We start from the raw sequence: 113,357 nt of genomic DNA on the forward strand, positions 1-113,357 counted from the left end.
CAAGCAAGGTTCTTCTTGATACCAGGGATATGGAATATAAAACAAATCTAGAATATATACAATAATTCATACATAAAATTTTTAGCATGATTCTGGTTCCAAGTTTGTAGGAATAGAAGTATAAATATAGCCGCAAGCGGCATTCTTCGGGGTCCAAGCACTCTTCCAAATAGCGCCCCCGATGGCCAGTTCTTGCACCGCTACATAGAACAATAAAGAGACCACAGATGGACATACTTATCACGTTATGTGACGAATGCTCAGTGCTAGTTGTTTATTTTGCCTGCTGAAAGCTGATTGGCTGAAAGCAGCCATTTTTTTAAGTAATTCAGTTATCAATTAGCAGAAAGATGGAGCACACAACATTTCAGCTCAGTTGGATTTTTGGTTCCTGAGAAACAGCTATGCAACATTTGCAGACGTCCTCAGAACCTTACGCTGAACATGTCTTTCAATTTTCAATCACATCTGTTTGAGTAAACCGGCTCCGCCTCCTTAGAATTGATTGATGTGTGGCGGCCATATTGTTTACAAATCTCAACATGTTTTGGATAATTACTGAGGTTCACACTCTCCTGAGTAGTTTGTCATCACTATTGTGAAGACTGGCCAAAAATCCTAGGACTAGTTCTCAAAAGTATGTTTTGTATATTACGTAAATTATCACAAATGTGAGTGGGTGGAGCTAAATTGTCAAAAGAGAAGAGGCAATTTAAAAAAAAAAAGGAAAAGCTTAACAAAAACAATAGGGTTCTATTATCTTCAGTGCTTGACCCCTAATTATTTGCTGCGCCAACAATTCTCACTCTTTGTAGTTTATTGAGGTTTCTAAATATCTAATGTCTAATATTCCTTAAGTGCCTTTTGCTTGGTATTGTTCAATGAGAAACCCATATGAAAAAAGAAATGCACTGTAAAATATTGTCTATTATGTAAATATATTATTTATTTTATTATTATTGATTATCTGCTATTTTTATTGGTAGAAAGACAATTAGCATATCATGATTAATACATTTTAATTTATTTCACTCAGACTCAGTATTCAGGTTGTGCATTATTACTGCTATTAGATACTGCAATATTTGTGAAATATTTCTATTGTTGTCGGCTGTCAAAAGCTTGCTAGAGCAGGTTTACGCCAACAGCGTACGTAGAGACACGTTTTCTAGGCAAATAGCGTAAGCTTTAGAGACCACGCCCCCATTGTAACTTCATTGGGCAGTCATGAGTAAGACCCGCCTATGCTGCCATCTGATTGGCTGGCTGTCACTACCTGATTTGTCCACAAAGAAAAAGATTGGTGGAGTGGAAAAAGGTTGTCTCTAAGGTTGTCAGATATCTGTTTTTTTGGGGGGGCCGTGACAAAACAAGGCGCTGCTTATATTAGCCCAGCGCGCGACGTAGCCAGCTATAGCTATCAATCAATCAATGTGATCGCGAGTCTGAGCGAGCTCGGAGGTGATTGGTTGGCGCGGCTGTCCGTCAACTGGCTCGCGCGTGTCTTTGAGGCTGCCGTGCGTCGCGAGGAGAAAAGAGGAGGGTCTTCCAGCGAGGCTTTTTATTTATTTCTTTGTTTCCAGTCGGGTAAAAAAAATAATAATAATAACAGCGATAGCTAGCTAGCTAACCCTAGCTAGCTATTATCTTTCTGGGGGACTTCAATGTTGTTCCGCAGGACCGAAACGAAAAACTGGACCATATTACGCTAGGTATTAAAACGCCTAAGCGAAGGGAAGGAGGATGAAGCGGCGCAATGCGGACTGCAGCAAACTCCGGCGGCCGTTAAAACGGAACCGAATCACCGAGGGCATATACGGCAGGTAGGCGCTAACCCTCAGCGTCGGAGCTGCTAGCCTGAACGGGCTAACCTTTTCAGCTTGACGGGCTCGGGTGTCATTTCTAACTGACAGCGCGGTCACTGCTAGCTCTATATATTCCTTTTAGCCTTACACTGACTTGCTAACATTGTTTGGCTAAGTCATTTCGAGTCGCCGTAGCTAGCTGGCGTTATTTTTCCTCACACCTGTATTCAGACAAATCCCGCCTCCTCGTACAGGATTGGCTAATCGTACACGGCTTCTTGTTACGCGATTGGAGCGTCGTCCGTACTTAGTGACTCTATCCAATCAGAGAGACCTCTGGTGTAAGGGGCGGGGTTGTCTCAATGTGGATGGGTTAAAAAAACGCGTTTAGCTTTTCACTGAGTTAGCTAGCTAGCTAATTTAATTAGCTCCTGGTAGGCAGGGCCAGGCCCTCATCCCTCAACATCATCATCATCATCATCATCATACAACGTGTACGAATTTATTACATTTTAAGTTAACCTAGCTGCAAATATTTATGGATGTACAGTATTATATGAGAGGAATGAATCCCAAATGGCTCCATGTCAGATAGTGGGTTCTGCTCCCTACCTAGTGCACTACACTCAGCCAAAGTGATCCCTGACACACACGATCTTATAAACATAATGACGGTTGAATGCTGTCAGAGTTGTTTTAGATATTATTTATTATTTGTCATAACTATAAACCTCATTGAATTGAATGGGGTCAGATGATATCAAAGGATTTCTTACAGGAAGTTGTTGTGCCTCCTAATTAGTGCACTACACAGATCCCCTAAATGAGTAGTTTTCCAAAATTATATTTATAAACCAATTTCTAGTCATCTGAACTGAATGGATGTTAAAAGAGAATGTGTTTCTCATATCACAGGAAGGTCATTTTCTAGTCTCAAAGCTAATACCTTCTTTAAAACAAAACAAAACAAAAAAAAGAATAAGTGATCATTTTAAATCTAGCTGCAGTTTTATTAAAATCAAGAGAAGAGATGTTAATATTATAGAAAAAGTTTTGAACATGGATCAACACTGTTCGAGTTCTGCGTGTGAAAAGTTGAGGATTAAAAAAACTCATTTTGTAAAATAAATATAAAATGATGAATGTGTCTAATATTTAAAGAGCTTGATTATATTTGAGAACATTTGCACACACAAGCAGGGGTGTTCATTTGAATTTTTTTTTTTTTTAACAGTGTAATAAATTATTCTAAAAATATCATGGTATGAATGGACCTCAGCATCGAGAACATTTTGTGAAAAGCAGTTATAAATTTAAGAATGTAAAAATAAAGAAAGCGAGCCAACACAAACCCATAAATTAAGGCAAATAAAACAAATCATTTAGTTCTGACGAAAGAAATGGCAGTGTATAAAAGGAGGACAGGCCGGTCTGTCTGCCATAAACAAAACAAAAAAAACCTGTAGCTGGTGAAAGATTTAGTGCTCGCTTATTATTATTATTATTATTATTATTATTAGTTATTATTGTTATTAAATATTTTTATGAGCATGGAAGTGAGTCAAAATAATTTCCACTTCTTTCCCTGATCATTCATTTAGAGTAAAATAACTTCCACTTCTGCCTTTCAGTCTTTACTCTGATCATTCATTTCCTCCCAGCTGTCTGTGCATCTGACCTTTTATGGAGTTTTGTGGGCGTCGTTACATGCAAATGATCTGCGTCAAGAATGCGCTGTGCACTTTACAGGTGATCAACAAAGAAAATCAGCTTTTCAGAAACTTGTGAAAATGCGGCGGAAAGTTTTGGTTTGGTTTTTCTTACACAAACATTTACGCACAACTTGACTAAAAGATTGATAAACGAAGCACACTGTGTGTATTTTAGTGCTTTATTTTAAACAAGGTGAGCGCTTGCTTTGAAATAAGCTCTTCCTCGAGTGTCTTTATACTGAAGAAAAGCACAGAAACTCTTTCCCCACAGGAAGCGACAGAATCCTTTCCACCGATCATACACGGTGACGTTTACCAGGATGACGTAACGACCCTAGACACGAACTCGAGCTCGTCATGGGGACGGAAAATCCATCAGGAGATTTAGTCAGGTTTCTTTTGAGTCAAGTCGAACACAGTATGAGTGAATGCATTCGGATTATTTTGAAAATGCGAAATGTAAACACGCCTTAACCTGGACGTATTATCGGTTTGAGTTCTGCAACAACCCTACGATGATGTATGTTAATATTAAAATGATCCTTTTTTGTGTTAAACTATTTTTTTTTTGCTTTGTAAATGTGACAGTGCCGTGTCTGTTTTCAGTCTTCTTCTTATTTTATTAACGTCACCCTTCTCTGTATCCTCAACATGCGATGCAGCTTCTAGATTGGATTCATTCGACATGATTAACGCGTATCGTGGCGTTGCTTCAGACATTAGCGAGCGTGACATTTGCGTAATTTGGCTTCGGGAACCCCAGCCGTGCATCCGATGTTGCACAGACTTTCTCTGATTTCTCCGAGCGCCCTTGGCCTTAATAACATCTGCGTGTGATTACTGTTGTATTGGTGTTTTAATCTTCCTCATCAAAAATGTGTGTAATAACAGAGAAGCATCATTGTAGTGTGTGTGTGTGTGTGTGTGGCCTGGGGCTTTCTCTTCAGTGGCTTCCTTTTTTTTCATTAACACATTTAAACACTTTCAGCTGAATCTGTCAGAGTTGTTGTGGTTTGCCGGCGGTTTAATGTGTAGACAGAGTGCATTTCATTTCCCAGCCCAGTGCTATTTCCATGAAATACGGCGTGAACAAACCACACAATTCATGATTATTATTTTTTTGGCTCACTCATTCACTTTGACCAGTTTTCTAAGAAACAAGCTGTACATTTCCTCAGTTCTTACATTACTGTAGCAGAGCGCAGTGTGAAATTTGTCTAGTGGATGCTTGTGAGCGACGGCTCGTCTTCATTTGATTCGAAGTTCAGTATAAAAAGTTGAGTCGTATTAGAGCACAGTGTGTCCTCCCAGAGTTCAGAGGAAGCCAGCAGTACAAACAGCTGGTTAAATAAAGTTCTTTCACCGTGAGCGACGTATAAGCTGTGTGTTGTTAAATGCGCTCTGTGTGTAAAGCGTCACTGGCGAGATTTGCGCGAGACGCGACTCTCTCTCTCTCTCTCGCCTCATTCCTTCATTTCTTCCCTTCAGTTCAAGTATTCTATTGAATTAAATATATTCTATTTTCTAATTGAATATTTAGTGCATAATATTTAACATTTGTTCTTTTTTTTTGTTTGTTTCTTCTGACTACAGGTAGCCGTTTTGTAGTTCACACCCAGCTTTCGGACGTTGTTTCTCCCCTTTCTTCTTGTGTAGACTCACCCTGATCATGTAGTGAAAGGACAGCGTGTATAAGGAGGAGTAGCGAGGCTCTGTTTTATGTCATGAAGCAGAATCGACTCTTTATTGTGCAGCTCTACTGTATGTTTGAGTATTGTGTAATTTTGAGAAGGCACGTAAACCGCGGAACGTAATCTGGTCTGTCTTTTTCATGACACTGTGACGTTTTCAGTTCTGATCGGGGTCGCTTTCTTACGCAATAATAAAATCTGATTCTGATCTAATGTTTGTCAATACGGCATCAGTCTGAACGTCTGGAATCCATGCGACTTTTACATCTGGGTTCAAGTTCATCGTGATTTTCAGACATGTTCACTCGTCAAATCTGTAGCACCGACTGAGGAAAATATACATCTCTCATCACAGATAGCTTGTCGCTAACAGAAGATGAACAAGGAGGCATCCATGTTTTGTTTTGTTTTTTCCCCTCCACTTTGTAGCTCAAATGTGTGGAGGTATAAAATCTAGTATCTCGGAAAAAACTCTCATGAGATTAATCCACACTGACTAAAGTTACCATAGAAACAAACGACGCCCTCTTTGGTGGATTTGCACACACAGTTTGCAAACTGCATTAAAATAATAATAATAACTTTACCACAGCCTGGCAGTTGGTGCAAACCATTTAACTTTGATAAATGTGTGATGTAAATGTGGCATGCAAAACCTCACAAGGTGCACACGTGCCGCTCAGACAAGAATAAAATAAAGAAGAAGTGAAACTAGGGGTTAAGAAGATGAGATTAATTTGTGTGAAACATGAAGCGATTGGTGTCGGCTTGTTCTTTTCGTGTAATTCATATCGTTTCTGTTAATATTGCTGAGCAAACGAGTTATTTTCTATAACTAACTAAAGATTGTTAGTTGCTAATTTCTGACTGGAGTAATACTTATTTCAGCGTGAGACTAACACAGTTACATTTTGGATGGAGAGATAAACACCATGTACACACACACACACACACACGCACACACAAAAACCTTTCTTTTGTTGACTTTTGTTTTAAGACCAGATTAATTTTTGCTTCTCCAGTCGCACGTCGCATCCCATCCGTTAAATTTGATTTCCCAAGCCTCAGCTATTTAGACAAGGTCTATGCCAGATCTGTGTGTGAAGGCCACCAGGTATACATCTAAAAAATATTTTAATTGCTTTGTTTAGTCCTTTGTAATCGTAGCTGCTCGATAGGAGTTACACACACTATAGACACATAATAATAACACACACAAGTATGCCATCGTTCTGGCTCCGCAAGTCACTGATTGCCCTTCTGTCTATTAACGCCACGCCTGGAGAGTAATGGCATGCAAGCATACACACACACACACACACACACACACACACACACACACACACACATGCATGCGCGTACATAGCGTTCAGTGCACTGCTTGAAAAAACTTGTAGTGTGGGTTTTAGATCTGTGCTTGTGTTATGTGTGGAAATAAAACACGACTCGGTGTGTTGTTACTGGAAAATAATCACCAGTGCAGCACAGCAGTTACTGTTACCACCCCTATGTTGATTATTTTGATATAAATGTGTTTTATTCCTCTTATACCACAGCAACTTCGCCATGACTACAAATTGTAGTTATTAAAGAACAACCTGTCATAGTTTTTGTCTGTTTATAGTTACATTTAATGTAGAACATCAACGAAACAAATCAGTTACTTTATCACTTATATCAGTGTTTGTTACTCAGGAGTCCATGGACTATTTACGGTCCGTGGTGTCATTACAGGGGGTCCGTGGAGTTGTTTCTAAAAATATTTAAAATGTGTATGTAGTATTTTTGTTAAATATGTCAAATTATGCTTTAAATACGTTTTTAGGCCCAATAAATATCTGAAAAGTTGTAGCCTTAGTGTTTTTTTCACATCCTCTCTCAGTAACATAGCTGAGCTTGCTCATTGTGGAGTGATTTGTGTTCATTGTGTGGTTGTTAGTGCAAGGTTTGCATTGTGTCCAACGCCAAAGGCTTAAATAAACAACTGATAATTCAGAGTGATAATCAAATGAAGTGTAACGTTAGCAATAAAATGTGTGAACCTTGTGTGTGTGAGACGGGTACGTAATGTCACTGTTAGAGCGATTTGAATAGCAGGCAGTATATCTAATCTAATATTGAACTGAAAATGTATCTAATTTAACACTTGTTGGTTTATGAAACTGTGTAGTGTAAACTGCTTAAGGTTTATTATACATTATATATATTAGAATTATCTATTAATATATGTTTATATAATAGGGAGGTGGGGTGTGCAAGGATCAGTCAGATTATGCTAGGTGTCCACGGCTGAAAAAATGTTGAGAACTACCGACTTACATTATAGCAGCTATAAACAGTCTTTCCCTCACACCTCTCTGTTCTTTCCTCTCTCCTGGATTTAATAAGACCAAAGAAATTTAGCTTGTTTCTGAGACACAGCAAAGTCCTCTGTCCTGTAGTGGAGGTTTTAAAGTTCCAGCTTCACCTCTGTCTACAAAAAGTGCTGACACTGGAGACTCCTTCCACTACTGTGTTGTATACTAATTGCCTTTTATGAGGGAAAGAACTGCTGTTCCCATAGTGCATTGTGAATGATGTCATTGCATCGTTTTCTGTCTACTTTTAGCCTGTTTTTTTTTTTTTTTTTTTTTTTTTTTTTTTTTTTTTTAAACCAACATTGTTGAGTGTATTTGCCTCAGAAGTATCTTGGCACCATGTTCACAAAGAGATCTTTTAAACAAAATGGTGGACCAGACCCAAAACGCAAGACGACGTGACGTTGATTCACAGAAATAGTCCTCACTTCAGAGCCAAAAGTCTTAATAGACATTTCTGTAAAGCCTTTGTTTTGCCCTTTTTTTTTTTTCTTTTTTTTTTTTCCCCTCTTTCCACCGCACTAGACTTGTCAGACACCCTGTATTACTGAAACAAGACTTCAGGAAAAAAAAAAAAGAAAAGAAGAAGTAGTAGTAGTGAAAGTGAAATCAGATTGGCTTCATGTTTAACATCATATACCATCACAGTTCTCATGGTATGTCACTATTCTCGATGGCAGAAATGAATGGCATTTGCACTTCCAGAACCTCACGGTTGAGCTCTCTTGAGTTCCACAGTCAGCATGACCAACCAGAATTGAGCATTAATACTAGCCCCGCCCCATTTGTGCTAATAGTAAGCAGACAGAACCTAAAACTACTCAACAGTAACTTCTGGTAGCGTCGCAGTGCTCCAGAGCACAGTTCCAGTATTTTAGCGACAAAGGTTCATCACTTCATCACATCTTCTTCAGTAATTAAATTACAGAATGACTATAATGATGTGGTGTTGTTTGTCTCTCTCTCTCTCTCCCTCTCTCTCTCTCCCTCTCTCTCCCTCCCCGTCTCTCAGCACCTTCCTGTACCTGAAGTTTCTGGTGGTTTGGGCGCTGGTGCTGTTGGCCGACTTTGTGCTGGAGTTCCGGTTCGAGTACCTCTGGCCCTTCTGGCTCTTCATCCGGAGTGTGTACGACTCCTTCAGATATCAGGGCCTGGTGAGCATCTCTGTCTGCATGATGTTCTTCCAGAAATCCATATGCTGTTTTTTTTTTTTTTTTAAATCAATCACATAAAAAGCGCTTTAAACAAACCATATGTGTGATGTTTAATGTTGCATCATGGTCGTTAGTTGATCACATGAAAAAAAAAAAAGCTTTGAGTTATACAGACTGTCAAACATCTTTTCTTTCAGGCTTTCTCAGTGTTCTTTGTGTGTGTGGCGTTTACATCCGACATCATATGCCTGCTCTTCATCCCCGTGCAGTGGCTGTTCTTCGCCGCCAGCACGTACGTGTGGGTGCAGTATGTCTGGCACACAGGTAACATCAACACACCTGACTTTTATCCTGACTTCATTTGAGAATGAGCTACAGCCATATTTCATACAGTATAAAGTCGTACACGCATAAAAGTCAGCAGCTGAAAGTTGTTTGTTTAAAAAAAACAGAAAGTAGGAACGCCTGTGGTTTGCTATTGTGGGTTTTTTTTTTGTTTGTTTTTTTTTAAGCAGTGTGATGTTCAGTGGTTTTGTCAAAGTGTCACTTGTGCAAATTTTGCTCCAGGCAGTTGGAGCTTTCTCATTTTTTAAATCATTCATGGGTGGGTAAAACCCACACAACTAGAAAAGCAATATGACCGTAGAAGCCCACATCATCACACATCAATACATGTAAGCTAGGACATGTTTATTTGGCCAATTTAACCAGCAAAGCAATGAGTAATGTGTTATTTTTGTGCATTTGTCAAATTCTGAATGGAAATGAAAGAAATTGGAAAAATCTGAAGTGAAGTAGAAAAGTTTTACTAACAATACAGCTCAAATGAAAGATAATTAAAAACAGACTATTCAAATAAATGATGGCATAGAAGTGATGCATGTCTAATTAATTTCCACATTGTGGAAAAATAGAATTCTGCTCAGTAGTGTGTGAAATGCTTTGCCATCTGTTGTACATAACTCCTAGCATGCGGAGAAGGATAGCTTCCTAACTAAATGTTTAGCAGATAAAAATAGCTTTTACAGTAACAATGAGAACTTGATAAACAGCCCATGGACAGTGGCAGAGAGAGAGACAGAGAGTGAGAGAGACAGACAGACAGAGAGAGAAGGGGGGGGAGAGAGAGAGAGAGAGAGAGAGTAAAAATGCGAGTGGTGTAGGACTTGCTGATAATAGCAACTAACAGTGCAGTAATAAATAAACTGAACGCACAGTGCAGATCAGATCAGTCCAAGCTTGTTTCACACGCATCAGCAGAAAGGCTAATGACAGCTACGAGTTCACAGGTTTGGATGTCAGTGTGATGAATAGAAAGTGAAGGCCGATTACGAGAAAGCTGCGTCCGGACCTGTTGATGGCTCAGGGGTGTCATGCTAATGAGTGCCAGGAAACAGAAAGTGCACATGAACCAAAATAAAAAAAAAAATCACTAGAGCTGAGTGGAGGTTTCAGTAGCAGTTCCTCACTGAGAGAAAATAAATTGAGATTTACATTCTCCCTTTGCCATAAACAAACTTTCTACAGTACAGCAAGGACATGTCCAAGTGCTTCGAGAGAGATGGACAGAGAGGGAGATGTACAGACAAAGAGAGATAGGCAGACAGACCTGAGAGACATGCAGAAAGTGAGAGAGAGAGGGACAGACAGAGAGAGACATAAAAAGAGAGAGAGGCAATCAGAAAGAGAGACATATGGAGAGAGACATGTAGACAGAGAGAGAGAGAGAGACATGCAGACAGAGAGAGAGAGAGAGAGAGAGACATGCAGACAAAGAGAGCGTGAGTGAGACACAGACAGAAAGAGGGAGACGTACAGACAGAAAGAGGGAGACGTACAGACAGAAAGAGGGAGACGTACAGACAGAAAGAGGGAGACGTACAGACAGAAAGAGGGAGACGTACAGACAGAAAGAGGGAGACGTACAGACAGAAAGAGGGAGACGTACAGACAGAAAGACAGACACGAGTTGGCCAGAGAGAGACAGAGACAAGGAGAGACAGAGAGACAGACAGAGACAAAGGGAGAGAGAGACATGCAGCCAGAGGGAGAACGACAGAGCGTCAGAGAGAGACAGAGAGACGAGTCTCCAAATTCTGTGTGACTCTGAAGTTCACCTCTGAGTCTATATTAAATATCAGACTGTATTCAGGGGCAGAGTCTCAATTTTCTGTGGTTAATGGTTGGGTTTTTTTTTTTTTTTTTAAATTAAAAAAAATATATTTATTTTTACAAATGAGAAGATCTTTAATAATATTAAAAACACCATAAAACAAATACATTAATGAGGAGTTAGTTGATCAGCTGAGCTTTTAAAAATGTGCGTGGCTTTAGTTTGAAACGCTTTAATCCAAAAACACTGAGTCAGGGCTTTAAGGCGTGGCTGAATTAAACAGAGTCGGTGTAAACAGAGCGACGCTCTAGTAATCCAACACAGCGTGTGGCTTTGTGGCTCAGCTGAAAAGAGAAAATGATATTTACAAAGACTTTTTGAATGAATTTCATGAATGAGGCGGTAGATTCACGGTTCTATAGAACATTTAGGATGCAGGTATAATCCTGTACTCGGTAAAGATGTTCAGATTAAAGCAAATGGCTCTCGGCTGAGAGTAATAGACCTGGTAATTACTGATACTGTCGGCGTGATAAAGCAGCACCTGGCCTTGTTTTTCCTCACCCAGACCGTGTTTCAAATAGGTCAGCGGGACAAAATCGAAGAACAGGTGTAATTTTGTTTTGATGAAAATGTACGGAACACAAAACCACTCGTTTTTACAACATGAATATTGATGAATCAATATCATCAGCATGATTTAAAAAAAAAAAAAACTATTTTGTTGCAGCTGATACAAGCTGGCTAATTCGACGAAGGTACTTCATATTGAACTTAATGGTGTTTTGCTTTTACAGTCATGTCAGAAATAGTCAAAGTTCCACTTGCTTGTGTTGGAATGATTGTTGTTTGAGAGCGTGCTCTGGAAAATCACTATAAGATGAGTGAGTGCTGTGAGTCTTATGAGAGCCGGTACTGCTCTGATCGAGTAGATTAGAGAAAATACGGGTCATATAAATTGTCTTGATCTTCCTCTGTGTACAGAAAGAGGGGTCTGCCTCCCCACCGTGTCCCTGTGGATCCTCTTCGTTTATATCGAGGCTGCGATACGATTCAAAGATCTGAAGGACTTCCATGTGGATCTGTGTCGTCCCTTCGCTGCACACTGGTAAGAAACCAGTCGGGGCCTTGAGTCCATCAGAGCAGCACACATCGTTTCTGTTTTCAACAATGACTTCATCACTCTGTGTCTTGACATCCGTGTCATCCGTTTGTATTCGGAAGGTGGTGTAATTTTAGAGGAATGTCTCACCCAATAGCAAGGACAAAGAGCAGGCAGATAGAAACATGATTCACACCTAAGTGGAAGGTGGGGCTTGAGTCTGGCAGCACATGGAAAATAACCAGCTGTAGCTTATTCGTCACACCCCAGAAGATTGCTCGATTAGCGAGGCTCTGTGGAAATAGTCCTCGCTGCAGAACCGAAAGTCCAGGGGGTGGAGATGGATCTCCAATCTCCAATCCCTCCTATAAGCCTAATCCCCTAACTCTAACCCACACCATGCTGTACGACACAACACATTAAACACAGTTATTCAGCCTGAAACACGCTCCACCCACTGAACTTGTGCCTCGACTCTGCCCAGGTAGGAGGAGCTGGATCAGGTCTGACTCCACCCCATGGACAAGCAGTACTTCACTCCATTTTGGCTGATACTTAAACAGACTTTTTTTTTTTTTTTTCTTTAAATGTATGAACAAATGAACTTGACGTTAGTCCTGTCAGCGAGACGAGGCTCTTGATTCACTTTCCTGCACCTCCCAAAATGAAGAGAATACAACGTTTGGTGTGTGAAGAGTGTCCGTCAGTTGAAAAACATGCTTTTTACCCAATTTAACATCACAGAAATCACAAATTTGAAGTGACTGTAGTAATGAGTAGTGGAGAGGAGTCTTTATTCTCCAAAATCAGAGGAAGAGAAAACTTCATTGAACGGACCTGGAAAGTCCAAAGAAGTACCTCGAATTCCAACAACTAATTGAAGAACTGAAACTGTGATAAATGTTATATGTTTTAACAGCCTTTTTTTTTTACTCAAAAATCATGAGTATATGTTGTATTCTTAGAGTCTGTTGTAATGCATTCTGGGGAAAAAAAAAAGACAAAATTTACTCTTGGTCTAATTTGGAAAGTGATTCGGTGTAAGAGAATGTATTCAGATTACGCAGGCAAAGCTATAATTGGGTGTCATGTGCTATTATGTTAATGCATTAGTTTGATTCCTCAATCTGTTTGAGGTTAAAGCAGAGAGGCGGCTCGCTGAAGCACTATCGTGTCACGCAGTGGTTCTGAAAACTGTAAGATAAACATTAGTGTAATATATTTATTAACCCACAAATGACCTGCATTCAGCGCGATGTTTTCAAGTATTGGCCAGATTTAAATGGCTGTATGTGATCAAATTTTATATTTCCCTTTCCAAAGATTCTTATACGTTGTTGGACTTTAATTGAAGTTTTAACGTCAGTTGAGTTTAATATTAATTGTACATGCATCTTAATGAATTTTTCATGATGTTAAAAAAAAAAAATTACCCACGTGTGAGACCTGTTTTTAATCCGTCTCTCCGTCTCTCTGTAGTATTGGATACCCAGTGGTGACGCTGGGCTTCGGCTTTAAGAGCTACGTGAGCTACAAGATGCGTCTGCGCAAGCAGAAAGAGGTGCAGAAGGAGAACGAGTTCTACATGCAGCTCCTCCAGCAGGCCCTGCCGCCAGAACAGCAGATGCTGCAGAAACAAGAGAGAGAGGCAGAGGAAGGTAAGGGATAGAGCAAATGTTGTGATGTATTTAGTATTTATAGAACCTAGACGTGTGCAGCTATAGCCCTGGACAACCAGAGTCTATCATATTTTGGTGAGTTCCCCAAGGACCCCTTAACTTGATAATCAGGAGTTTGAGTTTGATGTGTGCGAGCAGGGAAGCTGTGTTGGACCCCCCGGCTCTTCAGGAGTGGAGTCATGCGTTCAGATGTAACTTATTCAGGTTTCAGCATTGACAAAACCGATCCATAAACGAACATCAAGCATCACAGAGCTTTATATTTATTAGTCCATACTTTTAAGTATCTAATGTAATATTTTTGTGCAAGTAAATAGTATATGTGTATATGAAGGAGATATTTTAGAGAAGGATAAAACATCATATTTGTGGTGTTTTTCCTTGTGCAAGATTCTTGTTTGTTTGTTTATTTATTTATTTATTACAATTGCTGGTGTCTTAAATACATTTTATGTTCATTAAGGTCCAGTACCAAACAATAAAATGGAAATCATTCCTTAAATCAAGACGTAAACGTCATTTAATATTTTGTGTTTGGTTACATTGGTAATGGGGAGAGGAAGTTATTGTCTGTGCAGATATAAAGAGTGATTAAACCCGTCTCCCCTTCCCCTGGAATTAATTTTTTTCTGTAGCGCTTTTAAAAGTAGAAACAAAGCAGTGTTACAGAAATCCGGATGTAGATTTAGCTACCTAATGAGGAAGCCAGAGGTGACTGGGGAGCGGAAAATTCCCTGAGATGACATGAGGAAGGAACCTTGAATGGGACCATCAAAAAGGGAACCTGTCCTCTTTGGTGACACTGGATGGTGGGGTTATGAGTCAGTACAGTATACAGGTGTAGAAGAGTAAAGACAAACAGTACTAAGTGTGTTAACAGGATGTTTGGTATGGGCACAGGAACAGGCTTTATGATTACAGCAGCAGGAATTCTCTTTTCTCCACATTTACTTTTTTAGAATTTTTGATCTCGATGTCATATGCTGATTTAAATCTAAACCCTGCTCTCCCGGCAGCAGCAGCTAAAAGTACACACGACGCCGACTCGCCCCCCGCAGCTCAGAACGGCTCCGCCGGTGGCAAGAAGCCTGCATCGAATACGTTACCAGAGCTGGAGTACCGCGAGAAAGAGCGAGGCAAGGGCGAGTCTAAGAAACAGCATAATCAGAACCAGAACCATCACAGTAGCATCCTGCCTGTAGTGGACTATAATAAAGCACAGGAGCTGGAGTACATGGAGAATAATGTGAACAGCAAGAGACTGAGCAGCTCCGAGCTGCTGGGCAGCACCGAGAACCTGCTTCTGAAGGAGGACAACTCTTCATCGTCGTGCTCGTCCTCTTCCTCTAATTCCACCTCCTCGAAAAATCACAAAAACGCCAGCGTAGGCAGCGGGGTCGGGGGGAACTCGTCGCCCCGCGGCCACGGGACGGCCAACGGCAGCGTGCCCTCCTCGACAGGACCTTCTTCTTCGTCAGGGAAGGGCGAGAAGAAACAGAAGTGCGGAGGGAAAGGGGGGCACAGAGATCCAACAGATAACTGCATCCCCAATAACCAGCTCGGCAAGCCAGAGGCGCTGGTCAGGTAAAACACACAAGCACTCGCATCCATAATGATAGGCTCATTATCATTATGCACAAATATCCAACAGTCTGTTTTTTTTATGTTTTACTTTCGACCCAGTGAAGTTTAGTGTCGTCTAATTTTCAAAAACTGGTCGGAGCACCGTCCCAAACAAACAGCACCAGGGAGTAAACACAGCAGGTTTTAAATAAATACTGCGTATGTGAAAACATACACAGGGCTTTATTGGATTTCTAAATGGGGTTTAAAGCATCACATAACGAGACCAGACGTGACATTACAGAACATGATGTGACAGGACATGACATAAAATGACTTGACATGACAATGACAGGATGTGATAATGACAGAACATGAAATGACAGGACATGACACCATAGTATGCAGTCATAGCTATCGTGGGTTTTACTTGCATCTCCATGGAAAAGGCTGCTGATTGGTTGCCACTAAGCTAACTTCAGCTAAGCTTACCATTGATTGTTTTTATTAATTAAGCAATTCAGACATTGAGTACAATTACATAGTCATAATAGTACTGTAATACATAACTGTGTAACTCTGACAGTTTTCAGAAACATACGGCTGTGTTTTTTTTTTTTTTTTTTCTTTTAACACCAGGCTGGAGCAGGATGTGAAGAAGCTGAAGGCTGAGCTGCAGGCGAGCAGGCAGACAGAGCAGGAGTTGCGCAGCCAGCTGGGCTCTCTGGGCACGTCAGAACGCAGCGTCCGCTCTGAACTCAGCCAGCTCCGCCAGGACAACGAGCTGCTGCAGAACAAGTGAGGGAAAATATCATCACTGCAGCGTGTGTGTGTGTGTGTTTTGAGTTTGTTGTCCACATGCTTATATGCGTTCATATAGATACATAACATTTGTACATGTGCGTTTTAGGCTCCATAATGCCGTGCAGGCAAAACAAAAGGATAAGCAGACACTGGGGCAGCTGGAGAAGCGTCTAAAGGCGGAGCAGGAGGCACGAGCGGCTGCAGAGAGGCAGCTGGCAGAGGAGAAGAAACGTAAGAAGCTGGAGGAAGCCACGGCAGCCAGAGCCGTAGCCCTCGCAGCTGCATCCAGGTACACATCGCACCATTATTCCACAGCCTTTGTTCTGTGTCTTTCAGCTAAAGTCAAATGAGCTGCACCTTTTTCTTTAAGAAATGAGTGACCTGGCACTGGCACTTGTCATACCAACGAGGAGCGTGAGAAACTGTGAACGTGCTTGGCGGGGGGAGGCATTTGGCCGCGCTCTGATTGTTAAAAGTACTATAAATGCTGCTACAGTCATTTTTAAAAGCCTCATACTGTTTTAATGGCGGTTACGAAAATAACTTGCTTGAGTTGTAATGGCGATAGAATAATAATTCCACCACGAGCCCCTGCCATCATCGGTTCTTTGTTCATTTACATTCATTACATTCTCAAATAATTGCCAGTGAGTAAATGCCGTTTCAGCGTAAGCGTTATGTTTTTAGAGTGTCATAAGTTTTCAGAAGCAAAGTAGTGAATTAAACCAGTACTTGTAAAATATACCTTTACTCCAATTCTGACATCTTTACAGCGTTTTGTAGTTTAAAATGGTTTTGATCAGACCAACAAGGGTTTTAAACAGGACACAAACTCCTTCATCTGGAGGGCGAGGCCGGAGTTAATTTCGTGCATGACTTCTTTAATACGTCCAATACATTCCAGTCCATTTATTTCCATCCACTTCTGGCTGAAATGCCAATGTCTGAGCCACTGATAAACTGTCTCTGTGTGTCTGGCTCTCAGAGGTCTGTCTCTATTTTTTTGTGCGTCTTTCAGAGGTGAGTGCACAGAGTCTCTAAGAAGGAGGATCTCTGAGCTGGAGACTGAGTGTAAGAAACTCACGCTGGACATTAAAGTCAAAGAGGACTTGATCCGTGAGCTTGAGCTCAAAGTCCAGGTGAGTATCATTCACAAGGTTCACCCAGATGCCAAAAGATGCCATGAAATATTACGCTAAAAGCTAAGTTTGATGCTCTGTCCTCTTTAGGAGCTGCATAAATATAAAGAGAATGAGAAAGACACAGAGGTGTTGATGTCTGCGCTGTCAGCCATGCAGGATAAGACCCAGCACTTGGAGAACAGCTTGAGTGCAGAGACCAGAATCAAACTGGACCTGTTCTCTGCCCTCGGGGACGCCAAGCGACAGCTGGAGATCGCACAAGGTCTGCAATGGGGTGTAGGATAAAAAATGACAGGAAGTTTAGATTTATCTGCAGTTACAGGAAAAATAATCAACAATTAGGTGGTATGATGCGGTACCTTGTGTCCGAAAGTGTTTTATTCCTCTTAAAAGCTACCAAATTTATTTCATTAAATAATGACAGAATTTTTATCCGTTTATAGTTGCCTGTTTTGCAACAAGTATCAGTCTTTTCCTCACCATCTTGTCTTTATTTTCTCTCACAAAGTGAGTAAGATTTTCCTGTGACAGAAAACTGTCTGCTCAGCTTTACTGCTGTTACAAAGTGCTGACACGAGAGACTCCTTCCGGAAACGTTAAACATCTAACCGAAAATGTAACCATGTCAATGATTACGCACATTTTTATGTGGAGCGTCCACCGTACTTGTGCACGATGACGTGTTAGAACATTAATACATACCTGTGATTTGACTTATAGGTCTGAGGTGTGCCATTAGAGAAAACGAATAAGCAGTGCGTTTAAGTAGCATCGTATTAATATATTAAGCACGTCAATGGGTGAAAGATAAGAACAGCTAAAGTGGCATCCTCATAGCAACATCTTTTGACGATTACTAAAGTGAAAAAGGCAGTATTTGTTATTGACCGATACGCTTTATCAGTATCCTACTGATAAGGATAAAATGGAAATGGTGCATCTTTACACATATTTTTGAGTTTGTGGAGAGTTTGGATGGAAACACCCTGCGTTATCTGATCCAGAAACCTGATGTGTGTTCCTGTCCCTCCTCCAGGTCAGATCCTGCAGAAAGATCAGGAGATAAAAGATCTGAAACAGAAGATTGCCGAGGTGATGGCAGTCATGCCCAGCATTGCTTACTCAACAGATACCAGCAACATGAACCCAGTCACCCCCCACTACTCCTCCAAGTTCATGGACACCAGTCCGTCTGGCCTGGACCCCAACGCATCCGTCTACCAGCCCCTGAAAAAATGAATGCCTGCGCCAGCTCACTATACCATCCATCCATCCATCTCTCTCTCTCTCTCTCTCTCTCTCTCTCTCTCTCTTACTTTCTCTTCACAGGCCCAGACCTGCCCCCCTTCAGAATGTTTGGGGACTTTTTTTTTTGTTGTTGTTTTTCTTCTACTGCTATTTCTCGCCTGGTCAGAAGGATGTCGTATTGTGTGACTGTATTTGTTGTAGTAAAAAAAAAAAAAAAAAAAAAAAAGACACAAAAAAAACTTTTAAGGGACATCACCCGCCGAGTAGGGATCTGCTGTTGTTGGATTATTATTATTTTTTTTTTTTTTTTTTGGTAATTGTCTAGAAACCTCACAGACGTTGGTGTGCATTTTGGTTTTTTTCTGTCTTTAGTGCAAAAAAGGCTCACACTTTACTTTTCCTGTACATTATTATTGGCCTTAAACTTTTTTTTTTTTCGAAAGGAGGGGACAAAGTCTCAGATTTAGAGCTTTAGCTCTTTATTAGAATGTTTTGAACTCCCAAATTTCTCACTCCGACTAAATCACTGCCTGTTTCATAATGTTAAAAGCATATGGTCAAATTAGAGCATGTGGAAAAAGTGGTATAACTAACCAAAATTTCAGTAAGCACCCAACTGTCAGACACCCCAGTGCCTTTAGACAGGACCACATTGGTGAATCTGAAAGATTTTGTCCCCTGCTATACTTTGAGCCCCGGTTTTACAGCCTTTTCCCGATCAGATCTGGAGCCATTGTCCTGACATCTTTCCGCCTGTGTATTCTGATTCGGCTTGGAAATCTTGTTTACGCCTGTTTATTTGGCCTGTGTTGCACTGTTGATGCTTGAAGAGTAGCTTAGAAGGGGGGGGGGGAAATGATGTGGATATTGTGCAGCATACACGGCAAGCCTGAGCATGTCCCAGATTATTCCAGATTATTACACTGGCCAGGCAATTCTGTATCTGACAAATGCAAAAATTTAGTCCAGTGCCAAGTAGCTAGGACTGTGATTTTGTTCTACAGTGATGTGCTGCAAAGCAGAAGCAGTTAACAGAACCCTCGAGTGTATTTTCTAGTTCAGTGTCTTGGTAGCAGAGAGCTGTTTGGTGTTGCCACACGATGGCGCTATTGTGCATAGGAAAGTATTTGGTTGTCAGTATTGCAGAGTTCACACCCTGCTAAGGACTCGAGTGTTGAGGAAAGCCAGCCTGTCATCTTTCTCAAGACCCTTCGATTGGCCGGTTTGTCAAGTGGTCACTTTTTTCGCCTTATTTGAACATCAAGTGTTCAGTTGCAAAGGACGCAGTTTTCTGTGAATGGAAAAAAAAATTGCACTTATTGAGCATTTTATCTCATATAATCCCTGGGAAACCCCAACATCAGTGCGTAAATGAAGCTGGAACCCTCCAGCTGTGATGAGAAGAAGATTCTAACATTACAGAATGTTCTAGTGTGGTTTAATGTGTTATTAAGGTGTCTTGAGAAAGAAAGGCTTCTGATTATTTGAATTTTGAAAAAAGCCCGTTGTTGGTATTGCTCTTCCAGTACTAAGATTGGGATAGCCCCAGTGAGTCCTATGTGGTGTTCTAGTGATCAGCGATGGTTGTCGTTTGTTTTTGTTTTTTGTTTTTTTTTTTGAGTGTGCGTGTGTGTTTAAATTATGGACAGTTTGTCCCTGAAGTGTTCTCAGAACGTTAACGTCCGCCTACGGTGAAGTTAACCAGTCTGCAGACGAAAAAAAAATTTCAAATGAAGAGAAGAAAGCACTTGTTTGCGTTCTTTGCCCGATGTCACCTCTCCCTCTTTCTTTCTTCAGACCTTACCGTGGCTGCATTCTCACTCTGTGAGGTTTTCAAGGAATAAAAGGTTTTTTTTTTCCTGGCATCTCAGAAGTCTTTGTGTTGTCTGCTCTGTATGATTGGGAAGGATGGAAGATTGATTTGGTACCTTTTTAACACTCCAGGGTTTGTTTTTGTAGGTCCGGTCTCAAACAGAGGTCACAATACCGCATGCAAACCACTAGATGGTGGGAGCCAAAAATAAACATCAGTTCTGCTGACTTTCACTCATGCAGTTAATTGAGAGTAAGAAAAGGACCATTTAACAGATGCTTTTATTCAAAGTCACTTACACGTGATGCAGGAGCTAGTCCAAGCGGTTAATTACGCCAACAGAGCCAAATCTCCTCCATCTGACCAGGGCCGAGTTTCTGAAATGCATAGCAAGCACAAAGATCATCTTTAAATGATAGAGCGAGCATCACATTGAACACTCTCCCTGTTAAGATGATGCTTTTGGGGAGATGGATGCAGGAAGAAGACAGATATTCATAAGTAATAAACAAACCTTTATGGAAGGAGTCTCCAGTGTCAGTGTGCTCTGACTTTGAGCTCTGACTTAGAAAAACCTTCAGTACAGTTTAAGAATAAAATAATTTTGTGTAAATGTCAAGTAATATGAAAAAAAAACCCACCTTTGATTATTTTCCATTAACTGAATTTACTTCTTATTTATTTTGCTCCAAAAAAAACAAAAAACACAGAGGCATTAAGGATCAGATGAAGAATTACGGTTTGATTTGACAGCTTGTCCAGATCAGATTTAAGAATAATGTTCTGTGTTTAAAGGCTTGAAAGGTAAATTAACTCTATTCTTAGACGAAAAGGTTCATCTAGCACACTAAAGGGTTCTCTGGTTTGTCTCTCAGGATGAACTCGTAAGGTTCTGTGTGAAATACTTGGGTTAAAACCTTTATATGCAGCTGCTTTTTTCTGTACAAATGCAGTAGCTCATTCAACATTTTGCGCTGTGTGTGTGTTTGTGTGTGTGTGTGTATTTGTGTGTGTGTGTGGGCCTGGCCTGGCAGGTCTTTAAATGACATTTGTGCACTAAGCTACACGTAATTGAGTGTCTGGGGAATTGTATTGGTATTGTTAATCCAGAAGCACATTTTATAATTTAAAGAATTTCAACACTTCCTGTATCTTTAATTTACCTCACACATACACACACACTATCTCTCTCTCTTTTTCTCTCTCTTTCTCTCTCTCTCTCTCTCTCTCTCTCTCTCTCTCTGTCTCACACACTCACTCAACTGCACTGCAATTATTACAGCACACTGTGTTTAAGTCCTGAGGCCAAATCCGTCTTTCAGAGAGTGTGTTTAAACGATGAGAAATAATTAAACGTTTCGAGTCTCAACACTGTTTGCTATGCAGAGGAGACTATTAGATGAGCTCCCATTAAGCCTATTCCTGCAAAGCTACAGTTATTCCAGAAGCCTGACATCTCTAAGCACTCTGAGCGACTTGAGTATTAATCTTTAGAATAGCCACGTGATCTTAAAAGGCATCCAAAATTTATTTTCTAATGAAATCCGTAGTTCGCTTCACATTCAGCCCTCGCTTCATCTCTGCGTAAAGAGGGTGATGCAGCAGCGCTTTAGTCTGTCCAGCTCTCTCACCTTCTTATCTGTACACTAACTAGCTGAACTGAGACTTTGCTGTAAGTCATCGCAGTATAGCTGCATTGCATTCTCGAATCTTCAGTCCAACGTTCACACCATAGTCTCAACCACGTCTGGGTCGGGTTTTTTTCCATTCATGTGATGTTGAACATTGGTGGAAAATGGTGAGTGGAAAAAAAGAAGCTCTTACTCTACAGCTAACAGAAACCTGGTTGTAAACTTGGTATCAATGTCCCAACGTCCCACTAACCATCCCAACCATAATGAAAATACAGCCCCAAGCAGCAGATAAGCACCAGAATCACTAAACCCATCACAAATATTTCCATATAAACATTTGTAATGTGTACCAGGGTGAGGATTTCCTTTAATCCAGATCGAATGCTGATTCATGAAAATCAAGTCTCTGCTGTGAATTCCAGAAGAAAGCCTGGCATTTTTTTGAGAAGAATCACAAGCACTCAGGAATGCTGAAGGACTGGATTCTTCCTGCATTACTAAATGACCTGAAGTTAAACTGAGAGAAGGATTCCTCTCTTCTTCACAGGAAGCTTTGCAGCTTTAAAGATTATTTCTAAGTAAGGCTTGGATGGACACCTGTATCTGTCACTTCCTCTGGGGCTGATTGACATGCACGAGTCTCTTTCTCCTAGGACTATTGTCCTCTGTCTTTCTTTGGGTTTCCTGGAAATCACTCATGCAGAATTTTTTTTTTTAAGTTTCCGTTAAGGTCGAGTGGACGGAAGACTTCTGCACATCTCTAGGGATGAATATTTTTGAAGCGCCATTTGATCTGAAGTCATGATGTGAATATGAATAACTCTGGTGCAAGACATTTTAGCTGTGCGTAGACCTCAGGATCATTGCTTTTAGGGTCTTGCAGAAAAGGAATCTCTTGTTTCAAGAGTGACATGATGGCCATGACATCATTTTTCAAAAATTACAGGGTGCATTTAAAGCAAGCAAATAATTTAGCAACATTTATAAAGCTATAATCAATTAAATTTAGACATTATCAATTGCTTCTTGTAGACACACACAATCTTATTGTTTATTTCTTTCTTCTTTTTTTTTATTGTAATTTGAAGCAGTAAGGATAGCTACAAAGTCAGAGGCAACAAATCTCACAATCATATCATATGGAGTATATAATCTCAAAAATTTTGGTGCATATTTGATTAAAAAAGAAAACTAAATAAGTCAAATTTTGATGTTTCCCATAAAAGAAGCCAATCAACAACAATAAAAAACGATGCTTATTATCCCGGTTTTATTCTAATATAATATTCATATAATTATTAATTTAAAATGAACCTTTATAAGATTAAAGATGAAGGGAATTACTGAATCAAAATGACTCACAGGTTGATATATAATCAGGAAACAAGCTTTTCAGGATGTATATGACAGGACGTGGTAGTGCCAAGTGGAGTTAAAGCCATATTTTATGTTAGAGATGCAATTTGTCCAGAAATCTGTAAAAATCACTGACGTGACTAAAAGTTGTAGTCCCTTGCCTTTATATGCACATTGTACCTTCATTGCCATTCTTTGTGGTAGATTTAGTCAAGATTCAAAAACTTCATAAGGTTCCTTTCCAACGAGATTTTTAGTTTGCATGCTCTCGCAGGTGCTGCAGTAGAGAATATTACAGGAAAATAATAAAGTAAATATATTTTACACAAAAATTTCCTTCAAGGCAAATAAACTTAAGTTAATTTTATCTTCGTTTTATCTAAGCAGTCTCACACAAGCCAGAGTGTGGTTGTACTGAATATCGGCATGGATGTGATTCAGGTAATGACAGCCGAGCCGATATTCAGTATAACAGCACGATTGGGAGTTGCTTTTATATAACAATATTATAAATAGGAAATTAATATTGAGTAATTTCCGACATGCTCCGCGAATGGAAATAGGTCCCGAAGAAGCCACGCTCACTGATAGCCTGTTGCCTAGCTGGCTAGCTAGCTCACAACGATTTCATCTTCTTCTGACGAGCTTGCATGGTTTAAATCAGAAATTATATAAATGAAATAATTATATTAATGATAATATTTGCCATGTCCACTGATGACGTAACTAGCTGTTCAGTGGGACTGTTGCTTGAGCTGGAATTTTACAGGGTGAACACAGATAAGCGGAGTGATACGAGCAGTGAAATGTCCCAGTGTGGTTATATTAAACATAAGCACTCTTGGACTGCTGTTCGTCCAATCAGATTAGTGGAGCATTACTAACTGTTCTAAACAGATAAAATGGAAGTATAGCAAATTTACATAATTTACATAATTTACATTCTTACCGCTTATTGGCTGGTGTGATACTATATTTCGGACTTATTAACATACTAAGCCCCGCCCACCTTTCCTGCGTCATTACGTCGCCGGGGTGATTTGCATATTGAGCCCTGCCCTGTGGTGAGCGTGTTAGTCTATCCAGGCTGGATTCGCGTCAAAAAAGGGGAGGAAAATAATCCTGCCTGGGCAGAGAGAAGCAGAAGAAGAAGGAGAAGGAGGAGAAGAAGTTTTTCCTCTGACTGGAACACCGAAGAGAAGGGAGGGCTGAGGAAAAGGAGCCGGCGGAGAGCACGGGTGCGGGATCTGTCCTCCCTGTCAGGACCACGCGTTATGGACGCTTTAAAATCGGCGGGTCGGGCGATAATCCGGAGTCCCAGCATCGCCAAGCAGTCGTGGGGTTCAGCAAGACATAAAAGTGAGTTTACATCCGGAAACTCGGGTGATATTAATGTATCGTGGTGAACAGTGAGGTGCGGGTGCTGTCTGTGTAGCTCACGGCCAGCAGTGGGAAAGTTTCTTGTCTTTTCCGGTCTCTGTTTCCAGGCTTATAGTTCTGTTAGCTTTAGGAGGATTAAACAACAACAAACTCAAACAAACAAACAAACAAACTGGCTGCGTTCGCGACAAGTTAACGCTGTATGTTGTTGTTGTTGTTGTTGTTGCTGTTGTTGTTGTTGCTGTTGTTGCTGTTGTTGCTGTTGTTGTTGTTGTTGTTGTTGTTATTGTTATGAAAGCTGTTTTATTTGACTCTCCGAAACCCGGCAACAGCAGCACGTTTCTGCAGCAGGATGAAATTGTCAGTTACTTTATTAATGATAGTGAAGCTAGTCATGAAGCTGAAGAGAAAAAACGGGGTGAGTTAGCATTACGGCTAGCTCACACGTCAGAGACATGATCTATCGGTCTTACTAGTTTCCTAGAAGAAGCAGAGGCGTGTATCAGTGTTAAACACTGTCTCTACTGTATACACACTGCTGCTACACTGATCCATAACTTCTACTGCAGTCTAGCTGCTTCAGGTACAGGTACAGTTACAGTTAGCTCAGTACAGTTACATTTCAGTTACAGTTAACGTTACATTACAGTTAGAGGTACAGTTAACGTTACATTACAGTTAGAGGTACAGTTAACGTTACATTACAGTTAGAGGTACAGGTAACATTAAATTACAGTTAGAGGTACAGTTAACATTAAATTACAGTTAACGTTACATTACAGTTAGAGGTACAGGCACAGTTACATTTCAGTTACAGTTAACGTTACGGTTACAGTTAATGTCACATTTCACTTACAGTTACAGCTAATGTTACATTTCAGTTACCGTTAACTTTACAATTGCTGTTACAATTACAGTTTTCATTACTGTTACAGTTAACATTACAGTTACTGTTACAATTACAGTTATTACTGTTACAGTTACTGTTATAATAACAGTTATTCCCGTTACAGTTAATGTTACAGTTACGTTATATTGCACTTAACGTTACGTTTCAGTTACATTTAACGTTACATTCCAGTTACAGTTACTGTTACATTTACCGTTACAGTTAATGTGACATTTCAGTTACTGTTACAGTTACAGTTAATGTTACATTTTAGTTGTCGTGACATTCTCATGGTTAATGTGACTCTCTGCTCGGATTTGAACGGATCTTCACTAATGATATCAGATGTTACTTATGGGAATGAGTCTGTGAGGCTGTTCCCTGAATCCAATGCACTTCCTGTCAGGTTGTGTTTGTTTTGTTTTTCCTTCATCTCGCCACGTCACTGAAAAGTCTGGCTCTCATATACAGTATGTACACAGCTGCTGGAGTGAGCCCCATGGGTGTGTAGACCTCGGGTGTGCTCAGGCAGTGTGCTGCCAAGCAGTTTTCAGGGGAAAGTAGCTAACACACACTTGAAAAGAAGTCGATAGAAGCTGCCCAGTGATGCTACAGACTGATTTGCATATTCATTGACTCGACACGATCATTTGCATATCAATCTGGGTGACATGAAGAAGGAAGACTTTTCTGGAGGCCAAAAAAGGAAGTTTTTTTTTTTTTTATCAGAAAAGAAAATGATAATTATAGCTTATTATTTATAGAAAGATGTTGTCTTCACCTCAGTAGAGATGGCAGGATAGTATTTTTTTTTTTTTTCTGTTCTGGTACCTTGAGTACTGGAAACCTTGAGTACAAGCCGATACGCAATACTTGATACTCATACGATATTTTGTTCTTTAAAAACTACTAAGCTTTAAGCTGATTTTTTTTTTATTTAAATCACTTTTCTTTAAAAAATTACATAGCTAAAAACATGACGTGCAAAACCACAGCTTTGTTTATTCAACTTTTCAACACAAATATAATAAAATATAAAGTATAAATATAATAAGATCAATCCTGACAAAAAGTACAGTCATGTTTATATATAAAAAAAAATTTCCCCCCAAATCCAATTCCAATTCCAATCTTTTCCATTTGTTACATGATGGTATCGAATTAGTTTTTTTCCTTCGACATCCACTCCTGGCACCACATCCGGTCACGGCACCACAAACTATTTGCATATTTACGAAATAGAGTAAACTAATTATTTTCCTATTTACAAAATACTACAATTGTTACAGCAGACAATATGGAGTGGTGGCAGTGAGTAGTCGAGAAATAGATGTGAATGAAATGGTTACAGATGGAATAAATTTTTTTTAGCCATAAATTTGATTCATTTATTGGAGACAATGACGATCAGCAATTAGTTGTTGGGAGCTTACGCTGCATTCGACTTACCTTGAATGTGAGAATTCAGAGTTTCGAATTACGTCATTTCCGACCTCCGTGGAAAAGACAGACGCCTGCACATTCATCTTTTGTTAGCAACAAGCTAGCCAGCTAACTCTGATGTTTGGTGTATATTTTCCTGCTCAAAACAGTGAACTGTATAGTCAGTGTTCTAGATTTAACAAGCAAATATGTCAGTATGTTGGTTGATCTAATGCAAATACTTGTGTATATGGTATAACTCATTTAAAGGAAAGAAGTGCAGCTGTGTTTACTGCGGATGCAGTGAGCAGCCATGTTGATTTGACGTCACTTGCTGAACTCAGAATTAAGGAGACCATTCCGAGTTTCTTGTAGGAATTCCAAGTTGACTTTTTTTATTTGTTTTTCTCCTGTTTGGAGTTCGGGAATTAAGAGTTACAACCTCCAGTCGATTGCAGCATTGGGCTCAGTCAGGCTTTACACACTCATTGTGAGTCGAGTGAACCTGCTCTCTCAATTTGCATAACCAGCAGCTGTGAACAAAACCCCCAAAAATGTGGCTTGTCATGTTAACAAGTAACCAGAAAGCTCAAAGTCCTCAGTCCTGAAGACTTGCTCATGTCTGAAAACTTTTCAGCTTTACTTCTGAGTGTTAATAATCACTGACACTGGAGACTCCTTCCAAAAATGTCAAATGCACATCTCCTCACTGCATTACAGTAGCTTGTTTATAGACCCGATAACATGTTATAATGAGTGCATCAGTATAAACCTGTGATTTAGCAGCCAGAATTACTGTCAGACCTGCTGTTATAGGAAATTAATCAAAACCTTCTAACCACTCAGATTCTGGAGGAGTTCATTAGCTTGGTTGCACTGCTTACCTACTGTGGAATTTTGTAATCCATGGATGACAAACACAACATGTCAGTGTTGCTAGGCAATGTGCTTTGTCCTTCATAGCAGGACAGTGATGATTTTACTGAAGGGAGAGGTGTGAAAGCATAGATGTTTGTCTCAATATGCTAGGTTTTTATAATCCTTGTGTCTCCACTCGAACTCGCAGCCATCCATCATGAGGACGAAAGTAGCGATGTGTAACTGGTGGGTCAATATGGCTGTGGTAGCTGGCTTGGAAAACATTGCCGTCCCACAGGATTCAGCCACGGTTTTGATCTTGATGTGTGTGTGTGTGTGTGTGTGTGTGTGTGTGTATTCACACTCTGAACAGAGATACATTGCTTTAGTCACGCTGCAGCAGGCTTTCACAGAAAAATCCCCACCGTGCCAGGAGCTTAGCTGCCTGCCGTCCCTTTTGTTTGACTTTGTAAGGGGAAACACGCCGGGTCCTCCGACTGAGCAGCCTGTTGCCAGCGCGTGTGCCGCTTTTAGGTCCTGTCCGATGTTATTGTTTGCTTTCTTTAGCTCCAGCTTTTGAAGCCCACTGATGAATGAAGCTTGTACCAGTCACGCAGAGTATCAGAACAGATTGGGGAACGTAGTCAGTGGAATGATGGATATTCCCCCCGTGTATTAAGGCCTTAGAATACGACGTCTGTGTGAATTGACGACGACAAGTGCTCCGGTACTGCAGGTGGCGCTATGAAAATGCCACGACTACAGGAAGAGGATTGCAGCTCCTAGATGTCATCCATCTTAGAATTAACTGATCTGGGCACTCCTCGTTTGTAACGACCAATCACAGGCTTAGCATGTTCGTCTATGGAGTTCCCCCTATAGTCACTGACTGTCCGGGTGCTTACATTACTAACACAACATATGATGATATTCGAGCTGCTTTTTACATACGCACTGGACCGGAGTGTTTTCAGGTCTTATTATTTCCCCTAACCCCATTTTTAGAGTTTTCTCCACATATCCAGCAGTTTCATGCTTTCTGGACATGTTTCGACTTGTCGGCTCTTTATATAGCAGCACTGCTGGGGTTTTCTACAGAAGCGATGCCCTTTAGTCCTTCATCGGTGTCAGACCCCAGCCGCAGTTTCTGACCACAGCAATGCCGTAAACTGGATATTTTTGGTTGGTGGAATAGATTTCAACCAGTGACACTGAGGTGTCTAAAATCCTATACGTGATTCATTGCATGTGTCATCATTTCAGTATCGCTGCACTGTAATTGCTGCATTGCATGTGAACTGTTTCCTGCACATGAAGTGACTTGTGTTTGTTCGAAATTGTTTGTGGTGTTCCAGCTGACGGCAACTCTGCAGCAGCCGGTAGCACTATGGCGTGAGTCAGTCTGCTATAACAGGAAATATTCCACCACAGGTTTCACATATCTAAGAATAGTCGTCTTCTTCATATATAAGATGAAGAAATCCGGTCACCAGTTTACATTACTTCAGCTGTGTCACAGTTGCGTGTCATTGTAGCTGAGAATTAATTCACAGGTCACAGATTGTTTGCTAGCTAGTGTCTGGGTCTAGGTAGCGGTTTTGGAGAAAAATTGTCCCTGAATTGTGTACTTACTGAAAGCGATCAAGCAGTTACCCAGATTTACGTTAACATTTATATTAGCAGTGATTCATGCAGGAAAATATGAACATGCTTTGGCTTATTCTGGTAAAGTAGATTAGATTATTTTAGCATTCTCCATCCGGATTGGTCAGAAGGTGTTGATTAATTTTCTATAACTGCATCTCTGGCAGTAGTTCCGGCTGCCAGGCAAATCACAGGTTGATATTAATGCTCTGTTTCTAAAATAACACCTTACACAAGGACTTGTATGGCGGATGCTGCACATAAACAGAATTTAAAAATGTGTGTAATGGCGATGTTTCCTCTGAGGCTTTATTTAGCCTCTATGGAAGGAGTCTCCAGTGTCAGCGCTTTGTACCGGTCAGTCGGAAAGCTGTAACTTTACGTTTTCAGACACAGGAAACTCTTCGGCATAGAGGACTTTAACCAGCTATACTGCTATAACAACTGATAATAGGAACTAACTTGTTTTGTGAATGTTTCACACCAGTAAATGTAATTAGAAATGGATAAAAAGTCTTTAATCGAATTAATAAAAAAAATTGTTAGTGTTTGCAAATTGCTGTGTTGTAAGAAGAATAAAACACTTCACTTCATGACATGTTGTTTTAGGAAAATAGTCAACTTGGGGATGGTCACAGTAACGCCGCTTTGCCTCGGGCCTCATCACTCACCTCACCGTTGATTGTTTTCCTATATCAACACACCACAAAGTGGTTTGTTCCCTGTTTATTAGATTCATTATTGTTTTTTAAGAGTGATATATGTATTTAGCAGGGTATGAAAACTGTCTGTCTTGTCATTTTGTAAACAATAATGACTTCCTGCTTAAGTGGCTCATTGAGAAGCTCTATATATAAATACATAAACATTCAAAGCCTTGTGGGAAATTCTCTTTTGTGGCAGTGCTCTCTCTGAGTTTTTTTTTTTCTAACTTACAGTGCACTTTTTTAGGACTTTTATATATATATCTGAATCAATTTCACTGATGAACATCAGAGTTACCCCTGATTCATCATTTGAGAATAATACAGTATTTGAATGAATTAAATTAGGAGCCTTTATATCGTTGCTTTCACAAACCAGTGTGGAAAAAAAAATCACCCCCTGCGTTTTTTTCCCTCCGCATTTGGTTGCCAAGATTCCGGTTCCAGTGGCTGCCAGACTCCTGGTTTCCACACAGTACTGGCGTCACAGGCCATTAGCGGGAATGTGAAACCCACTGTAGCATCGCGATTTTGACAGCTCGGCACATCCAGGCTTGTCAGCAGTAGCCTAAATTGCTGTGGTACAGTGCCTTCACCCTTATTATAATTATTTTTGTTTTGTTTAGGTCATGGCCTTCAAAATGTTGAGCTGTGAAGACGTTTATTTATCAGCACCAGACTTCGCTTATCCAATACAGTATATTCATTTACTACATACTGTAGTGCTGTATGTTAATCAATAGCATTGGCTTTTTATATGCACTTCAGGCCTGAATGAAACGTCGACTGTCCCTGCTGTTAATCTCTACCACTATTAACATATCTAGTGTAGTGATATTGTAACTGGAAGTTCTATGAAGCTCAATTCACACGCTTTATAATTGGCGGAGAAACAAGTCAATCAAGCAGTCGAGGTATCTGTGGAGCTGCGCTTCCATTTTTTTTTTTGGTGTTGTCATTGTTTTGTTTTTTTTTTTTTAACACAAAGCCTTGTCAAGTCAGAATCAGTGGTTTCCAGTAAAACAGCTTGATATGGAGTTGTCATATTGCAAAAACATTGCAAGATGCTTCAATTAGGGAGCTGCCTAATCTGAGTATATATAAAGACCTGACAGTGTTAATGAACAGCTATTCGGTTAACTGCTTGGAGAGGAAAAGAAAGTTTTTTTTTAAAATGCTTGATTGTGCTGTGATCAAGTATAATTTTTGTCCTGCAATTAAACTTCCCATCTGTCTCACACGTTTGTGTTTGACAGATGTAACGTTGAGGAATAACGAACAGAAATATGAATGTCAGATGAGTGTATTTTTAGCCCGTAGCTCTACTGCAGCACTGTGAGCTCTGACAGCGGCTAAAATTCTTCTGAAAGATTTATCCGTCGCAGTTTAGGAGTGAACACCTACAGAGGTAATGCATACATTATTCTGTCAGGAATGATGAATATGCATTATACTTAATAAAGCAGTGAAGCATAAATAAAATCTTGGCTAAATTTGGGAACAGATTGTGTCATAACATGTTCTTTGCATCAGATTACACGAAGAAGATCCTCTAAGGATTACGTCATGGATTAACACAATCCGGGCTCGTGCAGAACATGGGCTCGCGTTGTTTTAAAGTGAGCCTGAGGTAATAAGGATATGTTTTTCTGTCCATTAGCACGTTTCGTCATTACTGTTACCGTATCATAGCCTTCCTGTGAATTTTGTGTCATCCTGTGCCGTCGTCCTGTTGGTGGCTTTTAGACGAGTGTCACATCAGCGCTGACACTCTCAGACTCTCTCAGAATTTTGAATCAAATTGTGTCAAATGTCTTCGGTCACAATGTTGCTAAGTCTGCTGTTGGTGAGAATGTCAACTCGCAATCAAAGTATTGTTTTGTGGGTGTTTTTTTGTCTGCGACAGCAAAATAAGGCTTCTGTCATAAAGTGTAAAGCATTTGATGCTGTCTGCATTCACATATTGCCAGCTATAGCTTATATACTGGCACCTCAAATGGTTAAGCTGGTATTTGAGAATGTACACATCTCTAGCTGCATTTACAGTTTGCTTATTTTCATAGTCCAAAGGTCAGCAGTGAGCAGTGCACTGTCCGGCCCTCATTTCCAGGCAGCCATATTGCTTAATCGTATTGTGAGGCTAAAGTGGAATTTGGGCAAATTGGCTCATTCAGGCTACTCATTTCCTCCCAGTGACTCAAATAATCACGGATGCAAATTTTGGTCTTCCTTCTTCCATTGTGGAAGCGTGTGACATTCACGTCCTCGGTGGTAATGATACCACATCCAAACTCCAGTGAGAATTCCTTCTTGTGGGATTTGTTAAATCTTTTGTCATGCTAATCAGAATGATGAGCGCTTGATTGCCATCACCCTGTTTTGTGAGATCTACCTTTTAGTTAAATACAAGTTGTAATTGGATGGATGTAGTTACAAATACACATTCCAGATAAAGCATGTATGATTTTAAGAGCTTTCAAAAGGTTTGGGACTTGTGTCTTAACCCATACTCGCTTGTATATTGCTCTACTACATTGTAAGATTAAGACAGCTGGAGAAATCCGGACAGGAGGCGCCAGTTTCGCCCTGGAGTCCTTGAACTCTCCTCAGCTTCAGCACAAAGTATCTAGTGCTAGAAATATGACTCTGGCACTAAAAACTTGCTAGTCTCATTAGAAGTTGTTTTATTGCCATTACGCCAACACAAGTCAAGCACTTTTTTGTATCGGTGCTAAAAACAATCCCATTCTTGCTACATTTTACTGACACTTTTAGTTCCAGTGGCTGCATTTGCCAAAATTCTTGTTATAATGACTGCCAGATCCTGGGATTGTCTGCGGTGATGGAACCACAGTACTGTTAGTAACTCAACCCCTTAAAAACATGAACAGTAAGGTTTATATTATTTTTAGAGGTTTGATTTCACTCAGAAAAGAGCGAAATCACTATCCCAACCGCAAATCAATGGTTTGTTAAAATGATTGTCAACCGAATGGGAGGCACTTTGCAAATACTATGCTATAGTATGCTATACACTTAAAAAGCTGAGCAGATACACACTGACAGTATGTACAAGCATGAATTTCTGATGTGCTCTGTATAGATGATGAATGAGACGGGTACAAAAGTTGGTAAAGTTAAACAATGGCGTGATTCGCCAGAAGTTGTTTGCGGTTCCAACATCTAATTGCGAAACTGTTTGGCTTTCAGCTGGACAGGTGGATGCCAGTTCTTGGAAAATTTGCTGGTTCTGTCCCCAAACATCAGAGCTGACCCTATCGCTAATCCATGTTTGTAGTTTTTTCTGACTTGACGTTTTTAGTTTAAACGTATTTCATCGGGGTGTTGGTTAAATGTTTGCTACATTACCCACAATGCCATTTGACTACCTGCTGATAGTGGTGCCACTGGGATTTCATGTCTACCTAAAGAGAGCAATGCAGCAGCGCTTTAGTGTTTTAGTGCTTTAGCTTGTCCAGCTCTCTTACCTCCTTATCCGTACTCTGCACAAACAGATCAGCTTCCAAAGCTTCAGCCCTCACGCTAATGCCTCCGTCAGCAGCATCGCTCTCATCATCCTGTAGATCGAGAACTAGCCAAGTCGAGTCTCTGCCATAACCCAGGTGCATTCTGGAGCTTTATGGTCCGACATTTGCACCAATATCTCCACTACATCTTCATTGGTGGAAATTGGTGAGTCAGTAAAGATGCCCTTGTTCTTTTTTTTTCACCATTCCTGTTATTCTCACAGGAATGGTGAAAAATACAGCACCAACCAATCTACAAATTAGCACCAGAAGCACTAAACACATCACAAATATTTCAAGTAAACATATTTAATATATTTCAGGGTGGAAGTTTACTTTAAATAATTCTCTAACTCATGAGTCCCAGTTGTGCTTGACAGTATAGACTGGGCAAATGCACTAAAATTACATGCTAACGTCCAGCAAAACCAACTATATGGCTTTTTTTTCCTTTAGGAATGACTAATTAAAGGCTAGGGTTTGGTGCCGCTTGTTCAGCACCCTATTAGAAACCACGAAGCCAAAGCACACTGTCTCATATTCTCTTATGCTATAATTTTGTTAGAGCTAGCTTTTAGTTTAGTGCTGGATCAAAACTTTTAGTGAGTCGTATGGAGCAGCCGTTGTTTTCGGTTTCTTAGGAACTGGTTTTATGACCCAGCAGGCGTTAATTTGTGATTACTTTTAGTTTAATGATTATCATTATGATCATGACGTATATTTCTGTTGAGCAGACTGAAGTGTTTGTTCTGCTTGTATCTCACATTATAAAATACACCTAGATTTCTTATTGGGTCATTGTATTGCGTAGATGATGAAATACAAAGTTTATAGACTATTTTCTCGACCTGTTTGTGGGAACTGATGCCCTTTTTTCCTTCTGGATTGTACTGCGTTTGGATTTCCTGCTCAGTGGAGATTGTTTCCAGCCGCACTCTCTGAAATTTATGATCTGCTGGCGATATCTTCAATACTTCCCAACTTGTACATCCACATTTTGTGTGTGTATCTGTGTGTGTGTGTGTGTGTGTGTGTGTGTGTGTGTGTGAGAGAGAGAGAGGGAGAGACGGCAGGCAGGCCAGTGCATAGTGTGTGTGTGAAGACTGAGAGTGCAGATTGCAATCCAGGGTCAGGGAGAGATTTAAGAAAGGAAGAAAGCCGTCTAAATGATCTCTACTCATCTTATTTAACTTTCTATTTTAAGGCAGATTGTGCAGTCCGGGACTATATTTGGTTGAAGCATTGAAATCGGAGATTGGTCAGTATTATAGGTGTAAATGATTTTACTGCTTTAAAGTGCACAGCGTGATTTGATTTCCTTTTGAAGTAAAGTCACGAAAGGGCATATCAAGCCCTGGATTTATTTCCACAACAGAAAAATTGTTAAAGATGCACTCTTATTTTTCCAGTTTTCCAGTAAATAATGTACTGTAAAAAACGTTAAGCAAAAAAAGTATGTATTCTTTTTTTTTTTTTTTTTTTTAATGTACTTATCACCTGTGTATGTTCTGAAACGGTGTGTGCGAGTGCTGTGAAAGACATAAGATGTTTTTATTGTCACTTCTCCCGAACACATTAGTAGTTCTGCTGTTTAAGCCCTGAAGCAATACAAATTGTCCACCTGGGGCTATTTACAGCAACTCCCCAGCCTTCGAATCCCATTAAAGCTGCAGGTTATTTATAGGAGGCTTTACGCAGGCTCTGCAAACGTATCGACTTTTCTGCTCTGTCTTGTGCCTCCGTCGTCGTGGCACAAGACAGTAACAGTCCACAGTAACCCGTAGCTGTGAGTGTCGGATTTAGAAATGACAGTCACTGATTTCATGTTCTGCAAATTCTCAAAGCTGATTGGTCAGAAGGTGTTGATTAATTTTCTATAACAGCAGCACTGAGAGTACTTCCACCTGCAAGATAAATAGATACAGATACATTATTATTATGCTCCACATAAATGAGTAGAAAAAATGATGTACTCGTTGATGTGGTGAAATTTTCTGTCAGGAGATGTTGCTGAATATTTGAATAATTGAGATGTTGTTGAATATTTATGGAAGGAGTCTCCAGTGTCAGTGGTAAAGCTGTAACTAAGTTTTCTTCAGGATGAAGGGCTTTGTGGTTTATCAATAACAAGACAATCTGCCTTTTTTTTATGTCTTATTAACTTCAAGACAGAGAAAAGAAATCGAGGCTAGGGAGGAAACTACTGTTTATAGCTGCTCTAACATAAGTGATAACAGGAACTTGTATTGTGGACATTCCTCAACATTAAATGTAACTGTAAATGGATTTAAAAATTGTGTACAGTGTGTTGTTCTTAAATTGTAGCTTGGTAAATTGTCATATAAAAGAAATAAAGCACTTGAGGATGTGCTGTTATAGGAAAATAATCAAAGTCGGGGTGGTAACAATAACTCTGCTTTGTGTCTGGCCTCATTTTCCCACCTCCTTGTTGATTATTTTCCTGTAAAAGCACTTCCCTTTGTGTTGTAATGATTATTGATTCAGCTGAGGCTTTTTTGTTCTATTGACATTTGCCTGTCAATAGATCAAATATCTAGTCTAATTCCAACCTAAAACTAAACATTTAATATTTTATTTGTCATAGTGTATAATATAGTGTATAATACTGTTTAGCACAGCCTTGTGTTTTTTTTTTTTGTTTGTTTGTTTGTTTGTTTTTTTGAGTTTATGATTTTCTGTGAAATTGGAAAATGGGTGGAAATTTCCTGGTTTTAAACTGGGAATTCCCACTCTAGAGACTATTACTGTTTTGTTTTTTTTTTTGTTTGTTTTTTTAAAAAAGATTGCACATCTAATTGTCATCTTTAAGCCTGGACTGACATTGACTTGTGCAATTCAAGACGTTTAATTGAAATCATTACACGGAGAGCAAGAAGAACGCAATGGAGTGATGTCATCAGAATGGGATTATGAAACCGTATTTCAGGAAATGCAATTAACATTTTGGTGCTTTGGGAATCACTGTTCAGAAAGGGCTTCTCCTGATACGTTTGAGGGATAACATTACTGCAACACGGGAGGTTGTTCTCACCGAATGTGTGGCCGAATCTGACCACCGCTTTTAATACAAGTGTCCTAACTGAACTGAATTGAATCAGATTTACTACGGGTTCCATCCTGAAATGGTCCGACTTGGTGTTTTGTCTGGATGGTTTTCTACATGTTAGTATCGGGCAACTCAAAGCATGTCTGCGTGTTGCACAGCAGCTACACATTTTAACATAAAAAATTTTCGAGGAAGACTGAATTATTTATCTAGACTAACAAATGCATAAAGAAGCCCTTTAGGCACGCTGTAAATCTGTGGTCTTTAAGTTTGTTGCTTGTGGTTGCAACTAGGGCAGAGATGGAGCAAGAGGAAAACATGGCTGCTTTCACACAGTGCTCTTCAGAACGGCTCTGTAGTCACCTTTAGGGCTGTCTTGCTAACTGTAATATTGTGAAACTGCTAGTACGATACTGGTGTATAAGAAGTTATTCTGCAACCATCAGTGTGGTGTTGACATTGTTTCTGTTATCACAGTGTTTTGTTTTTTTTTTTTTTTTTCTTTTTTTAACCATCTGAGCTTTTAGCACCACGTTTACAGTGCTATAGAAGACAGAATTATTTACTATCTTTGTTTACTTTCAAAAATTCCCAGTGTCATATTAGAACAATTATTATAGTAACAGCTAATTCACTGGGACTTGGCAGACGCTCCATAATCCGATGTGTGTAAATGTTGATATGATGAGGTTTTCTGTGAAGGGACTTTTATTTCCTATTTTTGGAAGGACTCTCCAGTGCTTAGTAACAGTCAGAGATAAAGCTGCAGCTGTAGGTTTCCGACACAGGAAAGGCTTTGCACTTTCTTGGTAACATGACAAGGTGCATTTCTGTTGTCTTATTAACTTCGAGAGTAAAAAAAAAAAAAAAAGAGAGAGAGAGAGAGGTTGGGGAGGGAACGACTGTTTATAGACATTCCACAACATTTAATGTAACTATAAATGGATAAAAAGTAGCCTATGGCATCTCTCTCTTTAATAAATAACGTGTTATGTGTTGGCAAATTGCTGTGGTATAAGAGGAATAAAACGTGCTGTTATTGGTAAATAATCAGCATCAGGGTGGGAACAGTAACTCTGCTTCACGTCAGGCCACATCACACCACCGATCACTGATTATTTTCCCACAGCACATACCCAAGAAAGTCCGGTGTGCTTTTGTAACACGAGTATGTCCAGGCTCTTGTTTTTGCCAGACCGAATGCACAGCTTTGCTCACATAAATGTCGACGGTGCAGAATTTCTGATGGGACACCGGAATCGGATTAGTGCCTAAAGGCCTGCTAGCTTGCAAGCTTCTCCTGTGTTCAGTGCCAAGTCCACTTTGTGCTCTGTCATGTTGGGTCTGGAAGACACACCCAAATATCCGAAATTCATACCGACTCTGTGTATCTCTAAAGAGGTAGTGTGGTGTTAAGTGTTGTATCCATTGTATGTTTACTCTGCAGGTGTACCTGCGTCCTTGTACACCCTGTCTGAAATATTACACCCTCACTTTAATGTAATTAATTGTAGTTTGTAGGTCTTCATTTTAAGCACAACTTAAGTATTAAATTACACTACATTACAAATCCTTGTTTAATCCCATCAGAGAGCTGAAGATTTTCTGGTACGTTTTCTGGTACTTTGTCACAAAGATGGTGACTACAAAGCATCGGTCACTATATAATATAATGTAAACTAAATGAAGTAGGTACCATCTGATCATTAATAACATCTGACAATTAACAGGAGGCTTTTCTTATCAAGCTGCATTGTTTTGTCGTTTCACCTTCAAGAGCGAGAGAAAAAGAGAGGCTGTTGAGGGAGCGATCATTTATAGCTGCTGTAACGCAAGTGATAATTTGTCTTGTTAAATGTAAATAAAAACAGTTAAGTAAGGAATAACGCACGACGCAAGCAGAGTGCCGTTACCACCCTGAAGTGGATTATTTTCGTATAACAGCACGGTCTGGAGTGTGTTATTCTGCTTATACCGCCGCGATTTGTCAAAGATTACAATGTTTAATTCATTAATGAGCACCTCATTACGTATTTTAACAGTTTAGATTTAATGTTGTGGAAAGTCAGAGAGACAAATTAGTTCCTGTTCTTAATTACAGCTGTGATAAACATGTTACAGCTGTGATAAACAGTCATTCCCTCAGCAGCACATCTCTCTCTCTCTGTTAAAGTCCTCTGTCCTGAAGAAGACTTGCTGGAAAACTGAGCACTAACACCCGAGACTCCTTCCATAAATGTTAAATGTCTCCTAACAAAAATGTCACATTAGCGATTATGCAGTTTTCTTTGTTAAACAACACATTTCTAAAATCCGTTTCTTATTAGTCTCTGAAAATGTGAAGCGCCCGCTGTACAAGTCCCTGTATATGAGCGATTGCTATAGAAGAACGAGTGCATTAATATTAACCTAACGTTTGTTTTACAGCCGGGACTACCGTCAAAAATTATACAAAAATATTGCACAGATTTGAGCATTCAACTGCACTGTGGTATAAAAAGTACTATGTGTATGTAGTTCTTTAATAAATAAACAAATTGCTGTGGTATAAGAGGAATAAAACACTTTGTGAGGTGCTCTTATTGGAAACTAGTCTACTTCAGGGTACAGTAACTGTTTTTCTGCGTTGAACCACATCACACCACCCCGTCGCTGATTATTTTCCTATCCTGAGTCCCTGTGTGAGTGTATTAATATCTGTTTGACACTAAGGAAACATTTGTTTGGTCCTAGTAAAAAAAGATGACTAAAAAAATAGTTACACAAAATGATTGTTATATTTGTAAAGCAAAAAAAGTTGAAAAAAATGTAAATGAATTTTAATATAAGGTTAAGATTAGGCTTAGAAGTGCTCAGCCCTAATACTACAGAGGTTAATGGAAATGCCTGACAGAGACAGTAATACAAGACCGTGTGTGTGTGTGCGCTGTATCAAGTTGTGCCGAGCTGAAAGTAGCATTGTGTGTGGAGCGGGTGGAAGACAGAGATATGCAGGTGGGCTGATGGCCACACACAATGTCCCATTCACCATCTGCCATCATTCCTGCGCTCGGCCTCGTTCTCGTCTGTCACCCGCTCTCTCGGTTTTCCTGTGTCACTTGTTATTTCTCGTGATAGCAGCCTGCGGTGTGGATGAGACGTCGACTCGTTCGGCACGTCTCTTCTTTCTGTGGTCACTGACCTTGCATGTGGATTCGGGAGAATTCGAGTTTCACTTCCCTAATCCGCGCTGCTTCTGGCAGTCTGATTTCATCAAACAATGTCTCGTATAGAGGATGAGGCGTAGTTTTTTTTTCTAGCCAGAGTCTAAAGTTAGACACACAATTTGTTGGCATTTTTATTAAGTTTTGGATCTCAGAACTGATTCTTTCTCTGTGTGCTGTGTATCCATATCTCTGTGCCTCTCTGTGTGCGTGCATGTGTTTGCGTGTGCGTGTGCGTGCGTGCGCGTGTGTGCGTGTGTGTAAAAGCAGCAGCAGTGTGCAGTAATTGACTCTCACTCCTGATGACCCCTCCATGCTCTGTTTCACTAAAACCCATTACACACACACACACCATGTGCTTCTCCAGTGGTGGACATGATTATGAGTATTGCTTTATTATATTAGCATTCTGTGTTAATTTTATTTGTGATGGAGTGTGAAATGCAGTTAGTGAGTGGACGCTGTGATCGCTTCGTGTAGTGTGTGTGCAAACGTGTGTGTGTCTTCTTGTGTGGGATTTGCTCCACAGACTAATTTTCTTCAGCTCTCACAACCACCTGTGTGTGTGTCTTCAGGGATTTGAGGAAAAACACCTGCTCCCTTCCACCTGCCCTCTCCGGGTTTGATATTATGTGTGTGTGTCTGGGTGTGTGTCTTCATCTGACCTGTTGACTGATACACACCCACTGAGATGAAAAAGAAGGAAAAAAAAAAAGAAATGTTGCTCAGAGCAGCAGGAAGACTGGGCTGTTGTTTGGCCTTCTTGATTTTGCTGTGATTCCTCTCACTCGGCTCAGTGACTCAAAAGAACCTCACGTCCACCAACACGCCCTCAGTTACACACGATAGCGCTCCACCTTGTACACAAACACACACGCACACGCTCACACACTCACACACGGGGGGGCGCTTTCATTTCCCACCTGATCCCAGCTTTCGGGGCTGCCACAGGGGAGACTTTGATGTGTGAGGATGAGTCCTGGGTAAAGGAAATGGCTAAATCCTGTGATTTATCTCCGTTCTCTTTCTTGACATCCTGTCAGTGTTTGATCTTAATGCTTCAATGAATGAATGAATTATAGCGATTGAGTGTATATCAATCAAATAAAGCTTAATTGAGAGAGACTTATCTGGAGATTGAATTTGGTCATCTGCTGTACAAAAAGCCAGACTTTTTTCAGAGACTCTGGTATATTTTGCTAATAAACGTGCTTAAACAGCACCTACTTTGACAATAAAAGGTCATTTGATTGAAGACTTGTGTGCCTCTGATCATGACTTCTAACCCACAAGAGTAGCATGTTTGGATTTAAGGTTTTCAAAGTGCTTACTTTTGAATAAACGACCGAAAACGCTGGTTCATCAATAAAAGTTACGGTGTGATCTCATGTCTTATTTCTCTGCGTTGTGCAGTTCTCAGTTCTTCTTTTAGATTTGATCATTTTATTTTTAAGTTTCGTAAGACACAGCATACCAAAGCATGAATATTTATGAGACTGATAAATACCAAGAAACTGTTTTTTTTTTTTTTTTTTTTTTTCCCTCCTCCAGAGAGCTGGGTTGTTCTTCATGTGTCACTGCTTTTAAAGGGGTAAAAATAATGGCTTCTCAGAAAAAGAAAAAATCATATTTTCAGCTTCGTGACAATCATCTACTACTTATGTGCTTGCTGAGAGGGGAAAAAAGAAGCTTTTTATAAAACACAAAATAATGCGCTTTCCAAGAGACGCATTGTGTATGTTTTTGACAACGTGTAGCAGGTGAAAGCGTTTTGTAGGTCAGCTGGTGTGAATCCGACTCCGGTCACTTCATGTTGTACAGTTTAATCAGTCGACTGTAGTTCAGTCCTGTGGGCTTGCAACATCTCTCATAAAGAGTAACTTTTTCTTTCACAATCTGAAAAAGAAAAAAAATTAACTTTACAGGGGTTGAAGTCAGCTTTGTAGCTGTGCCACCAATGTGGCGAATTGTTTAAAGTCATTTTCACAGTCAAATTCATCAACTCATTTGTATTTATTCCATGTTGGTCCATGTTACTTACTTCAGCTGTATGTGTGTGTGTGTGTGTGTGTGTGTGTGGGTGGGGGTGTGGGTGTGTGTACAGTTTTCAGTACTGCTAAATAACAGTTCTCATCCTGCTTCAAGTCATTTTCCTCTTCACATTCAGTTTGATTTTTGCATCATATCTGTTTCATCATTATTTAAAGGAGCAGCTTGTAATAGAAATATTGACAAATATTGACTTCCCCTTCACCCCAACTGACTGTTGAAACTACGTATGCCTCGTGAGTTGCCTTTTAGGGAACCTTTTTTAATATCTGTTCTAGGTGTGGGTGGATTTTTTTTTTCTGGGCCTGAAAAGTCTGAAATGAAAAACAAAATACTGTTGGGAAGTGTTACGGGGTAACATTTTAAATCATATTTTTTTAAAGGATTTTATATAAAACTAGAAGGTTAATGTTCATGGATGAATATTGTCGTTGATTTTAAATTATTAAGCAGTTAAGCATGCAAAGACTAAAAGGCTAAAATAATGGTTAAAGGTTAAAATCTTTATAATTATGTTCAAAGATTAAGATTAAAGCATTAAAATATTGCTATTATATTCCAGGTGGTTGGAAGGGTGTTGCTAGGTGGTTGCTATGGTGTTGCTATTTGGTTGCAAGGGTGTTACTAGGTGGTTTCTATGATATACCGGCTATTCCAAGTTACTTGTGTTTAGCACCTACGGTTTGGTCTGCATGGCCTTCCGACTAAAAGTAAAAGCACCCCTATGTCTTACCTGTGGAAAAATAACGAATTTTGGAGTGTAGCTTTGCAGCAACCTAAATGCCAATCTTTCCCAAAAGCACAAACACCCCATGTCTGTGTGTCTGTGCTGAATTTTAAGGCCCAAATTTTCGAGTAGAATAATAATAAGAAGAAGAAGAACAGGATTATAAAGAACAGTATGTTGTGTGCCAAATGATTATATGATTAGTGTAGGTATAGATCTACTTTTAAACCTGCACCAAACGATTTAAAAGCAACTAATCACCACATTTATCCTAGTTAAGCTTTCGTAAGGAGAAAATGGAGATCCTATAGAGTATAGTAATGAGCTGTGAAGAAAATACGAATGTGCATGAAGACTTTTGCAAGCAAAGTGCAAAGTGAGCTGCTGCTTCCTGACTTTCAGCTGCACAGATGTTTGAACATATGTTTTATTTATATGCTTATGCATATAGCTTATATAATGCTTATGTCTTATTTATACTCTTACTTATTTTATTAATATCATGTGTCAGAATGTGAAGCTCAAGGTGTCTTCATTCAAAATTAATGTGGCAGTGGGAGTTTAGTGCTTAAAGTTCTGAGCTACTGCCTGTTACAAAATTAAACTTGTGACCTCTACTGCAAATTCATACAAGGAAAAAAAAAAAGCTGCTGCAAACAGTGATCTCTGGGGTCCAAGCACCCTTTGGCACATCCTTGCCAAGTTACATAGAAAACAGAACAATAAAGAGACCAAAGGTGAACATACTTTTTCAAGTTTCACCATGACAGCTCAGTGCTAACCTGGTGAAATGCCTCCTGAAGTGACAAGCTAATTGCAGCCATGGCTTATAAGTAACCCAATCATCATTATAAATTCAGCGTGATCCAGTATACCAAATTTTTGCTCGATCAGACATACGGTCCCTGAGCTGTTCCTGAACTTGTTAACCTCATCCCTCTGAAAAAAAACCCACACCTCGAATTATTCTTTACACTAATTCTGTGAAGACATACCAAATCATCGGTGTGGGGGAATAATTTTCACGCATGTTCCACAAGATATGTGCCCTTAAAAATCTTACTGCAAACACTTGCATGCCTACACGAACGTTTTTTGAGTTAGAGAGAGTCTGAATTGTTTTCTTTCCTCCAGCAATAGTAGTGGCATTTTAGAATGTTATTCAGTGGACCAGAGTGCATTGCATTATAGAGCAGGGGCTGATTGGCGTCAAGTCTTTGACCTTGTTTTGGCCCGGAGTGATGCTGCTCATTAGAGCACAACAGAGAGAAAAAGAGAGACAGCGAGAAAGGCGATGTTCCTTCAATCTTTTTTCTTGCTGAGCAAAACCTGTTTCTATTGGGCAGACCCTTCTGTGCAGAAATACTCCATGAGCCGCACAGATTTTGTCTGCTCTGCCCCTGCCTGGTTAGCATAATGACACACCCTCAAGTGTTTTATTCCTTACTTGATAAATAAAATGTACAGAAACATGACTGTCTTAATTGCTGGATAAAAGAAAAGAAAAATTGAGGCGTGAAATTACGTTACAGTTATTTCAGTATGTTGTTATCCTTATCACTAAGTGTGAACTTTATTTTATATAAAAAAGACTTTCAGATGTAACAGTAACTCATAACACACCTGAAATAAATGTAAAATATACATGTTCTGTTGCTGGTCATGGAGGATGGAGTGTAGCAAGCGGAGCACCAAAGCACGGCGTTTTGTGTCTTTTGTGCACAGGAAGCGCGTATGAGGTTAAATGGGGTCTTTATGGAATCAAAAGGGATTGTGCTGGAAGAGAAGTGCTGATTGAAGTGCGTGCACGTGGCGCTTTGCGTTGTTTCATATGTAGATGGTTTTGCTTGTCTTGCACTCCTATGTTTCAATTGTTAGAATTGCAGATTTCATGAGCCGATTTGTTGATGCAGGAGTGGTGCTGGATTTAATTTGATCCTGGAAGGAGATCACATTTATACATAAAAAAAAGGAAAAATTACCATTACTTTGTGGTTCTTTGTGGCATTTTATCATGGCGTGGAAAATATTCAGTAAAACAGTGTTTATCAAGTCAGAGATTTTTTTGTGTGATCCATTTATGCTTTGCAGTTTGCTACTTGTGAAGCAAGTACGTTCTCAAAATGATTAGAAATGCATTAAAAGTTTTAAAAATCAATCTTTTCTCGGTTTTCACAGAGCTCCCGGAGAACTGGACGGACACACGCGAGACCCTGCTGGAGGGCATGGTGTTCCAGCTGAAGTATCTTGGCGTCACGCTGGTCGAGCAGCCGAAAGGAGAGGAGCTGTCAGCCGCCGCAGTCAAAAGGATTGTTGCCACGGTGAGATTCCCATGGAAATAACCTCTGACCTCACAAAATGCCCAAAAAGGGGCGCTTTGAGGCTAAGGAGCAGAGCTCAGAGTTCAGATCAAAATCATGTGTCAGAATTAGGCACAGAAAATTGTTCTTCCTCTTTGATACAGTCAACTCCATCACTGGCTCTTTTTATTAAATAAGCAAAAATAAATAATAATAAATAATATAAATCAGAGGCGGAGAGGGTAGTTTATTTATGTGACAGTATTTTTATTAATATCCATTATTATTAAATTAAATTTAAATATGTACATATTATTAAATATCTATTACCTGGCTTGTACAGGTTAACAAGTGTTACCTCATATTTGGAGTATATGAATTTCTGGAAAGCATTAAGCAATCCTTAATTTTTTTTTTATATTTTAGGTATTCTTTTAAGGTGTCAGTAATTTTGCTAGATATATACTACTATTGATTAAATGGTTTTATAAAAAATATTTTTGTTGGAGGAACTCTAAGTGTCTTGTACAGTTGTTTGAGTGGAATATTGCAATGTTTTCTCTGAAAGGTGCCAATAATTCTACGAACTTTTCATGTTTCCATGTCCTGAGCCGAGCTGTTTGTCATTTGGGACTCGTCAAAATTCCTCTCCATACATTCTTTCCCCTCCGTGTAGTCGCACACTGGCTTGTGAAGTAGTGAATGTGTGCAGTCGAGATCAAACAGCATTAATGGTGTTAAAATAGCCTCAACCTTTTCTCTGGCCTTTTCACTGAGTCGCACAAAAGCGCAGAGCAGGACACTCATCATGACAACACGAATGTGCAGTTATATTAAACACCTCTCTCTCTCCCTCTCTCTCTCTCTCTCTCTCTCTCTCTCTCTCCCTCTCTCGCTCTCTCTCTCTCAGGCCAAAGCCAGTGGGAAGAAGCTGCAGAAGGTCATGTTGAAGGTTTCTCCGAGAGGAATCATCCTGTACGACAGTCCCTCAAATCAGCTGATAGAGAACGTCTCCATTTACAGGTCAAACTGCTGATCTGTTTCCTTTCTCTTAATATTGTGCAAGCAGCTGTTTTCCTGATGCCCAGGTGACGCATTTCATTCTCATTCGCCTAAAACGATCTATGTGATGAACAGGCCCGTCTGCTGTCTGATGGACATGACCTACACTAATAATGCATACTCGTACCCATGGTTACTGTTTAGTACAGTAATATATAGTTTGGAAAGTAGACAGCATCATTCTTGGGGTTTGTTTAAAAAAACAGTCCACCAGTTTTGGGGGAGGTTCTTGGATGAAGAAGAGAGAGACGTGTGGTCTCCATTGACGTTAGAGTGCACACACAGGACAAAACACAGCTGTGCCTATGATGTGAGGTCATCATCTTCTGCTCTAGGGATGTAACTCAATACAAATGCATTATTCAGATAGAACAGATAATAAACAGATACCAATAGTAGGAATGCAGGTTCACAGGTTCATCTAGTTGGGAATATAAATCCAAATAGTGATAAATAGTGATACAGATACAGATAGTGACATGGTGTTTCATCCCTACTGTGTGTGTATGTGTTTTTTTTTTTTTATCATCTGGGTATGGAATTGGGTGTCTGTGGGCTTGTAAATTGAGATAGGAGCTTAGACTTAAAAGCTTAACAGGCCGAGAGGAGAGGAAGCTGCGGTGATCTTTATTTATTTATTGCTGCACGGCGTTGGCTTTGCTCCTGTGCCTTTGGCTGTGATTTCATCCGCTTGTCTTGTCTCTGTCTAACTTGTATATTTTATGCTCTTCTCTGCAGGATCTCTTACTGCACTGCTGATAAGATGCACGATAAGGTGTTTGCCTACATCGCTCAGAGCCAACGCAATGAGACGCTCGAGTGCCATGCCTTCCTCTGCACTAAAAAGAAAGTGGTGAGTTCTGGGGATTTTTGTTCTTCTCGTCTTCTCGGCTGACGTGGATGCATAGTTGGTTGTCCCTAGAGGGATGCAGTATGGACACTCCCTGCCTTTCCTTCCCTCTGCTAATTTTGCTGTAACCTCGAGCACACTTCCTTTCAGAGGAGGGCAGACAGGCGAATGATTGAGACAGAGATGGGCGGAGATGTAAGCAGACAGACAGACAGATGGACAGAGATTGATGAACGGAGACAGACGGACAGGGAATTACTGAGACCGATGGACAGAGAAAGTCAATTCAATACAATTCAATTTTATTTGCATAGCGCTTTTAACAATGCACATTGCCACAATTCTCCTTCGAGGGCAGCTGCACAACTCAAATCCCTTGTGAAATAAACAAATAACGTATGGAAATGTATTGACAGTCTCCCTCTCTTTCTTCCTCTTTCTCTACCTTTTTGATTGCTTCTATCTGTCTCTCTCTCTTTCAGGCACAGGCGGTGACTTTAACGGTAGCACAAGCCTTTAAAGTGGCCTTTGAGTTTTGGCAGAACGCCAAGGAAGGTACGATCTCCATTATTTCCTTCAGTGTCAGCTGTGTGATGGACAGCTCGTGTTCTTTGTGTTCTTACTTTCTGATTTTTACCTTATCATTGCTTTGCCTTTAAATGAATGTTCTAATATCTAAATATTGGATAAGACCTTTCACCAACTCCTCAGATGTGTGTGAACAGTTGTGTATGTTTTCTGGTTATAACTCCACCCACATTTCCTGTATTTTCAGTATTTAATGAACTGAAAAACAATGGGAATCTGGCTCTAAGCCCATTCTGTACATGTGTGTGATTACCTTTCACACACTCCCCAGGATTCCCCCGTCAGCAGAGCTCCGTTATTAACAACACGTATGAAAAACATGGCGTGTGTGTGTGTGTGTGTGTGTGTCCATTATGTCTAAGTGTGTGTTGCACACACGTGAGCAGTTTTACACCATTCACTGCTTTTCTTTGGCCCCGTTCTGCAATTGCTGTGCATTTTGAAGTTTATAAATTGGGAGACTGTCATCTTCTGAGATTTTACAATACTACACAATATCTCGTTAACTATCTAATGGATAAAAAATGCATTTAAATCAGTCAGTGCTTAATTAAAGCCTTTACAAGTATTGGGTCCCTGCGCTAAGACTGTCAGGCACAGAGGCCACGCCTCCTTTACTATGACTGACAGGCACAGAGGCCAAATCTCCTTTTGTACCTAAAGCTCTCATTTTAAATTCTGAGACGCCAATTGTGTGTGTAAAGGTGAATGTGTGTGCATATGAAAGCGAGAGAGTGTGTTTAAAGGTGAGAGTGTGTGTGTGTGTGTGTGTGTGTGTGTGTGAGTGAGAGCGTATGTGCAAAGGCAAGAGATTGTAAAAATGAGCTGGAGGCAATGATATTTTGACAGAATAGCTGACACACAGGTAGACCCCTTTGACAGGTAGTGAGAGGAGGAGAGAGAGATAGGCCGAGATGGTGGGAGGTGTGCGTGTGGGTGTGTGTGTGTGTGTGTGCAAAAAAGAAAATGTCAAACCTCACTGACAGCTTTTCTCACATTGATCTCTCTCTCAGTATGAGATATGAAGAGTGTTTACTTATCCTTTGACACGACACACTGCTTTGCCAGTTTTAAATATAAGCCTTTAATTCAGTTTTTAGTTGAGCTCCACTTCTATTTAATAATTGATAGATTATAACCAAGCTGCTTCAAGCTCGGTGTTGAGTTATCGTCTGTTGAATATTCTGATTAATGCTGTTTTTAAATGATGTGTTTGTGTGTGTGTGTGTGTGTATGCTTGTCTAACTGATGGGGAATAGCAAAGGCTGTGATGTTGCAAGTAAACCTTCTGAAAGCTCCCAGAACCCCAGAGCCTCAGTGGGTAGGAGTAGTGAGATAAAAGAGATCATGGGTCTTGGATCACTTCTGCTTTATAGACACACACACACACACACACACACACACACACACACACACACACACACACACACACACATACACACACACACACTTCCTCTACAACTGTACCCCACAGTGCGTTTGTCTAAGATTCCACACTTCAAAATAAAGATGAGAGGAAATATAGCTGTGAGCAGCGTTTGCGGGTGCCAAGCACCACACAGTGAAATTTACTTGTGAAATTTATGAAAGACAAATTGCGAGGCTGGAGGCTTGCAGTTAGATGGTGATGTGAGGGCGTTGTTTACATCTGTCTTCAGTTGACAGTTAAGTGTGTTTACATGTCCATAATTTAATTCAAGCAATCTGATTGGCAAGGATCCAGCTGTACACCAGTCAGTCAAGATTTGGAGTAATATTTAACTACACCTGTGGTAAAATTCAAACTTTTTGCCTCTTTATAAACATTGAGCCAGATTAGTATTGTCACAGATTAATAGTGTTAGTGTTGTCATTCTCTCCAGAAGAGGCTTCACCAGATATTAATTGTGCGTGGGGTGCCAATAATTTTGAAACCAGTATTTTGCAGGAAATTTGTTATATTGTTACCCAAATAAGTTTTTCTCACTTTATGTATGTTTTTGCTGATTTTCAAGAAGGGTGCCATCTTTGGGGTTGACTGTATCACCCATGGGGATACCGTGTAGTGTGTATGTTTTCTTCAAAATTATTGGCACCCCCACAATTGGCATGTGCTACCACATCTTCTGGACCTGGACAGCATTGAACCTATGAGTAAAGGTCATACCACAGTAGGGATGTGTTTGGGATAATTCTACACATTCTGTCTCTCTACTCACTTTGAAATCTCCGTTATACACATACACACCCAAAAAATAACCCACCAGTTTGTATATATTTGTTGTCACTAAATATATTATAATTCAGTGTATAAACTGAGCTTTTGATTCAGGCAAATACAACACATATTGTATTCTAGCACTGTACTGAAATATACGGTCAGTTATTTTGTGCATCACTTATGGAAATGACTTGGTCTCTGTCACAACAGGTTTGCTTCCTTTTTGTTTTACGGCATCTAATTACTGGAAACCAGTATTGTAATTGGTGAAAAAGCTTTACTTGTCAATTGCTATAGTGTATTCACTCAATTTGGGCATTTTTTTTTTTCTGCTGACCATCGCAAGTTTTGCAAACGGATTAGTGCAGATTATACATTATGTATTTGAATCAAAGCAATTATTGATTTAAGTTGGTCCAATCAGGTTGATATTAAACATCTTTTGCCTTTTAAAGCATATATGTTATTGATTATTTAAATGTGAAATGTTAATGGTACTCTTCTACTTTGCTTTGCCCGTCTCTTAGAAAAAGAGAAGCGAGTAAAGTCGGACTCAGTCGGACCGAGCAACTCTCAGTCACAGAATTCAGAAAGTGTAGAAGAAGGAGGTGAGAGTTTCTCTTTCTTTCCCTTCTTGTGCTCTCTCTCTCTCTCTCTCTCTCTCTCTCTCTCTCTCTCTCCATCTATCTATTAATCCATGCATTCTTGTTCAGGCTGCGTCCAGTCCTTTCATGCTTCCAAACAGGTTTTGGGTGTGAGCATGTTCACGCTGTGTGCCAAAATACTGATGCTGCTGATATCATTCCAGGAAATGCTGTTCCAATCATATGATTTTGTCATTTCAAGTAACAGGATCATTCAGCATGACAAGGCTGCCAACACACAGATGTGAGATGGTGTGAGGAAATATCCATAAACTCCACATAATTATTCCTTTGAGAGGTTTTTGTGACAATTTATAGACAAATTATCAACAACAGTGTGATGTGGCACGTCACGAAGTTACCACCCTGAAGTTGATCATTTTCCTAATATCTTGAAGTATTTTATTCCTCCCATTCCACAGCAATTTGTTATGACATTTTATTTTTTTTTAGTAAAGAATGGCATCTCATATTTGTTTATCCACATTAAACACTCTGGAACTTTTTTAAAACAAGTCAGTGCCTGTTATCATTTATGTTATAGTAGCTATAAACAGTCCTTTACTCACCAGCCTCTCTTTTCTCCTTTCTCTTGGGGAAAAAAAGAAAAGGAACCCACAGTTTGTCACATGTGTGTATTTGTGTGTGTGTGTCTCTGTGGCTGTGTGGGGGAGCGTGTGGGGGAGCGTGTGGGGGAGCGTGTGGGGGAGCGTGTGGGGGAGCGTGTGGGGGAGCGTGTTGGGGAGCGTGTGAGGGAGCGTGTGGGCGAGTATTTGTGTGTGTGTGGCACGGTATGCTAAAAGGTACACCTTTCTGAAAGGTCATGGATATGAGACACCCTTCACACAGTTAGTCACTTTTACATGTAAGGTGCAAGCTTCTTCTCTGTTATGTGAGGAGGATGACTTTGCAGTACTGTGTTTGTGTGTGTGTATGTGTGTATGTGTGTGTGTGTGTGTGTGTGTGTGTGTGTGTGTGTGTGTGTGTGTGTGAGAGAGAGAGAGAGAGAGAGAGAGAGAGAGAGAGAGAGTGAGAATGAGGGTTGGAATGCCAAAAGTGCCCATCTGAAAGGTCATGGACATGCCACCCTTCTCTCTCTCTCTCTCTCTCTCTCTCACACACACACACACACACACACACACACTTACACTTATTGAGTTTCACAGTGAACCATAGATAATTGCTCTGCTTGTGAAAGAGGAGATGTTAAATCTGCAGCAGAAAGACAGACAGATTTAAAATTGCAAAAGAGGCCAACGAGGCAGTGAGGGAAACCACTAACACAGGGAAATGTAATCATTTAGTTTGACAAGCCTCTAGTGTTGGTTTGCGCTGATCTGAATTACGGCTGTTATATTAAATTCTACTGTGCGATCAAGAGTTCATTCTAGCAAGTAATCAGAACGTTAGAAGTCTACTCAGTCATTCGCTAAACGCCTGCTAGCTAATAAGCTAATTAGCGGTAAGCGAAACGGAAAAACTAAGAGCAAAGGATTGTTACGCAAACAGGACGTCTAGCTATGAGTTGCAGATTATGTAGATAACTTTAGTTTTATTTATTACACAATTATTTAAAATGTTATATCTATGTTATGTGTAAATCAACATAATATCTAATATATCTAACATCTAAAGTGTAGATTTTAAAGAGCGTATGATTAGATGATGATGATGATGATGAAATGGTGATGAAGTCTCTTAATGATGGCCTCTATAATGAATGATGTTCTTTTTAAAAAGGATATGTTTAATGTAATGTAATGTGTGTGTGTGTGTGTGTGTGTGTGTAGAAGTGGCTACAGGGAATCTGTTAAACTTAGAGGAAGGTGCAGTTATACATTCAGGACCTGATGATGCGCAAAGAGCACAGAGCATCAGCAGAGAGAACAATAACATTGTTTGGGTAAGTGCAAACACATACACATACACATACACATACACACAAGTAACAGTATTTGTGCATGATGTGAAAAATCTCACCAAGGGTGCCAGTAATTCTGGAGCACACAGTGGTAAAGATGGGTTAAATAAGGTTTTAACTGAACTATTAAAAATAGTGTCACAATTAATGGCACCCCTGCATTTAGTGCTTTGTGCAACCTTCCTTGCCAACATAACTGTCTATCTCTCTGTTTTTTTCTATCTTGTGTGTGTGTGTGTGTGTGTGTGTGTGTGTGTGTGTGTGTATGTATGTATATATATATATATATATATATATATATATATATATATATATATATATATATGTGTCTGACAGAGAGAGAACTAGAGAACTATAACACAAACATACACACACAAAGGACAAAGAAGCATAGTATATGAGAAAGGACCATCAGCTGAGTGAAGAATAGCAGTGCTGTGATATTTACTGCAAAATCCAAACTATTGTAATTCCTCCTTTAAACTGGAAAAAATTTAAACTGTTCTATGTTCGCTAGAGACAAACACACCACTGTATGAGTAAGCGCACACACACACACACACACACACACACACACACACAATGGGACTGATTTACTATTGTTTTATATGTACACAATAGTAGAACAAAAAAAGCAAAGAGGTATAGAGAGTGCTTTGTTGTTGTTTTAAAGGCTAATCAGTGGGAGCTGTGTGTGTTTTAATATGCAGTGTGGGAATGCCAAAACAGCAGGTGGGATCAATTAATCACGTCGAACGCGATTTAGTGAGCAAGGTTGAACTCGAGTGCTGTAATCATTTGCTCGTTCTCGGACACCAGGGAAACGTGTAAATGTGCAGGAGTGCATTGATTGTGTGAGTCACAGTCAGCTGTTTCGTTCCTGTAACTCGACAGTGCACTTGTAGTATATCGTAAGCACTTTTGTCCATCCTGTCAGGTTAATTAACGATCCGCACACGATTGTTACGATCCACACAAGAGTGTGTCTTTGTGTCATCAGTAAGCAACAGTGAATTCACCATAGCTACATAAATCAGCTCGTCTTATGAGAAGTTCACTGGTGCAGTTGAGTCATGTTCAGTGTGTCTGAGTCTTTATTTCCACTCACATGCTGAATGTACATCATGTGACTCATCCAGCTTGTCTGTTCTTGCTGATCAAATCTTTAATTGCTCATGAGTGGAAGCTTCAAAAAGCCATGTAAATGAGATTGCTGGTTTAGCCATTGCCACTGTTACCACTGTACATTTACCACAAAATAAAAAATATTTCTTTTCAGTTAAGGCAAGAGTGGATTGGATAGTTACTGGGTTCCCAGGATATATAATGTAACATATTAAACATTTTTGCATGACACTTTACACAAACTTGATATGCACATTGTAAGTTCACCATATAGTTTAACTTGAACCTAATCAGAAAGCAATCACAATTTCAGGTTCTCTAAGGGCACAGGAACAAAACATTTTCAAGTCTTTCATAGGGTTTGGATGGATGGCATGGATCAGTCTTTTTCACTGTGTGCCTTTTTGTACTAATAAAATAAAAACTAAAAAATAAAATAAAATAAAATAATAAAAGTTTATTAAAAGTATAGTCTGTGATTTTAGCTAAAGCTTGATGTTTGACACCTCATGGTTTTTATCCATTTGTAGTTACATTAGCACCACGATGTTCTCTATCCTTTCTTGTATTGGAAAAAGGAAAGACTTTCCAATGTTGGAATACTTACAGCTTTACCTTTAGCTGTTACAAAGCGCTGGCAATGGAGACTCCTTCCAAAAATGCTGAATAAACATCTCCTTACAGAAAACTTCACCATAACAACAATCACACCTTTTAAAATCTGTTTATGTGTCCGTGTCTGTCGTTACTATAGAAACAATAATGTATTAGAACGAGCACATTAATATAAACATATAGTTTGAATTGACTTTACCGTATACTGAGTACTACTGTCAGCGCTACTGTCGTAGAAAATTAATCAACACCTTCTGACTAATCAGACTTAATGGACAGCAATGTACCCTATAAAATCTATGCAAATAAATGATATACTGTTGTTTACTGCTGTATTAAATATTGTCTACAGCACATTTAAATAATTAGCTTATTTGACTCCACTAAATATTACTGTGTTCCAAGACTTAATGAGTAAAACGTGATTGTTCAGCGATTGTACCTGTTGTATTTACTCTCTATGGAAATGATGATTGTGGATTAATCACAATGACCTCAAATACTCCCGATTAGCTCAAATATCTAATAACTGTGAGAGTCCTCATGGTGATCTCTCTGCTATATTAGTTTGCTGTTTGAGTGTCTAGACAGGACAATTTATGCAGATTAAATGTGTTCGTCCCAGCAGACAGAAGTCATTATGATTAGATTAGGAGCTCGTGGTATTGCACCAGTCAGAAGTGAGATCTGGAGAAACGGCTGCAGGTTAAAGCACAAAGACAATCAACAGTTACTCGTAGTGCAGAAGAGTCCCAGTTAAATCACATGCTGTATAATTCTCATGATTGTGTTCATCAGTTTTGTGCCTTTTCATTTCTCATACAGGAGCTTGATGACGGTCTGGATGAAGCCTTCTCAAGGTTAGTGAAGTTTATTTTTGTGTAGAACATTACAGCTTTTTAATTAACTCACGATATTACAGTGCAAAGGAAAAGACCAGTATGTCATGATGCTGCATTATTCAGTGTTCTCTTTTTTTTTTTTTTTTTTTTTTTTTTTTTTTTTTTTTAGGTTGCATTTTTGGTAGGAGAAAAAAAAAAACTTTTTCACAAATTTATGAAATTTGCAGCACAACTGTCTTTACTATAAGTAGGTTCATGTAGCGATGCAGAAAGGCTTTGTGTGTTTTGGATATTTGGACCAATGGAAAAAAAAAAAGAGAAAATAAACTCTAGATGCAATGCACAAATTTTTTAAATACTAATTATTTATATAGTTATCTAGTAATTTATCGAGTGATTTAATTTTTATAATTTCTACATGCACTTGGAAAAAGGTTTGTTTACCTTTTCCTTCATGCCCCATAGTCAACGTCTTTTGCTGTTTGGTTTGTTTAATGATGTGCACTGTGAGACTAAACCAAACCAAAGAGCACACAAATCAAAAGTATCAATTTCGTTCTGATTCAGATTTTGGCAAACGGACTAATAGTTGTGAAAGCATTCTTTTTCGACTTCGGTGCATTCGAGCTACAAAGTGGGGCAAAAAACACGGATGCATCCTTGTTCGTTTTTTGTTAGCAACAAGCTCGCCACCTAACTGTGATGAGTGATGTATATTTTCCTCCTCAAAACAGCTATTTGTATAGTCAGTGTTATAGATTTATCAAGCGAATATGTCTATATATTGGTTGATCTAAAGCAGATACTTGTACATACAGTATAACTCATTTAAAGTTAACAGGTGCTACTTTTATTTACTGCTGATGCTGTGAGCAGCCATGTTGATTTGACGTCACTTCCTGAACTCGGAGGAACTCTGAGTTAAGGAGACCATCTCGAGTTCCTGAGTAGTTAGTCTGATTTATGTAGGTGTTTTATTTGTTTTTTCCTGGATGGAGGTCTTAGATAAATCACTGTCATTAATCAATCGATTAAGCCATACCCTGATAATTTTGAGACGATGGCAATTTCAGCTTTATCGTTTCATTAACACTTTGTTCGTTATGCACAACTCTGTTTTAATGTAACACTGACATGTTTAATGTTCTACACTATAGAACATACACTGGATTGAATCATTTTAGTTCTACAACAGCAACGTGCATAACAGCATGTCATCTGTTCATCACCAAACTCTAACAAGCTGTGTCCTTCCCCATTACGCAGCTTTAAACCTCTGTATATGAATACGAGTTATATGAAAGGTAGCTTTCCTTGTATGTTTGTCCTTTGACCACATTCTGCTCAGTCACACAGTCAAACTTGAATCTGGGTGTGCAGAGTCAGTTTTGAAAGATTCTTTATACACACACACACACACACACACACGGCTCTAAAAATAGACTGTGGGGTTGTGGTGTTGCTCTTTTGTAGTGACACCACACCCATCTCGCTGCTCGTCTTTATGGTTTCATATAGGAACCGTGCTGAACAGGGCTTGCATGTTATTCTATGGTTTAATAATATTTTGACTGAGGGTTTTTTAACAAATTATTATTTAATTTCTAACTGGATGAAGGAATGAATTGGAGTCTCAATTTGTGGTTCAGAAGAAGATAAAACTGATAAACTTTCAATGTGTTTCTTTCATATGTATCTGTCCAAAAAAAAGACTGAATTACACTTAGGCTAATTAAGCCACGCACATAAAATAAAAGGTGCCAACAATTTTACTCATTTTAAGATGAGTAAAGCACCTAAATGTAATGCAAGCATTAAGATTTCCTGACTACGTTTTATTCAGGAACTGCAGGCCATTGTATTATTCTCTTTATTGAGTGCCTAGACTAGACAAATCCTACAAATTCAATTAGTCACACCCAAAGGTAATTAAATCAATATGAGAGAATCTCAGGTTCATTCCAGTTAGAGCTAATATCAGACATTTCAGCTGCTGCTGGGAAACTTCAGCTAGTTCATCCTGGCATGTGTGTGTGTCTGCTAGTGTGCTGTCCTCATAGCTAACCTTAAACCATTGTTTAAACTACAGCACCTATGTATTTAATTGTAACGGGATTGTTTATGAGCTCTAAACGGTGCATTAGTCAAAATCTAGAGTTCAACTAGAGTTAGCATTAGCAAGGACTGTCAGGAGATCACTTTCAAGCGCACTTGTCTTTTCCTCAGCTTGAAAGCCAAGTTATAACACTATAAACCACGCAAAATTTGGCTCATACTGAGTTCTGAGAATGGCCAAGAGTGCCTCCGCTGTCCTGTTTTGTTTTGTAATAAGCTTTCATGAGTTTTTAAGCTACCACCTCTGGTGTTAGCATTGATAGCATTGTTAGCTGCAAACTAGGCCATTCAGCTGCTTGAAAGCCAGGTTGTAACACTATAATTATTTATATAACTAATCCAAATTGGAAAATTAGTGTTTATTGTAGTTTTACTGTTTCTTGTCTTTAGGTTTTCTTAAAGCACAATGTTGTTTTTGGATCACAGGACAATTATCTGGCTGTGCTGGGCACGTACCAGTTTCAACCATGTATCTCATCCATATATGATCATGTTCTATGTATTTTCCAGGTTATTTGTACTAGTAAGTAAATAAAAAAATTACTATTGCACCTTTAAGACATCTTTAATGAACTCGCTGCAAAATTGGAATTTTTTTTACACATATACTCAGCATTATTTGTGAAAATTCGATTATGTTTGTGTAACTTTGTTAGTCGTCTAGGTCGTATTGATTTCTTTGTAGTAGTACGTCTTCAACACGAACTATATAACCATAAACCAGTCGTATGAGAGGTGCGATACGTTACTTAATGTTGGGCAATCAGTGTTAACCATCTCTGAACAAAGTGGAAGCGCCACTACTGGCAATCAAAGGACACGTGTTGGCAGAAATAGCCCCGACTGAACACGACAACCAGTGAAAATGTAAAGGAGGCGGGGCTTATTGCACTTTCTGTTAATTAGTGCGTGTCGGTTCTAGCACTCACCAGCCCAGATACCTTGAATATAACAACCAACTTGCACAATAAGTTTGTAAAGTATTTTTTTCTAATTACCATAACAGTTGAGTGCAAAAGTTTGTGCCCCTCACTGGTTATATATGAATTTTTTTTTCAAGACAGCTTTCCAATACATATTGAAAAAATTAACAGAAATAGTTAACAATAATTGGTCAAAGTTTTCTGTTCATGATCTGAAGAAATCTATGACATAGCCATCTGGTTATTATATCCTGGCAGTTTATAAAAAAAAATTCCACTATTAATTAATGTTAACATAGACTATTTGACTGGAACATCTGCGAAACCTAACACTCTAAATGTCTTGTTGGTGTAAATTAGACTTCTTTGTCTTTTTGCAAGGTTTTGCACATTATTCATTATATCAGAGAGGGAAAAAAAAAGTTCCTCAGTGTTTTTAATATGCTTTAGTTTAAGTGAAACACCAGGTCAAACTGTCACTGAAACGTTTCTCTGTCCCAGTTCAAGGTCTGCTTCTGTCATACTTTATTTACAAAGGGGATCAGAGCAGGTGTAGCAGGTTCAGATGGGGACGGACTCACCTTTAGACCTTTGTCTTGAGCCTACAGGTTCACTCTCGGACATGTGGCATGTTTTCCTTTTCATCGCGGGCGGGTCTGAGGGTGACTATGCACTGTAAGAACTCTGTTGCCATGGCGTTTTAGAAAGTGTGCTGAGTATTTGCTGCTTATTTGGAAACTAGGAAACACTAAGATGAGCTTTAAAGAGCATGTAGTCCCTAATGCACAGCAGTTAATGCTTAGAAGGATTACTTCCACATGATATTGCAAATAATGTGAACTCAAGTATTAAAAATGGTCCAATCTTGTAGAAATCAGGATAGTTGTTCACGCATTTCCCCAGAAATTGTTGTTGAGTTGGGTTTGTAAAGCTGTAGGGGTTTGTTTCAGCTCCACTATTCATGTGTCTACAATATTTGAAGGCTTCTTGATTAAAATCACATTTTTTCTTTATCTCTGATGATTAATGAGAACTTTTTTTTTTATTCGATGCTCATTAAAGTGCAGCATAATTAGAGGGAAATTGGGGGCATTTAAAAGCTAAAGAGTGCTTGTTTTCTTCTGAAGTGAAGATCCATTGTGAATATATTTGGATCTAGCACTCAGGCTGCTAATGAAGTGGTTCAGTTGAAGTCAGTGTGTCTTAAAATCAAAGCCTCATGGCTCGACATGAAGCGGTGTTACTCTTACCTTCCTGAGTGGATTATTTTCCTATAGCAGTATGCCTGGAAGTGTTTTATTCCTTTCATCTTACAGACATTTGGCAATGATTTGTTTTTTTATTAATTAAAACAACAACATGTCATACTTCATCAGTTTGCAGTTAAATTATGTGGATGACGATTGCTATCCACAAAGAGGCTTTAGACGAAAAAGGATTGACAACACCTGTATTAAAGTATGTGCCCCCTCTGTCTCCTGTCTTCCTTTCTGATATGTATATTTATGATGTGATTCTATACAGATCTCGTCATTGTCGTACACATTTCACACACGTTTCAGATAGTGCACGTTTCGTAGTGAGCGAACCTCCACAGCTCGTGCCTTGACCCCTCGACCTTTTCATGCAGCCCTGATTGGCCTATAGTAAACCTTTAATTAGTGCCAGCAGGTGGTCCATTAGAGGCTGAAAACACTCACAGGAGTCTAAAAGTCTGAGAAGCTGGTCAGCGCCATCTACAGGCTGAGGGGAAAAACTTTTCAGTCATAAAGTGCAGCTGATTAATATTTTTTGATCTGTAGACTTTACTCACACTGACTTTTTTTGTAATGATGTGTTTCTCTTCAGCCGCAGTTTGGATAGTTTTGAGTCATGTTCAGGTAAAGAAGTGCTTCATTAAGTGTTTAGTGTCATTACCAGACCTGTTGCGTCCTCCACTGTTCGTTTTACTCCATTCACATTCACAACCATTAACCCTAGCACTGCTGTTCACCAGTGATATTCTTCACTGTAGTTTATGTGTAGAATTCTCTCACCTTGACTCAGAATTTCCTGCTCAGAACCCTGTTCAGATGCAAAAAAAGATTTTTAAATGATTCGTTGCAAAAAATTTTAAGTAGGACAATCTATTTAGAAATGGCAGGGTTCTTTGCCTGTTGTAGATATAGTATTTATTTATGTCTGTAATTTTCATTAATTCATTTTGTTGTCTAATAGTAGTAAGTCAAGGTGAGTTAACATGTGATCTTAAAGATGCTTTATCACTCATCCAAGAGCCTTTATCAGTTGGAATGAGTTAAAGAAGCCTCTTATCACCTACTCAATTTCAACCTAGAATCGTCACTGTGAATTTACACTTCATGATCTTATGTAAATTGAGATGTTTCATAAGTGTCGTTAATGTGAATTACACATGTGAGTAACACACAGTAAAGCCGAGCAATTTCCCAAAATTCACTAGAATTCTTGAAGGCCCTGGGATGAATGAGAACTCATAATTCAGCACAAATCCAGTCTGACTTACTACGAATCTATGTTCAGTCTTGTATGTACATACACATCAGTGCATTTTTTCCCCCACGTTTTTCATTCTCACCCATATATGGGATAATGGCATGATTACTGTAACAGTATTCTTACAGAATGTGAATTTCCATCTGATTGTGTCACTGTTTCCTGATTAAATAAGATCCAACAATTTAAAATGTGCCAAAAAGTGAAAGTCTGAACAAAATAACTCTAAAGGTCGGTATGGTGGAGCATCTTCTCTCAACTGGAAGAACAGATCAGATTTCATGATCTGACGGACACATTATGTCATTAGACAATTTACAAACCTCTGCTTGTCACGAAAGCAGTGTTTTGTAAATTGTCTAATGACACGAGTGTCACACATCACAAAATCTTATCTGATCTTCCAGTTGAGAGAAGATGCTCCAGCCTACTGGCCTTTTGAGTCATTTTTAGTCATTGACTATTGGCAATTTTTGCAATTCAGCATTGGCTTTTTAATAGCTGCTCTTAAAATGTGGATTAATTAACAGTTCCTGCATTCAACTAATTGAACTGTAAATGCATTTTGGTAGCTCTGTAGGTTTCTTTGAAACAGTGAAATCACAAAACTCTGAATGACCTCAGTGCTCCAGGAGTGTAATTGGTAACCCCTGGCATCGAGTGTGCACCTGACACACTGGCACAATAAAAACTTTATTTATTTATTTATTTTTTGGTGATCCGCAGACTCGCTGAGTGTCGCGCTAACCCCCAGGTCCTGGACACTGGGCTAAACCCTCAGGACTACAACGCTGACGAGTGCCTGTCACCCTGCAACTGGGACAAAGCCGACAGCGAGGCCCCCGACGGTGAGGATGCGTTTGGCTTCTGAGAGCGCGAGAGAGGATGGGGGATGGGAAGGCTGAAAAAGGGAAAGAGGATGATCATGTCACTGATGGATGGAGGGGACTGAGTGAAAACTAAACAGATGCTGCATTGTCATCAGAATACAAGAACTGCACAGACCAAAGCAATAACTGTTTTTGTGTTTGTTTGTTTTGTTTTTTTTTTTCTTGTGAGCGGTATTTGGCTTTAGTCTGCTTTTGTATTATGATGCTTTCTGTTACAGTCAGTTTTGTATTTTTGATTTCTCTCGTTTTTTTGTGTAAGCTGTATGAAATGCATGTATGATAATTGCATAAATGAGAACTGCGTGTAATTCGGTTATATATAATTTTTTTGAGCAGTTTAGGTCAGCTTCGTGAATTCGGCTATGCAGTATAACACTGTAATGTTCTCTCATATAGAGATATTAACTCCACTTGGGTTGTTACTTAACAGGTAAGGTATGTGTGTGCTGAGGATAGAGTGTGGTGTGTATGACCAGGTTTGGTAAACTGGTGGTCTGTTTGAGGGAGGGAATACTTTAAAGAAATGTATGTTGACACTGCTTGTATGACGGGGTTTTTTTTTGTTTGTTTGTTTTTTTTCTTTGCTTTGCAGCTTGGCGGTTTTTACAGCTCTAGCCAAGCTTCTGCATCTCGGACAACCAAAAATATGCGGCGAGAGTTTATACTGAAGACAATCTTTTCTTAAATTTTCTATTGGAATTGTATTTTTGTACTCCCTGCCAAGAATCTTTTCAAAGCACATGGTTTAATTTCAGGGAAATAATTTTCATGACTAAAGACTTATGATTTATTCATGTGTGTTTTGCCCAAATTAAACAGTGAGGTCATGTTCATTATCAGAACATTACATAGGAAATGTATACTTGTTGTGCATAACTTTCCTACTATTTAGTAATATTACACTTGCTTGGTTTTACATGCTCCTGCCACTTGGTTTTTGGGCAGTGTTTTTTTTTTTTTTTTTTTTTTTTTTCTTTTCAAACTCCAGCTCACCTCTCAGTGTTAAGCATTGCATTGTTTAGCTTTACCTTTTCAGTGCTCAGATTTTTTGACTGCATCACATAACACATTTTTGTATTAAAGACCATAACCTTCCAGTGAGCGTGTGGAAAATAGTGGAATAATTTTATGACTAAAATGTTTTAGGGCCTGGTAGACTGAAAATTCACACCAGTTAAAATGATTGCTTTTTTTTTAAATCCAAAAATGACTAGAAATATTAAAATATTTTCACCCCAGTAATAAATGCTAAACAGTAACGTAGTAAAATCAGTGTACCATTGTTGAAATGTTTACAAATCACAAAGCCCAAAAGGTAGCATGGTACCCTTCAGTTCAGTCCTCAGCTCAGGTTCTGTCTGTGCGGACATGTGTCATGCGTTTCATGTGTTCTCCCCATATCTGCTTGCATTTCCTTTGGATTCTCTGGCTTCCTTCCACCTCACAAAATCATGCAGCTTCAGTATATGGTCAACCATTTTGGAAACCTGACCATCACACCTTTATGTGGGCCTATCCACCTCCTCGACCTGTCATCAGTGTCTGATCTCACTAATGCTCTGATCTCACTAAAGCTCCATAATCTAGTGGAAATCTTTCCCAGAAGAGTAGAAGTTATATAACAACAAAGATGGGATAATATCTGGAATGGGATGTTCAACAAGCACATATAGGTGTGAAGGTCAGGTGTCCACTAACTTTTATATAGTGTGTATATAGTGCCATATAGTGTGTGTAGGTGGATTAGTGACTCTAAATGAACCCTTAAGTGTGTGTGTGTGTGTGTGTGTGTGTGTGTATGGTGACCTGTGTACCATCCATGGTGTATTGTAATTTTGTGCCCCGTGTTCCTGGGATAGTCTCCGGAGCTATTGCCACCCTGACCAGAATAAAGCACATAAGATGAATGAATAAATAAATGTAAGAATCCCAAAATGTTTACACAAAATATGAGAAACCCCAACCAAATATGTGCACTAGAGCTAACAACTCACTGTAGCTCCTCTGTGATAGTAGGGCTAACGGGTGTAGGAACAAAGTGTACCTAATAAAGTGGCCACAGAGTGTATGGCCTTATATCCCAAACCAAATTGTATCCACTACAATCTGTGTAAAAATATGAGAATTGTGAATGCACGTGGACGGAAAGCACGCGCTACACAAATCAGCCAATCACAGAGCACGCTGTGCGCCAAACGCTATAAATGGGAGCAGCGCGCGCGCCAGATTTTCAAACCAGTTTATTGTAGTTTCTGTTGAAACGCCAGAAAATGCGTTTAGCTCGCTAGTGTCTTTACTCAAGGTGGGTCTTGAGGTAGGCAAGTTTTACCGCACACCTACTCAACCTGAGTCTAAATAAACTTTAGTAAACATTTATTAACTTAACTTTGTACCTTTTTAAGGTAAAACGAGCTTGCTAGCTACGTGTAGGCTAGCAGAGAAACCTGGCACAGGTTAGCTAGCACAGACGCTGGACTCATAACTATTTTTTTTAGTTAGTTATTTATCTAACAAACACACATTTACATATACATATAATATAAAAACTGAACATTAAATAATTGCTGTCTGCTTAGTTCTTTGTTAGGTAGGTAGTTAAGAACTACATTTGTTTAACGTTTTTGGTGATTAAAAAAAAACGATCACAGACTCTAAAGAGTAGTTTAAGTTAGCTGTTAGCTGTAGTATAAACAACACATTTTAAACTCATAACTACATAAAGTCAGGTGTTAATTTTAAAAATCAACACTTCTGAAATGATTTGAATGAATATCCAGTATCCAGGCTGATCTAGTGGTTTGTTATTGTCTATTTTGTTTTGACACATGTAACACTGTTAGTGTGTGTATGTGTATATATATATATATATATATATATATATATATATATATATATATATATATATATATATATATATATATATATATATAAAAAAAAATGTGTGTGTGTGTCTGTGTGTGTATGTAAGTATAGAAGTACCAGAGAGCAGTGGTTGTCACCCTATTACCAGCCAAAGACCCCTTTAAAGATACAAACTCCATGGACGACCTCCATACAGATATATATGTTTTTAATATACATAATCCTATTCAAATATTAGGATCATTATTTTAATGTGTACAATAATATCCTGGCTATTTTTGGAGCCATAGAGCTTTTTATTCCTGAAGTTTGCAATGACGATGTGTTCTACATTAGGTCCGTTATTAGGTTTATTATTTATAGGCCACATGTTTTTGGATTAAACCCATTCAATTTGTCAAATCAAATAACAAATATAGTAGCTTTAACAACTTCATGATGCTCTTGTATTCAAAAGGCAGAATTAAGCAAAGGAAATTTAGATTATCAGTGCCTTTTCACTACCTGAAATGTAACGATCACCTTTCATTTTTCCTTTCGAGGTGCCACCACTCCTGTGTAAAATTATCACGATATAGTTTTCTTGTCTAAATCATGATGGCAGACAGAAAGCAACCCATCAAGAGCGCTTCCCGTAAACACGGCTCAGATAAGACGAGAAGTTTTCCACACTTGAAGCCTCTCTCCGTTTATTCTCGCATGGTCTTCTACAAAGCCACCGATTCCTGTTTGGGCAGTCCGTCCTGGAGTCCTGACAGTCCTTCCTGGAACTTGAACCTCGAGTTAAGTAACAGCAAGACGTCTGTAGGACACAAGAGGCGATTGGATGATTCATGCCTTGATGAGACGTACGATACTCCGCCGAAAAAACCCTGTTTTGCCAAACACCCTTCTCCAGCTTCAGCCTATGTTTTAGATTCCTTTGATGCTTTCCGACAAGTGAAGCTCGTCTCCCCACAATCCTCCTCCGTAATACTAGAGGAGATTAAAAGGGTAGAAAAACCTCTGTCTCATCAGAAATCATTAGGCCGGGGCTGGATTGATGGTAATGATAAGACTGATGGACGAATCAGTGTGTCACTTACTAATGTTCACTCAAGCAGCCCAGTGATTGTACACAATGAAGACAGTGCGGATGTTATTGCTTTTGATTATGACGAGAATGAGATCATGTGTCTGAGCCCAATTGACAGTGCTGATGTCAGCGCTGATGGCCTGGAGGATTTCATTCAGAGCCGTCAGATTTATTATGAGGAGTTTCCGGCCGAGGAGGGCCACAGCTCGTGGTGTAGCTCAAGGCAAAAACAAGGGAAATCGGAGTGCTTGCTTGGCAAAGACGCACAAATGGGAAGCGATGAAGGTTATGTTACAAAATCGTATTATTCAGCTGACCCAGGGGAGTCAAAGGTCACAACTGAAAGCGAGATCACCAAAAGCGATGAGGTGCATTTTATAAAATCGTATAAAATTACTATCCCAAATTTGTCAAATGACAAAACACCGCCTGTGTCCACCCCATTCATGTCCACCCCATTGGAAAAATTTAGGGAGCTTGTTAAGCGAACTCCAATTTTAAGTCCTAAACTAGATTTGGACAAAGAGAGCTGGTCCTCACCTACAGTAATTTGCGAGTCTGTAAAAGCCTCCTCTGCCATTTCCCTAAGAGCGAATGTGAACTTGGACGCTGGTAATACAGAAGCATTTCCCAGGACAATCCCCTTCCTGAATGTCAACGAGAGTAAAGAGGGTAACATAGTGCGTGAAGGCACGTCGATCCAGAAGTCGTTAGTGTGCCACTATCAGGAGAAGCAGACTGCTAACCAGGTGAAAGCGCATGAGGATGTGCTGTCGGTCAGTCAGCAGCAGACAGACTCCGAGATTCGAGTGATGTTCAGGGAGGAAACGGACACTACAGACAGCTTCAAGATCACGCTGCCTCTTCAGGTCCAGGTTTGGCACACACAAATTTTCAACATGTTTTGTCAAAGTGTGTTTGACACCAATGATCATATGCTTCAGACAAACTTCTCAACATGTCAATAGCCGTATATCCTGCTTAGGTGAAGTCGAAGGTGGGTTTGCCCAACACGCAGCAACCAGAAGCAGTCAAAGCAAGAGCACGTCAACAGCCAGAGAAGAAAGCAACGTCTGAGGGCCAAAGAAATGTCTTCAAAGACATCCCAAGGTACTCTACTTGGATAAGCTCCTTGCAGATCTTTAAATTCCTTTATTTTAAATGTGTATGGACAATTTATGTTCATTATACATAATTGAAAATGTTTAGAGATTCATACATATTGATCAAGCTCCATATGTATACATGTTTTGTTTGGCGTCTGTAACTTTTGCATGACGGATTGATATGAATGACAGAAACAGACCTGACCAAATCTCCACGTACAAATAGTTTGTTTTCTAAACCTGTTTGTGGTTCAATATTCAAGTAAATAGTTTTATTATTTGAAGTAATTATGTACTAAATATCTGAGAGCCAGATGATTTTAACCAGTAGGGGGCGTGCTGCTGCTACGTGTAATGAGAACTTCTCTCCTCAGCAGTGCTGAGCTTCTCTTCAGTGGATCATTGGCTCGGGCATTTGAAGGTGTTCCTAAGGTTCCTGCCATCTTTAAGCTCTCCTGTTTGCGTACGAGTTCAAAAAAGAAACGTGAATTTATTGAACTTGATCTCATGACAATATGATATTGATATTGATTTTGTGACGAATTAGGATTTTTTTGAACACAACACTAAACTAATAATTTAGTGGATGTTTATTTTTTCCCCACTTTGTTTTCATGTAGGTTGATTTTTCAAAAGCTTTTTAAATGCAGCTCTACATTTTTTTTCACCTCCATTTGAGCAATGATATTAGGATGTGATACATTATATGGCCAAAAGTATGTGGACACCTGACCATTACACCCATATGTGGTTCTTTACCAAACTGTTGCCACAAAGTTGGAAGCCCACAATTGTACAGAATGTCTTTGCACGCTGCAGCATTACCATTTCCCTTCCCCGGAGCTAAGAGGCCCAAACCTGTTCCAGCATGACAATGCCCCTGTGCACAAAGCAAGCTCCATAAAGACATGGTTTGCCAAGGCTGGTGTGGAAGAACTCGAGTGTCCTGCACAGAGCCCTGACCTCAACCCTACTGATCTCCTTTAGGATGAACTGGAACGCTAACTGTTCCCCAGAAGAGTGGAGGTTATTCTAACAGAAAAGGGAGGGGCCTAAATCTAGAATAGGATGTTCAAAAAGCACATATGGGTGTGATGGTCAGATGTCCACAAACTTTTGGCTATACTGTATAGTGAAATATGGCTCCATTTCTACGGTCTGCTAACCTGCCTGCAAATTCAGTAGAAGTCATCCACTGAGAAATATGGGTAGCTTTTTCTGTCCTTTTAACCTTAGCTCTTAACATTAGTTTTTCCTTTTTTTCTCTCTCTCCAAACAACCCTTGCAGAAGGATGTAGAGTACAGTATTGCACAACCACCTACTTAAAGATTAAAAACGCTTACAAATTACTTTGTTTATTGCATGCAGAAGGGCGGGGTGGCAGCGGCGGCGATGATCAGTCGCTAGAAATCAAATAAAATGTTATTTTAAATAAATACTAAATACGCTGGGTTTGTGATTGGTGTGACTGAAAGCAAACCATGTCAACCTGTATTTTATGAATGGCTGATCCATTTTGTGTGGTTTGCAGACCAGTGGTATTGTACAGAGAGGAGGACTGGGAGAAAGAGAAGAAGGTGTATGTGGACTCGGTGACTAGACACATGACTGATAATGTGGAAGGGGGTAAGAATTAGATGACTTGTTTTACTGCTTAAAACAGAAACTTCACCATTAGGTTTATTGTTGTAACATGACTCGTGGTAGAGCAATCAGAGATAAGGAACAATTGTGATCGTATATTGTTTTATAAGTGATTAGGGTTTCATCTGTAGATAATCCCTTGCTGACGTGTCTTTGCTTCTGATCGCATTACAGGTGTAATGAATGAGCTTTTGCAACTCATGAACGCCATAGCCAATCAGAGGAGAGGACATGATGGGAGAAAGTGGCAGCACCCGTCTGACCTCACCCGCAGGTATGCTCGTGGCAAAAGGCAGATTGACTGGTATGTGGGTGTTAACAAAAACAGTGGTGCCACAGTGTGCAGACAGTTAATAATTATATAAATATAAAAAATGGGGATTTCGAAATTGTGGTCACAAATAAAATCCATGTTTAATGTCGAGTGATTTTTCAGTAGCCAAATTTATGGAAATCCCCCCCCCCACACTGTGGCATTATGCGGTAGTTGTATCTATATAATGTACATGACTTCTTTATTCCTAAAGAAACTACCAGTTGCGTAACAGCAACCGTTTACTCTCGCTGGATGAGTGGCAGAACCTGAGCTATCGTAACCATCGCCGCTTTGCTAAAGTGCCTCAGATGTTCAAGCGAAGCCGAGTGCTTTAATACTTTTCAGCAAAGCAAACGTCGCACCCTCCCCACCCCACTCCAGCCTCTTTGCATATCCAGCATCTCAGTTGGACCCAGTGGGTACCAGTTGTGGTCTCTTGCTCTTTTCTTTGACACTTCTTTTGTTTCTGTGTTTGAAAAGTAAGTTGCTGTGGATTTTTTTTTGTATGGTGTGTGTGTGCATGTATGTGTTAGATTTTAGATGTTTGTGGTTTGACACTGGTGTAACAGAGGTACACACATTACAAATGTAATGTGTAAATATAATGTCACAGCACTGTCATAAGAAATGAAGTGATTGCAGAATCATTGATTTCTCTCTGGGTTGTAAATTCCTTTTAACTATGTACAAAATTGTGAATTTTATCAGAGGTGATTATTTTATCCCTCTTCTAAATTTACTCCCTCTACAACAACCACTTCTTGATTTTTGTCACTTTATTCCCAAACAGACAAACACTGTCCAGAACCTGCACTCTTATACTTGTGTGTGCCTTTGAACTTGTTGGATCTGTCCCCTGTTTTATTTTTGTGGGTGTTCAGGTTCCTATATACTTGTGTGTTCATTTTGCAGGTTTGTGGCTGTGTATTGTCACTGTTTTAGGCACTTTTTGTACCATTTGTTTGATTTCACATGAAAATTAAATTATAGAAAATCTGTGCGTGAGCTTATCTCACATAGTGACATGTACATAGCTAAATTATAACACATGGGAGTTCATTTCTTGTACTATGGATCTTGTTCCATGCGTTTCTCAGTAAATACTTCGTGCTGATATCCTGACCAACTATGTATAGTAGCAAATAAATTCCTTTGGAAGCTAGTAGGAGCGGGATTTTAAAAAAGTCCCGTGCGCACACCTAGTCTGGAACCACGACTCACTGACATTGGGGTTATAAGTTGGTCACCATTAAAATAAGACGCAAACAACCGATTGAAAAAAAAAAAGTACCAAACATTTATGTTGTAACAATGAATCAAAGTTAAAAACCACTTAGCGAATGGGACTTGCACTGCTAATTCTTTCATTATTTTCACCTAATAGTTCCTTTGCTTAGTGAAATGAATACTTCAGGTTCGTTTCCTGTTTGCTTTGGCACACGATTTAACACATAATTTAGTAAACTATATGTACCATTAAAGAATGAGGGATTTATTATTACCAAGGGAGGTTTATATATAAATGAGTTTACTTTTATTTACAAGTTGCTCTGTTGGATATTTCTTAAATCACATCTATAATCGTAGCCAACCTTGAAAAGAGAGGCTTTTACTGAGAAAGTAGTCTAATATACTCTATATGGCCAAAAGTATGTGGACACCTGGCCATCACACCTACATGTGTTTCTTCCCCAAATTGTTGCCACAAAGTTGGAAGCACAAAATTGTATATAATGTCTATAGAATGTGTGCTGTAGCATTACAGTTTCCCTTCCCTGGAACCAAGGGGCCCAAACATGTTCCAGCATGACGGTGCCCCTGTGCACAAAGTGAGGTCCATGAAGACATTTGTCAAGGTTGATGTGGAAGAAGTGGAGTGGCCACAGAGCCCTGACCTCAACTCTACTGAACAACTTTCGGATGAATTTGAACGTCGACTGCACCCCCGGCCTCCTCGGCCAAAATCAGCGCCTGACCTAACTAATGCTACTGTGCTGAATGAGCACAAATCCCCACAGCCACGCTCCAAAATCTAGTGGAGATTATTATAACAGCAAAGTAATGGGATCTTCACAAAGCACATGAGTGTGATGGTCAGGTGTCCACGAATATTTGGCCATATAGTGTATCTGTAATAATCATTGTGTTTATCTAGAAAAAAAAAATGTTGTATAAAACAATTATATCCAGTTACAGTACACATAAAACAAATGCTTCTTTACAGCTATAATATACAACAGAACAGATTTTATAAATCTTAAAATACAGAGATCAAAAAGAAAATGTGAATGTACATGTAATTGTGGTCCTCTATACATTTAAGAACATCATTGGTCACCTGTGACTCATCTTGCTCGATGATGTTTGCCTTCATAATTAATCACTGACTGACAAGTCAAGCAGAATGATAGTAATTTGAAAAATAAAATGATTTTCCAGCAAAGTGAAATCCATGAAGTCCAGGAGCTTTTCGTATATTGAATGTATAGCGTTTTAGCCTTGTAACCCAGTTTAGGATACATTGGGCCAAAAGCATCAATATTTTAAACCACAGTATTTAAAAAAAAAAAAAAAACTTTTAATATTATCTCTTGTGCTTTCCTCATCAAGGACTCTCTCTGACCCAAATTAGGCTTTAGGCTTTTGCTACAAGTCAAATAGAAGTGTTCACTGATTATTTTACTCACATGGCTATTAAAACTTTGTGGCTGTGTAGGAATGTGTTGATGGGCTTAGTGCTTGTATTTTAGGTACGCTGCTTGTTTCATACATGTTTACGGGGAATTCTCTGGGGTGAGGGAGCTGGTTTGCTTTACACAATGGGAGTCCAGCAACATCATGAGGGCAACAGGAGACTTTCAGGCAGGAGGGGGATGAACACGGAGTGCTACAGGCGCTCCTCTCCAGGCTTCCGTCGCCGAATTCCAGCTGAACGGTCACGCTGTGGATGCCGACGTGATGGAGGAGGTCCCTGATCTGCTGATGGAGCATTTTGATTCCACTGAGAGAACTGTGGAGCTCGGTGGAGACTCGCACATGCAGCGAGGACACGTATCGACCCTTCGTCAGCTCCCACAGGTGGGCGTCGTGGACACTTAGGACCCCGGGAAGGCTGCACACGTCTTGCACTGTGGGGGGTGGGTAAAGAAGAAACTTCAGCATGATCTAAAAAAATATTTTACTTTCCACATAAGCACAAACAAAGAATATGTGTTTCATCTGTAGATAATAGTCTGTAGTCAAATTATTAATATTTCCTACTTATTAAGGGGGCTAAAATATTTAGGATGATAGAAGAAGTAGGGTTGACTCATTCATTCCGTAGAATGTGAGCTCCCATTTTGCAATGGTTTGTACATGCAGATTTGAAAAGAAAATTAATTTTCAGTGCAAAATGTGAAATTTAAAAAAAAAAAGGTCTGCTTAGATTTGTGTGTATATTTATGCACAGCTTTGACCATGTGTATGCAAAGCACCCAAGTGGAAAATAAAGCTGCCAGTGAAGTGCAAAATGCTCAAGAAGGCTTACAGGACATGCACTGATGATTATTTGAACTGCCTGTGGAATCCATTTCTGCTCCAATGGAGTGGAGGTGTTAAAGTGTGAGGTGTGTCATTAAAGTATGGGATTTGGAGAAACTGTGGTTTTAGGGAGTAGGTGTGGGCCATACGACAAAAATATCATTATATTTGAAGATATTTCTATGATACACAATATGCATCACAATATGTAGTTTTCCTAACAAACTCAGCAAAACAGTAGCTTTGCGTTTAAAAATAAACCATTTTTTTTTAGTTTGATGATTATTTTTGTATACCTTAAATAAATCTAATACTGAAAAGTAGCTTTTTTTTATTAATGTTATTATAAACAAGTTATTATATACCAGTTTAAAAATTCAGATAGTAGAAAACTTGATCAGATCTGCTTCCAGAGTTTATAATTATTTTAAGAAGGTATAATTGTTATTTTAAAAAGGTGTATTGCAATATCAAAAGTATATTATCTTACCCAGCCCTGTCAGGAAACGGATTGATTTCTTATAGCTGTAAACTGTGCTAATTAATACATTTTTGCCATCAGTTTTGAGTCACTTGAGACCAAAGTTGTAGAGGGAAACTTAAGGCACACAAACGCAATACCCATGCAAGTTCAACTGCTTTCAACATCAGGCTGTTGGCTACAAGCACATTTTAGAGAGAAATTGAGGATAAAGTGGGTATTTCCCACCATCATGGAGCAGGATTGTGTCTAGTGTTGAATGTCACACTACAGTGCGTGCTTATTAAAACTTTTTTTTTTTTGTAAACATAAATGCTTCCTCATGCACCAGGAGATTGGAAGCATAATATTTCCTCTGACATTCCAGTTACTCACAGATTCTGTTGAAGGGCATGTTGTGAGGGATGATCTGCAGCAGGATGCTTGCTGTTTCTCGAGCCAGGGGAATGGCAGAGGGCATGATGATGGCCACCATGACCAGCGTCATGCTTGGATCCACATAGCACTGCCAGTTACATGGAACATCCGGGGCCTTGGGCCAGACATAGAACAGAGCTGATGTCACCACTACCACCACTGATCCTAGAGCATCGTTTAGCATGTGGAGTAGCACTCCTGAGAGAGGAACAGGGGTGAAAATTTATTTAATACACCAGTTTGGAGAGGAAATCGGTGCCCGAAGCCCCCCGAACTCCTAATTAGCCCAATGCACTAATACTTCTAGTAAAAAAGTAAAAGTAATAGTTTTTGATAAATGATAACTGTTCGTGGCATGGACCTTGTACGTGGACAGACGTACCTCTAATGTTAAGGTGGTGGCCTTCATCCTCAAATTCATCCACTTCATCCAAATCTGTCCGTTGGAAGCCTGTGCACAGAGCATAATAGTTTCACTCATTAGTTTCACACATTAGGCTAATCGCTTTTTACAGCATATTAATCAGTTACACTTTGTTCAGCAGGAGTGTTGTAAGCAAGGGTCAGTTTCTGTTCACCTAAATGAATCCAGCCTAGTGTTAACGGTCTTCTAAAAGATAAGACACTGTCTGTCATTTCTGTAACAATGACATCTGTATGAGAAACTAGAATGCGTGCCTGGCAGGTGACCTCTAAACGCCGAGGAAACTGATCGGTTGCCTTTGTGTAGGTGCTTTTAAATAAGGTTCTGATGCATCAGAAGAAAATGAACAATGGCAAATTGGAATAACTAGCATTAGATGACTTTAAATTTATTTAAATTAATATTTCAGCTTTGTTGTACATTATCAACTATTGGTCCTTTGGCCAAATCAGTAGTTTGATTGATTGTAAACAATGATTAGAAAGACATTATGTCTCAAACATTCTTTAATAGGTTTTAAAAAATACAGAGACAGCTGGCTCTGACCTGCATATAGTAATAATCACTCACTATATTGTCCAAAGCATCATTCAGAAAATCAGGTATTGTATACTGTATACGCCTTTTTATTCCCAGGGTACAAACAACATTAATGTACTCCCGAAGTTCCAACAGTGCAACTCTAATTTATATAAAAGTGGTGAAAAGTTTTAAAAAGTAGGCAACGCTTTTACTGCTTTATGGTGAATAAATTAGTTTTATACGAGTTGACATTTTTGTGAACAGCGTAAGATAAACGCACAAATAGTCTTTTTGAAAATTAATCTGAAATACAGAGGTTTTATCCAAATTGTCGATAGCTATAATTAATCACGATCTAATTACATGCAAAATTATGCTTGCATGATTCAGTGAAAGTGGAACTGGTTTGGGTGGTTACTACTATAGGTAATGTGTGTGCTCCTCTATTTTTGTGGTTAGACTTTTTAAATTAAAATTGATTAAAGCAGCATTTAAGCGCGAGTGTTTAATAGTGAAAATCCAACGACTGCGCCGAGGAGAGCGCCCTTCAGTCACTTAGAAGAACCGACGCTGCTTAGATTGTAAAATACATATATTTTAGCAACTCTACGTTTATAGTTAGATGTGACCCTATAGACCATCACAGCTGATGCTTTCACTCCGCTCCACCTGCTTCTGTGTCCGTTTCGCTTTTGGGTTCGCCGTCGCGCTGCGTCGTGCGCGCGCTTTTCCTGCGCAGACATCTCCAGTCTTGAAAGACAAGCAGTCCCACCACGTTGATGCAGAGTCCGATGCTGCCGACGACAAGCACTAGCTCTGGTTTGTCGATGGCCTCGGGCTGTGCGAGCCGCTCGAGCGCTTGGGCCGACACGGAGAAGCGCACGGCGGCCAGGAACACGGCGTTCGCCAGCGCACCCAGCACCTCGACGCGCACCAACCCGTAGGTGCAGCGCGGAGAGGAGGAGCGGCGACGAACGCGCGCCGCCACGAGACCCACCGACAGCGAGATGATGTCGGACAGCATGTTAAACGAGTCCGACACCAGCGCTATGGAGTTCCCGACATAACCGCCCACGATCTCGGCCAAGAAGAACATGCTGGTCATGGTCAGCATGAAACCCAGACGACAACTCTTCCCGCTGTATCGACCCATTTCTCATTCGAAAAGTGTCCTTTACTCTCACCAGACTGTTAGAAAGAGAACAGATAATTCAGTGCAAATGTAACACCGTTAGCCGTTTCCACTCGAGATCCTTCTTGGCTCAAGCCATTCAGTGACTAATGAACCCTGGCCTTCTTCGAGTGATGATGATGTTTCTTAGCTAATAAACCCAACAGCTCACTCTCACTGTATTCTAGCATATATTAACGATAAAGATAGTGATAACGATGAACTTTGAGACGAGTGTGTGAGACTTTTATATGAAAACATCCACACCTTACAGAAACACACATACATACCTAGGCCCATAATGTTAGATTATGTAGTTTAACAGGATTCAAGTAATTTGCACAAACATGGATTTCTTTGGAGTCTTTTTTTAACCCACTTAAGGGAGATTCAGGGAGGAGTCATTTTATATTTATTCGTTTGGTAATTTTTTTTATTATTATTTTTGGATAACAACTTATAATAATAATAGTACCACAGCAAAGAAGATTTACACCACATGCTCCACATTTGACCTCTTAGAGAAATAATCTGATTCAGTTTAGTCGAGTGAGGCATTTCTGTGACACATACACAAACATAATTCAAGGTCACTTTCTTGAAGAGCACACATGCAGTTACACCAGTGTGCATCATTCATTCATTCATTCATTCATTCATTCATCTTCAGTAACCACTTTATCATGGTCAGGGTCACATATCCTGCGAACAGCCACTACAAGGTTGAAATACACCCCAGATGGGACATCAGTCAATCCCAGGTCACACTAGTGTCCAAAAAGTGTGATATAATTAGTATGTGTCTGTGAGCTAATTTCATGAGGCTTGATGCACACTGTAAAAATTGCTGTACATTTACAGTGTTTATTTTAAGGCAAAATGATTGTATTGTAAATGATTGGGCTGTGCATTGGCTTACAGTAAAATACAAGAAAACACAAAGCAAAGCAGGATATCTAACATTTTCAGCAGGAAAGAGAATGATAAAGATTCCCTTTACCGTTTGACATCTGAAAACACAGTGGATCATTTTTATTTTATATTACAAAATAAAATTTATATACTATTTTGTGTTGACTAGACCAAGCAAACCCGAACCTGCTTCAATGTACACTATATGGCCAAAAGTTTGTGGACAGCTGAACATGTGCTTTTTGAACATCTCTTTCCAGATTTAGTTGCCCTTTGCTGTTATATTAACTTCCACTCTTCTGGGAAGAACTTCCACTGCATCCTGGAGCGTGGCTGTGGGGATTTGTGTTCATTCAGCTACAAGAGCATTAGTGAGGTCAGGCGTCAGACGTTGGGCGAGGAGGCCTGGGGTGCAGTCGGAGTTCCTGTTCATCCCAAAAGCTGTGAGGTCAGGGCTCTGTGCAGGACACTTGAATTTTTCCACTCCGACCTTGGCAGACCATGTCTTTGTGGAGCTCGCTTTGTGCACATGGGCGTTGTCATGCTGGAACAGGTTTGGGCCCCTTAGTTTCAGTGAAGGGAAAGACATTCTATACAATTATATTTACTTTGTGGCATGTTTGGGGAAGATCCACACATAGATGTGATGGTCAGGTATCCACAAACATTTGGCCATATAGTATAAGTTTATATGCTAGTGGTTTAGTAAAGCACTGAAATTTGTCTTTTAGTGTGAGTTAATGCAATGGTAGACGTGGTTGAATCGGTGCACACTAGCTGAGGGAAGGAGTGGCTCAGTGGTTAAGGCTTTCTGCTTCAGATCAGAAGATTGCAATTTCAAATCCAGGTAGCTTGGTGTATGCCATGGTGGGGTATCTGAAAGACCCTTAACCTTCAACTCGGTTGTACCCTACCTCAGCTGTAAGGCACTTTGGATAAAAGTGTATATTGAATTTATTTTATATTGCATTTATTGAATTTAATTAGATTACTGGAAATGTGATATACTGCTAATATATATATATATATATATATATATATATATATGTATGTATGTATGTATGTATGTATATATGTATATATATATATATATATATATATATATATATATATATATATATATATATTTGTGTGTGTGTGTGTGTGTGCATGTGTGTGTGTGTGTGTGTGTGTGTGTGTGTGTGTGTATAGTAATTACCTGTAAGTATACCCAGTACTTTACTGTGAGTTTTACAATTATTTACAGTAAATTTACAATGCTTTACTGGCACTTTTTTTTTTTTATAGTGGATCTGTTTTCTCTTTTACACCTCAGCATAATTTGCATATTGTTCTTCTAAAAATTTAATAAGTCTGCATTTCATAAACAGTTTTGTTTTTAAATCATTGTTTTTGTTTTACATATGAGGGCATGAGGTTTGTTTTTTATTTCTACTGCAATAAATACCGTCAGACACTTTACCTTTTTATATGTGGTCAATAATTGACAGGGACTGTATCATTACTGTAAATGATATTGTGTCTGTTATTATCTTTACAGTTGATAAGCAGAGTTTTGTGACACAACTTAGCTAGAAATACATATGCTACTGTATGCAATGGACAGAAGATTTACCTATAGTTTCTGGATAAAAATAAACTCTTTCCAAAAAATGTAAAGTTGCTTTTTTATTCTATTATCTTATTTGAGTTTGCAATAGCATAGTTTTAAAGTTGCCTTTCTTTTATTCTAATTTTTATTGACCAAAAACATAAAAAAATAGCCATTTTCAAATTCTTTACATTTTAAAGTTCTCGTTTCCAAAATCATAGTCCTACGTTTTTTGTTTCCTTTTTTCATTTATTTCTTTTTTTTGTAATAGTTATTTTTAATTTACTTTTTTCTTTTATATAAATTTAAATTTTTCTTTGCAATTATTATATTTTACATTTAAGTTTTGGTTCAAAATCATGTTTTTAAAGTAATTATGCCTCTTTCTGTCTTTTTTAATTAGTGGATTATTCAGTAGAAGAACCTGGGCATAATGGCCTTCACCGAGATAAAGAGAATAATAATTGTGAAATCAAATTGCTTTTGTTTGACTGTAATTAACTCTGTGTAACTGTGGTTCTGTGAACCTTGGATTAGGGCTGGTTGATATTAAAAAAAAAAATCTCAATTTTTTTCAACTTTATGAATGATTCTCGATTACGATTTTGTTTATTTTTTTTGTTGTTTTTTGTTCTTACATAATCTAACTCAAAAATTACTCAATTTATAAAGTTTTTATTTAATAGAATGGACTTTAGAAAAATAGTAACAGCACCATCTACAGCAAATAGTGCAAACAATGGTTCGTTTAAATAAAGAATCTTTAAAGAAAGGATATTTTAAAAAAAAACAACTATTTGCTACTATTAGCACTATTTGCTATAGAACACTTAGTGAAACCTTTCTCGACAGAGGAAATGGGGACCATGTCTTTCGTGACATGAAATGCCACTACAACTGAGAAGTCAACTTGGGGTGGTATTCTCAAATCCAAATTCCTTCCCCATTTACAGAGTGACGTCAAATCAACATGGCTGCACACAGCATCAGAAACAAACAAAGTAAAACTACTTCCCTTTAAATGAGTTATACTGTATATACAAGTATTAGCTTTGGATTAATCACCATACAGACATATTTATTTGTTAAATCTAAAACACTGGCTATACAGTTTGCTGTTTGAGAGAGAAAATATACATCACTCATCTGAGGTAGCTGCATAGCTTGTTGCTAATAAAATATGAACATCGAGGCGTCCATTTTCCCACTTCTTCTGTTGAACGTGTCAAGGTCAAAAATGATGTAATTCTGACTAGCGAATTACTGCTTAGGATGTATTGCTGCATTATATTGTACATTGTTCATCTGACTTTTCAAACCTGTACCAAGTCCATATCTCAGAAGTGATCTCTGAGCTACGAGCTCAGTCCTTGGCAAAGTGCTGCCTGTTTATCTTATTGCTTTTTATTAAATCTAAGCGTGTGTGCAGTGTTTGGGAGTAGTGCAGGCTGTAGGAGCCATTTATCAGATTAAGAAGGCTGTGTTTTTCCTGCATATTGGTTTGAACATTTAAATATCATTTATGGATGTTTTAATTTATACTTTAAATATGCATATATAAAAACATGTACAATCTCAATTAGAACATTTTGAAAATCGCATTCAAATATTAATTGGAATTAACCAAATGAATCGTGAAAATCGCTCAGCACTACCTTGGATAACCTCCAGGAGCAGTCAGAATCACTTGCTTACCTGATTAGGTATGTGTATATGCATGCCAAGACTTCAAACGAAATCATAAAGTAATGTATGGTCTGTATTTGCAATAAATACCAATGTCTTACAGTCTTTTCCCCTGGTACCCCTGATATTATTTAGTGCTTAGTTACATATGTATTGCACCCCTCCACATTTATGGCACTGGGAGGGTGATGTTAACCTTGTAGACCCTGGGCACAATGATGCCGAGGGTTCAGCAACACAGATCTCTATCTCTGTAGGCTATGCTGATGACATCCAACCACCCAGTGTAATGCTCCTCATGGAACACTGCAAGGTTATTCAAACTGATTTACAAACTTGGCTTTGGCACAAATCCTGGGTTCAAACTCAAAGTCACCCCAGAGTCATCCCAAGCCAAGTTTATTGTCAGAGCAGGCAGTTCTCCCACTGTTTTTGCCAGAATGATCACCAGTTTGTCAGCCTATTTCAGTTTGACATCTTGCTTGGGGAGGCACTGTGACTTAGTGGTTAGCACTGTTGCCTTGCACCTCTGGGTTTGGGGGCTTGATTCCCACCCCTGCCCTGTGTCCATGGAGCTTGAGTGTTTTCCCCGCGCATCGGGGATTTCCCCCGGGTGGTTTCCTCCCTCAGTCTGAAGACATGCGTTGTAGGCTGATTGACATCTCTAAATTGTCCATAGTGTGTGAATATGTATGTGCGTGTGTGTGTGTGTGTGCAACTGTGCCCTCAGATGGGCTGACACCCCATCCAGGGTGCCCCCCGCCTTGTGCTCAGAGTCCCGTGGGATAGGCTCCAGGCTCCCCGCAACCCTGTGTAGGATAAGCAGTACAGAAGATGGATGGATGGATCTTGCTTATGGGGGCAGGGTTTAAGGGACTCAAGGGGGAGACCCCTTGCCGGGCACCTAAGGAAAATGTCATCATAATTTCATGAGATCCCAGAGAGGTCCATGTTGCTGTGGCATGGTGGACTTGCCGTGGTGCAGAGACTGGCCACTGTTTAGCCTCCCTGGAGAAAAGTTTGTATTTTGGGAATCAGGCAATGCACCAGGTCCAGCTTGTGTGATGCACACTATTTACAGAACAGCTTCCACTAAAGACCCAAGGACTAGGGGTTGTTGCATTCAGGAGTGACTCTGAGTCTTGAGTCTTGATCACAGCGGCTCTGCTTGTGGAGGAATCTGCCAGGGTGTTCAGCCGTTGTTAAGCATTTCTTCAAGAACCTGCATTTCAGCCCCTTTCAATTATTGTTTTTATTTAAAAAAGTAAATTCATTCTGTTGTATAAGTAAAGAATGATGAAATCTAGTTTGATAGTAATTTCACCAAAACTGTATTAGTTTTTGATCAAATAAAACTTGTTCTTGGCATGGACCCTCTTATGTGCATATGCATACCTCTAATATTAGGTTGGTGGCCTTCATCCTCACATTTTTTCCACATGCAGATCTAGCTGTCAGAAGCCTGCGAACAGAGCATGGTGTTTATGACACCTTTTACAGCATAATAATCATAGGTACACTTTGATCACTATGAGTTTTGTAAAAAAAAAAAAAAAAAAAAGGTCAGGTTCTACTGACTTAAAGCCAGTTTCTAAAAGACAGTTGTGAAGACATTTTTGACACGATGAAATGGGGGTGGGGGTGAGGGGTAATTGGTACTAGGTGAAAAACTAGGATGTGTGCCTGGCAAGTGAATTCCAAACTCAGATGATAATGATCAGTTGCTTCTGTTTAATGCACCAAGAAAGGAGTGTAAAATTAAATGTACTATAATTAAATACATTAATTTAAATGAATATTTAAGCACAATGGATATTTTAACTTTTGCCAGAAAATAGTTCGACTGACACTTTCCAAGAATTATTAGTAAGAGATGCTGCTCTTATGCCATGTCTCCAAAATATTTTTTTTACTGTAATTCAAAATGTAGAGAAACCTTCTTCACATCTTTATATTGAAAAGATTGGATGTTTTTATATGAGTTGATAATATTTTGGGAACAAAATCAATAGCTATAAAATTGTTAGTGAGCTAATATATGCAAAACTACTTGAATGTTTCAAAATGTATCGATTTCAGGAACGCAGTAACGCTTTGTTATCGGTGTGACCCTATAGACCATCACAGCTGATGCTTTCACTCCGCTCCACCTGCTTCTGTGTCCGTTTCGCTCTTCGGTTCGCTGTCTCGCTGCGTCGTGCGCGCGCTTTTCCTGCGCAGACATCTCCAGTCTTGAAAGACAAGCAGTCCCACCACGTTGATGCAGAGTCCGATGCTGCCGACGACAAGCACTAGCTCTGGTTTGTCGATGGCCTCGGGCTGTGCGAGCCGCTCGAGCGCTTGGGCCGACACGGAGAAGCGCACGGCGGCCAGGAACACGGCGTTCGCCAGCGCACCCAGCACCTCGACGCGCACCAACCCGTAGGTGCAGCGCGGAGAGGAGGAGCGGCGACGAACGCGCGCCGCCACGAGACCCACCGACAGCGAGATGATGTCGGACAGCATGTTAAACGAGTCCGACACCAGCGCTATGGAGTTCCCGACATAACCGCCCACGATCTCGGCCAAGAAGAACATGCTGGTCATGGTCAGCATGAAACCCAGACGACAACTCTTCCCGCTGTATCGACCCATTTCTCATTCGAAAAGTGTCCTTTACTCTCACCAGACTGTTAGAAAGACAACAAATGATTGGATGATTAGATGAGATCCGTTTCCACTCGAACATGCAAATAAAAACAAAAGAGAACACATTCTCACTGTTTTCTATTATTAACGATAAGGACAGCGATAACGATGAGCACTGAATCATTCAAGACGTGTGGTCTTTGAGTCTTCTGTAAATACATACATACCTTATATAAAGACTCAGTACACATCTGTATGTTACATTACTGTATGTTACATTACCCTACCCTGCACATTTCAGTGTTTTTCTTGCTCCCAAAACGCCTGATTCAACTAATAATCAGCGAAATAACAGTGAGTTGAAGTGTGCGTGTCAGAGTTAAATAACAGGATTCAAGTGATTTGCATAACCATGGATTTCTAGCGATTTCAATCCTGTTTTTAACACTTAGGAACCCTGTTCCTAAGCACAAAAGATTCTGTAACTTTCATGTACATTTCTGCAAGGGAGATCCAGAAAGTAATTCCTTTCACATTTATTTATCGATAGAAAATAGCAGAAAATATTGAATATAGAAAGAGCTACTCTTAAATTTGCAGAAATGAATTAAGAATTTGTAAGCTTCAAGCAAGAATTATTGCTTAACAAAACTGATATCTCAGCATATATGGTTGGCTGTTGGTAAATGGGTGCTCATGCAGTTAATGCGCAATAAGTGTGAACCAGTTTGGATGCATCTCTGTGAGCTGATTTTACAGAACCTGATGTATCTACATTCTCTTTTACACCTCAGCATGCACCTCAGCTGCACTTTTTTTTGTTCTAAAATTTATTGAGAATTTTATTGAGAGAAGCTCTTGTTGTAAAAACACAATGCACTAGACAACCCCCCGAGCTATTAGAATATAAAAATATAACTGTCTGAAAGCATTAGTCTTGCTAATGTTACACGCTCCACACCAAGCACCAACTCCTAGCTAGCTGCTTGTCTGCAAAATTATGTTGGACTAGCATTACATTACTGTATGGTATAGCGCAGAATTTGTCATCTTTAATTATGTCGTCATTAGATTAACTCCATCACATTCCACAGTTCTGCTTCCTCTTTTCCTCTTCTTTGTGTTTTCCCTGTCTTTTCTTGCTCCCAGACAAAAAAACATGACAATTCAATCAACTTGTGTAAGTCCCACATGCTGGTGAGATGGAGCCAGGTTCCTGGTATAGCAATGTACATTACTCATCAGTGGTTTTGGGGAGTTCTGCACTTAGAAATTTTCTTGTACTTAGTGTCAGGCCCCTCAAACCTCGAAATGGCCCCAAGCAATTGCCTGTCCTGTTGCTATGTCTCTGGCCCTAGGTAAGGAAATATACACCTCCATAGCTTTGTTCTCAACAGAGGATAAGGGACCATCTCTGGATCTAGGGGGACACAAAGTGATCTTGTTCTTACTAAAGACCCCCAAGAGGTCTTTATACTGCACAGGGGTCTTGACCAGAGTTTGTTCCAAGGAGCTTTTCATAGAGGTGGAGGAGACTAGTGGCTGTGGATTAAAACTCACTTGCATACAGGACTCTGGCCAAGACACACTGTTTTGTTTTGTTTTTTTTCTGTCAGATATGAGGGATAAGCTTACGGGTCCGGGGAGAGCCAGAATACTGAGGCATTGTGAGGATTGGATAATAAAAAATTTTTATGGGTGGCAGTGACAGAGGGCCAGTGTTACAGATCCCAAACACAATCGTCTTCCATTGAGGGCTTGAATTTGCAGAGTATGGAAGACTGGTATATTGAGGATGTTAAATTTTTCCTTCTATGTAATTCTATGTAAATTAGACTGAAGGTGAAGCATCCAGGATCCCCAGGGAATTGTAGATGCTTCCAGAGTGGTTGAACTCAGCTCTTAGCCAAGCACAGTCTTTTTCTGGTGGAGTTCCTGGACATCACTGGGAGCACCAGGTTTGTTTTTTATTTCTACTTCACTAACTTTGATCAAACAGTTCACCTTTTTATGTGTGGTGAATAATTGACAGTTACAGTATCTGCACTCTAAATTATATTATGCCTTTTATCTTTCAAGTTGTTAAGCAGAGTTTGCTATACTATAAACTCCTTCGATACAGTATCTAATATACAAAACATTTCTTTGTAGTTTGTTGTTAAAAAAAAAACCCTCCTAACTACCAGAGGCTATGAGAATCACCTAGATCATGTATACAAACAGTGTCATGAGGAATTGTCTTGGTGTGTAATGTCATGTAATGCGAGTAGAGATGGATGCAACTGCAGTAAAAGCTTTTATTAGAGGGTAGGCAGAAATCCAAAAAGTAAGGCAGAGTCAAAAACGGGCGTGAGTCAGGCAACGGTCCTGCTCCTCTGGGCAAAATGTCCACACAAAACCCAAGGTCCCAAGGCAGACATTGTCTATCTTGTATGCTTCTTCCAGTGGAGCTAGGGATCAGGCATGGGGTATCTTGGCAGGAAGCTGGCGGTGAATCTGTGACAGGCTGGCCGGGGTCAGGCGGTGGGGCTGGGACATGCTCACCGGTGTCATGTGGCAGGGGTGGGACAGGCTCGCTGGTGTCAGGTGGCAGGAACAAGGCTTGGGAGGCCACGCAGTTGGCCTCTGGTGTGAGCAGGTCTCGGGAGACTGCCTCGTCAGCCTCGAGCAGGAGCATGATGTGGAAGGCCGCGCTGTCTGCCTCAGTCAGGAGCTGGACTTGGGAGGCCGCCTCTTTGGCCTCAGGTGTGAACAGGTCTTGGGAGGCCGCCTCGTTGGTCTCTGGTGTGAACAGGTCTTGGGAGGCCACCTCATTGGCCTCATGAATTAGCATGGCCTGGGCCGTCAGCCTCTGGCAGGAGAATGGCTTGGGAGGCCGTCTCATCGGCTTCTGGAGGAAGCTCTGCAGGGGAGGCCGCCACATTGGCCTCAGGCTGGAGCTCTGCTGGAAACTTCCTTTCCTCCTTGTCTCCAGCCTTCCTCACCTCATAGTAGATAGAGAACGGCCGACTGGGTTCTGCCAAAAGGCTGGCCTCCCCAAAATATTTTCCAGATCAAAGTTAAGGTCGCTCTTCCCGTAAATCACTCTCAGGAGGCTTATGAATGCAGCCACGCTTCCAAGGCCCATGGTTCCCATGGCAACCAGAAGCTCTGCCCACTGGTGGGTTTGGCAGGTGAACCGGGATAACAAGAACCCCGGCCTAGAGAGAGGCTTAAGGGTAGGACTTTGAGTTGGAATGTCATGTCATGAACTATGAACCGTTCCTGCTATCTGACAACTTTAGCATACAAAAAAGGAGTGTTTAAGAACCATTTTAACCCTCTGAAATCTAGAATTGAGTGAGAACCACCTTAAGCAAGTAAACTGAATAGAGCCCGTTTTTTTTGGAATGGTGAGGTCTACCAATCTTCTCTGTCCACATAAACACACTCACGCGCATGCGCGCACACACATACAGCATACTTCAGTAATAATAGTGGAAGTATTAAACATTAGGCAGGATGTTGGTAATGATATTAGATGTGATAAACTGATGACTAAGCCAAATTCAATTCAATTCAATTCAATTTTACTTGTATAGCACTTTTAACGATGGACATTGTCACAAAGCAGCTTTACAGAAATAAATTACAGCCAGATATCTAGTATGTAAGTTAACATACAGAAGTAGTGCCAGGAGATCAAACTCCTTTACTGATAGTTCCAATTTTGTACAGATTTCAAAAGCCATATAACATTAACAAGTGTGGATATAATCAGGAGTGCCTTATTGCCTCATATAGCTGTGTGCGTATGCTACAAAGTACAGTTTGCAGTGTCAGTTTTCGTACAATACCCTGTCCTCGTGTGCCCTTAGTTCTTCACATAATTGCACAACATTTCCCAAAACAAAAAAGGCCTTGTAGCAAAGCCAGAATACTATGAACATACTATAAATCCGTTTACATATAATTATTTCTGTAGCAGAGTTTGAATGAATTACATTTTGTAGGATGAACAAAAGTAGCTAAAGTACAGGACATGGTAAAATAAGGGTAAAGATGTGACAATGATAACTAAGAAGTGTTGTTTAATAGTAAGCATTCTGATTATGTAACAACTGATTGATGAACTTTCAGTTACATCATGCGCAGCAGTAAATGACCTTGGTGTGATTACTGACTCCAGTCTCTTGTTTGAAGGTCATGTAGATAATATTACGTATATACCCTTTTTTCCTCTCAGAAACATTGCTAAGATAAGAGTTACAATGTTGCATGCTGCAGAAAAACTAGTTCATGCTTTTATTACCTCTATGTTGAGCTGTTGTAATGCCCTGAGGTGGGTGACCAGTAGGTGCATAGAAATGCTGCAGTTAGTCCAGAATGCAGAAGCCTTACTAAAAAACCTGCTTTGATCAGAACATTCAGGTTCTTTATAAATACTTAGAATAATGAATACTACACCAGAGCTTTTTTCTACAAAGCTTCCCAGCTATGGAATACATTCCCAGTTAGCCTTCAGTACTCAGGAGCTATATTTAAGACTAGGTTGAAAACTTGTTTGTGTAGTCAGGCATCGTGTTAAATATCTTTTCTCTTAGGTAAAGGCATTGGCATGGAGAGTTATGGTAAACTGGGATGTTTTGATGCTGTCGCCCCACCCTTTCTCACAAGATCACGTGACGGTGGAGTAGCCTCTGAGTGCCTGCATGCTTGTGTTATCCCCTGGCTCTTGCTTTTAATTATGCTGCCATAGCTTGACCTGCTGGAGTTTTTGCTTGCACTCTGATCACAACGTACACCCTTTAAAACTAGTGTCTGATAAGAGCGTACATAATAAGCTCTCCTGCTGCCTGATGTGATACCGGTGCCAAATTCTGACTCACCCACCAGAGCCACCTGATGCATTCTGATGTACTTCTGCTTGGAGTATTCTGCACTTGCGTCTCAGCATCTGCAGCTGTGGATGGTCTATATGAATACCCTAAAGCTTCCCAAAAACATTTTATGCCCAAGATCGCTTCAGTGGATCATCTCAGTTGTACCTAATAACTGCATTTGTAATCATAAAGACTGTCCTGTGTTCATCCCAGGACACTTATTCACAGTTACTCATACTGAACACACTTTCAACACACTTAGTACTGTTTGTCTTTACTCTTTTACACCTGTATGCTGCAATGACTTTTAATGCCATTATCTGCTGTCACCCATAAGAGGACAGGTTTCCTTTTGAGTCCGGTTCCTCTCAAGATTTCATCCTCATTTAATCTCAGGGTTTTTCCCGCCTAGCTACCTCTGGATTGCTCATTACGGATTTAAATCTATATCCAGACTTGTATAAAGCTGCTTTATAACAACGACTATTGTCAAAAATACTATACGAATAAAAATAAATGAAAGTTACCACTGAACTCTTTGGTCCATTCCAGTATGAAAGCTGCCGTTTCCTTATGTGCATAACCACTTGCATTCTTTGCTATGAATTCAGAATTTGCTAAGAATTAATGAATTGTTTTTTTGGCCGGTGATTATCGTTGAACCTAGCCAACAAAGCCTGTTTCAAGCACAGCTTGTACATCACGAACAGTAGAAAAACACTTTGTGTAATACCCATTCAACCTAATAATTACAGTATGTTATTTCACAGTGAAATAGGAAATAATTCCTAGCTCATTAATAAGGATAGCATTAGGAACACCTAGAAATGAGCCACACTTTGATGTATGATCTTCATTATTGCTAATTAATAATACAAGGACACTGAGATATTCATGTATCTGAACTAGGTGTGAATAAGATGTAATGTTTTGGCATTTATGTCACAGAGATGGATTGTCTCCAACTACATCTTCTTCACACTGATATGTCTCCAGTCTCTCTTGAGGTATGCATATGCATCTTTGGTTTGCTTACTGATGATCATCATACTCTGCTTCAGCACTAAACCACAGATCTATGTCTTAATCATGGCTCACATGTGCTGACTGAGGCTTAACAGCAACATCAGCTTACAACCTCACAGAAGGTGAATATTTTTTTTAACAAAATTTTTAACAAAATTTTTTTTTAACATAATCACACTTGCCTTAAGTTGCTTATCATATTATTGCACAATATACATTTATTTGATTTTTTCCTGTTGTTTTTGCTTTTTAGATATTCACAACCCTGTTTAAAAATCTCACAGCTACAATGGATGACAATATTGTTTATATAATGATATAATTTCTTCGGCTCAATATATTATTGCAATATTCCATAATGTTGCAAAGTTATGTTATTTGAATGACTTACCATATGTGAATAATGAAATGTTCCTGAACACATTATTTGATAGTTCATATCAAGTTAAAAAAAAATTTAAAAGAATACAGGTATGGTAAATAAAATGAATAAAAAAAATTAATCATTAAAAGGTTTTTGTGGGACTGGCACATTCCTGCATTCCTTGAGACATGTTACAGAGCTTTAAAAATCACATGGCAAAATCATGTCAAAATAAAGTACTCATTTATTATTATTATTATTATTGTTGTTGTTGTTGTTGTTGTTGTTAATGAATCGCTTAAATATCACGTGAAAATTAATGAATAGTGTAAAAACATCTCATGAAAATAAATAAATCATGCGTGAGGAAATCACATGGGAAAAATATGTGTATAAAAATATCACATGAAAATAAATGAATCATGCATAGAAAAATCATACGTCAAAAAGAATCATGTAAAAAAACGTGAAAATAAATTAACTGTGTAAAAATCGTGTGAAAATAAATGAATTATGTAGGGGGAAAAATCATTTGAAAATAATTAAATTGTGAAAAAATCACTTAAATAAACAAGTTGTGAAAATTGTGAGGGATTTTCTGTCACTATGTCGTTTAATTAGTTCTGATAATTTTATGTTTACTTCATGGTTATTGTGTGCTCTATGGTTTTTTAAAAAAAACCCTCTAGATTATGGCCACCACCTAGCGTTCACACTTGGTAATACAGTCGTCTCATAACTGGACTGCAGTAAATACAGGTGTGAACAGATTCCTCATACCAGTCAGGTGGTTTAGGAGGCATGTGGCCAGTTCATATATGCAGTGTGAATAGAAATGCATGTTGAAGTACTCCAGACAAAACCAAAAAGACTAAGAGTCTATGTTCTCATGTTTGTGTTTTTCACGCGTAATCGAGCTACTTTTGTACTCACTTAGGAATATATAAATACATAGATTTATATTTATGTTAATGTCAGCCTTTGGTCAGCACAGTTAAAAGAATTATTTTTTTTATGTTATAATTTATATGTAGTGTTGCTCTTTACAGTGAAGTTGAAACACAAACTATATTGTATATTATGTAACTACAATACAGGGACACTTACAGCCATATTATGTTTGATATTTGATATTATATCTAAGTTTATAGCCCTGTAAACTGTGGTCAATTTAATTCGAACTGTGTTTGTGAGGGGCTGATTACACGCAGTGACTATGTATTTATATATGAAACTCATGCTTTATCTTTGTTTACCTCCCTCTGAATGTCGAAAGTAAGAAAGGTGATAAAATGAGCAAAAGCTGCAGCAAAAGGCACCAGATTGATTTATGAAGTTGCTTTATTGTTTTGTGTCAGATGACGGAGAGATGTGACAGTGAAAGCTTCATAGAGTTATTATATTTAATTCAGGTCAGTAGGATTGCAGTTAAAAACAAAGGGAAAATGAGGTCAGGTGCCATCAGTGTTCTTCAGAGATAGTCACAGGACACAAAAGAGGGTGGAGGCCTTTACAGAAAGCAAAGGGTGGGCATACAAATGCTTAGAGATACAGTCAGGTCCATAAATATTTGGACATTGACAAAGTTATTTTAGCTGTCTACTACATAATACTGGAGTTGAACTTAAATAATGTGAGCTCAAAACATAGACTTTCAGCTTTAATTTGAGGGTGTTTCCATCCAAATCAGGTGAAAGGTGTAGGAATTACAAAACCTTTTTAAAATGGGGTGCCCCCCATTTAAGGGAACAAAAGTAATTAGACAGTTGGCTGCTTAGCAGTTTCTTGGCCAGGTGTGTGTTATCCCCTCATTATTTCACTTACAAGTTAGCAGATAAAAGGTCTAGATTTGATTTCAAGTGTAGCATTTGCCTTTGGAACCTGTTGCTGCTAACTCTCAATATGAAGGCCAAAGAGCTGTAACTGCTAGTGAAGCAAGCCATCATTAGGCTGATAATCAAAACAAACCCACCAGAGAGATAGTAAAAACTTTAGGTGTGGCTAAATCAACTATCTGGTATCTTCGTAAAAAGAAAGAATGTACAGGTGAGCTCAGGAACACCAAAAGGCCCAGAAGACCGTAGATAACAACTGTGGTGGAGGACAGAAGAATTCTTTCCCTGATAAAACCACTTTACAACAGTTGATCAGATCAGGAACAGCCTGCAGGAGGTAGACGTATCTGTGTCAAAGTCAACAATGATGAAAAGACTTCACCAGAGTAAATAAAGAGGGTTTACCACAACCCTCTTACCACATGTAAATGACTGGTAAGCCTCAAAAGTCAGGAAGATCAGATTAGAGTTTGCCAAAAACATTGTAAAAAGCCCATACAGTTCTGAGATAACATCCTATGGACAGAGGAGACAAAGATCAATTTGTACCAGAATGATTGGAAGAGAAGAGTATGGAGAATTGACAGAACTGCTCATGATCTGAAGCATACCACCTCATCCCATAGTGTAAGCATGTATGGCTGCACACACTTTTGTATTCAGTTGTATCCTGTAGAAATAGAATAATACTATCAATAAGAGTATAGAATAATACTATTTCCCATAGAAATAGAATAATACTACTAAATAATAATAATAATAATAATAATAATAATAATAATATTCTTATGGTTGGCAAAATAAGAAAACTTTCCACTAAATGTCATTTAGATAGAAAATAAATCAAAAATAAACATAGAAATAAATGTAAAATAAAAGGCGGAATAAAACTTTTTCACTCAACTGTACTACAACAACAACCATAATAATAATAAAATAATAATAATAATAATTAATAATAATTATTATTATTATTTGTAGTAATAGTAGTAGTATTAGTAGTAGTAGTGGTGGTGGTATTGGGGATTCATTTATGTATTTTTTAACTTTATTTGGAGTTTCAAGAAACGACTCTGCCACGCGACTCTCCGAATCCACACTGTAGAACGGGGAATCGATTCGATTCTTTTTGGTGTCGATTCCCCGAATCATTTAGGCGGTCTGAGTACATACGGGTCCTCGTGTCGTCACTGACACGGACCGCTTTCACGTGCGCTCTTTCTTTCTCGGGCAGCTTTGCCGAAGCGGTGGAGGCTTGTCTGAGTTTTAGCGCGGATGGACGACGAAGATCGATCACTTGCTCAATAAAATCTCGACAGCCTCGAATTTCGTCCTGCGAAGCAAGACACCACAATGCCGGCGTACTTTCAAAGACCGGAGAACGCTCTGAAAAGAGCTAACGGTAAGCGCCCTCGAGCTCTGTGCAGTTTGGCTGCATCATGGCGCGGCCGCCATGTTTCTCCCATCAGTCGGAAGCCAGGCCATTGGCTGGGTCCCAATTCGCTCTACTCGCCCTACTTTGGAACACTACGGAGGGTGTAGAATAATGGCGCGTGGACCCTATCTAGTTGTGTTATGTCAAATTTGGGATAGAGCCCTTGTTTCATCAGTAGTGGGCCTGCTAGCTTAGGTAGCTAGCTAACATCCCTGTATTGTACTATCCATCACTTATATTTGTAGTTACTATAAACGGTATTTTCTAAAACATTTCTAAGTGCAGTGTGTCTTCCTTTGTTATTTTATTAACGACAAAAATGCTTAACTTTATTGAGAAATAACCTGCTAACTAGCTAGTTGACATAACAGGGTGAGTGGGCTAACTAGTCGCGTAGTGACTAGTCAGAGCAAAAAAAAAAAAAAAAGCCGTTTTGGTGCAATTACCGCGTAATATACACAATATGTTAAATATCTAGAGTCTGTATTTTTGTTTTTTTTCTACGCATCAGTTTCACCAAGACACATTTATAAGCACACGTGCAGTTTTTGTTACAGTATGTCTGCGTGGTCCGTTTTTGTTAGCCCGCTAAGCAGCTAGCGCTTAAAGCACATCTGTCACTGCATAAACACTGTAACTTGTATTTTATGCAGACATAACACTTAAACGTAAAGAGGATAACATGCAGTGTATGGTTGAAGAAATGCCTTGATGGCTGTGGAGAAGATTCAGGATTTTGGATTTTAATTAAAGTTAAAGTTGTCTTTATTATGAGCTCAGTATTCATAGCAGAGAAATCATCTGATATTAGCACTAATTAATCACAATGCAATCTGTTTCTTCCCCCTCAGAGTTTCTCGAAGTTGGTAAAAAGCAGCCTGCTCTGGACGTCCTCTACGATGTCATCAAGAGCAAAAAGCATCGAACATGGCAGAAGATCCACGAGCCGATCATGCTCAAGTACCTGGAGCTCTGTGTGGACCTGCGCAAGAGCCACCTGGCCAAAGAAGGCCTTTACCAGTACAAGAACATTTGTCAGCAGGTCTGAGTCTTCCCGTGAAGAAATCCCAAGTCTCAGTTTGTCTTTACACCACACGCAGTCTTGTATCATCTATTTATGACCTTCAGGTTTTCAAAATTCAAGATTATTAGGCACTAATGTATGCAAACATATGCTAGCAGTAGAATGGCAGGCAAACAATAAATAAGCAGATCAGACAGACAGTGTGCTGTACAATACAGTTAGATGTAAACCTTTACTATGAATACATGGACAATACGATATTAACAAACACGCTCCATTTTCAGTAGAAATTTTGCATCCTGTCAAAGAGAATGTCTTTTTTCTTTTTTGTAGAAATAGTTAAAGATGCAGTGAAAACTGAAATTACAGGCAGGTGCAAAAGGAAAAAAAGAAACAAATAATTTGTCAAATCATGTCTTTGCTATATTCAAAACAGCATTGTTGAGTGTAGAATGACGTGGATCAGTAATTATAATGACGTTGGGGCTTTAGTGCTCTCTGCTGGGAGAGATGGAGATTACACCGTCGTAATCCATGTATGGTGAGAAATACCTTGAAGAAGGGTGTCTGGTTTTTAAGACAGCCTTATTTGGCAGTATTTGGTGAAGTTCTCTTTGTATTCCAGCTATCAATAAAAATATTATTGTAAACAAATGATGTGGATTACCAACATTGAGTAAATCAGAACAAGGAGTCGTCTGTCATGTTGCTTGTCGGTTCAGAAACCTGGACGTTCTAGCGCAGGCAGCCTGCACATGTGTGTGTTAGGGTGTGACTTTAAAGATAATGCTGAAGGGAGGGGCTGGGTTTGTTATGAGTTTAAAAAAAAAAAAAGAGAGAGAGAGATGGCTATACCTTAAACAAACCCTTAGCTGCTTAGCTGGTTATCATTACTAAAAGATATTGCTTTGCCTCTCAGGTGAATATCAAGTCTCTGGAGGATGTGGTTCGCGCTTACCTGAAACTTGCAGAGGAGAAGACTGAGACGGCCAAAGAGGAGTCTCAGCAAATGGTGTTGGACATTGAGGATCTGGATAACATTCAGACCCCCGAGAGGTACAGGACAATATTGAATTGATTGTTTTGTGTGGAATTGTAGCGTGTAGAGGTTTAGATCTGTAAAGTTTATTATGCTATTGAGTAAGCTGATAAACCGACAGTAAAATATGATCATTTTATTTTGTGTTGTCAGTGTACTGCTGAGTGCTGTGAGTGGAGAGGACACTCAGGACCGTACTGACCGCCTGCTGCTCACTCCTTGGGTCAAATTCCTGTGGGAGTCGTATCGCCAGTGTCTGGACCTTCTGAGGAACAACTCTAAAGTGGAGCGTCTTTACCATGACATTGCGCAGCAAGGTCGGTGCATGAAGCACACACATCAGAGATCTAACACACGTGGTTTTATCACACAAGATCATCAGTTCTTAAAACTACTTGCTAGGGTTGCACAATATATCGAAATTACTGAAATATCACAAATGTAAATATGGCGATATGCATATCTCAAGGGTGCGTAATAACTGAATGATTATAATACTCTCAAAAAAGTTATGAAAAGTCAAAGTTTTAGGGCAACGCAGATAGCTTTCTTTTTTTTTTTCAGAAGAACATGAAATGTCATTTTCAGTTTATATAAATGCATATAAATAAAAAAATATATATGTATGTGTGTGTGTAATTTAAATTGATTTTACACATTTGTAGCATTATTGTACTGTGTATCACATTATTTAACAAGTTATCATCTTCAAGTTATCATTCTTCAATATCGTGCAGCCTTACTACTTACAGGGCATGTTAATTTTTCATTACCAATCCCCACCCTCTTTTTTTTTTTTTTTTAAACAGCTTTCAAGTTCTGCCTGCAGTACACCCGCAAGGCCGAGTTCCGCAAGCTGTGTGATAACTTGCGAATGCACCTGGGTCAGATCCAGAGGCACCATAACCAGAGCACAGCCATCAACCTGAACAACCCCGAGAGCCAGTCAATGCACCTGGAGACTCGTTTGGTGCAGCTGGACAGCGCCATCAGCATGGAGCTCTGGCAGGTGAGGCCACGTACGACTGCCATGAATGCATTGGGATTGATGGACATGCTTGTGTGTAAGCATGCCAGGGAGATATATCAAGTGTAAGCATAGGGAAAACAGTACAGCACTTACTAACGCATAACCAATCGCATTTCAGGAAGCTTTCAAGGCAGTCGAGGATATCCATGGACTGTTTGCCCTCTCTAAGAAGCCCCCCAAGCCCCAGCTGATGGCCAACTACTATAACAAGGTGTCCACGGTGTTCTGGAAGTCGGGTAATGCTCTGTTCCACGCCTGTACGCTGCACCGCCTCTACCATCTGTCCAGAGAAATGAGGAAGAACCTCACCCAGGAGGAGATGCAGAGGTTAGTGTCTTGTGTTTTATCCAACAAAGGAAAATGGAAAGTTCTGAAATGAGAAGTTCAGCGTAAAAAAGAAATTGCAAACCTTTTAAACACAACGCTTTCCACAGGATGTCGACTCGTGTGCTTTTGGCCACTCTGTCCATCCCCATAACCCCAGAGCGTACCGATATCGCTCGCCTGTTGGATATGGACGGGATTATTGTGGAGAAGCACCGCAGACTGGCCACTTTGCTTGGCCTGCAGTCGCCACCCACCCGCCAGAGCCTCATCAACGATATGGTAATTTCGGTTTTGATTCAGTTAAACTAAAAGTTAGCTGAAACTGTCCGTATCCTTTAGACTTTTTTTTTCTGTGTATTGGGTAATGAAATCAGGGAAATTTTGCATATTACATGTTGATTATGCAGCACCACATTCAACAAGTCATTAATCTCCTTGTAGGTGAGGTTCAATCTTCTCCAGTACGTCGTTTCTGAAGTCAAGGATCTGTACAGCTGGTTGGAGGTGGACTTCCATCCCCTCAAACTCTGTGGACGAGTCACCAAGGTATGGCCCTGAAATATGTGGAATAACTGATTTAATCAGCATTGGAGTTGTTGTCATTGTAAGTCCTTGTCTTGTATCTGTGGTTCTCCAGGTGCTGAACTGGGTGAGGGATCAGGCAGAGAAGGAGGCTGATCTACAGCAGTATGTTCCTCACTTACAGAACAACACCATTCTCAGACTTCTGCAGCAGGTTGGTGTGCTGACTTCATCTCATCTCACACACACGTGCACACACAGATAACAGGGTGTGAGAATCAGCTGTGGAAACATTACACCAATAAGTGCCTGTTGTAAATCGTTGGCTCTTAAATGTTCAGCTGTGGATTTCTTTTTTGTCTCTGAATGAGACCTAATGTGTGCAAATCCTCTGGTGTAATGGTTTCAGGTGGCTCAGATCTATCAGAGCATCGAGTTCAGCAGGCTGGCTTCTCTTGTGCCGTTTGTGGATGCCTTCCAGCTGGAGCGCTCCATCGTTGACGCCGCACGTCACTGTGACCTGCAGGTAAATTACTTGTAGTTATTGTTTCTGTTTCCTTTTTTAAAAAAACACGATTAAGTGCTGTGTGTTAAATTTTGTTGAACAAATGTCCTACAGCTATTATTGCACGTTCCTTTGTTTTTTTTCAGGTGCGTATTGACCATACGTCCCGAACCCTAAGCTTTGGCTCGGATCTGAATTACTCGACTAAAGAGGACGCCCCTGTGGGACCGTTCTTGCAGAACATGCCTTCTGAACAGATCCGTAACCAGCTCACGGCCATGTCCTCCGCTCTGGCCAAGGCTATTCAGATCATCAAACCGGCCTCCATTCTGGTAAGAAAGTGAACTCGTGTGGGTTTTTGCCCCTCTGTCTGTCTTTTTTTCATTTTTATTTTTATGTTCATTTTTATGTTCAGGTAAGAAACGGTAATGTGTTTCTGCTCTTTTCTTTGTCCTGCCTTTTATTTTCCTCTTTGGTTATATCTAACTTGCTACACATCTCCAGGTTATTTCTTATGTGCTCTATCGCATTGCTCTAAATGTTAAATCTTTTTCCTGTAGCAAGAACGGGAGGAGCAGAGACAGCAGGCCACCACTGCCTATCTTAAAAATGCCCGTAAGGAGCACCAGCGCATCCTGGCTCGTCGCCAGACCATCGAGGAGCGCAAGGAGCGTCTGGAGAGCCTGAACATTCAGCGCGAGAAGGAGGAGCTGGAGCAGCGGGAGGCTGAGCTCCAGAAGGTGCGCAAGGCCGAGGAGGAGCGCCTGCGCCAAGAGGCCAAGGAGAGGGAGAAGGAGCGCATCATGCAGGAGCACGAGCAGATCAAGAAGAAGACTGTGCGCGAGCGCCTCGAGCAGATCAAGAAGACTGAGCTGGGAGCCAAAGCATTTAAAGACATTGACATTGAGGTATGAAGGGCGGAGTCCAGGATGATTAACATTGCAGAAACAGATTAGATTTATGTAGTGTGTAAATTGCGCTGATTGCTTTTGGTAACGTTTAGAGGAACGTGGAAAAAATTATACACAGGTTCCCACCTTTACTTGCTGGAAAAAGGAAATTTAAGCTCCTCATAGCTTTGCTCATAGCCCCTTTTGGATACCTTGCTATAGTTGTGCAGATCATGTACCGAATCAAACTGAGACCCAGATACTGCAATCCCCCTTTGTGTTGTGCGACAAGTGTGAGCTGGTTTAGGTTTTAATTAGCCAGACAGGTGGGTATGTAACATTACCTCCAGCAAAAATTCGCATTATAAATGAGCAATAAATAACAGTGAGCAGTAACCTCTGCTTACTGTTGAAGCACATTAACAGTCTACAAAACGTAATGGTGCAGTTGCAATAGTTAACAGTGGAGCATAAACCAGTTAGTCAGAATTTCCAGTTTATAAAATCATGCATTTTCGTATTTATTGATCATTTGATTGTAGGATAGTAAAGGTGAAAAGATTTTAGTCCACATCTTAGACCAAGTAGTTTATTGGGATTAACATAGACAATTTATTAAGGATCCCGCGCTCTCACTGCCGCAGCCCGGGTTCGATTCCTGGGCAGGGAGTGTACTCTCAGTGCCGGTCCCAAGCCCAGATAAATGGGAGGGTTGCGTCGGGAACGGCATCCAGCGTAAAGCCTGTGCCAAATCAAACGTGTCGACCAGTGATCCACTGTGGCGACCCCTAACGGGAGCAGCCGAAAGAACAACAGCAGCAACATTTTTAATGCTGCATTCAGGGGTATTAAACTCTGGAAACTCTTAGAATTTCTTGCTGTAGTCTGGTTTTAGATTTTCTGTTAGTTCACCCAAGTTATTGTCTTCAGCAGAGAAGTGCAATGTAGACGTTAGTTAGCTGTAAACTTTACTAGTTTTGTGCGTGTAGCTGTAAACTTTATTAGTTTTTGTGTGTGTGTGTGTGTGTGTGTGTGTGTGTGTGTGTGTGTGTGTGTGTGTGTGTGTGTGTGTGTATTGACCTGCATCTCTGTTTATCTTTGCAGGATCTGGAGGAGTTGGACCCTGACTTCATCATGGCCAAACAGGTGGAGCAGCTCGAGAAAGAAAAGAAAGAGCTGCAGGAGCGCTTAAAGAATCAGGAAAAGAAGGTACGGTTGTAGGTTTCCTGAAGACAAATAACCTCATTTAGTTCCCACATTTTGATATTTGATCTTACATTCCATCCTAAGCAGTTTTGACAGCGTTCACATTTTCATCTTACTCAGATCCTAAACCTGGATTCCATTTTCCAAATCTTAATGTGTGTGTCATAAAATTGTATGACAAGTACATTATTCCTAATAATAATGCATTAAATAAATGAGGGTTTTGTATGTTAATGTGTTTCAGATCGACTACTTTGAAAGGGCGAAGCGTTTGGAGGAAATCCCCATGATTAAAAAGGCTTATGAGGAACAGCGCATCAAAGATATGGAGCTGTGGGAGCTCCAGGAGGAGGAGAGGGTAACGCCTTACAGTCCATCTCGACAGTCTGCACAGATGACTAGATACTCCTCTGCTTTGTTTTAGAAGTGTTATAGAAGTTCTGACAAATTTATGCATACTTGAAACAATATTCTTAGACACATTTAAAAAAAAAAAAAAAAAAATTTCTGACTGGCTAGAGTGAGCTAAAGCTGACTGTCCATCTTTCACCATACACAAAAATTTTGAGTGTTGTCAGAAATGTATTTTTAATAATCGCTAGGTTCTAGATCATCCTAACGCTTGCTCTTATAAGAACTTTGCCACTCAGACATATTTGCTTTGCTTAAGAAGGTAAATTTTGTTACTCCAGTTATTTTCAGCTGGAAAGTAGAGAGGTGAATGTGAACGTGCATGTGAAGAAAGGCATCTGTAGTGATTATAGGGAAAATTTGGACGATGTTTATGATGTTATTTCACAATGTGTAATTGTGCACATCTGTATTAGATCAGCAACATGAAAGTGGAGCGTGAGAAGGCTCTTGAGCACAAAAAGAGGATGTCCAGGATGATGGAGGATAAGGAGAACTTCGTATCTAAAATAACCGCTGCCCGCAGCTTCATCTACGAGGTAAGAAAGGAGAGTTGGCTGTGAACACTACAGCAGTGGCAGAGATGTTCTGTAATGTGTGTTTCATGTGGAGATCAACAACGCAGAGCTGTGTGTAAATGACATGTACTTTCTATAATATCTCTAAGGAAAAACTGAAGCAGTTCCAGGAGCGCTTGGTTGAGGAGAGGAAGAAACGTCTCGAAGAGCGCAAGAAACAGCGCAAAGAGGAGCGACGAAACGCCTACTATCGCCAGAAAGAGGAGGAGGCCCAGAGGATCCGGGAGGAACAGCTGAAAAAGGGTACTGTTCATCATAAAGAATGCTTCAGTGTTCATAACATACTCCATGTTTTTGGCGTATTTTTTAAAATTAACATAATCTCGCTGTTTAGAGCGCTTTTATTTTTTTACCATTAAAGCCATCTTTATTTTGGCCGAGTCATCATGATGTTACTGATTGGCATGTTTCAGAGCGTGAGGAGCGCGAGCGTCAGGAGCAGGAGCAGAGGGAGGAGGAGGAGCGTGAGTACCAGGAGCGCCTGCGCAAGCTAGAGGAGCAGGAGAGGAAACAGCGAGCCAGGCAGCAGGAAATCGAGGAACGTGAACGGCGCAAGGAGGAGGAGATGAGAAGGCCCCAGGAGGAGAAGTCCAGCAAAGTAAACACACACACACACACACACACACACACACACACACACACACGCTTTGCTCCCTGTCTCTCTCTCTGGTGCTTCTTCTGGCATGTTCCCCTTCAGGTTTTTCCCCACAGGCATGCCAAAATGTTAAAACAAATTGATGTTTAGAGGAGTGTGGATTAGATTTTTAGCACCTCGTGGCCTTGGCTTGTAATTCACTCACATGCTCATTCTGTCACACGTTTTACCACCTTGTTTGTTAAATTGACTGTGATCGCTGGAAGTGTGGAAAGCTTAGAACGTAAATAAAAAAAACGTAAAAAAAAAAAAGAAGAAAAAAATACAGGGTGTCCCATAAGTCTGGGATCATAAGAGAACAATAAAAAGCTTTTATTTTCAGAACTTGCTCAATATGTTCACCATTTTTCTTAATTCACAAATGTAGTCATAATATCCATTCAGTAAACACACGGTTAATGATGATGTCTGGAGCAGTCGTGCTACATACCTCACTGAAGTAAATGATACCGGACTTAGGAGACATCTTGCGTATTTACTTTGTTAAAGTACAGGTTAAACAGAAGAACCCAATTTTGATCAAAAGCAGATTTTTCATCATTTTTTGGCTTTAAAATTGAGCCACACTGACATCCGACGGCTTTTATGGACTGCCTCAGGGCATGTTATCATTGCTATCATTTCTTTTTAAAAAAAAAAAAAAAAAAAAAGACTGCACATCTTGACTGTATTTGCTGCAGCTGAGAAAAATGCATTTAATGGGATTTGAGGCTTTAGAATTTTACTCATGTGAATTAACTTGGACACTTGTAAGACCAGTATAATGGTTTTGCACTGCGCTGACTTGAAAGAGGAAACAGTGCCAACTGATCAGCTTGTTAAACTCTTTTAATGACTGTGAATCGGAGATAAACGCTACAGTAAAAAAAAAAAAATTAAAAAAATGCAGAGTAACAGCCGACAGTCTGATAACCTCCGGAGTAAATAATCTTTGTGATGTCATGAGAGCTGCCCGTTCATTTTTATCACAACTCCAATGATGTCTTGCAAAATGGTACATTTTCTTTGCCGCTTATTGACGCATGTGGATCATAAATATGACGATCAGGTCAGAGGTTAATTTGCACTAATGGCAGCTACATGTCACTTACAAGCACAAATGTGACAAAGATTGGATCTGAGTGAAAAATAACGTCGGTAGTGTGAATTGATAGCAGGAATGTTCGAGCAGGTCCCAGGCTGAGTGGGACTAAAAGTCTGCCTGTTATTGCAGGACTGGGGTGAAAAGGAAGAGGGCGGCTGGAGGAGGCGTACAGAGACAGGTGACTCGGAGTGGAGACGCCCCGTTTCTGACAAGTGAGTGGATACCATTTATATCGGGATTCTTTTGGGGGGTCAGACGTTGGCTATCGGCAAGAACACGCTGCAGTCAAGCCATGAATAACAATATGTCTACTTTGAGATATCTTGGAGAATAAAGTTTGATCTTTTTGTGGTTTAAAGTAGATTCCGATTTAATCCCTTGATTAACGTTTGAAGCAGGGACTGGCGTCAGGAGGGGCGTGAAGAACACGAGCGTGAGGAGCGTGAGCCACCCTTCAAAAGAAGCGGAGAGGGTTCCCGCCGTGGACCTTCAGATGACCGAGGCCTACGTAGGGGCTTTGACGATGACCGTGGACCCAGAAGAGGTTTTGATGACGATCGCGGTCCCAGGCGTGGCTATGACGATGAGCGCGGCCACAGGAGAGACGACGAGCGCGGCCCCAGACGCGGTATGGACGACGATCGTGGACCTAGAAGGGGATTTGATGATGATCGTGGTCCTCGGCGTGGCTTGGACGAGCCCAGAGGCTCCAGGCGTGGTGCTGATGATGACTGGGGTCCTAGGAGAGGCGGCGGCGGTGACGACGAGAGAGGAGGCAGGAGGGGCGGTGATGACTCCAAGCCTTGGAAACCTCTGGGCAGACCAGGTATGGATGGTGTTGTGTAGGAATATTTGAATTGGCCATTATTAGAGCTGGTACATGTTTGCGTGGCTTTCGTCACTGAAGTATTTGGCACGTGGCCATTGTTTCTGAAAGATTACAAATGTCTCTCTGCCCTTTTTTTAAATTTTTAATTAATGTGTTTGTCTGTGCAGGTGGTTGGAGAGAGAGGGAGAAGGCCCGTGAAGAGAGCTGGGGTCCTCCCCGTGACTCTGGTGCTCATGATGATGATGGCGAACGCGATGGAGATGAGCAACATGAGGGAGAGCGTTTCAGAGAGCGTCGTGCGCCCAGGTACTGATGCTTGGCCTTGTGTGATCAGCCGGAGTTTGGAATCTTGTTTCAGAAATACTGCTTTTGTGGCAAATATGCAGGGACATATGGTATTTCGTTTAAATAATGTGTGAATGTATCAGATTGAATAAAACACTGTGTTTGTTTGTAGGGAGGAGGGAGGATGGAGGAGAGGTGGAGCTGACGAACCCAGCAGTTGGCGTGACAGTCGACGTGACGACTTTGACCGCGATGATCGGCGTGAACGCCGTGAAATCAGAGATCGCCGAGATGACCGTGACCGTGATCGTGACCGTGACCGTGACCACAGGCCCTCACACCGAGACCACGATGATGGTGAAGCCCGTGTTTATATTCTCTATCATTTGGTGACCTAAAACTTTTGTATCTTCCGGGCCCTTGTGTTTGAAATGGCATACTTTATGCACCGTGATTCAGGTGGATCCTGGCGTCGTGGAGGAGAAGACCGTCGAGATGATCGTAAAGATGACCGTGACACTCCTCCAAAACTTCGTGAGCGCGATGTGGAAAGAAGCTCCTGGCGCTCTGACAAAGAAAAAGACAACCCACGCCGCACCAAGAACGAGACGGACGACGACGGCTGGACCACAGTGCGCCGCTAAATGCTCCAACTCTCTCCTGATAGCCTCCACAACCTTGATCTGTTCATTAATCACGTTGATATTGTGACAAAAACTTCTGGTATAATCATTAACCAGATTATCATATAGTTATACAATGTTTGACTTGTCATGCCAAACCTGGTGAGAGCCATTCATTCTTTTTCAAAATCATTTTGACCAGTTCTGTCTCGAAGTACATCCTTCTGCCTTTATGCATGCTTAGGGAATTCACTTGATCCTCACTTTTAAAATCATTGCATTTCCTTGAAACAGAGTGGGTGAACAGATGCAAGGTGAAAATAAATAAATAAATAAGTAAATAATTAAAATAATCTGAGATATGTTGTGAAAACATCTGGCATGGAAGTTGGCAGGATCCTTTATCACAGTCGATTCCTCACTCTGGTTGCTGCTCCTCTCATGGGTTGTGTGCTTTTTAGAAATATGAAAACTTTATTAATAAAGTCATTTGCTCAACAAATAGTCTCTTAGTTGTTACTCAAATACTGAGAGTTTGATTGTAATGATATGGGAGGTGCTTAAAAGAATACCTGAATGTCTAATGTATATGTTGGAGTGCAGAAGTTTGCATCCCCCAGGGTTCGTGGATGGAGAAAAGGGAACTGAACTTCTTTTTACGGTTTATTAAGTAGAATTCAGAGTGCCTGCATGGTTGTCTCCTGCTACAAGACCACAAGGCAAAATCAAGATAAACAGTCTGAAAACCAGAAGTAGGACATTTTGCCCTGACATCCTCAGAGTCCAGAGGTGATTTGAAGTAAGTGTGTGAAGAAGAAGAAGAAGATCTAAGAACTGTTCAGAAGATAGGAAAGTGTCTGGAGGCAAGTATAAAGTCAAAGGGTTGTGAGCTACAATGTGTTATTAGAGACTGTATCACACACAAAGGTGAGTGATCATAACACTACATAAGGAATGAAACAGTTGGTGTGCTGGAGTGAGGTGGCCTCATGGGACAGTTTAGTTGGTTATTTTTCTATAACAGCCTGCCTTGTTTTATTCCTGCTGTACCACAGCAATTTGTCAGTTTATGATTTAAAACCAACTTTTTTTTTATCCATTTAATGCTGTCGAACAAATGCAAAACAAGTTAGTTGCCTTATAGCAGCTATAAACAGTTAACCTTCTCTCACCAGCCTTTCTTCTTTTCTCTGTCTGGAAGTTAATAATCACAGTGATTATTAACTGATGCTCAGACCTACAAAAATGTGAAAAGTAAGGGGAGAGCCTGAATTTTTTTTTTTTTTTTTTAAATCAAGTGCAAGTTTACCCATTTATTCCCACTGAAATCAAAAGCAGTCCCGTGTTACAAGAGGAACATTTGTTGTATGTGTTTGTTGTTGCAACACGGAACGTTCCAATCGACGCACTCGGAGGTGCAGCTGGAGCTTCAGCTGGAGGTTCAGCTTGAGGGTGTTTGTCCACAGTTTAATATCGTGTTTCCGGCGTTGTGTTTGCTGGGGGATTTGTATTTCACCCTGGTGGACGCAGAGCAGACAGAGAGAGAGAGAGAGAGAGAGAGAGGGAGAGAGAGAGAGAGAACCTGTTTCGTTATCTCGGTAAGCATTAAGGAGCTGTAGGATATTCCAGCGGCGGTGCCAGTAGCTAACGCATGCGCAGAGAGTCGCTGCAAGTCATCAAATGATGTCTACTAGTTTACATATTCCTTTGAAACGTCGTGATTATTTGCATATCACCATGTGTTGCATGAAATAGGAATATTTTCTGGAAAAAAAACAAAGAATAGAAAATAAGAAAGCAATAAAATGCTTGGGGATGTGCTGTTAGAGGAAAGCGATCAACGCCTGGGTGGTGTGACGCAGCATGATGCAAAGTTGATTATTTTCCTCTAACAGCACATTCTGAATTTTTTTTTTTCTTCCAGACATTCTGAAATATTTTTATTCTTCTTCTACTGCAACAATTTTCCAGTGATTACAATTTTATTTTATTAATGAAATAAATAAATAAATTTATTAAAGCCCAGATATCAGTTACTTTTTTGCAGGTATATTATCACACAGTATGTAACAGAACTCAGCTAAGGATTTTATTGGGTTCATGATTAATAATTTTAAAAGCCTGCTGAAATTGGTTGGCATAAAACCAGTTTTAGGTGCATTTTGAGAACATCCAGGTTAGGGATACATCGTTACTTGTATTGGGTATCAGTCGACTACTCTGTGGAAATATCAAGAGAAGGAACTTCAGCATCTTATTGTAAAAAATTTTAATCGTATTATAATAAGTATCCATAAAACATCCTAGGACAATGAGAACAATATGTGGTGAATTGAATGCACATGAAGGTATTTAGGAGCGTGGAGCAGTGAAGTGAGCATGCAGAGAACTGGTCTTGTGTGTGTGTGTGTGTGTGTGAGTGAGTGAGTGAGTGTACTTCAGTTCTGTGAGCACTCAGACATGCATGCTTCCTTTACACTTTGTTTTCTGAGTCACAATTTATGGCAAGTTGTACTCATTTTTAATGACCATGCTCACTGATACTGCTCTGCGCACTCATGATGGCCATCCTGGCATAACATCTTAAACATTAAACTCGGCAGGGGTTCCTTGCTAGTAGCACATGGAAGCAACCAACATAGACAGAGCTAAATCAAATGTTCCATGATGCCCCTGATGGCTTGATACAAAGTAGGTTACTAGGTAGGTTACTGTATTAAGCCATCAGGGGTAGATTTCAGTATCAGTATTGGTGAATACCAAAACACATACTTGTACTTGGACTGATAAAATGATATTGATGCATCATTAAACAAAGAAATAGACCGTATGATTACTATTAGGATTATGTTATTATAAATGGAAAATGGACAACAGAGCAGAGTATTGAGATGTTTGCAGGTCATGGCTGCCTGGAGGTGAGATTCTACACGCTCTCTGAAAAGTGTGTGACACTCCCAGAGACAAGATCGACCTGCTGAAACCTTTGCTAAAGGAGCTACCAAACCTTCATAGGCTGGGAATCATCATGAATTGAAATGCTAACCTGACATTGTTCTTACAAAAGGATGCAACAATGGGAATATTTGTTGTTTATTGTTGTAACACTTTGTATTCCATGCTGTAAACACAGAACATGCTGTAAATTGTACCTTACTACATGTAATAGACCTTTGAAGGTAGCTTGGAAAATAGTATGTACTCACAATGGATTGTTTGTAATGTGTTGTAATTGCTGATGCAGAGCTCCTGAAGATGGGATCCTTTTTCATGGTTAAAACATAACAACCACGGTTCCCATAGTTTAGTGATGTGTAAGTATTTTTCTGATTAAAAAAAGGATTATGTCATTATAAACTTTGCATCAGTTGCAATACCTCATTACAAGTGCGGAAATTAATTAGTCTTTTCTGTCTCACTGTTTCCACCTTTGCTACTCTTAACAGTCTGAGCAAAATGCTGTACACTTATAACAGGAGTTTGTGCCTGCTAGGATTACGAAAGCATTATCAGAGCAATAAGAGTGGGATTAAGAATAGCTCATGTGATTATTAATGAAATATGTATAATCCTGGATGTTACATTTAAGATGATCATTTAGAACATTTATTATATATGCACAAACATGTTTATAAAGAAAGCTGTTGTCTTTGGCACCCAGCCTTGAACCATAATCATCACAGTAAAATGCATGCTTGCTTGCTCACTGAGCCACCAGTATGGATGCAGCACTGCTGCTCTGAGTCATGCAGAAGGCAAATCCTTAACAAGCATTAGCTGAATGTAGGTTATGAGACTATGCTATTCAGGTTAAACACCTATACAGGTGAGGCATTGTGGGTCTGTGTGAATGCACTTGCCTTCTGTTGCTGAAGTTGGTGGTTCAAAGCTTGTGTTATGATACTTTAAGAGATGGTTAAAAAAAAAGTCAAAACATCTATTTCTATGAGCCTTGGTGGCTTGGGGTTTGTGAGGGTGTGTAAGAGTGTTTGAGGTGTAGAAGTGTAGGGGCTTGATTCCTAAGTAGGGCTGTAAACCTGCCAGGCTTATGGTAATCTAGATGAAAATAAGCTTTTATTGAAAAGATAGAAAGTTTAGTAAATGTAATATGTGTACACACAAAATACAGTGTAATGCAACATAACGTGTGTGTGTGTGTATATATATATAAATATAAATATACATACACACAAATAAATAAATAAACAGTATAAGGCTCAGGGCAGCATAACCCCTCCTTCCACCTCTCCAGGAGCCCCAGGTGGGACAGACCAGCTCTTCTCTTTCTTTCTCTCTCTTTGCTGGATTTAGTGCCCCGCCTGGTTCCAGCACCTTCAGCTCACCTTCAGGCAGTCTCGATCCTGTGTGTCTCACAGTGACAGGTCAGACCTCACCCTCAGACCACTGAGCTACCAGTGCCTTCAAACAACTCCTTTTTTTTTAGGGGTTTATCTTTTACATTACATTATCCATGTTGTTTATAATAAATAAAAAAAACTAGTTCATCAGGCCTTGAACCTGGCTTTTCAGGGTGAAAGACATACTTATGCACACACTTACCCATTGAGCCACTGGTATTTTTGGATAAAACTCACTTTTTAGGGGATTTATCTTTTACTTTCCAACACTACCCTACAATGAGGGCTTCTAAAGAAAATATACCCAACAGCTACAGCTGCATGGTGGCACAGGGGTAGTGTTGGTGGATCACAAAAACAGAGGTGGTGGTTCAATCCTGTATGTACTTTGTTCACTACCTTCCACTCATCTACAAAAGAGGTGTATAGGTGCAGACTATCTGGTAACAAAGTGCTGTCTCTTCCTGCTCTACACCCGGTGTTCATGGCTCAGGTTTGACTGTGATTCTGACTAGAGGAATGTGTAGTTTCATAAAACAGGTCATGGAAGGTGAGTGAGTAACAACAGCATCATGAACTAAGAGCATGGCTTATTTGATTAAAAAACTCCCATGCAAATGTTTAAAATAACTGACTGAGCCATTTACAAACAATAAGTCTAGAAGATTGAGAGTTGCTTATGTGTCTGTACATATTTCTTTTTTCTCTCATGTATTTCTTCCTATTTTACCACCAAACTGGCTGTCAGGTCTAGACTCTGTAACTTCATCTTGCCTTCATTATAGCATTAGCTGGCCAGCTTAAGCTAAACGTCACAGTTTATAGTCCTCAGTGTAAGTTTCATTTCTGTGTAACTGCTCCACCTCTCAACTTGTCCTGTTATTAGCCTCACCAGTGCCTGACTGCAGTGTGGACATCATGGTCTCTCGTAAGTATGCTCGCCTTCTCCTAGATCAGGTTAATAAGGGTGTGTTATTTTATTTATTTTATTTATTTTTTAATTTTTTTAAACATGGTATTGATGCCTTTCTGATGTCTGTCTTTCACACAGCAACAGTGATAACTGCTGCGGCTGGAGCAGGTAAGCCAGGTGCCTGTAGGATATCTGTTCAACTACATCATGATTGAAAGCTTTGTGGTTGGTGCCAAATAGCTGCATCATAGCGTATTTAGAAGCTTCAGAAGCTTTCTGATATTAGACATGGTGTGTAGATTTGTAGATAAAGTGACATCTGAGTAAGCATAATGACAAGCTAAGAATGAAATTTACTTCCATGCTAACTGTCTATACACTTTATCAGTGTTTATCATTGACTCTTTTCTTTTTAAATGAATGTTGAATTGAATAGGATGACAGGTCGCTGCTGAATCACTCTGTGCTTTTGGCAAAATTCCCAGATCACGAATATTAGGCTAATTCCCTTCCGTCAGCACTGCCACCATATTAGGAGGGCAAAGTCAGCTCAGAAGGCCACGCATGCGCAGATAGAGAAGTTTTTTTTTTTTTTTTTTTTTTTTTAAATAGCTGTAAAATCCATCACATGAATTTTTTTAAAACTTTTTTACAGGATTGTTTTATTGCACCAGGAACTCATCAACACACATGCGCAGAAAGCACACGCAGTCTGAAACAGAAAATAATTCAGACACAAAAAAAAAAAAACATGACTTTTATTCTTCTATTTAATGGATTACTAAAACGATTACCCACCTTAGAAATGTAATACAAATTGACCTCAAGTCAAGTCATATTTTACGTGTAAAGGTAGCTAGCTAATGCATGGTGTATCTGATCTCTCAAACAGATTAGATGGGTAGAAACTACTAGCTAAAACATTTTCAGATGAATGTTTTATTTGTTTTGTCTTCCATGTTTACTCAAATCAATACTTCCCCAAAACGTTTTGAAATTAGAACATCAACTTACTTTAAAAAATATTTGGCGATTTAAAAAAAAATGCACAGTGTACTTGGGTATTTACTGTAGATGTAGTAACAGTTTAGGTGAAGTGCCTCTAAAGCTATAGAAGGTGAACCATTTCGAATGTATTCACATCCTACAGCCTCTGAAGCACCTGCACAGCTGATGAAAGACTTTTGTCTGAAACATCCTATTTCTCTGGCAACTTTGTGTACTATGCTTAATTTTTACATCTTTATATGCTGGTAAGCTTCTGAATTGCTGCTGCAACGTGACACACAGTTGCTAAGAAAAAGCAGTAAGACAATTAGAGCAACCTTGGACACATAATTAGGAGGCTGGAATAATGACAAAGATGGTCAGTCTACCAGTTTGATCAGTTCAGCGTGTGTATCGGTAGCTGGTCAGATTGAGCTGGTTATTCAGCAGGGAGAGTTTACAACCAACTATTTGGTACATTCCTAAAAAGAAAGAATGCACAGGTGAGCTCAGGAACACCAACAGGCTCAGAAGACCATAGACAACAACTGCGGTGGAGAACAGAAGAACTCTTTCCCTGATAAAACCCCTTTACAACAGTTGATCAGATCAGGAACACCCTGCAGGAGGTAGACGTATCTGTGTCAAAAACAACAATGATGAAAAGACTTCACCAGAGTAAATACCGAGGGTTTACTACCAAGTGTTACACATGACAATTTAATTTATGCTTATGTTAGTCAGTCCCATTACTTTTGGTCCCTTAAAAAAGGGGGGGTGACCACGCATGAAAAGTGCTCTAAGTGCTATAAATATCAACGTTGTCAATGTCCAAATATTTTTGGACCTGACTGTATGTAAAAGTAAACACGTTGTGAGAGTGGATCTTTCCTTTAAGGCTGTTCCCTGTTACTAGTATCTCTCATTGGTTAGTAAATGCACACCTTAGCAGGCCCCTAAAGCCTGTTTTAACTGATTCTGTACAGACTTCTAGGGATGCACCGATCTGATTCTGAGGTTTGGTCTGAAATGTTGCAACCACTGACTCCTTCCCTGTGTCTGTTTTAAGTCTGCTCCGTGCTGTTAGCTCCATTTGTGATTTCGGCTGCTGGTTTCACCTCCAGTGGCATCGCTGCGGGATCCGTTGCATCATCAATGATGTCATCAGCAGCCATCGCTAATGGCGGCGGTGTGGCATCGGGAAGTCTCGTCGCCGTCTTGCAGTCTTTTGGTAATCGCAGACAAACTTAGAACTGCACATAACAATGGATTTACTGCAGTTTTCTCAGTATTGAGCATAATGATGATGTTCAGGTGCGGCCGGTCTTACTAACGCTGCCACAGCTGCCGTGGCGTCTGCAGGAGCCGCAGTCGGTGGAGTGGCCGGGTGGGTGGCCAGCAATCTCAGTCGCTGAACCCTTCTTTTCAACACAAGAAAAACTTGGAAAAACATTATGTGCTTTCTTGTGGCTTAAATAAACTTGAATCAGTCATCCTAACAGTGTCTTTCTTTTTAATGTATCACATTCTTCTGGTTGAACAAATACACCTTTAAATAGGCTTTGGGTGATTGCATGATTGTGGTGCTATTTAGCCCTTGTAACTCTCAAAAATGAAACATTAATTCTGAGAAAGCATCCATTTAATCATTTAAGAAATGTGTTAACCCATCTCAGGCTGAAAATGGCTGCACTTTACTTTAAACAAGTAACAGGGTTGATTTTTTTATTCATATAATAAACAAATAAACAAAATAACTAGCCTCCATGTGAATGGCGTAAGGACATTAACGACATCCTAATGATTAACTAATGATTAAAGTTTCAAAATGACCTCATTAGTCAATACACTACATTTACATTTATTCATTTAGCAGAGGCTTTTATCCGAAGTGACTTACAAATGAGGACAGACAAGCAAAGCGGTACATCAAGCAGAGAGCAATACAAGTAAATGCTACCATGCAAGATTTTTCATTGAGTGCTAGAGAAGCAAAGTGCACAGAGTAGAGGTGTAAGAGCAGGTGTGAGTGCAATTTTTTTTTTTTTTTTTTTGAGTGTGGACAAGTTAGGTGTTAGTTAAGTGTTCACAGAAGAGGTGGGTCATTAGCCGTGTTTTGAAGATAGTGACGGATTCTGCGGTCTGGATTGAGGTTGGAAGTTCATTCCACCTGTCCTGAGGGACAGTTTGAAGGTTCTGGAGAGGGACCTCATGCCTCGCTGAGAAGGCAATTCCAGGTGCTATTTCTTCAATACCAGTGACGAACAAGAAAAAAGAAGGGCAATACTTACTTTTCTTCTTCCCATGATCTTCAGGAAACTGGGATAATGCAACTTGCTGTTGAACATGTGACTTGTGGACTATTCCAAATATTTCACAGGGGTGAAAACGTGTTCAGGTAACAGGACTGAGAGAAATGTGCATTTTTCATAACATGAAACTGATGACTCCTGAAAAAAGGCATGAGATGTTAATTGTAAATAGTCACAATAAAAGCAAAAATAAGACTTTTGAACTATTTTAATGATTATACCTATTTTAAAGTGTAGTTATAGAGGACTGGGACAGCACTGTAGATTTTGTTTTATTAATGCTTTAAATTAATTATTTATCTGAAACATGCAGATAAGCTGCTGTGAAGGACCTGTGTTTAAAAAGGTCTTTTACCTTTCCTTTATAAACATGATTATAAATGCAGTATCAGTGGGACACAAATGGCACCCAGTCGGGGAAGGATCACCCCTACAATGTCCGTGTGTAAGGGTGCTGTCGGACCACCCATCCATTTTAATCCTCCCTTCCATTCCTCTCTTTTCAAATAAGGCAAACAAACAAAACATCCAAAATGAAACATGTAGGCGCTTAGAGCGTGACGTGGCTTTTCTGTTCTTCTCGTTTCATGCTCTAGCTGGTGACAGCAGAAGGCCTGAATTCCCACGGCAGAGCTGATGAACTTCCCAACGGGATTAAAGCGCTCTGTTTGCTCAGACCCCTTTTTACTGCCGCTGGATGCTGCATCATGAATCCCAGTGCACAAGCTTCCCTGTGACCTAACGAGTGGCCACTACATTCATAACCTGAGACCCAGCGCTGCTTATAGCCGCCATGAAAGCAGTAACCAGCATTACTCTCCACTTTACACGTTACACAGCAGAAACTTTTCCGCCTTAAAGACACTGTCGCACGCGCTTAATATCAGTATATTAGCAGCATAACAACTAATATACAAGTATAATAAAACTGTATAATAGCTATAATAGCTTACAAATGAATAATAATAATAATAACGAACTTGTTAGGCAAAACCCCGATACCCGACAATGTTCATGTTTTAAGGCATGGCCACTTGTCAAAATTTAAACGCAACATAATCTAGATTAGGCTATTTAAACAAGTTGTTAAATAAAACCCTTTCAGATTAACAGCATTAGCAGCATTGGCAGCGGTGCGGTCCAGTCCACTGCGCTGGATTATCAGGATTAACAATTTATTAACAGAGTTAAACTAGAGCTTCGAAAATAACAGAAGCATCACAGAAACACACACACGTTTTCTCAGCTAAGTGCATTTCGGTGGCAATAATTTCTTAAATGCTCACGTTTGGTTGAATATTTCACCTACTGGAGCCACGTGCAAAAATAGTAAGCAAGCACACAAATAACTAACTAAATACAACAACAACTAATAATAATAATAATAATAATAATAATAATAATCCGAATATTAATATTAATAATATTACAAACGAAATAATGTTTGAATTGCATCATACAGTAGGCTATAAATAAATAAAAGATGGTCAAATATGTGTAAAAGATCTGTCTGGATAATTCAGTAACTCTTTAGTCCTCAAAAGAGTTTGTATTAATGGCTACAAAAGTTAAATCAAGTGGTGCAAAAATTTACTGAACTAATGTTTAGGCTAGTTTTCCTCTCTCTCTCTCTCTCTCTCTCTCTCTCTCTCTCTCTCTCTCTCTCACTCACAAACACAAACACACACACACACACACACTGCGTGTCTATAAGCAAACGATCAAATATTTAGCAGTCATATCGTGTTACCGGATGTTAGCGTTTGATTTGCGTTAAGTCGTTAATCCACAGTTGTGGCACCTGGAATTCGTTGCATTGTTTCGCGTTATTCTCACCTAATTCTCTATTTTTGGTCATAAATTTTCATTAATCTACAGGCCTCTAAATGTTATTGATAATGCTTGAAGTCTAGCGGTTACATTTTGAGATTAAATGTTGGTTATTAATTACAGCTGAAAGTGGAAACTGATGAAATGCTTGTGAGAAAGTCAGACCTGACTGGAAGCCTATTGGGAACATGGGGTTGGTTGTCCCACTTGATTTCTGATTGTCAGATCTCTCAAATCAAATAGCTCATAATAACCAAACTTACTGATAAAGCCTATAATACCTGCACCAAATTCTAAAATGATTTTAATGAGCATGGTGAGATATTAGGGTTTTACATACGAGTTGTCATGATTGTTGCACCTACAACAGAGGATGAATTCATGAATAATGTAACTCTTGAAAAACTGTAATTATGATGGACAAATTTGTGCAGTTGATACGTGCATGACCTATGGTTTGCGCAAAAGAAATTATGTACAACTAAACATTAATATAACATTAACAAACAAAAGTAAGCCTGTCCTCCACAAGGACAGTTATGCTAAAGAGCATGTTAAAACATTTATGGGACACTACACTCACTTTTTAGTGATTAAATTGATTTCAAGATGCATTCACACCTCCTTTGGTTAAAGAAAAAAAAACTAAATAGTCTCCAAATTTTTAATTTAAAGTATGAAAAAACAGACCCACTGTATATCAGATATAAGTGCAAGTCATGTGACAACCAGCACAAGGACTCACCTGTTGCTAATGACTTTTATAGTTGAAGTAAAGATGATACATTAAACGGTACACTCTAGTTTGCCCACTTTATGCAACTATGTTGATTTCAA

General features: G+C 39.7%; 6 protein-coding genes across 14 annotated transcripts; 5 read left to right on the forward strand and 1 right to left on the reverse strand.

The window, feature by feature from the left end:
* Nucleotides 1-1,356: 1,356 nt before the first annotated feature.
* On the forward strand, nucleotides 1,357-20,235 carry maco1b (macoilin 1b). Of its 2 annotated transcripts, none has more exons than XM_026939172.3 (11): nucleotides 1,357-1,823; nucleotides 8,578-8,719; nucleotides 8,917-9,043; nucleotides 11,817-11,940; nucleotides 13,414-13,592; nucleotides 14,630-15,197; nucleotides 15,816-15,974; nucleotides 16,087-16,269; nucleotides 16,999-17,119; nucleotides 17,210-17,384; nucleotides 18,159-20,235. In XM_026939172.3, the coding sequence occupies exons 1-11, from the start codon at nucleotides 1,744-1,746 to the stop codon at nucleotides 18,359-18,361; spliced, it is 2,061 nt and encodes a 686-aa protein (XP_026794973.3). In that variant the 5' UTR covers nucleotides 1,357-1,743; the 3' UTR covers nucleotides 18,362-20,235. The 2 variants fall into 2 exon arrangements, with proteins under 2 accessions (XP_026794973.3, XP_053088384.1); XM_053232409.1 differs by having other exon boundaries at nucleotides 14,633-15,197.
* Nucleotides 20,236-24,252: 4,017 nt separating this feature from the next.
* On the forward strand, nucleotides 24,253-62,333 carry ldlrap1b (low density lipoprotein receptor adaptor protein 1b). 3 transcript variants are annotated; one of them, XM_053232413.1, is made up of 10 exons: nucleotides 24,253-24,532; nucleotides 44,822-44,964; nucleotides 45,854-45,966; nucleotides 46,744-46,858; nucleotides 47,338-47,410; nucleotides 50,171-50,251; nucleotides 52,078-52,190; nucleotides 54,774-54,808; nucleotides 59,677-59,708; nucleotides 61,069-62,333. In XM_053232413.1, exons 1-10 carry the CDS (start codon nucleotides 24,448-24,450, stop codon nucleotides 61,113-61,115), a joined length of 837 nt encoding a protein of 278 aa, XP_053088388.1. In that variant the 5' UTR covers nucleotides 24,253-24,447; the 3' UTR covers nucleotides 61,116-62,333. The 3 variants fall into 3 exon arrangements, with proteins under 3 accessions (XP_053088388.1, XP_026794977.1, XP_026794976.1); XM_026939176.3 differs by lacking the exon at nucleotides 59,677-59,708 and having other exon boundaries at nucleotides 24,257-24,532; nucleotides 52,081-52,190; XM_026939175.3 differs by lacking the exon at nucleotides 59,677-59,708 and having other exon boundaries at nucleotides 24,261-24,532.
* Nucleotides 62,334-62,476: 143 nt separating this feature from the next.
* Nucleotides 62,477-69,232, forward strand: LOC113542132 (uncharacterized). 4 transcript variants are annotated; one of them, XM_026939473.3, is made up of 6 exons: nucleotides 62,477-63,546; nucleotides 64,637-66,044; nucleotides 66,155-66,279; nucleotides 67,808-67,902; nucleotides 68,095-68,194; nucleotides 68,448-69,232. In XM_026939473.3, the coding sequence occupies exons 2-6, from the start codon at nucleotides 64,689-64,691 to the stop codon at nucleotides 68,569-68,571; spliced, it is 1,800 nt and encodes a 599-aa protein (XP_026795274.3). In that variant the 5' UTR covers nucleotides 62,477-63,546; nucleotides 64,637-64,688; the 3' UTR covers nucleotides 68,572-69,232. The 4 variants fall into 4 exon arrangements, with proteins under 4 accessions (XP_026795274.3, XP_053088387.1, XP_053088385.1 ...); XM_053232412.1 differs by having other exon boundaries at nucleotides 67,808-67,897; nucleotides 68,093-68,194; XM_053232410.1 differs by having other exon boundaries at nucleotides 62,477-63,534.
* Nucleotides 69,233-70,930: 1,698 nt separating this feature from the next.
* On the reverse strand, nucleotides 70,931-81,695 carry LOC113542134 (zinc transporter 10). 2 transcript variants are annotated; one of them, XM_026939476.3, is made up of 4 exons: nucleotides 81,113-81,695; nucleotides 73,039-73,107; nucleotides 72,615-72,854; nucleotides 70,931-71,364 (listed from the first exon to the last, which is right to left on the reverse strand). In XM_026939476.3, exons 1-4 carry the CDS (start codon nucleotides 81,594-81,596, stop codon nucleotides 70,931-70,933), a joined length of 1,227 nt encoding a protein of 408 aa, XP_026795277.3. In that variant the 5' UTR covers nucleotides 81,597-81,695. The 2 variants fall into 2 exon arrangements, with proteins under 2 accessions (XP_026795277.3, XP_026795278.2); XM_026939477.3 differs by lacking the exon at nucleotides 81,113-81,695 and adding an exon at nucleotides 74,272-74,928.
* A 9,183-nt stretch (nucleotides 81,696-90,878) lies between these two features.
* On the forward strand, nucleotides 90,879-102,622 carry eif3s10 (eukaryotic translation initiation factor 3, subunit 10 (theta)). 2 transcript variants are annotated; one of them, XM_053232610.1, is made up of 22 exons: nucleotides 90,879-91,079; nucleotides 91,964-92,154; nucleotides 93,056-93,192; nucleotides 93,329-93,492; nucleotides 93,985-94,184; nucleotides 94,324-94,532; nucleotides 94,640-94,811; nucleotides 94,974-95,078; nucleotides 95,170-95,268; nucleotides 95,464-95,580; nucleotides 95,706-95,891; nucleotides 96,120-96,467; nucleotides 97,554-97,658; nucleotides 97,900-98,013; nucleotides 98,483-98,605; nucleotides 98,734-98,887; nucleotides 99,058-99,242; nucleotides 100,513-100,595; nucleotides 100,779-101,209; nucleotides 101,380-101,518; nucleotides 101,670-101,854; nucleotides 101,957-102,622. In XM_053232610.1, the coding sequence occupies exons 1-22, from the start codon at nucleotides 91,031-91,033 to the stop codon at nucleotides 102,139-102,141; spliced, it is 3,681 nt and encodes a 1,226-aa protein (XP_053088585.1). In that variant the 5' UTR covers nucleotides 90,879-91,030; the 3' UTR covers nucleotides 102,142-102,622. The 2 variants fall into 2 exon arrangements, with proteins under 2 accessions (XP_053088585.1, XP_053088586.1); XM_053232611.1 differs by having other exon boundaries at nucleotides 100,782-101,209.
* Nucleotides 102,623-103,446: 824 nt separating this feature from the next.
* LOC113542119 (interferon alpha-inducible protein 27, mitochondrial-like) lies at nucleotides 103,447-109,877 on the forward strand (the record flags this gene model as incomplete). Its single annotated transcript, XM_053232617.1, has 6 exons — nucleotides 103,447-103,718; nucleotides 106,432-106,502; nucleotides 107,365-107,406; nucleotides 107,530-107,559; nucleotides 109,448-109,609; nucleotides 109,693-109,877. Coding segments are annotated over 6 exons (678 nt in total), but the record flags the coding sequence as incomplete, so codon positions are not given.
* Between the last annotated feature and the right edge of the window lie 3,480 nt (nucleotides 109,878-113,357).

The sequence above is a fragment of the Pangasianodon hypophthalmus genome, chromosome 3 (assembly GCF_027358585.1).
Source record: "Pangasianodon hypophthalmus isolate fPanHyp1 chromosome 3, fPanHyp1.pri, whole genome shotgun sequence".
Classification (NCBI taxonomy): Eukaryota; Metazoa; Chordata; class Actinopteri; order Siluriformes; family Pangasiidae; genus Pangasianodon; species Pangasianodon hypophthalmus.

Bases quoted from the DNA above. Each gene is read 5' to 3' on its own strand.
- maco1b (XM_026939172.3), top strand. From the start codon at position 1,744: ATGAAGCGGCGCAATGCGGACTGCAGCAAACTCCGGCGGCCGTTAAAA. The intron at 1,824-8,577 runs GTAGGCGCTAAC...CCCGTCTCTCAG, and splicing joins ACCGAGGGCATATACGGCAG to CACCTTCCTGTACCTGAAGT. The intron at 8,720-8,916 runs GTGAGCATCTCT...CTTTTCTTTCAG, and splicing joins CCTTCAGATATCAGGGCCTG to GCTTTCTCAGTGTTCTTTGT.
- ldlrap1b (XM_026939175.3), top strand. From the start codon at position 24,448: ATGGACGCTTTAAAATCGGCGGGTCGGGCGATAATCCGGAGTCCCAGC. The intron at 45,967-46,743 runs GTCAAACTGCTG...TCTTCTCTGCAG, and splicing joins GAGAACGTCTCCATTTACAG to GATCTCTTACTGCACTGCTG. The intron at 46,859-47,337 runs GTGAGTTCTGGG...TCTCTCTTTCAG, and splicing joins TCTGCACTAAAAAGAAAGTG to GCACAGGCGGTGACTTTAAC.
- LOC113542132 (XM_026939473.3), top strand. From the start codon at position 64,689: ATGATGGCAGACAGAAAGCAACCCATCAAGAGCGCTTCCCGTAAACAC. The intron at 66,045-66,154 runs GTTTGGCACACA...TATCCTGCTTAG, and splicing joins CGCTGCCTCTTCAGGTCCAG to GTGAAGTCGAAGGTGGGTTT. The intron at 68,195-68,447 runs GTATGCTCGTGG...TTATTCCTAAAG, and splicing joins CCGTCTGACCTCACCCGCAG to AAACTACCAGTTGCGTAACA.
- LOC113542134 (XM_026939476.3), bottom strand. From the start codon at position 81,596: ATGGGTCGATACAGCGGGAAGAGTTGTCGTCTGGGTTTCATGCTGACC. The intron at 73,108-81,112 runs GTGGAGCGGAGT...CTCTGTGCACAG, and splicing joins CGAAACGGACACAGAAGCAG to GCTTCCAACGGACAGATTTG. The intron at 71,365-72,614 runs GTGAGTAACTGG...CACCCCCCACAG, and splicing joins CATGCCCTTCAACAGAATCT to TGCAAGACGTGTGCAGCCTT.
- eif3s10 (XM_053232610.1), top strand. From the start codon at position 91,031: ATGCCGGCGTACTTTCAAAGACCGGAGAACGCTCTGAAAAGAGCTAAC. The intron at 93,493-93,984 runs GTCGGTGCATGA...TTTTTTAAACAG, and splicing joins CCATGACATTGCGCAGCAAG to CTTTCAAGTTCTGCCTGCAG. The intron at 95,079-95,169 runs GTATGGCCCTGA...GTGGTTCTCCAG, and splicing joins TCTGTGGACGAGTCACCAAG to GTGCTGAACTGGGTGAGGGA.